This window comes from Polistes fuscatus, unplaced genomic scaffold (genome assembly GCF_010416935.1).
Source record: "Polistes fuscatus isolate 324 unplaced genomic scaffold, CU_Pfus_HIC Scaffold3, whole genome shotgun sequence".
Taxonomy (NCBI): domain Eukaryota; kingdom Metazoa; phylum Arthropoda; class Insecta; order Hymenoptera; family Vespidae; genus Polistes; species Polistes fuscatus.
Genome location: NW_025113107.1, coordinates 3,565,837 through 3,710,015, shown reverse-complemented (window position 1 = coordinate 3,710,015; position 144,179 = coordinate 3,565,837). Strand labels below are relative to the sequence as shown.

General features: G+C 34.9%; 4 protein-coding genes, 2 long non-coding RNA genes and 1 pseudogene across 14 annotated transcripts; 2 read left to right on the top strand and 5 right to left on the bottom strand.

The window, feature by feature from the left end:
- The first annotated feature begins 27,676 nt into the window (after positions 1-27,676).
- LOC122519268 (NAD kinase 2, mitochondrial-like) lies at positions 27,677-30,195 on the top strand. Its single transcript, XM_043638616.1, has 5 exons — positions 27,677-27,936; positions 28,004-28,354; positions 29,420-29,507; positions 29,609-29,867; positions 29,966-30,195. The coding sequence occupies exons 1-5, from the start codon at positions 27,677-27,679 to the stop codon at positions 30,193-30,195; spliced, it is 1,188 nt and encodes a 395-aa protein (XP_043494551.1).
- A 9,513-nt stretch (positions 30,196-39,708) lies between these two features.
- Positions 39,709-40,958, bottom strand: LOC122519265 (annotated as a pseudogene).
- Positions 40,959-52,415: 11,457 nt separating this feature from the next.
- LOC122519913 (extensin-like) lies at positions 52,416-60,235 on the bottom strand. 6 transcript variants are annotated; one of them, XM_043639714.1, is made up of 16 exons: positions 59,788-60,229; positions 59,603-59,665; positions 59,392-59,512; positions 59,192-59,305; positions 58,999-59,120; positions 58,689-58,885; positions 58,476-58,624; positions 58,100-58,165; positions 57,855-58,012; positions 56,658-57,599; positions 56,325-56,558; positions 56,191-56,243; positions 54,798-54,901; positions 53,309-53,353; positions 53,026-53,244; positions 52,416-52,960 (listed from the first exon to the last, which is right to left on the bottom strand). In XM_043639714.1, exons 2-16 carry the CDS (start codon positions 59,642-59,644, stop codon positions 52,692-52,694), a joined length of 2,835 nt encoding a protein of 944 aa, XP_043495649.1. In that variant the 5' UTR covers positions 59,645-59,665; positions 59,788-60,229; the 3' UTR covers positions 52,416-52,691. The 6 variants fall into 6 exon arrangements, 5 of the variants coding, with proteins under 5 accessions (XP_043495649.1, XP_043495647.1, XP_043495648.1 ...); XM_043639712.1 differs by having other exon boundaries at positions 59,603-59,684; positions 59,788-60,228; XM_043639713.1 differs by having other exon boundaries at positions 59,603-59,684; positions 59,921-60,228.
- Positions 60,236-61,606: 1,371 nt separating this feature from the next.
- On the bottom strand, positions 61,607-64,373 carry LOC122519907 (BTB/POZ domain-containing protein 1-like). Of its 2 annotated transcripts, none has more exons than XM_043639707.1 (6): positions 63,907-64,373; positions 63,087-63,764; positions 62,850-63,009; positions 62,600-62,757; positions 62,295-62,529; positions 61,607-62,214 (listed from the first exon to the last, which is right to left on the bottom strand). In XM_043639707.1, the coding sequence occupies exons 1-6, from the start codon at positions 64,167-64,169 to the stop codon at positions 62,053-62,055; spliced, it is 1,656 nt and encodes a 551-aa protein (XP_043495642.1). In that variant the 5' UTR covers positions 64,170-64,373; the 3' UTR covers positions 61,607-62,052. The 2 variants fall into 2 exon arrangements, with proteins under 2 accessions (XP_043495642.1, XP_043495640.1); XM_043639705.1 differs by having other exon boundaries at positions 63,087-63,767; positions 63,907-64,371.
- Positions 64,374-66,980: 2,607 nt separating this feature from the next.
- Positions 66,981-77,343, bottom strand: LOC122519909. The gene is made up of 4 exons (XM_043639709.1): positions 77,266-77,343; positions 67,832-67,944; positions 67,409-67,739; positions 66,981-67,254 (listed from the first exon to the last, which is right to left on the bottom strand). The coding sequence occupies exons 1-4, from the start codon at positions 77,296-77,298 to the stop codon at positions 67,054-67,056; spliced, it is 678 nt and encodes a 225-aa protein (XP_043495644.1). The 5' UTR covers positions 77,299-77,343; the 3' UTR covers positions 66,981-67,053.
- Positions 67,168-105,237, top strand: LOC122519911. Of its 2 annotated transcripts, XR_006304397.1 has the most exons (6): positions 67,168-67,296; positions 67,420-67,699; positions 74,193-74,447; positions 74,821-74,987; positions 75,068-75,326; positions 104,032-105,237. It is a non-coding gene; the product is annotated as an uncharacterized LOC122519911 (long non-coding RNA). The 2 variants fall into 2 exon arrangements; XR_006304396.1 differs by lacking the exon at positions 104,032-105,237 and having other exon boundaries at positions 75,068-77,630.
- LOC122519912 lies at positions 77,396-135,280 on the bottom strand. Of its 2 annotated transcripts, none has more exons than XR_006304398.1 (2): positions 134,661-135,280; positions 77,396-77,538 (listed from the first exon to the last, which is right to left on the bottom strand). It is a non-coding gene; the product is annotated as an uncharacterized LOC122519912 (long non-coding RNA). The 2 variants fall into 2 exon arrangements; XR_006304399.1 differs by lacking the exon at positions 134,661-135,280 and adding an exon at positions 94,009-94,077.
- Between the last annotated feature and the right edge of the window lie 8,899 nt (positions 135,281-144,179).

Here is a 144,179-nt window from a genome sequence, read left to right as displayed (position 1 = left end):
CCCTCCATAATATCGAAATGGACTTCCACTGAAGGCGGTCCAACTACGAATTCTCGTCCATAAAATATATCGCTTTCTCTCTCACTCGCGCACGCACGAATCGCTAGGTGAAATTCAAACGGCGCATTTGCGCAATGGGACGTGCAAGCAGTGCACTGAATGTGTGCGCGTGTCTACGTATATGCCCTTTTCCAGCATCTCTCACCCTGACTTTACCCTCTGTTATATACATACCAGACGAGCTCGAGCAGAAGGTAGAACGATAAAGTCGAAAGTCCGTTGCATTCGGACCGGTACTGTGCGTTCCATTTATGGAATTGCATGAAAAATTCCTCACGCATATCCTGCAATGTTTCGTTTCCTTTACTCAACCTATACCCTTGTTATCGTCGTCGTCGTACGATCTTCTTTCCGTAAAACAATTGCTTGCGAGAATCTTTTCTATGCATTTTTCTAAATGGACATTGGTTTTTCAACCTAAACCTGGTCTATCCACTTTTCCCTTTTATTTATAGATAAATATATTCATATATAAATTCTTTTGTTGTGTTCAAACGCATAGAAGAATGAGACAAAGCAATACGTGAATATATTAAATATTTAATGAATTATTACATTACATATCTTTTCTTTTCCTTTGTTCGAAATGAATTCGTTTAATTATATTTTGAAAGGAAAAAGTCTGGACGTATTATTTTTCTTTGAAAAAAAGTAAATGAGAAATTTTGTACGTGGCCTTTCCTTTCACCATTCTTTTTTCTTTTTCTCTTTCCAGGGGTTCTTAAAATTATATTGCTTTGCCTTATATACGATCTCAGAGATATTACGCGCGAGTATACATCGACCTTAGCCGTGCCATAAAATTAAAACTTTTATAAGCATCCTCGCGTACTTTACATCAGGCATTAGGGTATCACCCAACGTACAGTAACGAATATACCTAACATTGAAACATTTCACGGCGTGCCCCTCTCTCTGTAATTAAGATTTAGGAGCGGATACTATTAGCCGAGTTCCCTGCAGAAAAAAAAGGAAAAAAAGAAAGAGAGTAGGAGCAAACGAAAAAAGAAAAAAGAAAAAAAATAACAAGTCGTTCGATGATTGGTCGAGGAGAAAGTAGCCGGGATATTACGAAGTTTCCTTTTCCAGGTGGGTTCGTAACGGCTTATTACAAGAACGAATGGCTCGTTATTAAGGAGATAGTAGAAAACCCCCGTGAAACAGGCACCCCTCTTTAATTTTTACCCTTACCGTTAGACCGCACAAAAGTGAAATATATCGGCTCTGCGTTGAAAGCACCGACGTGTTAAGGTCCTGCGAAAACCGTGACTTTAATAGACGAAAAAAAGAGAGAGAGAGAGACAGAGGAAAAGGATCCCTGACTAAAACACCCCCTCATCTCCTTTTCTACAGTACCACGGGCAGATGGCATTAAAAATTCGCGAAAGAACACTTTTTATCTCTCTAGCCAACGTCCTAACTCGTAAATCAGCACGTAGAATGAATATTTATGGCTGTTATTAATGGGGTTACGCTGTCGAGGATTACGCATTTAGGATACGCACCAATGAGAGAGAGAGAGAAAGGGAAAGGAAGAGAGAGCGAAAATTAGGAGCTGGTAGAAGGACAGGAGTTCGGACAATGAAGGTAGGTAGCATAATGCAGCCTATGCCGTTGTACCCTTCGAATACCAAAACACAAGGCACACTATGCGATCTTCCTCGTTCTCGTTGACGTCAACGTCGTCATGGGCCCATGCCCATTAAGGGGACACAGAAACGCGTGGCACACAGGTCAATTCCTATCAAGCTTGGATTTTCCCTCTTCGGAGTACTCCCACAGCTCTTCCAGTCCCTCTCGTGTATTATCAGCCTGTTCCTGCAGGCTATAAACCGTGTTTGTTGACTACAAATAGAGCATATGGCTGATTCAAGCGTGATTTCATTACGAGTTATTATGATTTTTTAATACCCATTATCATGACTATCAGTAAAAGGTAGGAAAGTTAACGTAATCCTGTTTCGATAATATTAATTAATTATTTTAATTAATGGAAATTAGTTTTCCTACTGAAAACCTAAAGGTAAGCTGAGAAACTGCTGTACTACTGAATTCATTATCTTAAACTATCAGCTTAATTGTTCTAGTTAATAAAGTGATTTTCAGAGCAAATATTTAAGAAAGAAAGAGCGAGAAAGAGCAATTTATTATTGTTAGAAATATTAATTACCTGTCAACGTCGTTTATTATAACTTTCAATCAAATCGACTAAAACTTCGTTTTTCAATGTTACGATAAACATCAAAACCTTCTCGATCAATTTTTTACAGTTAATCCAATGCTCACGCTAGATTCGTTCGTTCACGAATGCTTGGATATAACGTTACCGGCATTCATCCTTTTACGGACAGACATATAGCGTGAATTTGGGGTAGAGCTTATGGATTAGGCTATCGATGAAGTACGTTCCTATCCAAAGCAATGGCGTGAAATCAAAATGACGCTTTTGATCGTACCACGCTATACCGAAACAAACTAACGTTTCTGCCAGTATCGTGAAATGCAACCTCATTGCATTGTTCGCGCCATATCTATCAAGCCGGAACAAAATGTCCCACTTGCGGATTGGCCGCTATGAAATAAAAGCAGCACGCAAATGGTTCATTCAATTCGCGATATTTTTGATCGGACACGGTCCCATTGGTCCGTCCATCACGTTATAACTTTATAAATGCTTTTAGTAACTCCTTCATCGATAAAAGATAATCAAAATCAATTGTAATACAATTGATATAATATTCATAAATTGATTTGCGCATATGCATGGTTTTCCATAAGTCATTAAACATTTTTTGTTGAGTTGGATTAAAATAAAATAAACGTGATCGATCGTTTAATATTTTAATTATTTTCTAATTAAATGAATAGTATATCAATATTACATTTACGTTGATAATTGGTTAAAGATATTATGGAGAAAAACTCTAAGCGAAAATGTTGTTAGAAAAATATGAGAGCAGCCAATTCGTCATATATCAAAGATTGAGGCAAAGCAAAAAGCTTTGATGAAATATTTGAAGTGGGAAAAACACGGGGCGTTACGAAACGAAAGGACGAAATAAGAAGAAAAAAAGTGTGAATACAGGTAGGATGAAACAAAGTGTAATGATAGATTGAACCACTATCGGATCGACCATTCAGATAGGTTTACGAGCTTGGTATAACTTCTGATCGCGCATATACTGACATGATTTATCACACTCCGGTAAAGCGATTCATTTACGTTTCGCGGGACGAAATAAAAGCAAGAAAATTTAGCTTTGTTTGAGTACATTTCAGATAGAGACAGTAGTTTCTCTCATCGTATGACTCATGTATTCTGAATGCTCAACTTAATTTATCATTCGATGCGATACAATCGGTGTAGCTTCGCGAGTTCGTTCGTATAACTTCCTTTTTCCGACGTATAAACACTTTTTCCCCACGGATCTGAAACGCAATAGGTACAAATCTAACTGGACGGTTGGCCCAATCAATTTTCCTCACGGTTTTTTTTTCTTTTGTAATATCCTACTAGGTCTATACCTAGATCTATATCGAATGCGCAATTAGATTGATTTTCTGTCTTCTTTTTTCGAAAGATAGATATAAATACGTTTTATCAAGCGTGTATTACCACTTTGATTAGCATCGTTCGATTAGTATAGTTTCGTTTTAATAGTAATTAACGTACTTCCGCGTTAAATCGATTAAAGCTATTTACGGTGCAAACAGAACAAAGCTCTTTGAAGTAGACCGAGAGAGTTGATTTTAGACGTTCTTTTGGTTAAATCTCTCCGTTTGAAATTTACCACCACTAACCGAATCTCTGTTATTCTCTATAAGTTAACAAGCCGTTTATCTTGCTAATACAGTAATTAGGGACGTTGTTGTTAAAGCAGAAACCTTCTGTTTAATTTGTAAAAGGACGAGAGACAGAAAGAAAATTAACAGATGATACAAAGGATTTTTCATTTTTCAATCTAAATTTATATCTTTTGATAAATCATTTGGGAAACGCTTGCATTAATATAATAGTAATAATAGTAATAATAATAATAATAAAACTTTTGTCCGTAAGATATTTTTTTAATTAAAATTTCAACGGAAGCATTGGAATCGAGAACGGATTAAAGTCGTCCGGGAAGAGGCAAGTTGGAAGGAAGTACATACATAAACTCGAAAATATCCAGAACGGCGTATAACGGAAATTTAAAACCACTTGGCAGGGCCGAAGGTAGGTAGGTAGATAGGTAGGTAGGTACCCGTCGTATATTTTAAATTTTATCGCAAACTCTCGTGTATATGGCGGGGAGTCATCGAGGTAGACACGTCGAAAAATTGTTCCGGACTTGACAGCGACTCGATGTCACGCCAAACGCTGAAAAATTTACCGAAATATATCCGTTTTTCTCCTCGTACTACTAGAACCTCTGCGAGAGGAAAGAAAACGATAAAAAATAGTCGAAAAATGGTACCGCTTGTAGATTTTTGTAAATCCCAAGGAAATCAAAAATTGTCCTCGTAATACAGGGGCGAGGGGGGAACGTTGTTGAGTCGATGATCAATTTTTAATGTATTTTATATTTCCCCGCGCTTAAACGTAACTATTATATTAATTCTTATATATGAAATTGAATTTATTATTTATTTTTTGTTTGTATTTTTTTCTTCTTCTTCTTCTTCTTCTTAACGACAGGGATCAATTTAAATGTTCATTATTCCATATTTTAACGTGTAATATTATTTGAAAGGACTTTCAAATATATAGGTAAGATAGTGTAACAAAAGATAGATAATCCATGACGGCCTTCGTTAACTCACCTGCGTCGTAATGGGACACTATGTAAAGAGAGCCTGAGCACGGTTACTCAATAATCCGAAGGAACATCATCCGATATCGTGCACCTTGCTACAAAGCATACTTTCATCGTACCATCTACATAATATCTTTACTCACTTCCATCGATATACCATCGAGATCGAATTTCCATTATATCGATACGAGGAAGATCTTTCAGCGGAGTAAAGCATCAACTTAAATTTATGTGCTTAGCAGCAGTAGCAAAATAATTTCAATGTAGCTAGGTATCCTGTTCGTTATTCACCCAGAACAATTTTTTCTTACAAAAATTCGTAATTTCACCTTCGTCGATGGCTCACTCTCACTTTCTCTCTCTCTCTTTCTCTCTTTGGACTCGCACGAGAAGAATGAAGTGCCAATTTATCGCGTCGAAAGCGTCGATATTCTTTTCTCCGAAGATTTTTCTATGAAACAGAAATAGAGTGGGGGAGGAGGTTGGTAGAGGAAAACTAGGGGAAGGGAAGTTGATAGCCTCTGATAAAAAAAAAAGGAAGAGAAGAAGAAGGGGTTGAGTTCTTCAACCGACACAAGAATCCAGCAGATAATCCAGCCATGTTGCAGGATCCAATTTCTTTCAGCCAGATTTCTACGTCACTGGCAAACGCTCATTTCCGAACCAAAATCTTCTCATCTCCTTCTTTTTCATCTTCTTTCCCGTTCTGTCTGTTTATCTGTCTGTCGATCTGTCTGTCTCTTTCTCTCCTTTTATCAACTCATATCTATATGCATGTATCTTTCATTATCGTTTTTCAAAAGTATACGTGGCGTCTGTTATCAATTATAAAAGGTCGCGGTCATTGCACTACCTACAAATCGAAACAATGCTAAGAGAAATCTCCATTATACCGAACAGTGAATATTTAATAACTACGTCTGATCTTAAGAAGATTATGGACCACGTAGCCAGCAACCACGACTGCTGCTGCTTCTCATTAATATTGAAAATGAACGAAAGTGCACGATTTACGTGAACACGTTTCTCATTTCTTCTTTAGTTTCGATGTATTATTTTTAGAGTTTATGGTAATTAATCGATCGTAATAATAACATTCTTTCTTATTCGCGAGAACGTCTATTCGTCCAACGTTCCTCACAATCTCTCTTGTCTAATACTTGTCACGAATCACTAACGTTCATTTACCCGAAAAGGAATCCGAACGAGTTGACACATAGACTTAATTAAAGTAATCGATTTACGGACAACTCTTGCACCCTTCTTCTTCTCTATCTCTCTTTCTCTCTTTCTTTCATTTCTCTTCGTATCCAGAAAATCTTTCCTATGAGTTTCTACGAGTTTCTTTGGAAAATACTCCAGTAATACAAGTAAAGTAGAAAAGTTCGGCCATGTCGTATGTAAATTAGTTGGGTGCTTCCTGCATTTTACAGAGAGTGGTTAATAAATCATTTGGATTTTAAGAACGGGACAAAGTTTGGTTCAACGAATTATTAATTAATACTCTCTTGGAAAAAGAATATAAAAGAGAGAGAGAGAGAGAGAGTTCTTTTATGAAGACCGTTCATTAAATATTTCACGAGTTCTACCATGAATCTTAACGATGATTTTATATATTTCACCTTGTATATTCATATAAAATTTAATTGCATTTCGAGATCCATTGTATATAATTATTTATGTGCATAGATAGGTACGAAGAAAAAAAGAATAAATAAAACACGTAAGTCACTTCTTAGTATTTCTGCGATAACGTCTATTCGAGTAAAACGTCGAGATTTAAAGATGAAAGATAAAAACATCGAAAGAAAACAAGAACTCAAGAGCAAGCATAACAACACACAACAGGTCGTCGTATTTTAACAGTTGGAATCTTTCACGACACTCGTTCGTTGTTGATTAAATCGATTTAAAGGGAAATAAACGTCGAAATAATCTAGAAGATTGTTTTTTATCTACATATTATACATCAATATATTTGATATGTAATATAATGTATACGTATGGTTATAGATATACCTAACGTATCAATGTATCTGTATACGTATATGTGTATGTATTTTGAAGTCTTGTCTGAGAAGATTGCCGTGGGTAACGAAAAGAAAGAGTCGTTGGAAGTTGGGAGAGTTAGGTTAGTGCATGATGCACTTGCTGAGGGCGTGAATAAGTATGTCTCAAGTGGCTCAAGTGGATATGCCATTGGTCCAACGCCGACAGCACCATGGGCGGAAATTAATTTTACGTGAGTGTTCCTACCTTTTACACATATGGTTTAATGTGTGCGAAAAGTACGCATATGATCTGTCTTAACGAGCTGCGACGAGATTCTTTTTTGCCCAAAAAATACCACGATAAAAAATAATTCAAAAACAACACATCCGCAATGGTCAATTTTATTTTAAGGCGATCCTTTCTCATACTCTTATAATATAATTGTACTTATTTATTATTTTATTTAATAGGATTATATTACAGTATCATTTTCTCTTCTTTATTAACCCATATAAACCTGGATAATTAAGTCAAAACTTATTTTTGAATTTTTATTTTGTAAATATAATTGAGGGTTCATGGCAAATTATCAAAAAAATACAAAAACAAATTAATATATGTAAGAATTGTTGGGAACCACTCGCCTCATATATGGTATTATAGGTTCATGCATATTCAAAAGTAAAGCGAGTACGTCGATAAATCTTTTATTAATGAATTTTTGCGTATACGATACATATAGGTTTAAAATGGGTTAATTAATATTAATAATATTATTAATAAATATTATAATTATATATAAATAAAATAATTGTAGATAATAATAATGCATTTCCTCATACGTACTGAAGATCACTGAATGAAACGTTAATGATTGCTCTGAAAAGGTCAAAGCTCATTGAGCTTGTTTCTATTAGCGTAGGATTTACGAGAAAATTAAGTGGTACAATCTCATCGCATATCAAGTAGCGCGAACGTATTCAGAGCCCCATTACGTGGCACGAGCCCCATTGTTCTCGCAATTCAAATGGACTGACGTATGTAAAGCCAAAGCGGTATCTCGGTAAGAGAAATCGATTAACTCAATGTGGACAACTCGCATAGCATAAAACCGAACCCTTGGTATCATTAATCAACGTCCATCGTCACTTTTCTCTCAGCACTCCGTGAGTGTGTGTGCGCGTTTCTCATGGAATATGAATCTTTCTTTCGCGTAATCTTATTTGATATTCAAGTTTACTTTTATAACACAATCGTTTATAAAAAAAAAATCATAAAATAAATATATAAACAATTTTTGTTTGAAAAACTCAACGTTTCATCTGTATATATAAATGTTTAACTATTAATATACAATATTTTGTAAGATTGTCTGATTGAATATTGAATTATGTTGAAGATGAGAAACTATTTCAATCGATAGGAAGCATCAATGCCCATCTCTCGCGAGATGAAATTCGAGCGAGGTTTATCTTTTAAGCCGTCGACTCATCCAAACATCGCACGACAGTAAGATGTACATTCTTGGCATGAGGGATGACGGGGGGGGGGGAGTTTTAAAGGTAGCGTAAACGGAGCAGAAAGACGGTGTCAACATGAAACGAAAGAAAGGCGCCGCTACGGTGTTGATTTAGGACGGGAAAGTCGACAAACTCCCTAGCGAATGTAGGCTAAACCTTACGAGACACGTGTTACGAGATCAATATTTTTTGTACCGCCGTCTCTTGTGAATTTTCGTAAAACATGAACGAACTCGATGATCATCGACGAAAGGTTATAAAGAAAGAAAGAAAGAGAGAGGAAGAGAGAGATTGAGAAACAAGAAATAAAAAACAATCAAAATTAAAAAACAAAAAAGAAGAAACGCAGCATTTGGTAACTATTCTATTGTAAAACATTTGTGAAATAAAGCGGAATATATTTGGAAGGATAACGAGAGATATCCGGTCTCTTTACATTTTTCAATTTCTATCCGTTTCGTGGGCTGCTTCCACGCCCTCTCTTTATCGCCTACCAGGAAGGCTTTTTTATGGGGACAATCGCCGAGAAACATCTGCGACCCGTACTTCGACACGGACGGGATTCTAAGGATTTATACAGCCATCCAATTTAATTCATCCTGTGTTTAAACACTACCGCGACAGAATAAATTACTTTAAGACCCCCGATCGAGATCGTTTAGCCTTTATTGTACTTGGGAGGTTGCGTTATTTAATATCAATCAATATCTCGTCTTTAAATTTTCTTTTTTCTTTCTTTTTTTTTCTTTTTTATCTTTCCTCCTCGACTGATCTAGGGATTTTTTTTTTCCTTTAATTATTCATCGACTGCCTAGAAAGTGAAATACCGATACTCGAATTGAATTTTCGAATCGAATTAATTAACCCAACGAACTGATATATATATATCTAGAGTAGAACAATCAAGGCCGTTAGACATCTCGTACAGACTTTCCACGTTCCTCGCAGAATGCATTAAACATTTTGATTAAAGCTGTCCCGGAGGAAGAGTCGCGGTATAAGTTCGTGGAGGACCCTTTTGGGTAAGAGTAGTGCGGACGACACGAAACTCCTCTCGTGTACGCGTCCTGAAGAGAAGAGGGAAAGAGAAACGAGAGAAAACAGAGCAAAAGAGAAGAAGAATGATGAAGAGGAAGAAGATGTCGAAGAAAAAGAATAAGAAAGGAAAAAGCATAGAAGATTGTCAAAATTTTCGTGGGTGATGCTCAAATACAAAAGGGATGGGCGGCGAAGTTTAAGAGAAAAGGGTGGGAGGGAATTCTTGGAAATCTTTACACCCTCCTGCCGAAAGGGGTCTTTGCCTGCTTTAAACCTGCTCGTGGCGTTTAATGGCGTCTGTAAGTTATATCCGAAGGGACGTGGGGGAATGGAATCGTTGGGTAGAAGGGATGAAAGGAAGAAAGAAATGGGAATAGACTACTAAAGGCAGGAGGAGAAAAGGTGGGAGCGCTGGGATCTCTCTTTTTCGAAAGAAAGAAGAGAATCGAGACAAGTAAAAATAAAAGAGAAAAAAGTAGGAGAAAAGAAAATGAGAGAAAAAAATGTTGGAGAAAGACGCACTCGGCATATTCCCACACAAATTACCGAATGGAAAGGCATCCAACGTTCGGTGAAGTATCATTTAGGAAGGGTGGTCTTCCGGTTCTCGATCTTTTCTGCTTCGTCTAAGGGTTTCTAACGGCGATGCTACTCGTTCAGAGAGGGAAAGAGGGAAAGAGGAGAAGCGGAGCATGAAGGGAGGATAAATTCGTAACCTTCGGGAGAGATGGTGGTTTAAATCTCTCTTGGCGAAACCGCAGCCCTCTAAAGATCCACCACCACCGCCGCCCTTTCTCGATTCTCTTCGAAGACTATCTCTCTTCATCTCTTTCTCTCTCTCTCTCTCTCTCTCTCTCTCTCTATCCTCTCTCTTTGGTTACTGTTCTCGTTCGCGAATTTGTGCGACGAGCCAAGGTTGAAAGGAGGATTGTCTACGATTAAGTTACTTCACTTCGATGTATTCCACCCTTCTCCGATATCCTCGCAAACTCGAATGCAGATTTTGTATGTGCATTTTCACAACACAACTTTGTCGATCCTTCTCTCTTGAATATGCAATTTGTAAATCAAATTTAACCGAACCGATATTTCTTTTCTAATTTTACTTTTTGTATTTCACCTCAATTTCGTATAACATTTATGTCTATTTAATATTTATATGAGAAAAAATTATATTATTTATATTTATTTTTATAATCAATTATTTCTCTGTTCAGTATAGACAAAGTTTCTCTCTCTCTCTCTCTTTTATAGCTAAAAGCTATTACTACTTTTAAAACATCACAATCCTGAATCTTTCTATACTTTGATGTGGTTCGATCAAGGAACATAACTGGCACGCATTTTCAAAGTCGACGTCGCGTTTATAACAAAAGAGAGGAAGGAGCCGACAGGAAGGGTTTTACTTCCTGCCTTGACTTTTTGCCCGTCATCATCGTCCCTTCGCGCGCACACGACTACGACTTTCCCTTTGTTCCTTGAACTTTCTTTAGATCGTGAAATTCGTCTTTAAAGCTAACAATCTTTCGGAGAAATTTGTCGCGAAAGGCGAGACAACAACGTCATTCACCTTTTTCCACCCTTCGACCAATCCTGCTTTACTATCGAAGCCATTTTCTTCTTAAAAAGTTACTCTCAGACGAGTAATTCAAAAAGGAAAAAGAAATATCTGTGAAACACTTACAATGAGATGGAATAATGTTTTCACGTTGTCGTTTCCTTTTCTTCTTCCTTTTTTATTACTTGATATTTATTCTTATTTCCATATACATTTCTTAGTGTTTTTCTTCGTCTTCTCATTTTGCTTTCATTTTTTCTTTGTAATTATTTTCTTTGAACAAGGGATATACAAGTGTGTAGTAAGAAAGAAAGAGAAAAGAATAATTATAATGGGAGAAGTACTACTAAGTGTAAAGCATAAAAATAATATTCGCATTATTGTTTCAACGAGACAATCTACACAATACACTTGTCTCGATTAGAACATACAAGCGTGAATTCTCTCTAATTGTATTCCGAGCCTTTTTGAATGAAGAGAAAAAGCTCAAAGGATCGCGGCGCTCGTATGAAGTCTTACGTATTATATTGAAGAGAGAGAAAAGGGAAAAAAAACGAAAAGGTAAAGAGGGCCAAAAGAAAAAAAAAAGAAAACATGAGAAAAAAAAAGAAGAAGACTGAAGCTAAGGTTCGTTATTTTTTCTTCGTTTTTTTTTTCTAAGCGATCGTGCGTATTAACCGTGAAAAAGGTAAATTATTTCAATGCCCACGAGAAAAAAAAAAGTTGGATCTCGTTGGCGCCGCGGGGGGTTCTTGGGTTTTAGGAGGTTGGAGAGGAGGAGGAGAAGAAGGAAAAAAACAAGAAATGAAAGAGAAAAAACAGAAAACTGTAAAAGAAAAAACCGAGAGCTTTTCAGCCACTTCGGCTTGCTTATGAATGAGTCTGGCCAAGTGTAGTGAAAGCTGTGAAAGAGAGAGAGAGAGAGAGAGAAATAAAGAGAAAAAGTTCGTTTCATCGACTCGTCTAGAAAGTAACACGTACCAACGAACGCGTTAATCATTCGCACCACGCTCCGACTACTGGACAAGAACAGCTTACGGGTCATATTAAGCTCCGTAATTAAATTAAGAAATTTAAATAACACCGCCGTCGGAACGAGAGTCTCCACCTACTCGTCTGAATCTTTTTCTTTTCTTTTTTCACTCCCTCCCTGTACGATCGAAATCGATCGTAACCAAAATCGATATTCATAATACGCGCCCTAGTCGATAGGGAGTTACTAGACACTAGCGTCCATACCCCCACCACTCGACCCTCGAGTGCGTGCACCCTGCACTTATTGGCTCAACCAAGTGTTTTATTTATTTTAATTCACCTTTTCACCTTCCCCATAATTAGCTTAACCTAATCGCCGGAGGACTCCATGTTGGAGGAATTTTGGCAAACACACTCCCTCTCTCTCACTCTTTCTCTTTTCGTCTGTCTCGAACCTCTTTTTCTGCTTCGTTTTCTTATTTTTTGTTTTTATTATTATTTTGTTCTTCCAAACGAAATGCAACGTTACGTCATTGAAAATGCATTAGAATAATCGAGCAACCAAAAAGAAAGGATATAGTCGTTAGAAAATAAAGAAAATAAAAAAAAAAGATCGAGCGAGAAAGAAATAGGATTAGGGGGTTAATCCACTTTTATAAACCAGATACAGGGTGGTGTCCTTTCGCATTATTCAACGTAATGAAGAAGCAGATATGCAAAAATTACTTAGGGGCATTTCGTTCGCCACGCATTTTACTTTTTTCTTCCTTTTCGGGGAAAGAACATGGTGGGTGTGGGAGGAGGGGTGAGAAGTATCCTTTTTATTTAGCCACTCTGGTCTTTCTTTTATCTTCTCTTTCTCATCCAGCTGCTTGTCTCTTCTCTTCTATCTCATATTTCTTTTTTAAAAAAAAAAAAGGATGAAGAGGAGTAATAGTAGTAGTAGTAGTAGTAGTAGAGAAGTTGATACAGTCCCTCTTAAAGCCCTTTTCTCTACCACCGACCTCTTCTCTCACGCTCGGAATAAAATAAAAGAATCGTCGTAATGCCCTCGCTATTTGCATATTAAATTTGCCCCCTTTTCATCTCCGTACAACTCCGTTCAAATGATTATTCTTCATCGTTCGCTTCAAGTACTTACAAACTACGAGCGCGTGTCCAAGAAACTTACTACTACCGGTCGAGACACTCTCCCATTAGTAAACTGAAAAGCAGAAAATGAAAGAAATAGTACAGAATAGAAAAAATAAAACAAAAAATTAAAGAAGAAGAATAAGAATGAAAGAGATAGAGAGAGAAAAGCAACAATGTTTTTCTCTGCTGTTGCAGTTTCTCGGTTCGGTGTGGCTGCTGTTGCTGGTTTACCAGAAAGAAATATTTTAAATAAGAGACAGAATGGTGATGGTTCGGGTTACAACTAGATGTTGTTTTCCCAGTTTTCTTTTCTTACGTATCGCGAGCTCGTAGAATTATTTCTCAGTGAGTTAGGAAAATGGAATAAAATAAAATCAAAATAAAGTATTCTACTGTCATTTCATGTCTAGCCTTTTATTCGACGAACAAGGAATGTTCTCACCATTCGAGTAGACATTTTTATGATTATTCATGATGTTTTCTGCTATTGGGTTTGATATTGCGAAAAAGAAAAAAGAAAACGAAGGAATAGAAAAGTATAGAGATGTGAGAAAAAAGAAATTAACGTTATTTATTTTCTCAAAGATCATTAATATACTTTACTTACCGATTTGTCGTTTATTTAAAATAATCTTAGAGACATTTAAGAAATTTTATCATCACTTAGTATAATTTATCCCCGTTTAATCGGAGTAAGACCAGTAAGAATAATGTTTCATCCTTTCATTCGAGTTTGTACGATTTCAGTAGTAGTCGAAGAATACACTTTAGTCGGACGAAATATATTCCATAAGCGACTCGTGACCATTGGTGGACAATCGGGCGTCACAAACAGACAAAAATAACAACGGTTAAACGTATTGTCGAGTACCAAATGGTCTTTAAAATAACGCAAAAAAAAAGAATAAAGTAAAGAAAATAAAAAAGGAAGGGAAAGAAAAAAGGAGCGAGAACAAAGGAAGAGAAAACTTAGTCTTTTCTCTTGTCGTCTAACGTCGTTGAATCGTCGAAGGCTGCGTGCCGTCGCGTTATATGAGAAGATCACGCTGCAAATTTACACTCTTTCCTTTTTCCTTCGTTCCATCCTTCCTTCCTTTCTTTGCTAGCCCGTCGAAAGCCTTTTACCTCCTCGATGCTAGGAAGAAAACTAAAGATGATAGGGTGATGGCGTATTACTATTTGAGACTTAGACGCGTTGAGAGTCTCCATGGTGACCCTGGGAAGAGCCCATCCTTGGCGCCATAATGAAATCCTGGAAATCCCAGGGACGGCTTCGTAAGAGAGAAGAATGAGTAGAAGTAGAGTATGAGGATAGCAGAGCCACTACGCGAGTCCGTTCATTTCCAACTTGGATTTCCCACAAGGGGAAGTAGTTCTATTTGAAACACGAACGACATTGGTACATTACTTGGAATCCGAACGTAACGTTTCATCGTTCAGAATTATGATCGTAAAAATAAAGGAAAAAGAAATCTATTTCTTCATCTTCTTATTGCCCCCCTCCTTCTGGGATATCTACGATAAACGGTATCCTCTCTCTCTCTCTCTCTCTTATTTTTGATCGAGCCAAAATTCTATTTTCTCCGTTACGTTTTTACGAATTGAAATAACTAAAGCCCCCGTCTCTACACGGGTCGCAATCCAAAAGCCGGTAAGAAGCAAGCATCGAGCATAAATCTTCAGTCAGGCGTGTGTAACGACCGGCCCTCGTAATCCTGTCGTATGATCCTGGCAATACCTTGTCCTTAGCAACGACAAGAAAACTTACGGTTAGGTACGTATGTCTTCCAATATCCTACCGTGCGCTATGAAATATTATTGCGAGTATTAAATTTTGGAAGAATTTTATTCGTTACGTTTATCGGTATAATCTAAAACTAACAAAATACACGATCCGTCGTTGGTGTGATTCTTAAAGATCTTATTTGATATTTTGTGTGTGTGTGTGTGACGTTTTATATTTCTATTAATTGAAATATATTTATGATATATAGATTTTCCTTTAATTCGGTTTGATTAATTGCATTTTTAACGCACATTAAAGTAGAACGCTATTTAAAGAGAAAACTTCATGTAAAACGAATAAAAAAAGAATAAATTAAATAGCCCGGGGCGTGTGGTAAATTTCACTGGTGGCATAGAAAGGCAAATATATTGATGTTTGTTCATACAATTCGAATTCAACGTAGCAAAAAGGCCCACTTGTCCGTTCTCGAATGCCATTGAATCCCATGGAAAATTAAATTTTATTTTACGCCAACCGGATCGAGATTGCGTGGACTTCTATTGGAAAATTGCCAGATTGTATCAGCGAGCGGGTTGTACTATGTATAGCGTGTAAACGTTATGACATTCTTTTGACTATCGTACCTACGCGTATCGATCACGGGCTCCGCTAAATAATCGAACAAATATCGTAGCGAGTTTATTTCTACGTAAGAAAATTGAATCAAATAGATGGGTACGTAGGTATAATGAAATTTCCACAAATCAGGCGAATCGAAAAGTGAGTGAAAATCAATATCGCGATAAAAAGTAAACGTCAGTTGTATTTTGAGGCTTCCTATCGTCATACTCTCGCAATTCCAACTTTTAATTTGAAACTTGAATAGAGAGATGAAGGATCCAGAGGAGGATGTGGATATCATTGGATTTGTGGACTTTCCATTTTCAATTCGAATCGATAGTCTAACGAATCCCATCGGGTTTGGTAGTTGAAAATAACAAAAAAAAAAGGGAAAAAAGAACGCAGGAACAATAGTGAAAAAAAAGAGAGAAAACAAGAAAATAGAAAAGAGCTCGTTATCCCAACGAAAATTAATTATCTTTCGTCGATGTTACGCGTGCGTGTTGTCCAGTTCGGAATATTGAATCTTCCAGTAGACTCTACGATGTAGCATATATCCATCCAATCAGTCCTTTAACCTGTTCGTATTTGAATCATCGAAATAATTAGACCGTCAGACAGCATAGACATAACCCCGTTGCATTTATTCCCAGGCAACAAGCGTCATGTTTGGAATCGTGAAATCCAATTCGAAGGTCAGAACCAAGCCAGACCTACACCAATGGCTGAGTACACTTTCCACTTTCAATCCGTGCGCGGAGATCGATGCTCTAACAAGTCGCCGACGGCGAATGGGAGCGGACTCTGTCCTTCCGATAAAATCTGACCAGTCTCGACAGGATCCTCTATCCTTTTCCTTCTCTTTCCGTCTCCCACTTGCTCTCCATCTATCTGTCTTCTCAATTTTCCACTGGATTCGATACATCGATCACGTGCACGCCTAATAGCAGCACGTGTTGGTGATTACGCTCGAGGGACTGTGGCTAGATCGGGTCTAGGTAATTGCCCAAACACTGTACCCCCACCAACGATGTACGATCCAACTGCCCCCCTTCCTCCTTTTCCCTGAAGCTGCTCCACCGACGGTATAAACCAACCAACCCTTCGCACATCCGAAACTCCGCGTGCTGGAGCGTCGATGTTACAGAGCCGGTACCTACACGATTGATTGGTTAACATGCCTGGTTCACCTCTAGTCTGGCCTTGATTATCTATCTCTCCACCCTGTCTGCAGCTTACCCACCTCGTCCTTCGTCTATCTCTTCCTCTTCTTCTCCATTCTATCATCCTCATTTCTTTATTCTTCATCTTTATTATTCTCTTCTTTTTCTTCTTGTCGTTCGGTCCAACAACGTCGTATCATTCAAATTGCGGGGGTCACAACCTTCCCTTATTCTCGTCCTCCTTTTTCTCGAATATTCTCATAGGAAAAGAGGAGCAGAAGAACGAGGAGGAGTGGAGAGGGGAGGAGAGGAGAGGAAATGAAGAAGGAAAATCGCGCATTTTACGTGCGGCCACGTAATTGAGCCACCCTTTCAACTCACCCTCCTCGGTCTTGGCGCCTGGTGAGCCACGTCGACCAGATAGATCCTCCTCCTTCTCTCTCTCTCTCTCTCTCTCGTTCTCTCTCGTAAGTCTGCTCTCCGCGTTTCAATATTAATTTACGAAATCTCTTCGCTCCCATTATGAAGACCGTCCTTTTTAATGCGGAACGTTTCGCCTCGTTCGTCCGGTGAACTTCAAAGGGTGGCTCACGTCCGAAGAGGGGGGGAATGAGGGAGGAGGAAGGGGGGGGGGTACAATGGCTGCAATTTGTTTCCGCGTCGACGGTACTTTACCGTAGCTCTATATCCTATAACTTGTTCCTTCTGTCTCCTTCCTTTTAGTTTTTTCCTCTTCTTTTTTTCCTTTTTCGTTCTCTTATTGGACCAAGTCGCTATTTAATCTTGTAGAAAACGCTCGAGCACGTAGATTATTCTTTTTTTTTCTTTTTTTTTTCTTTGTTTTTTATCGGTAACCCACGATCAACGTGAAATAATCTTCAAATTATTTCCCTTCTTTTTGTTCTTTTTTTTTCTTCCTTTTTCTTTTCTTTTCCTTGCTTTTTGTAAAACGACAGTCTTTCCAACATCCTATTTTCCTTATCGTAAAAAATAATGCCGAATAACCGGCTTCAAAAAGAAATTTGACGACGAGCAGCGCGTCTGCTAAATATTTCACGATATTTTCAAAGGGTCCCTCCTCCCCCTCCTACCCCCCCCCCCTGTTTCCTAGAATTTTAGAATAGCTCCCCGGTTTATTTCCCTTGAGATTGGCGATTTTCTCTTTCCTTTTCTATCGTTTTCTCCTTCTTCTTCTTCTTCTTCTTCTTCTTCTCTTACTTTCTTTTCTTCGGTTTTCTTTTTCTCTGGTCTGTCGACCAGCAGAGTTAGCCGAGGCTTATCTTGCCTTCCGCTTGGAAGCTCGGAGATCATACGCTTTGATCGTACGGTTCGATACAATTCACTTTGAAGGTATGCGATGCGTGCTTTCATCGATCACCGCGTCCTCCTTCTTACTCTTCCTTCTTGCTAGCGATACCTGCTAGACAAAATACGATTAACGAAGATTAATCACTTTGCGTGATTACGGTATATCAACGTGAATGTCTTTCGTAAATATATAACGCATAAATAGTCAAATAAATCTTACACAAAGGTGGGTAATAAAAATATAAATCTCTTACGTGAAATAATTTATTTGCAAAAATAAAGAGAAAAGGAAAAGAAAAGAAACAAAAAAAAAGAAATGTTTTGAACGAGAGAAAAGGAAAAAATATAATCGTAAGGGTGATGAGAAACGTTGAAAGTGGCACGCGGTGTACCTTACCAGCATCCTTGCTTGATTCGCCGAAAGAGAGGTTGAACTTTCTCTCTCTCTCTCTCTCATTTTATCATATTCTTTTGCTCTTTCTTTACGTATACCCTTGCACGCAAGGTGAACTTTTTATTCTTTTTTTTTTATTTCTTATAACGAAAGGAGAAAATTTTTTCACAGAGTTGAATACGCCAGCCAGCCAGTAAACCAGCCGTGCAAGCCAACGTCAACGTGCAGCAGTAGGTGGTAGGTGTCTATTAAAGCACAAGAGTGACATAATACTCGCCACTTAAAAAAGGGTTGCCGTGTGACCAGACAGGCGGCGGAGGGGTGTCTGGTGTCTCAAGAGCTCCACTCTACGGGGTGCATCATCCTCCACATCCCTCCGGTCTTTCTACCCTCGCGCATATTCTCCCAAGACAAATGCAAGCGAGACTACTAAGCGAAGTGCTCGTATGCGAACGTAACTTTACCTCTCTGTAAGTAAGAAGACGACGAGAGTACGACGAGTGCAACGAGTACGAACGCAAAATATCGATTGGATATCACATTTAATATAGATTTTCATCGAAACATTAATTATCTATCGAATTATCTAATTATTATTATTATTATTATTATTATTATTATTATAAATAATTTTATATATAGGCAGAGAGGGGGAGAGGATCATTATTATTAGACCTCTACATGAACCCAACGCATACAATGCTCTTTTGCACTCATTCTATTCTAACGACTGGAACGAATGGGAAATTACTATGGATAGAGAATTACGATAAAGTAAATATAATTGTGGTAGTAATAAAATTATAAGGTAGATGGGAGGAGGGGGGGGGAAATACGTATCGTACTCGTCGCACTCTAGATTATAGGATCCTCCTTTTTATACGTACCTTCCAGAGAAAAAGGCACCATTTGCAAAAAAATATCCCTTATATAAGTGTATATATATATATACTCGAGACGTTTCATTCCAAGGATGAAAAGCATCCGCGGATTACCTTTACAAAATACGCCAGGATTCTACATATTCGTCGAGGCAACCTGATCCTCATCCAGAGACCTGGAATACAATTTTATGCTTCTTTCTATTGAAAAAGAAGGGAGAAAGTAAAGAAAAGGGTAGGAAGGTAAAAAAAAAGAAGAAGAAGGAGAAGAAAAAAAAGAGGCAGAATCTTTTTTATCCCTTACGGGTAAGCATGAGAGTCGAAGAGAGAAAAAGATATAAAGATGTAAAGATCGTGCTTGTCCTCTCATAAACGTATGACCCCACCCCCTCGCCCCCTCCACCTGTCGAAGGAAACAAACTCTCCTCCCTCTGAGTTAAACCAAACAGCGAGAATGTACTATTACCCTGTGCTAAATTCACAAATTTACGAGAGAAATGGTAGAAGAGTAAAACGAAATAAGCGAAAGAAAAAGGGAAGATGAAAGATGAACTTGAAATGCCAAATAATTTAGAGGTGGGATGGGGTAGAGAGTGGTCTATGATATTTATCATATCATATTACATAAATATTTGATTGTTTTATATTACTATCATGAATTTTTGTTATATTAAAAGTTTTTTGATCGATACGTCTTATCAATTAATTATATTATCCTTTGTTATATATGTAAGATTTATATTTATAATGGTAGTATTTATTTATTAATAAATAATAAGGTATAATGTTTTTAAAATAATAAGAGATAGAATAGTAAGTATCTGTAATCTAAACTAATAGTCTAATGCCACGATATACTAGGTGTAACCCTAAACCTAAACAAATATCCTTATCTAACGCAACGGTCCCTTTCTCTATTCTGGACCGATGCATTCTTTCGTTTCTTTCAATCATTCACATTCATACCATTATACACATTCATATTTATATTTCTGAAATAATTCCAAAGCCCACATATAAATATCAATGGAAGAAGAAAAGAAGAAGCATAATATAAAGAATATTTTTTTTTCTGTGTTCAAAGTTCGATTCTTTGTCTTCTCCAACGAGATACAGACGACATTAATTACTGTAATGAGTCGATGGGACATATTTTCTAAAGGCCTCCTTTCTTTCTCTCTCTCTCTCTCTCTCTCCCCCTCCCGTTTCCCCTCCCCTTTCGATGGACGGTTTTTAATTAAAGAGACGAAGCGAGAGAGTGCCGCCATTAGTGCAGCATTCGACGAGAGCCACACAACGATAAACGGCTCGTCGAGAGCGTTTAAGTTCTTTTTAATGATTTATTTCCCTTTCTAATTTGCGACAACGCGCCAGGACTATGCCACGGCATTCTGGGACTTGCATAGGCAAGCTTTAAATTGCTCATCAAAAAAAAAAAGTGAGGGAGAGAGAAAGAGAAAGAGAGGGAAGAAGCTCCCAAACGAGTCGATGGAAAAGAAAAAAAAGACGACGAAATTCCTTCAATCTGATTTTTTTCCTCCCGTTTGTTTTTTTTTTCCCGATCCTAACCATGCGATTTTTTTTGGCACAACGATGGATAACCTAAATTCTAAATTTTATATTTAAACTTCGAGATTAGCCCTTTTTCTACGCGAGGCATCATTAATAATTCAATTATATCGTTTAAAATGTGAAATAATTGATTATAATTATTATCGATTATGTGCGATCGTTCGAATAATATCAATAAATCATATAACATAAATCGAGACACGTGTTGTTATCCTTCTAGCCGAGAAAATATTTTATTTGAACGATTAGAAAAATATCAAGAAAATGATAAGAATGACTTTATTAACGTATCGTTGACATCGTTTAATAACGATTGTAACAATAATTTGGATAAATCATGGAAAATTGCATCTACTAATAATAATAATACAATAATTCAAGACGATAATGATTATACCAAGAGGTACGATTTTAAAAAAATAAATCAACCGATATTAGAAAATTCTAACAGACCATTAAAGCCGAAGAAAAATCTAGTTAATCCTAAATTCGGAAGGCAATATCTAACTGAAATTCCTGGAATAATGAAAAGGGACGTTAGCGGAATGACCGAAAGCAATAACGAGAAGTTCAATTATTATTATCCTGCAAATTATTGGCCGTTAAACGGCGGATTCGCGTCTGTTAGCAAAATGAAACTCTCAAAGGATTGTCACCATTGCAGTTCCGCGTCTTGTCCTTTGAACATTTACAATAATAATAATTCGCAAATTGACAAAAATCCGAATGTTTATTCGAACGATAACGAATACTCCTTTAAATCGAATAGAATTTCGTACGATAATTGTAGAAATTGTAATACCCACAATTCCTCGTCGATAGAAAAATATCCCGATTGGATTAACAATGAAAATATTGATTCGTTTTCAAACCTGCACGGCTGCGGTTGTTCGGAAAAAAATGAGACTTGTTCTTCCCAAGAATGTACACCATCGAAAGCTAGTCTATTCGTAGAAACAGGCGAAAGCACGGTAGAATTTTCTACAAGTTGGCCCTCGAACTCGAAGAATCTAACGAATGTCTGCCCCTGTTCCAACGGATCTTCTATGATCGAAGAACATTCGACGACGATGAACGAAGATGTTCAACGAGATGGTCCATTTGAGAAGGAGGAGGAGGAGAGGGAGAGAGAGGAACAGCATGCAATGATCGACAAGTGCGGGGCTCGTTGTAAAAGCAGAGATTTCAAGCACGAACCTTGCTGCTGCAGTCATTTCACTAGTGAAAAGCATTCTTCCATTGAGAACTCGACTTGGAGTCAACTCGAAATGGTAGAATCGAAAACTCGTCGACTAGATTACGGTCGGAGAGAGAATATTCGATGGAGAGACGTTGGTACGACGAGTTCTAACGTTCGTTCGGTTACTAAAAGACCACGGTGAGTCGTATCTACTTGATTTTTTGTATGTTTTTTCTTTTTCCTTTTATCCTTCACCCCTTATTTCCTTTCGAAATGAATTATAAAAAAGTCTAAGGGGGAAAATAATTGAAGCAAAAATTCTCGTAAAAATTTCAAAACGAATTTAATGCTTAATTTACATAATATATTTTATTATGAATAATATAAAATTCATTGAAATCTATTATAAAAGAGATGAGAGAGGAAAAAAAAGAAGGATAGAAATTTAATTAAATAAATTTTGAACGAAGCTTTATTTAATCGTTTATGTATCTCCGTAATGAAATATCTATTCAAAATACTATATCGTCGGAAAATGAAGAGAAAATTAATCTTTGACGTAGTTTGCTTGTATAGTTTATCAGATCGAAAATCATTAGATAAAGGGTTTATAACCCTTTATTGAGTTAGTTTAATAGTACCTTTAATATAATCGATAATATTAGCCCTTACTCTCAATCTGTAACGTAATAGAAATTTTACAGAATACTAACCTGACACTTTTTTCTATATTATTCATGCTAATTTTTGGCGTTATACGTAAAGGTACTGCGAATCAGAAATGGCAAATACATCGGAAAGACACGGAATACCAAAGAATTGCCAAAATTCATTTTTCGGGGATTTCGAGATGGGAAAAGTTTGGTCTCGTGTACACGATACTTGCAAGAATTTTGTACAATCGGCTATAACGAACATAGGCCAAGCGATAAAAGATATATCCAGATTGCAAGATACGTCTGAGGATAAGGAAAATGAAATTTCGGATTGCTTATTGAGAAACTCGGAAGGATTCGTCGGCAAAGGATGTTTAAAATCGTGTCAACAGAAGAAATAAAGAAAATATTTTCAAAATAAATAAGATATAAATGTATTCAAAATAAATATATACATATTTTATTCTAAAATATTACTTGAGATGTAAAATGAGAATATGAATGCGAAAAGAGGAATAAAATAAAAAAGATAGTTCCTATATAGATTGACAATTCAGCTTACCCAGGTACAAATGTAACGTTACTTCTTTTGAGGGCAAATGTAGCATTGCAAAAGGAAAATAAAACATGATAAAAGAAACTGTAGAAATAGAAATCTAACCATAGATAGATCGAAAGAATACGGAAGTAAAATTTTATTGCATAGATATTTTATGCCCGATGTAACAATATAAAGTTCACATCAAAGATACGCGCGCCTATAAATTCGACATGTTTAAAACTAGAATTGTACCACCAAAGGAATATTTTTATTATTGACATCGTGGAAAAAATTTCGTTGATATTTTTCCTGATTTTATAAACAAAAGAACGGTTATCTTCTATTATTGCGATTATTACCACGAGAATCGAATAATATTTCGATTAAATTGAAACCAATGAAGGAAGTTACATGCATCATCGATATCGATTAAATCGAAATAAAATGATCAATTAAAAATTTGTAATTTCAAATCTCATCGCGTTATTTCGATCATCCAAATTAAATTTCAAACATGTAGTTCGGCAAATCTAAATTAATCAATTTTTCGAATAAACTTTAATAAAAACAACAAAAATCATGGCAATTCCTTCGGATAAAATAGATCCGTTACGAGAGTACGTAATTTTTGTTTCTTTTCCTATTTGTAATTTAATACTTAAGGATTGTCGTTCGCGTAAACTCATATTTTGTTGTTTTCCCTTTCTCTCTCTCTCTCTTTCTCTTTTTAATCCTCCGTTAGAAAGTTTAAACGAGTGAGGGAAAGAAGAATGGCGGAACTGTTGGAAAAATATCAGTAAGTCGAGCTCTTCTCGTTACTCCGTAATTATTATCTTTATGTAGTTTTATATTTCACTTCTGTTTTTTGCTCATTAACGGTTAATAACGCGTTAAAATATCACGAGTTAAATAGTTTATTCGCCCTTCTTGGCATTTCCAAACGATTACAGGTATTTTCATAAAAAAAAAAAACTTTATCTAATTAACTTCATTATCATTATCATTTTAGGCAAACCGAAAGAGAAGGTGGTATCGTCAGTAACGAAAATGAAATAACGAAGTAAGCGTTCAAAAAAAATGCGTAAGACACATGTCAAATCGATGAACAGTATGTTTTTCTTAAAGCTGCAATTCGATATATTTTTTTTTGGGTCTGCAGGCATAGAGAAGAAATGAAAAATAACTCGGACAGGTATATATATAAATATATGTTAGTATATATATAGTACATAGATTTAAACGAATAATAATTTATCGTTGAAAATTCGCATGATTTTCAATTGATGTGAGTTCCATTGTCTGCAGGATAATCGGATCCACCGAAGAAACGTTCGAAACGACCTCGGTGCAACAAAAGTAAAGCACGTTATATAAAGTCCACATATTATAGCGATTGTTAGGATCCATTCTGATCATTATTCTAGGATTGACCCTGTTATAACGACGAGGGAAGTTGCCATTTCTACGGAAGCCAAGTAGGATATTATAGTGATTCTTACGCCGGAATAATGTTTCTACTTTATTCTTATATACATTATACATTATGGTTTTTTTATTTAATCTTTTAGCCAAGTATTATTATCTCCTACGACGTTTATGATATATGGTAAGATTATTTGGTATTATGATAGAGGGTACAAAAAAGAAAGAAAACAAAAAACATATGAATTTTGTATTAGTTAAGGACAAGGGTGTGCAAACTTTGCCTATGCCAATAAAAAAGAAACGTAAATGTACAAATTGTTGCGGAGGACTTCCAGGTTGTGGTCCAGGATTAGGACAAGGGTGTGAAGGAAAATGTTCTTGCGTACCTGGTAAACAATTTTTACACGAAACTATTTTTTTTAACAAGAATAACGTTAAACAATTCTCATTCGTTTTATAAGAAATTGAGATAACAGCGAACGGATTGTACGACCAGGATGAGCTCAATCTGAGTGAGTGATTTGATTATTTATTTTTTTTAAATAATACACAATTATTTGATAAAAAAAACAAATTAATATATGAATATGTTAAATTGATTTATCAGACAGAAAACTATTTCCACGATTTTACGTAACGCGTAACCGTTTACGAGGTGGTGGTGGTGGAGGTGGTGGTGGCAGAAAAAACTTGAGAAAGATCGTAATGGCAAGAATTCGTTGTCGAAGGAAGAAGAATTCGATTTTTCAGGTAGAAAGTTCACTTGGAAGACCGAAGGAAGATCTTCTATGTCGTGGGTTTGGTAGAAGCCTAAGTAGCCTTCGTGGTCAGCGGATGGGATGGTTGGAGAAAGCTCAGGAAAGTTGTTGGGAAAGCTACTGTTCCCGTAGCAAGAATTGCGTTGGACGCGTAAGCGTTTCTGCAGAGTGCGTTCCCTCGTCGTACAACTACGTCAGCTATATCGTTCCTGGTGTCCCTGAACGTCGTCAGAACTTTCGACTCGAGCAAAACATAATGGCTGATGGGAATAGTACTAGCTGCTCTAAGAAGTTTCAACGTGAAACAACAACGGCCACTCCGTTGCTTCTATCAACCACTCCGAAGTACTATGAAGAAAACGTTAGGTATACTTTGTTGGAAATAAGTATGGATGCTCGAGAAATATCGAATCTTATTTTTCAATCGAATTGTCGAAGAAAAATTTCGATTTTTTCAAAACACAACAAATAAAATAAAATAAAATCGAGAAAACGAGAAAGTATATATGTATATATGTATTTGCTGATAATTCACGCACGATACGATTATTTTTTTTAATCGTATTTAATCCTTTTTATTATGACTAATTTTCTTCGGCACTTCAATTCGTGAAAATTTTGGCGAACGTATTTAAATCCGCTTTTAATTTTACTCCGAGATTAATTTGATTTCCTGACGGAGAAAACAGACAAACGAATTAATTTTGGCATGCGTGCATGCGTACGTGCGTGTGCGCGTGTTTGTTTGTTGTGTATGTACATATAATTTCATTCGATCCGATTTTCTTAATTGACATTGAAAAATTAAAATAATGAAAATTCGTGTAGCTTCAATCGAATAGTCAATTGTTTGCAGAAAATCAAAAGAAAGAAAACAATCGATTTGTATGGTAAAGTTATAATTAACGAAGGTACGATTGAAATTTAAATATCGATGTTATAAATATTTACAGAAGGAATCGACGTTCAAATCGACGTTTCGTGAATTTTTACGTTCCTGGAAAAACAATTTCAAATATTTACTGTCCAACGAAAAATTGTTCTCATTTCTTCTCGGATAATACGAAACGTGTGGGACGTACTAAAACCTCCAAGGAGTATAATTTTTCAAAGCGAATACTACCACGTAAGAATTCATCATCGTCATCGTATCAGACATTGAAACTCGTACGAATGGCGGAACGTCTTAGAGGTGGTGGAAGTAAATGTGACTTAACGGAACAACGTAATAAACTTCGTCAACAAATGGAATTAGCGGATCAATCCGCTATAGACAATTTGAACGACATAGAAATGAAAGCTTTGCATGATAATAAAGAGAATAACGTTGGTTCGAATGCAATGTTTTGTGAGAACATGGACGAAGATGAATATCCTTGGTCCGACAATGTAATCAACGAAGACGTGCTTAGATTTCAAGAAGATCAAGGATACTGCGGAGGTGGTCCAGAGAATCAAAACGAAGATGGAAGGATACGAGGTGGTTGCGGAGGATTGCACAAACCTATACAACACTTCTCGAATGCTTGGACGATTTTCGGTAGACGGAATTTACATCATCCGCGTGGTTCGTGCTGTACACCGAGACGACCACAAATATCCTGTCGGTCGTCACCTTGTTCACCACTTTCCTGCTTAAGATCTTCACCCACGTGTACCGGAGTGAGATTTCCAAATCGTGTTCCTTGCAAAAGGATAGATCCTTGCATCGATATAAAGGATTGTCTTTGTAATTCTTGCGGTAGTCCTATTTGTTCCGATGAAATCAATCGTTGTCATGGGATACAATTAAAGGAACAACTTCCTTGTCAGTGAGTGGTATATCAAAATTCAATATTTAATAATTTACAATATTTGATCAAAACGTTATTTTACGTCTGTCAGTATGACAGATCCGTTAGAAAGGAAAAACATCGTTTGCGTTTTTCTTATATCAGATTCAAGTGCCAGACTTGCAAAGGCTTTCGCTTTCGAATTTGCGGTGGATGCGGTGGTCAATCCTGCGGAAGGATATACAGTTGCTCCGGTAGCGGTGGTGGTACTTGCTGTTTTCCAAGAAATACCGGAAGACGATCCGACTCGGAATGCTGCGGTAGTGGGAATTCGAACTGCGGAGGATGCTGCTAAGGATCGCACGATTCCAGAATCCTGAATCCTGTATTTGAATTCCGTAGATTCTCTTAAAGCAAACAAGGAATAAATACCAATCCGACGTTAACCTTTACAGTTCTTCTCTATCTTTTTCAACATAGATATATTTATTTATATAAGATTTTTGTAGATCGTGAATTTAGCTACTTATTTTTTTCTTTTTTTTTTCACATTCAATCATGATCAATATATTCTAACCAACTTTCGAAGTTGTTGACAATTAAAAAATGAAGTTAACTCGACGTTTGCTGTGTCTACCCTTTCGACCAAAACGCGTCTTAGGAATAACAAAGGTAACACTTTGGGATGTTATAAGATCGAAATTTCCTGATTTGGATGAAATGCGACTTCACGATAAATTTATTTCATTGCAACCGGGTATATCTCCAGATATTTTAAAACAAGAACACGAAATGACAATTGATTGTGAAAATCAATTGAACGAAATAATGAAGAAAATTGGATGTAACTTTAGAATGGTCAAGAGGTATTTATGTGACTACTTAATAAACAAACAAAAACAAACATCAAAATGATGAATTAATATCAATTAGGGTAGACAATGCTAACGACGACGTTGAATGGGCCGATCTGGTGATTTCGATCGGCGGAGATGGTGCTTTCCTTTTAGCATCTCGACTGATTCAAAATAATAAAAAAGCAATAATCGGTATAAATCCAATAACCATTATCGACGAGCAGCGTACCTTTTCGATACATCGTTGTACAGAGATTGAAAATATATTTGAAAAATTGCAAGAAGGAAGATATAATTTATTGATGAGAAGTAGAATAAGAACCACCATGTACGGGAAGGATATTAATCACGAGCCTTATCAGTTGAATGAAAAAACTCGATCGGTAAAAGACTTAACGAAAGATATAGACGATGGAAAAAATTCCGAGTGAGTAGATCATTCGTTCGGTGAATTATAAGCAAACATTTCTTTTTTTAATATATGCAATAAAAAGATAAGAAAAAAACAACAAGGAAGTCGAAACCATTAAAGTTCGTAATTCTAGTTAATCGAAACAATGAGATTTTTTTGTTCATAGTCCATAGCGGATAATGCTCCCTCCTATAGGAACTTTTCTTCATCGTCCCAGGTCATTAAGAAGATCCATTTGCTCTTTTCAAAGTTTAAAATAAGCAATAGGTATTCACCGATTACGCGTTTTCATGAAAGCGTTGGTAATGCGTCTTCATTGCTCTCGCTGCTCGACCACAAAGCAGTTTCAAGTTATAGTTTATACACATTATATAACTTTGGCAGTTATAACTTGCAAATTACAAGGTCTACGTAGTTATGACTTTTACGAAGAGGTCATAACTTTGGAACTATGCTCGCGCGTAAATTTTACAGCTTAATGCAAGACAGGCAAAAGAAAGAAAGAGAAAGAAATAAATAAAGAAAGAAAGAAAGAGTTAACTACTGACAATTATTTATATCGTGGTAACTTTATTAAGGTATACAAAATGAGATTCTACATTTAACCGAAGTGTCAACGGAAAAATTAATGAATAACTGCTCGTATGTTAATCCTCTTTCGCTCTCTTTCTCTCTCTCTCTCTCTTTTTATTTTTTCTTTTCCTTTTATGTGTTTTTTTTTGCAAATCGAACGAGCAATTTCAAATTGCTCATTAAATTTCAATTACATATAAGAGCGTATTTATCGAAATCACAGTAATATTGGTAATTAACGTGTATCGTGCAAACTAACGTTAAATGTCGATTTGGCTTTTAATTCCCGCGATTGGACGATCGACGGGGAACAACGAAAGGGGCGAAAACATAAAGCAAAAACCTTCCATCAAAAATAATTAATATTCATGCGGCGCAAGAAGAGAAAGAGAGAGAAACGGTATCGGTGTACAGGCAGGCGGTGTCGAAGCTAAAATCAATTATCATTTTATCGCACATTGTTGCACAAATTATCATTCTAACGTGTTTTTAATTTCTTTTTCGCAGAATCTTCGTAAAAAGTAACGAAACAAAAATCGCAGATTTTCTTCAGGAATCTCACCAAAGAGTTTTACCGTGGTTGGCGTTAAACGAGGTTTAAAAAAAAAGACTTTCGCACTATTCGTTTGTTTTCGTCTTTCAATATCTCTCCAAGGAATAATCTTTCTTCAAATTTCGTCAGATTTATTTTCCTAGGTATACATGGGTGAATTTTTATCAACCGGCACAATAACATTGACCATTCAAGTTGACGATCAAGATGTTTATAAAATACAATGTTCTGGAATATGCGTATGCACTGGTTCAGGTTCGCGAAGTTGGTTTCGTTCGATGAATCTTCAAGCACCGGAAACTGTTAAGAGATTAATTAAAATCGCTATGGGAAAGGACATCGATGAAGATGATGCTATGAAAGTAATACAATCTTATCATCGTAGTCTTTCATTTGATCCAGGTATGAATTTTTATAAAAGTAATGATTTAAGAAAAAAAAAAAACAAAATCATTCCTCGATTAAAAAAATAATTTCATTATTTGCGTATCTACGTGTAGAAGACGAGAGAATGTCTTACATGGTTCGTGAATTGTATAGAGCGAGGAAATGGCCTAAACCAAAATCATCCCCCGAAAGAAGAATGTGTCGAAAGGTCAAGGTCATATCTCATGGTTTCCACGCCGGTTTGGTTATCGATGGAGGTGTTACATTACCATTCAACGACGGCACTACTGCTGTATTTGAAATTCATTCTGAAGACGATCTTAAAAATTTAATCATCCGATAAAAATACTATTTTAAATTCGTTAAAATATAATAAGAAAGATTACGATTGCGTTTATATGAAATAATTATACGATTTTAATATTGAATGTTAAATAATTGATATATGACACTTTAATAGACATTAAATAACATTTATATCTTAAAACACGAACGTTCTTATTTCGCGAGAGTTAATTTGTCAAGTAAATTAGAAGAGGAAACTCGTTCATTAACGCGAGACAAAACATGGTGGAAAAATTCTTTGAGAAAACCTAAGGGAAAGTCCAAGATAAGAATCTTTATTTAACCCCAGAAGGAAAAGCGTCGTATACTTTTCTAGAGTAAAGTTGGCGGTGTTAAAGGAACGAGATCCTCTTCGATTTCTTTTATCCCTGTTCATAGTGCAAGAGAGAATATGCCCACGTCCAGGCTTCCATTAAACTCTGTAATTTTAGTTTCGATCGTGCCGCCTACATTCTCGATCTTCGTGCTCGATTTTACACAAAACTTATATAACGTAACTCTACTATATATGTATATATATATACATACTACGCGTATATTATCTGGGTAAACCACTTCTATAAATTCTCTCGATTATCTCCCGAGAGAATATCGTTAAATATTTTTGGCTATAAAAACAAAAAAGATTTGATAAATTTCAACAACAAAAAATCATCATCAAAAGGATTTATTATTATTTGTAAAATTTGTGGTCTTATTTTTCATTACTTCGTAGAAACTATTGTATAATTTCTATTCGATTGGTTTACCCTATATACGTAAATACGTAGAAAGAGAACATATACGATCCCACAAAAGAAATAAAAAGACTTACACCGAAAAACAGTTACTTTTTCACAGTCACCTAGACGTTGGTGGTCTGAGTGCGTCGTGTTCGTACTACTTTGAGGGCAAAGTTGTGGGTACTTGAGACGGAGAACGCCCCCTTCAACAGCTAGCCGACATTTTCGGATCGAGCGCGTAAAACAACCGCAGTAAAAGAGTTTCTCGCTCGGTTTAGAAACGAGCTTCTGTTGTTTGAAAAGGGTGTATGGGATGAGATGGGATGGGGAAGAGGAAAAGGGAAAAAGAATCGAAGGTAATTTAAACGTTCTCATATCGAAAGCGTTCAATTTTATCGAGATCGAAACGTCTACCAATCTCAAGTTCTTTTAGTATACGTTTGTACGTATAGAAAGATAAAGAAAAATCTTACAATCAGAACTTTTAAACCCTCCTATTCGTAGAAAAACTGTTCTTCTTATATATAAAATACTTTTTTATGTATTGTGTAAATGTGAAAAATGATTAGCCATTTCGACAAATTCGTCAACAAAAAATCAAACTCATCTTCGCTTGAACTGATTTCTTCATATCGTATTCCATACTTATTGGGAAATTAAACATATGTGTATATTAAACTAACATCATAATAATCCCTTTATCCATTACAATTCCTATTTTCACAATTGTCGAGTTAAAACTATCATCGAAAACAATGCATGAAAATAACGTATTTAAGATTGTTGTTTTGCATACATGTATTATCGAAAATATTTATGAAATGGTACTTCTCAAATAAAACCTAAATAAACATCGTTATCGTGTTAAATCGAGTACTGACTGAGAATAACTTTTCGAGGGATTATTATATTTTTTGTTCTTTTTACAAAAGATCGAAAAGTATAATACAATAAAAAGATAAGGTTTTGTAATTTTATAATAATAGAAGAGACAGTAGATTAAAGAGATGACAATTTTTGACATCTGACATCAGCAGAGTCAAGATGGGCTTTCCAATCGGATTTATGAAAGAGCTCTCATTAATCCTTCCAGAAGACTCAATCTTTAAGAACAATAGTGATTCGCCCCCTCCTCCTGTCCAGGCAGCCATCGTCCAGAGAACAAATAAACTTGTGGCCGAGCAGTAACAACGGATGACGTTGAGGCAACTTTCCCTTTGTGTCTCGTAATTGAACGTTTTTCTCTTGGTTCTCTTTCGAACTTTTGGATGCTAACGTCTAAAGATGAACTACTCTAAATCGCATGAATTTTTATTTGAATATATTTTTGCCCTTATCATTTCTTTCTTATAATTATTTTTCTTCTTATTCTTTGACATCGAACATATGGAAAAAAGTTTCTTATTTTTTTTTGTAACTCGAGAGAAAGAGAGAAAGAGAAAAAAAGAGAATGATTCTTTCGATTTTCTTGAAATTTATTAGAATCAAATTTTCCTATTTACGCTCGTTTGCACGAGAAAGATATAAATTCGTTAAAACCGCATACCACCGCCCTCCCCCCTCTCCTCCTCATCCACGAAATGGCCGCATCGTTATTCGAAGATTTAGTTTCTTGCCGCGACCACTGTAATTGCGGCCTTACAAGATTTATTTGCGGATTCGTGGTGAAACGTTAATTCGCCGAGAAGAATCGGGTTGATAGAGCACCCGACCGAGGGAAGATCGAGAGAAAGAAAGATGGAGAGGAACGAGAGAAGTAAAATAGGAAATGGAAAAGAGGAAATGGGACAACCGGTTTGCTTCGTTGAAAACAAAGAAACCGGATAAATGGTTTGGGAAACAAGTAGAAGAAGAAGAAGAAGAAGAAACCATAAAAAGGTCGAGTAGGGGTTTCGCTAATATCATTTTTTTTTGTTTTTTTATTTTTATTTTCTTTTTCGGAAGTACGAAAATTCTTCTTCTCCTCTGTTTTTCTTTCTCTCTCTCTCTCTCTCTCTCTCTCTCAACAACACAAAACCGACGATCTTTTAATTCATCCGCTTTAGCGGGAACGTAATTTCATTCATTCGCCTTTGTATGAGAAGCACGTTCTTTGTTCCTCGTGCGTTTACGTTTCGCATTAAAATTATATACGAACTATACTTACATTAGAGCAACCGAAAAGTAAAGTAAAACGAAACGAAACGAAACGGAACGAAATGAAATGAAACGAAAAACTCCGTTGGTTGACTAAGGAAAAAACTATTATATTTTCTTTCTCTTTGAATATGAACGACACTTTTCCATCTCACTTTAATCAACGCACCTTTCTCATTTTCTTTATTTTTTTTTCTATAAGAATTTTTAAACCACGACTTATGCTATTACCTATAAACTACGTATAAATTGTTACATTAAAATATCACGAAGGATAAATAAAGTAATCGTTCTTCGAAAAAAATGAATGTAGCGTACCATTCGTAAAAAAAAAAAAAAACCACGTATCAGAGAATTTTGGACACCGAAAGGAATTTTCTTCTCTTTTTCCTATTTCTCGACTTCTATTTCTCCGGAGCCGATGAGAAACGACTAGGTTGTATACTTTATTGTTACCAGAGAAAGAGAAAACGTTCTAACAGACGATTTCTATGGGCTCCATAATTACGCGATAACTTATCGAAATGTTTCCTCATGGTTTTATAGGTAAATCCCTTACGTGGGAGATCTTTCCTTTGCTCCCCTCCTTCCCAACACCCCGCCAAAAAAAGAACGAGAAACAAAGGAAAACAAGAGATAGAAAAAAGTGAACGAAATAGAATAGAAAGGCTCGTTTTCCGTTAGACTCGTCTAATGAATTTTGAGGGCAAATCGTTGAAACGAACAAACGAACGAACGTTCCAAAGGAAAACGAGTAAAATGAATACACCCAATTGCTGCGTGTCTTTCTTTCTCTTTTTATTTTTCTTTCTTTCGTCTTATCTAGAGTGTACTCTCTAACGTTCAACAAACATATAAAAGAGAGAGAAAGAGAGAAAGAGTGCAGATTCGAATAAAGAAAGGTATTAGACTTTTCCTTTTTCATTTCTTTCTCAACTTGTCGTTTATTTGTTTCATTTTCTTGTTTTTTTCTTTTTCCTTTGCTTTCGTCATCCTCCCATCCTAATCTCTTCGATATTCCTCTTCATAGACAAAGTTCTGATTTTATTGGTTCCGAACGAAGGTCTGGGACATCGCGTAAGTGCCGGAGATTGTCAGGAAAATGAATTTGAAGTATTGCCATTCTAGATTTCCACACCTTGTCTGTCTTAAACCGGCGACCGACCGGGGAATTTGCCAATGTTCTTTTCTGATTTTCCATTATCTTACCTTTCGTTTGCATCGTCTCCACGTACGTCAAAATAACCCAATCTCCTCCCCATTTTTTTTAAATAACATTCGAATTATCAATCGTTTCTCTTCTTTTTCTTCTTCTATTGTTTTCTCTTTTTATTATTTCTTTCCCCTCTTGTTTTTGCATATCTTTCGTTGCCACCGACTCGTTTTTACTTTTTTGTATGACGATAAAAAAAACGATTTGCCTGGTATTATACACCCGTATCTGAAAAATTTGGTTAATAGAAAAGTAACGAAATCTTGTTGAAAAATAATAAAATATTCGAGAGATTTCGCATTCATCATATTAAATAAGACATCTTTTTAAAGCGTGAACAATTCTCATCTTTGTTGATACGCATGATCGTTTCTTCAAAATGAAAAAGAATTTAAAACGATAAGAGAGATAGTTCGATGTTCTCTCTTTTTCTCTCTCGTTATAACCCATAAACGAGAGAATCCTTACCTAAGATCATCCCGGCTTTCCTTCTCGAAAAACAAAAGGATCATCTCATTCGCGAGATGAATCTTCCCTTTCTCTTTCTCACTCTCTCTACCTCTTTCTCTTTTTCTACATCTCTCTTCCTCCTTGTCGATCAAGAAAAGGAATAACAAACTATTTCTCTCTCTCTCTCTCTCTTTTTCAGAAGCTAGAAGCTCTAAGTAATCTCATAAATATTTCCAAGAAGCTCGTATTCTCGTAAGAAGAAGCAAGCCACGTAAGTTACATCGATTCTAGCATCTTCTACTATTCAAAATACATTTTCTCTTATTATCCTTCTCTTTATTTCTTTATTTTTTCTTTTTTTTTTTTTTTCGTTTCTGTTCCTCTCTTTATCCTTTTTCCTTTTATGTTCCTCTTCTTTGTATGAAGAGTTCTCTCGGTTTCACGAAGTATAATAACATTATAACTCAGTTAAGTCACCTTACAGTCGTCACTGAGAATTCCTATTAAGGGATTTCACAAAAGAATAAGATCTACGGAGAAAAAGAGAAAGGAAATGAATGAATGAAAGAGAGAGAGAAAGAGAGAGAGATAGAGATAGAGACTCCTTGTAAAGGTTGAGTTAAATTATCACCGAGTATATACTTATTCCTTCTTTGGAGCTGTTGCTAGTCTTTCGAGACTTTTGACCTGGTTATTTTTTAATAGCAATTAAATATGACAAAACGCTTTTATCTTTCTTACGATACCATTTTCAAATATATATTTTGACGATAATAAAAGTTTCTTCATTGTTTTCTTTTTTTTTTTTCTCAAAGAAAAAGCTTCGACCATTAAGCTCCCTTCGCAGCCTTTGATTTGCAATTTTTATCATGGAAACACAATGGGTGGTGAGACTTTTGATCCGTACTAAACTCGAACGAAAGATCTCATTCTTAATTAGCGTACCTTGATTTCGTTTAATAATTTTTCGTAATTCAAAGTCGTTATAAGAATAACAAAGTATAGGTATAGGTTTTACGAGATAGTCATTGTGAGAGATAAAGCAATTTTATTATTTGTATATATATATCTTTCGTGCATCATATTTATAATTAAAAATCATTTTATTATATCAATAATCCTTATGGATGTTAGATTAATCGTTATCGTATACAAATATACATTACACGTATGTAAATACAAATATGTAGCTTGCCACTTGGGATTTGACAAATTTGCTAGTTAATAAATGATCATTCGCATACGCAATTATCGATAAAGTAGAATATCGAGTCCACGTTATATCACAATTAGCTTTGAAAATACTCAAGAGTTTAATAAACTTACCCGCGCGTTGAACGATAATTAAAAAATTGAATACTACGTTATTAAGTTTATTTAAAAAAGAAAAGAAAAGAAATTTGTGTGTGAAAAGAAAGAAAAAAAAAAAAAAACTTAAATTTTATATGCGAGCTCGGCTTATTCCCGATTAGAGATTATTATTATTATTATTATTATTATTATTATTATTATTATTATTATTATCATCGAGAGTAGAAACTGATAGAAAGAAAGAAGAAAAAAAGTTCTTCTTTCGTATCTCGACCCCGATTTTCATGGCAAACATCGAAGAAAAGGAAAGAACGGTGAGAGAGAGAGAGAGAAAAATCGGGTTTATCGGGAATAGAACGGAAAGAGAGTGAGTGAGAGTGAGAGTGAGAGAAAGAGAGGAATCAAAAGATAATTCTATACATTTGGCGGAACATTAATCTTCCGTCTAACTACCGCAGATACAAAATAGCCACTTTTCCGCGGTGTTACCTTCGACTTCTTTTCACGTCTACGAAAGCTTTTCTTTCTTTTTCCTTTTTTTTTTATTCTTTTTCTTTTTATTTTTTCGAAGCCCCCAGGGCTGTTCCGCATCGTCGTAAATCGCCAAGCGAAAGCTGAATGAGGGCGGTACCGTGAACGAAAGAGATAGAGAAAGAGGGAAAAAAGTATAGAAAGAGAGAAAGTATATACGAAGGAAAAAGAAAACGAACGAGAGAGAATGAGAGAATGAGAGAGAAAGAGAGAGAGAGAATGCAGGGTATCCTTTAAAACGCTCCCCCCTTTTCCTCCTTTCCACCTCTCCCCCACTCTCGGTGGCGAAATAAATTGGCGCCAGCGTGTTTACACGTTGGAGCGAAATTAAAATTCCTCGAGTGTAGCAAAGCAGCCCTCTCGACAACGATGCACAAGGCATGTTGCACAGGTGGTAGAATAGAGGAACACACGCGTGGTTGAAGCTACTCCTGAGAAACGAAGAGGTTACGGGGGAGGAGGGGAGTGAGTATTTTAAAATAGAAGATAAAGGATCTAGAACGCATTAGGAAAGTAATAGTAATACTCGGGAATTCTGAATTAGACTATTGAAAGCACCAATTAAGCAAGATAACACATTATCTCTTTGAGTGTTACTGTATTAACCTTTTTCAAAGAGTATAGTATTTTCGTTCTTTCGTTTCGTAAGAGTGTTAAGATATTAATTTGTTAAGGATTTAGTATTGTGGGATGCGAGCGCCTCCAAGCCAAACTTAAATAGGCATTCGTGAGGAGATTGGACGGTGGGCCCTGGATAGCTCAATGGTTAAATAGCAGTCGCCCGGAAAGCGGAAGATCCGGGTTCGAGTCCCCGGTCCAGTCAGTCCAACGGCCCAATTTTTTCACGTCCTACAGTATCGTGATGTTATTAAATGTGATTAGTTGAAAAATAAAATGTCACGGTGCATAGAAATTAATTAATTAATTATTCATTACAGAAGACACCGTATCGCAATGATCTAAAAAATCAACCATCGCGTTACTTTAACGTTTTACAAAAAAGACTGGAAGAAATTTGTTAATTAATGCGCCCGTCTTAATTAATGAATCGTTAATTAATGGGAAAATGAAATGCATCTAACGCATGATCAATTTTCATTTTTATAGATATATTACGAGAAAGTGATTAAAACGTATTCGCAATGATATAATTATTAAATATCTTTCTATATGCAAAATCCATTGATCCACCTTAATTTTATTGTATAGCGTGTAATCATTTCTAAAAGGTTCGAATAATTAATATTTAAAACTAACAGAGAAATCATCGAAACTATTCTAACTTTGTCAATCGCGTTACGAGTTTACCGGTAAGTAAACTTACGCATCCTATTAACGCATGAATTATACAAAGTGGAAATGCGATCCTTCCAGAAACAAACATATATGTGCATATATAAACGAATATTACGATTCTAATAATATATAGGTGGTGCATACGTTCGAATCCTATAAAATGACGTAACTCCTGCCAGGAAATGTCCCCCAATAATTCAGCTCTAATAAATTGTGTACATCGCGTCATCAAGGGGTCCATTGATTAAACTTCATTACTAAATTATGGTTGCTACGATTCTGAGTATGGATTTAAGCAGCTTCTGGGCTTCGTTTGATTACCTAATTAACCATTCAGATCGATAATTAATATTACATGTTGATTAAACGAATGCGCATTAGACATCTACTGTATTATAATTTCAATTATTTAATAACAAAATAACGATTAAGATATTTATTGTTTGGAAGAATAAGGAAATATTAAGTGTGTAGAAACTAATTTGATATCATGGTATTAAATTCATTGCATTCTTCTATTAGTCGAGAAATTTTAACAGATGGCTTAATAAAAATCGATCAAAGTCGTCGAAAATAATGATGATTATTTCGAAGAATAACAATAAATGTAATATGATTATTTTATAAATTAAACGATAAATTTGTGTGTTTAAAAATGGTACCGAATAAATTGCTACATTTTTTTAATGAACGATAGTAATAAGTCGATAAAATGGATAAAAAAGAAAAAAGGAAAAAATCGTTGTCCCATTCGTCGATACAGAAGCCGTAGAACCTTATTTACCGAAGCGAAAGAGGAGGAAGGGGGAGGAAAAAAAGAACGGAATGGATATAAACTCATAAAACAAATTCGATCATGGAATATCGATAAAATCGAAGATAATCCTGATACAAGTTGGAAACTACCTATGGGAAAAACGCTTGTGATATTTTCGATTGGAGAAAAAGTTTGTGAGTGACTCTACATTGTGAATACCGATATAGAGATCAACAGTTATAAATAACGATACGTTACTAATTTAGATTTCTGTCGGATAGTGCGAACGACAAACCGATGCGGTTTTATTCCTCGTCGTATTGTTAGCAAATTCGACTTTGCGAAATAGGATAGAAACTCGGGGAGTGTAGCAAAAAAATATCATACGGGATAGGGGTAGGGGGACAGGAACGGTGAGAGGGGGAGCAAAATAGATCATCGTCGTCGATTACGTTACGAACTTTAACTATTGTACATTTCTCGAATTCGTTTCAAATTTCTCATATGCACGAAAATTTGATTAAAAAAGAAAAAAATAAATTAAGATAAAAACACTGTGATTAAGATTGTTTATTGTCACGAGATAATATATAAGTGTCGAAAATAACGTTTACCATTAGAGGTGTGGCAGATCGTAACAACAATTCTTAATAACAATTTTAACGAGAAATGTCTCATTTTATAAACGATAGTTCAAACGTTTTATTCTATTTCACGAAAATAAATACTCTCGAAAAAAAAAAATTATTTTAAGCAATTTTATTATCATAGTTCCATCCTTTAAAATATTTACACACAAAATGAATAATATTTTATTGAATTTTCCCGACAAGTCAATATAAAAGTATTAATTATGAAATAATTTATTATTATTTAAAACAATTCTCCTCATTCGTAGTTGACTATGAAATAAATTATAAAATTCTATCAAGAGCTTCATTATTCTATCTCACTCACTCCCTCCCTCCCCTTTTCGTTCCTGCATCTAGATATAAATATAATTGATTTAAACCTTATCAATGCCCTGTCAAATTTTGATACGATCTCATTAAGATTTATGTGTAGTTAGAATCATTAATTCGTTAAATAGATAGATCATATCCAATCACGGAAGTAGCTGACATAGGTGAACCCAACCTAAGAGTCATAATCATAGTTATCGTCCATCACGTTAACGACACCACGAAAATACCAAATTCCATGCATCTCAAAACAAAGTCCTCCGCCATTGTCTACCTGACACAAATTCAGATAAATCAAATATCTCTTTAATTAACTGGCACACTTGCTGTCGTCTAAATATCTTATTTAAATACGAAGTGTGTGTGTGTGTGTGTGTGGAAGTATAATATTAAATGTATTAAATATAAGTCTATTTAACGAGAGATATAATCTTAATATTATAATAAATAATTATAAACAAATTATTTTACAAAATAATAAAAAAAAAAAGGAGAAACCGTTCAAAGTCTGGGTAGTTATTAAACGAATGAATATAATTAATTATTATTTATCTTTTCTCTCTCTCTCTCTCTCTCTCTCTTTCTTTGATCGACGAAACTATTATCATGATTATATTATAATCGACGCATGCGATTAATTATGCAATTTCTTTTTTATTACGAATTGTTGCGAAGATATCGAAGAACCAAATTAATAACGTTATAACAAAGCGATATTCATAATGAAATATTACAATTGAACTTTATCGAGATATTACAGTCGATATTTATCGAAATTATCGAGCGAATACGTTGTCGTTAAGATAGTTAATTAATTTAACATTTATAATAAATATCCAGCGCAGAATTTGTCAGTCGTAATTTAACCACCGAAATCATCAGACACGGAATACGAACATTGATTACAGTATAAGTAAGGTAAATTATATTTTTGAAAAATTTCCGTTGTTTGTTATTTACCCCAACCTATAATCTAATTTTCAAACAAACAAGGAAACAAAAATAATACACAAGAAAAAAAATATCTTACGAGTTTTAAGTGCTAAAGATAATTAATTACGAATAGATTATCAAACGATTAAATTATCTTGACGATTTCTCCAATTATCTAGTTGTTTTCTCTCGTAAAATGTTATCCCAATCAAGGCATATCGGTTTAACTAATATAAGACTGGTTAACTCGAAAAGCTTCACCAATTTAAGCAGGACTATATATTGAACGTAATTTCCTCTAACTCCGATGTATCTGTCAGGCAAAATGATTTTCTCGGCGGTTGCTTTCTGAACATAGTGCTCTCGAGCTTCCCAACTTCTATAATACTTGCCGACGGCAATATAGTAGCGTGAGACGTGTCCTCGATTTTGGTGAATACCTCCCGTCATAGAAACAATGCGCGCGACTGAAATGGAAAATTTATCAACGATGTGTCTAACTAAATTCTATTTTCTTCCTTTCCTATTATTTTTCTTCTTACTCATTCTCTTTTCGTTTAAATTATATATAATATAATTACTTAGTATACTACAAGATCGTTGCTTATTCAAATTCAAACGCATATTTGTACAAAACTATTGTTGGATGTTTGTTTTTCTTTTTTTCTCTCTAATAGATAACAACGTGTGCATGGTGAAAAAGAAAATGACGACTTTTACGAAAGAAACTATTAACAATATTAAGTGAGAATATTATTATGAGATTTACTCGTCTCACATTCTAAAGAGAATTCGAGAATACAAGTGGAGCACCATTTCTGAAAGGACTTTTATTAGGATTAACATATTTTCCAAGATAAACAGGAAAGATATATCTGTCTGAAAGGTAAATTACCTAGCAAGCTGCTGAAGAAGACTCTTTCTCTCTCTCTCTCTACCATCTCAAAGAGCATCGTCGAGGTAGACGATCTCCCTCGATAGACTGGGTCGTCTGTGGGTGGTATATTATAAGATTGTTTACACAAGAGAGAAAAAAAGAGAGAGAGAGAGAAGCTTTGCTCGTGTTCCTGGTCTTCTTACCTGTTTCCATCGCACGATACGGTTTTTTCCTGATAAGTACACGAGATTATCCACGGTAATCCTTTCCAGAGTTAAACGCGTTTCTTAACGTTACGATCAATGGAAAATAATAATAATTTCTATTTAACTTCATCCGCTATTTATATATTTTTCTATTATATTAGCAGAAAGCTCTGGTATCTATACTCGTTAAAATCTTTTCAAGTTACTTATATAATTAAATAAGATACACGCAAAAGGAAATCGTTCCAACAAAGGCGTTAATAATAGTTTGATCACTTACTCTGACAAGTAGGAGGCGGTTAGTGCCATTCGTCATTTGCGCATACGTTGCGATGGTGTTTCCCCACTGAGCACGTAATTACCATTACAAGAGTAAGTGAGAATACTACTCCTAGGGACTTTATCGCTTGCTTTCAGTCTACAGGGCTTTACCGCATCCATCCAACTCGTACTGCTGGCCACCGTCAGGTTGTTTAGGCAGAATACATCCACCCGTGGGACTCGGCGGTCTGCAAATTACACGTAAGCCGCACGCGCTGCTGATTAATTATTGCAAACCGCTTATTCGCGTGTTATTCACGATGATTCCTACCGCGATTCTTCGTCGGGGCTTGGCATGATAACGATAGCACAGTGCTCGTTAAACATTTCCACGAAAAAATAACTCCGTGCTTGGTAACTATTCTCCAAACCGAGGGGTTTGATTGAATAATACAAAATGTTATTTTTATCTTCGTTAACATCGAAGATGAAAAAGGGGACGTTGATTTTTTTAACCCTACGTACTCTTCGGACTAATCTGACAAAACGAACCCAACCCCTCAACCTCGACATTTAATTTAAATATCAAAATCTCCAAGATCCTTTCAATGTAAACAATTTTGTTCATTTATTATTAAACACCTTCCATAACGCAGTTAATCTTGTCTCTGCGATCACAGCAGTTACATTTTTAATTTATTTGATAGATACTTTCTACTCCCAAGTTAAAACTCGTCGGTTATGCGATTGACGTTCAATAGAAATTAATATACCAGTATAAAATGTTCATTATAATATATATATAGAATAAATTTTTTATGTGCTTGTTAAATTTATTTTTAACTACCTGCATTCTCGTTAAGAATTATTTTCGTTGTTTCTATCGTCAGATTTGGATCTAGGAACAGGTTCTTAATCTTGTCGTGGTCTTTTAATTTTATCATCGTTCATATCTGGAAGCCATTCTTCTGACGAGTGCCTCCTACCAGGAAGAGAAGATCTTCTAAATCTTTTAAGAGAATCTCGAAACCCTGGTCATTCATAAAAATCTGGAAAAAGTGGTGGACCTGCTTGACTTAAAGGACCAAAATCAAAACGTGAAATTAAAGGACGGAAATAACGATGACGACACGGCAAGAAAAAAGGCACGCGCAAAGAATAGGGACAACGAGAGACCACCTGGAAGACCTTCAAAAACGGTGGCATGAAAGCTGAACAAGAAAAATGAAGAACAAGAAAAATTATTTGCTACTAATTGAATAATTGCAAAAAAGAAAAAACTAATTCTATACGAAATTATATTGTAAATGTTATCGATTTTCCCTTTTAGCACATATCTATATATAATAATTAAATATGAATACGTTGAATCGATATAATGCTGGACGCAATATGACATATATTGAAATCTATACGGTATTAACTAACGATAAATGTGATTTACTAGCAAATAGAATAATAATCACCAATAAGTTAGATATCGTTCTAATAGTTCGATAGATTAGAATAATTTGTGCTCGTTACGCTAATGAGTTAGCTACAAAACACTAATGGAATCTTTAGGTTTATGATCGATTACATGGACATTTAAAAAGTCATAATTATGAATAATCAATTTTTATAAAAATTTCTAAATGAACGTGAGCTTATACAAGCATATTATTGAAAATAATAAATAATGATTTCGAAGTTAGCAAAGAAAGTATAACAAGATTAATAGATGATCGCATGATAACAGATATGATTATGTTTGATATGAATTATGTAAGTTACTCACGCGATGATAATAGGAAAATGAAGAACGAAAGAACTACTATAGTGAGTAAAATGTGAACGATCATGGTTCGTTCGTGACCGATTTTTATAGACGTACGATCGATGGATAACTATCCTAAAAACTCTGCTAAACGAGATATCTTGAATATCTCAAAAAAATATCTCATTAAATATCTGATTTTGACAATGGCATCAAATTCTGGTAAATGATACAATAATATATATAATTTTATCTATTTTCACGACTTTTTGTTTTGTTGAAAGGTAATCCATTTGACAAAACACATTGACTCATAATCGTATTTTATATAATACTTCGATACCCACTTTCAGTATAAATCTCGTTATACGTAAAATCTTACTTTGAAAAGTTATACGAACTGACAATGAATTAAATATAACAATAGTGTAATAATAGATTCAACATCTATAACACTTGTTAATGGTATATTCTATTGCATAAATAATAGAAATAGCTTTTTAACTTACTCATCGAACCAAGACAATCTTCGTCAGGATGATTCTCTTTTTATCATTTTCTCTCTTTCTATCTTTCAACATGGCACATACAACTTTATTCCGCCTCTAATGGAATTACTCAGAAGTTACGATCACCAGACCGTTAATAATGTCTCGCTGTATGCGTTACAATGTTTCGTAGAAACGTTCGTGTTGTAAATTTTCGTCGAAATGCGATAAAATTTAACGCTCGTCTCTTCTCAACGACCGACCAGTTGATTTCTCTCCCTCTCTCTCTTTCTCTTTTTTCGTTTTCTCTTTTACGTGGATAACATCAAACGCTATATTCTAATATAATAACATATTTAAACAGTCAAATGAGAGCTTAAAAAAAATATCGAGATACAATTTAACGTAATACGAATTCAATTTCAATTAAATTTTTTATCGTTTACCGGAATACGAATTTTTATATATCAAATTCCAAAATTAATTATTTTTGTTATTCGATCTTTGGTGGATATATTTTATTGTTTCTGTTTTTTCTTTTTATAAATTCAATTTACCGACGATATTGCAACTTTTGTGCATAACACCACTGTGGTGTCACCGGACGTCATAGTGTTAAAAAAGGCATGTCATGAACATAACACCCCATCAAAAAGTATTTTTGGAAAAGATAAAATTGTAATCTAGACAGTATTTTCTACTACGTATGTATTTTTGTAAATTAATTATACTTTGTATATGTTATTGCCTTTATATTTATATGTTGGCCTTTAACCGATAACATATCGGGTCACAGAGAACCGAGCTGAAAATATTTTAAACTTAAAATTTTATTTTTAAATAATTTTGTTTCACAAAATAAATATTCATTTTTTTGCAAGGAAACTCAAAAAATAAGGGTTAATAATAATAAATCTGCTTTCTCTCTTTACTTGGAGATATTTTTTCAATGTGATTCTTGATAGTAAACGAATTTGCATGATATCCTATGTGTAACTCGACGAGTCACAAAAAAAAAGGTTCATAAAAATGTAACACTTTTTCCTTTATTTTTGCTTCTTTTTTCATAAAGATTTGTAGTCCTTTTTTATTCCTCTAAGGGCCTTTACCCGTTCTATGCCGTACTCAAGAAAAATATAAAATCAACATATAAAGCAGCTCGTTCTTTGAAATTACAAATATCGTATCTTTTGAGTGTCTACGAAACTTTACTCTTAACCTTATAAAATAGAGAGAAATATGATTGAACGATAGTTATCGATAGTTCATTTTCTCCGAGTCAAAAAGAAACAAAAAAACAACAACCAAAAATTCCTTACACATCATACGTACTTTTAAACGTGAAATTGAAAGCCTGATAATATATAAAAATCAATCTCGTTATTACTATTTCGATATTAATTAATTCGTATTGCGAATGATTAAAAGCGAAGTTTGATTCGTACCTAATCGTGAATTAAATGTGAAAGGTTTGAAAATCGAGTTGCGCTTGTTTGACTTCGTGACAAATTCTTCGGCAAACGGATTCGTCAACTTGAGGCAATAAAAATCAATCTGAAAAAGAAAAAAAAGAGAGAAAAGAAAAAAGAAAAAAGAAAAAATAGTAAAAGAGAAGAGAAAGAGAGAACCCAGAACAGCAGCCATAAAAATGGATGTTACGCTTCAGAAACACGGCGCCAAACACGTCTATAGAGTCCCCGAAGGATTACGTGAGCTTTGTACTGACATTACACGCGAGGTGTATACACGATACCTTTTCTTTCCTTTTTTTTTTTTTATCTTTTTTTCGAGATTTTTATTTTTACAATAATACAACGATAAACAACATGTTTCAAAACATTTGTACAATTTGAAGGTTCTGAGATCACAGCCAAGAGAAATTTATTCATTCATTGCCGATTACATGGATGTTCTTTTGATTACTCGTGAAAATGCTAAAGGTTGATAAACTTGATTTTAGTATTTTTTTTTTTCTATCGATTAAATGAATTAATAAATTATTATCGTCTTTGTATTTATAGTTGCGGTTAAAGTCGTAAATAATATATTAAGAGGAAGTCAAACGATAATGAGTATACTTTATCAAACTGGTTTGAGCATAGAACAAATTGCTGCAGCAGCACCGAGAATTCAGGTATTAATTATAATTATTTATTCGTTTATATTAATAAGACGTCCAAGTAATCGGAGTACATTATCTTATTCTTTCCGATTGTGTTTAGAAAGCATTTCGTACGTATTTGGATATCATCGATGGTCGACAGAATACATGCGAAGGTGCAAAACATAATTAAATAATTCATTCTTTTTATTAATATTCGCGTATATAATAATCAATGATATATGAAGTTCAGATGAAAAATTGGACGAAAAATCGAGGATTTCTTTGAGAGATATTTTTCATGCTACCGGAATTGATATTGAACAAGCTGACAAAGCTGCCACGATTATACAAGTAATCAAAATTATTTGCTTGTTGTTTTTTTTTGTTGTATTTTATGCACACACGTTATTATAGTGAGATAAAAAAGTACAGGAAAAAGGAAGAATTATTTTTGATCTTTGATATATTAGGCAACTTTTCGTGGCCATCGTGCCAGAATGTTACTCGCTGAATCTCAAGGAAAAATTCAATGGCAGAGAGCATTAATGAATACTTTGAATATTTTGAAAAAATCTAATGTTCCAGAGGAAGAAATAATAAAATCTTTACCAATAATTAAAGTATATTTTTATAATATATTTTTTTTTAATCAGAACCACAATGATACCTTTCGTAAAATTCATTTATCTGTTTTAATATAGACAGCTTATCGTGGATATTATACCAATAGAAATTTAAGAATGCAAATGAATAAAAATACGGAGCAAAAAACATGTGAGAAATTGAAGGAATCGGCGTGCTTAAAAAAAAAGAAAAAAGGAAAAAGATATAACAGAAAAGTTAACATTAGTATCGCGTGATTTTCAGTTAAAATGGAAAGCAAAAAAGAAAAGAAGAAAACGCATGGTTTTACCATCGAGTCTGGACTAACCATACAAGCTGTTGCATGGTTGGAAATGGTATACGAAGATTCAAACTTGAGTTTCGAAACTGCTAACAATGCTGCTAGGGTCATCCAAGTAATCTTTTTTATTATAATTTAGCTTTTAAATTGAAGGATACTAATATATTTTATGTTATTTATAAATAACAGTATAATCTCTATTGAAATGTTTTACATTTAATATTCATCTTAATTAATAATATAAAAGTAATAATCCCTGCATATAGAAGGAAAATTAAAATGAGTGCTTTAATAATCCTTTAATCCTCGTCAGAAAGCTTACAACAAGCATCGTATGAGGAAAGGTTTTCTCAGTGTTCAAAAGGTGATTTCCTCGAGATCTCTTGTAGTAGAAGGCATTCTTGACGTTTTACGTCAAAATGTTTTCGACAGAGTTACTTCGCGCGATGACATTCCAAAGGAATTTGGTACAAGGGAAGATATGGAAAAAGCTAGTAAATTACTTCAACAAATGTATAAGGATCATTTAGAACATTCAAGAGTTTCTATGGAAGGTAGATATCACTAATAAAGATAATCGGATTTTTTTTTATGTTAATTGAATTAATTAAAAGAACACGAAGAAGAAACGGATACGAAATCTGAGATTGTAGAAACGATACAATTGGACGAAACGATTGAAAAAGAAGAAGAAGAAAACATGATGGAGTCATCGGAAACGTCGAAAATTGAAGATGAAGAAATTTCGATCGAAGGTAATTAAAATTTAGGCAAAAAATATATTTTACGATATGAATCAACAACTACAAGGTTCGAAATCATTAACAATACTTTTTCATATCTTGTCAAACGTATTAATATAATATTTTTTAAATATTGCTACGTAGAACATTTGAAATCTTTTAAAATCCAGAAAGTATCTTTATATTTTTCATTTCTTACAATTGGTAGAACACAATTTCAAAGTTTCGCATTTCATTTATGGAAAAGCTTTTTACAAGCATACATACACATACACACACACATACACAAACACAGAGCAGATAGACACAGATATAACAAAAAAAAAAGTAGAAAAGTTGAAATAAAAGCAAACGTTAAGCGTGAAACTAAAAGTCGAATACGGCTTAGATCCAGCTGGTGAGTCGATTAACGTTGAAAGTCGTAACGTGGCGGAGGAAAAAATAGAACGAGATGAAGAGCAAGAGGAAGAACAAGAAATGCCCCACGAGGCCACTCCTGCAAACGACACGGCAGGTTAATGTAAGTGGCCACGTTCGATAATTTCCACCAGTACTCCGGTAACGTTTGCAAAGTAAGCACCGAACTTTTCTTAACCGTGAGTTTTATTAACTGTTGCCACGATCATTAACTTTGCAGGACCGACGCTTGTAGTAGAATTTTTAAAAATGCCATTAAATAGTACCGAAAAGAGTTTTACTAAAGACCAATAAAGTGAAAAACTGATCGAATTTCGTAACTTCTGGTTATTCTTTTTACTCAAATTACTTTAAGGTAATATCAATAATAATAATAATAATAATGTAATACAAAGAATTACAAAAGATATGAAATAGAAATATATATATATATATATATATATATTATTAATCAGTTCTATAAGGCATCATAAAAAAGAAATGTTTCAAATAAATGAAATATATAATGTAAATACCATAGAACAACAACGAAGGTTGGACATAAGAATCCTATACGTATATATAAAAATTGGATACAATAATAAAAAAAAAGAAAGAAGGGGGATATAAAAAGAAGCATATGTATAGAAAAGTTAACTGGTATATGGGGTTAGGGTCGTCAAAAGGTATGTCTCCAGGGTACTCCGAATTTCGATCGCAGTGGCTTCTTCTTCCTTCGATAGAAATCGCCTTCGCCACGAATCCGATTACGGCCATCATCGAGCAGCAGAATCTTCTTCTCTTGATCCTTTTCCTCCTCCAGCAGCAGTACCTTCTCCTCCTCCCTTTTCCACCTTAGACGATTTTCTTGGCATCTACAGCGATCGCAACTCTTAGAATTTTCTAAGACTTCCGTACTACTGCAATCCTTTCTGTTTTCGCGAAAGACAATTCTAGAAATTTGCGAATCCTCGTTATTACGATTCCCGATCTTTTCCTTTCCCTTGGCTCGATTTTTCCTTTTTTTTCTATCCTCGGTTAAATCCAACGCTTCTCTCGATTTATACTTTTCCATGAGAATGGATATCGAATCCTTGTGATCAATAACTCTTACATTCTCATCTTCCTCTTCCTCGTCCCCTTCCTTCTTTCTACAAGTTCGTATCCTCTCGTGGTGATCTTTCCACGAACAACCTCGGCGATTACCAAGAATAGACGTGCACGTGCAACCAACCGGGAGAAAATTAGAAATCCTTTCGCTTTGAAGGGACAGAAAACGGGGCGGTGGATGGGGGCGGGAGGTGGTTGAGAAAGAAAAAGAGAAAGAAACGTTCGTATAGATCTTTCGTAATTGTGTTTAATCTTTAAGGAATCTATCTCGTGACGGTGTACGTACGAGAGACTACTCTCTCTAATCGATTCGAATTATTTTCTTTCTTGTTTATTAAGTTTTCTTTTTTTCCACTTACTATGAAACCGTGTGTGTTATTACGTTTTTATTCGATCCTTTATTCTTTTTTCAATGCAATATACTTTTTTTCCTATTATTATTGAATTAAAATTTAAAAAAAAGAAAAAAATTAGTTATTAGGGTGAACCAAACGTTCGTGCGTTTGTTGAAAATTAATATTTCACTTGCATATAAAGTAATTTTATTGACTACAACAAAAATTGCACTATCTAAGAAACAACACAATAAACGTCACGAACTTTTGATTCACCTTAATAAATATTAATCGTTCGTTAGCCATCGGAGTCGTTGCATAATCAACATTTCAATCGATATTAATGTCATCGTAGGTTTCGCTCAAACATTAAAGAAAAAAATTGATTAATAGATATAATAATACCTCTTGAACAATATTGTATATAAAAAAAAGGAAACCTTTTTTGCTGACAAGAGTAGCATCGTCGTTGTCGACAGGAATGACGAGGACAAGCAGGATAACGATGGCATAGACGAGGTCGATGGTCTTCGGGAGATCGTAAGAGATCGAGGTTAATGCCTTGTGGGGAACGAGGGTCACACGTGTGAAGCAAAGGTGGGATATCTTCTTCTTTCCTTGTCGACGACCTATCTAATTTCGAACACGATCGACGAACATCCTGATCATCCTGGTTACTTCGTGAAAAATGGTCAAGCGTTTCGTCTTCAACGAGACACTCTGAAACACAATGTTTGTCTTTAAATATTTTCTAGATTTTGTTTACAATTCTCTTTAGGCCGATGCTGATCAAAATACGTGAGATAAAATTAAAAAGTGATCAAATATTTTCAAATATCGATATATATATATTTATTAGAGTGAACCAAAAGTTCATGCATTTTAAAATGAAAATTTCCAATGTAAATTTTACAAAAACAATCCATTATACAATTTCAAAGTAAAGTTTCGACACAATAAATGCACGATCTTTTGGTTCACTCTAATAATTCTAATTAAAGATTAATATTTTATAACGAAATAAAACTCACCGTGATTGTTCATAGTATTAACGTGACAATGTTTCTCGTTCGATGCGACGTATAAAAGATCAAGAGAATCTAATTTAGATGGATCAATATCGATAGGTTTTTTATCAGATATTGGACAACAAGTACACTTTTTTCTAGATAAGTGTATACTATTATTCTTCGTGTCTACATTGACGTTGTGACTTTGTAGAAAAAATTCTAATGAGTTATTTGTGTTTAATATTAATCTCATATTCATTTAACCGATCATAGGATTCTCACTTGTATCGATTTATCGATTTTCCCAATTGAATTTCTTCTATAAAAGGTTCTCGAATTGATACTTTGTCTAAGACATCGCCAACAGCACTCTGATCATTGGCCCTTCTCGTAGATTCTTCTTCAGAAGTTTTTTTGTTACGTCGACAGCACGTACATTTGCTTTGTCTAATCGATAAACTTTGTTTAGCTGACAAATAACGTGGACCATCGTCGCTGTACACGGATGGTGAACAAAAACACTGTGATTTATCGTTGTTGCTCATGCATTTCGCAGACGAAGAGCTAGCAGGCAGATCGTTATTGTTCTTTCTAGTCGATTCTACTTCAGTCTAGAATTAAACAAAAGTTTTCATCGATATATTTATTACGACACAATTTTCTAATTAAAATTTCCTCGTATATCGGTTGTTAAATTACTTTGGTGTCTTCTTCTTTAGATCTAACGCCGTAATCTTTAGGAAATTTTTTACGAGCACGACGAAAGGCAATAGATGCTGCGACAAGTTGATGAGAAACAGATGGACAAACTTGTGACATCTTGAAAAAATAATTCCGATAGGTTCGATCATATCTTCGAATATTCAAGATTTTATTTGGTTACGTATATGTATATTTGATCCCCCCTGAATTAATTTCTTTTCATCCGTGTTGTTATCATCGTACGTTCTAATCGATTATCAAAATCGATTTATTCAAATTAAACATTTATTTCGTGAATATAATTTAACGTTAGGTATATCCGTTATATCCGAGCTGTCTAACTATCGATCGTGATTGGGAAAGCAAACGGTAGTGAATTGTTTCATAGTTTCATAACTTTCTGATGGGAAGTTCAATCGAGATGTAGAACTGGAAATTCGCATAAAGCCTGTAGACGTAAGCTAAGCGAGTTTAGTCGTCGTTTCCTGTTCACAGGGGCTCGGCAGGTCATAACACTAATCAGGGCAACGAGCAATTAGAAGCGAAAACACAGAGGCTTTAACGATGTTTGCTTGATAACAGTTTACAACGAAGCGGAGAACGGTTCCCGATCAACGTCGGTGTTTCATAATTTTCTTCCATTTACGTTTCGATATTTATATTACACGTGCTTTCATTTGTGATATATGTTATTGAACACACTCGCAATCAAATTTCTTTAATTATTTACTTTTTATTTGTGTCTTCATAAAAAATTACAATTAATGTATCATCATCTAACGAACAAATGAAAAAAAAAAACGAATCTGATCTCAATTGCGACAAAAAAAAACCTAAATAAAACGTTTATAACCGCTAATTAAAGCGAATGTGTATGATCATTATTTAATAATATATCATTAAAATTTAATTACACAAATCACTAAATGTTTTTTCTTTTTCTTTTTTACTTTGAAACGATACGAATAAAAATGATGCTTCAACATCGTTTTCTTTTTTTTTCCATATACTTATAGTTAATAATAAATTTATCATTCGTTCCTTATAACTTACATAACTTAGATAGAGGTTCTGAAATATGTACATATTTTTACAGAACAATATATCTTAACTATGTACTTTCTTTTTTACAATATAATTCAATAACTATATATATATAACTTATCAAGGAACAAATCAATGTCAAATAGAATCAATTTAACGATCCATATTAATTCGATCTTTCATGAAAGATCTTTTATATCAATTTTATCAATATATGGATATAGAACAAATATTATATAAAATAATCTTAGTTCATCCATGGTGGACAGGGTGTCGGTGGCTGATATGCTTGAGAGATTGGCACTTGATAATGCGGCGGTATCATTTGCGCCGAATGCTGAGGCCGTTGTTGATGGGGTGGTGGTGGTGGAGGTGGGTTACAAATAGATTGCATCAATGGATGCGAATTGTAAGGTGCTGGTTTTGCAGCATGCGGTGGTATTTGATTATACTCGATGTTCAATGGATGATCCATCACCGTATTTTGAATAGGAGAACGATTACCTTCCAAATAACCTATTTTCATAATAACAAAATTATTGATTGTATAATATAAATTGATAAAGTTAATTATGATATACCTCTTGGTCTTATCTGTGGTGGTGGCATATTCGTGGGTGGTAAATTAGGTGGACACAACGCGTGATGTTCTTCTCTTGGCATTGGTGGAGGTCTACCCCAAGGAGCTCTGATATGATGAGATTGCCAAGGTGCTTGTGGAGGTGGTAATGGTGGTAAAGGTGGTCCTCCACTGACAGGATTCATGCCTCCAGATTCAGCGAGTAATAATGACTCGTTACCTAATGGAAGTGAATATTTTTGATAATACATTGAGTAAATAGAAATAAATTCTCCTAAACATACCTGGGTTTAATCCCGTATTTTTGGGATCCATGTTACGCTTTTCACCTGAATAATACAAATCATTAATATAACTATAACGATATTGATGAAACTATCAAAACATTATTTTGCATAAAATTGTTTTTCGATTATGATACTGCAATTAGTAATTACGAGTAATTAATAAATTTGTTTCATTCATTATTTTACGAAATCGATTATTATTTTTGCCTTGTTAAGTGTCCGCTGCTACGTGATGATAAATACATCCAGCGATAAATAAAACACATGGCTTTTGTTAAAGCTAAAGATATAATCGTTAAATTAATTATATTCCATCTGCCTTGTAGGATCGCTCACCAAGCTCGCTGTACCAATAAAATATGATTATTATTCCTAATTATAATCCGGATAGATATTTATAAAACTAACAAATAAATATTTCTTTAATATAATATACTATTTTATAACAAACATTAATTATTCGCTGTTTTCTTCGAAATTTGTATATCCCATCTATCAGACAATTGAATATACACCAGTTTAGATTCTTCTACTAGCATTTCTTACTGTAATATATAAACTTAATATTATTAGAAATGAATTATCATCGACGACATAATCTTGTTGTGGTAGAATGTTTCTGGAAATTTGATATAATTTATATTATCTGTTAACAAAGTATATTATAACTAATTTCTTTTCAGAAGAATCTCCACGGACCGGAGAATGATACGTTATCCTAGAATTTATGTGGAAAATATTATAAATTTCAATATGATCGTTATATTTAACATTCTCGACATATATTTAATAAATGATCGAATTCATAGTTCTATAATATTTTTAATACTCATAGTTTCTGAAAGAAAAACTTATCTTATTAAATAATGTTCGAATAAGCGTACGAATATGAATGAGTAATTAATAAGAAACATTACTAAAAAAGCGGCAAAATTAAAACGCTTGAGTCAACGACTGTAGCCATATAGTATGTGCAAAGTTTCATAAAATTCAAATAATAAGAAATAAACTTGAAGCAGCTAAAGTAACAGTGTCACAAATCCTTTTGTCAATCACGTGCCCATCTGCAAAATTTAAACTTAGGCAAATGTAAAAGAAGCGATTTATACCAAAAAATAGAAATTAAAAAACACCTATAACATTTTTTTATATATTATGTATCATCTTTGTAAGAATATATTTACATTAAATAAATCTACAGTCTAAGAGTATTGAAAAAAAATGCTAGATACTTTATTTTCAATAATTAAAAAAACACATTAAGAATAAACATAGAAAGGAACGACTTTACATTCGTCAAAAATTATACTTCATTAAAATCCTCTTTGCCTTTTTTTTTTAAACGTTTATGGCAAACGAAAATTGTCTGCCATAAACAATAATCAACTTACATGTAAAGTCTTTCCTCCTATAATAAATATATTACGTTATTCTATTTTTAAAAATATCTAGCATTTTCTCACATAAAATACTCTTAGTTACAGACCTGGATGTGGAGGTGGCATTAGCAGCTTGTTTCGATCTCCATGGGGTAGACCGGCACTTGCTGGCGATGGACCATGTAAGACTTGCTGTTGACGTTCACCTTCTCTGCTTAAACAATTCAGTTGAACTCATTAATTTTTTAAGTTGTTAACAGCACACAAGCATTTCATATATTAATGTAAAAGTCACCTGATGCACACCCATGGCTATTTCTGAAATATTAAGAACAAGCCTGAATTCACCAGATGATAATTAATAGTATCAAAATTTATTTCATTACGTATTAACGGTATGTCAATTATTTAAAGGATAATTCTACAAAATAAAACTTAATTTTATGATGCATACGTTTGGTTTGCTACTGATGATGAAGGAACTTATAATTAACAATTAAAGCAAAAATCTCTTTTTAAATATAAAAACCTCCATTGTGCAAACTGCTTAATTTAAATAATAATTAAGCTTATTTATTAATCATTTTTACTTTTAAAATCTTATGCATAACTGAATTATCCCATGATATGAACAAATCTATGTAAATATATTTTTTGTATAAAAAAAAAAGTATAGTTATGTATTATACAGAACTTTATATATCCATACATTAATTTGGACATATAATAATAATAATATAGAATTACACATATTGACTCATAATTATTATTAAAATTAATAATATTTATTTAAATTTATTCGTATGAATATATCAAGTTCTTTTTCATAGAAAGATTCATGATTAAATAATTATTATATCTAGAACACAATACTTAACAAATAATCAATGCTATATGTTCTATAATTACAAAAATTGTGAATCGACAAACATGAAATTTCACAATCGTCAGTTCATCGAGAGTAAATTAATTATTACATAGATCTGTTTAGTTTCATAAGAAATCCATATAGTCATCAAAGTTTACTCGGTCTTGGTAAAGGCAGGTTTCTGTAAAAAAATTTATTCAAACAAGAATACAATTTTTTTCGATTTAAACATTACCTTCGTTATTTTTCTGCTACATTTTATACTATATTTCTTCACACTGTTAACTAATTGAAACATAAATTTACATAAATAAAAAATGCTTTACCAATGCCGATATATTGTAAATTATAAATAATGTTAAGAGAAAAAGAATGCTTCGCAAGAAAAAGCAAAGTATTATTTTGTATATATTTAAGTTAAAAACTTCTATGATAAGAACTAAACTATATCTCTTATAATATGTTACTAATCTTCTCAAAGAACACTTCACTTATTCTAAATCCGCTTTACATAAAGGTAACTTGATTTGTATACCTAGTGATTATCCTACTACCAGCACTCAAGTTATCGCAAATGATTGGTATGAATTTGTAAAGATAAATAAACTAAAATAATATATGCACATGCTTACCCTGTGCCATGACGTTGAGCAGGTAAAGGGCCACATTGATATGGTGGTGGTTCCTATTCGTAAACACTGGTTTTATTTGAATAGTTTATTATTTAACATGCATATATTTGAATTACTAATAATTGTAAATATACCTGATTTCCTTCTATATCAGAAAACCTTCTCTTCACTCCATGAGGTTTCTGTTGTTCAGGCGAATCCGGCTTTTGTTCAAATGGTTGATGTTGAGGTGTTTGTACTGTATAATGTACTTGCGCCGGTATATGCCCATTTTGATATTGCATATGGGGAGTATGATATTGTATTTGCGCTTGTATTTGTGGCGGTGGTGCATTATGAATGGGCATATTTCCAGGTGGCATTTGTATCTAAAAGAAAATAGTTAGCACATAAATGTCGTAAAATATACGCTACTTCATTTGCATACATTTATATATTTTGATTTTTGTTATTTTTCGTAGGATTACCTGTAGCTGACCCTGGGAGTGAGGTATCTGCTGCGGTTGCTGCGTTTGATAAAGCCATGGAGCATTTTGTGGAGGAAGAGGTGCCTGCGTTGGCGGAGGTACGCTAGTAAGAACATTCATTGAATTTTGCATTTGTGCCACTGATGGAGGAGGTACTATTTGCGGAGGAGGTACCGGCTGTGGTAGTGGACCTTGTTCATCTTGTTGATGTTGAATTTCACCTCCTTGAGGTAATGGAGGTTGCTGATGATGTTGAGGAGATGGAGCATTAGGAACCAAAAAGGTTTGAGTAGATGGTGGTGGAACTTGTAAGTGAAATTGTGGAGGATGACCCTCAAATTGAGGTGGGATCATATGTTGTGCTACTGCTTGAGGTTGTTCATGATTTTGTTGTATTTGTGGTGGCATAATGTGTTCTCCAGGCTGTAGAACAAACTGTGCTTGTGATTGTGACACAGGCGCCTGTACCTGCTGATATTGTATTTGATAAGTCTGAGGTACGGGAGGTGGTGGTTGATTTGGAGGGAAGTTAGGTGGAGGAAAGTGAAGATGTAATAATGGAGGTGGAGGTTGTTGAGATATATTTAGAGGAGCTGTTGGAGGTGGTTGTTGCAAATTAACATTGACAGTCTCAATCATCCCTTGTGAAGGTGTTGCAGGTCTTTGTACACTGGGTTGAGTATAAACATATGACACTGCCCCACTAACTGGCACACTGGCAGTTGAAATATAATTTTGTTGAGCTGGACTTGGTGGTGGTGGTTGACTCATAACATACATTTGAGTAACAGGCTGCGGTGATGCTTGTGACCCTGGTTGAATACCTTGAATTTGTAGCGGTTGACCAGGATGAATTTGATATTGCACTTGACTTACACTTGATGGAGGCCCAATTAATTGTACTTGTCCAACAGGTGGTGGCGGCATAAAAGTCTGTATTTCCTTAAAATAAAAGGGCAACAATAGAAAGCCTTAATAAAACCCTGTTGATAGGCAACAATATATACTCCGTCAATAACATTAACAACGCCATCTATCAGTAAAAAAATTTTTTGAGCCCCTAAATAAAGCAATACTTTTTACGCGAACTTAGTTACCTTTTGAAACAGCAAAGGTTATCAACAGAACATAAAATAATAACTGTTTCTCTGATCGATATCATTATCTCAATTAATTTCTAACTAATTATAATAATACCTGACTTTGGGAAGGAGGTACCAATGGTCCTGAATGAGGTGGAATATGTACTCCTGGAGGAGGAACTGTTACTCCAGGACCTGGTGCTCCAGCTACCGTTGCTGTTAAAATAGTTGCTGGTAGAGTTACCACATTACTTTGAGGGTGCTGTATTATATCTATAAAAAATATTATTTCATATAAGTTTCCGTTCCATATGTATAAAAAATGATATTACGATATTAATCTATGATTACAAATTGTACCTTGATGTTGTATTGTAACAACATTAGGTTGCCCTAAAGTACCGATGTTCATAGTTTGAAACTGTGCTGTAAGATAATACAATTTATTAGTAAATTGAATATTGAATCAGTACTTAACACTAGATTTACAGACTGAGCCAATTTTGACTCATTACAAAAATGTGTTTACCATATATATATAACTTAAATATTATTTTTTAATAACATATATTGGTTTTTAGTTACTTAATTAAATATATATAAATATTAATTCCTCCCCTTTACTCAATCCTCCATTCAAACAATGTTTGTAAGTCATTAGAAAAATAATGAACAAAATATCCGTAAATCTAGTGTTAATAACAAAATAAATGCAATAAAAAAGAGAAAACTATACATTGCTGTATTTGTGGTTGTTCTATAACTTGTTGAGATTGCACTGGTGGTGGCTGTTGCTGTATATAACTTTGCAGCTCAGATTGCATTGTTTGTATTAAATTAATTGCCAATTGTTTTGCATTTTGTAATGCTTCTAGTTTTTGATGTCTATAAAATAAAATTTAAGATTAATTAAATTGATAATAAAATGTATAAAGTAATAATATCTTACTCTATATGTAAATGAAGTGGTTCAGGAGATTCAGATCCTGAAACAGGATCAATAAATTGCGAGCTTCTACCCCTTAAAGATACATTTGCACCAGTCTCTCCTCTTATATATAACAAATTAGCTCCACCAGGGCCTATGATTCTTCCTCGTAAATCAAATCCTTGTGGTGCATTTTCTATACCGATGCATATTTTTTCCTATACAAAAAAATATATATATATATTTTTCATCATCGAATAGAAAATATTATTAAAAAATATACATTTTTTTGATACCATTTTAAATGATACTATAATGGAATAAATCTTACTACTGATGTAATTCCAGAATGTAAACTCATAAGCGGTGGAGGTGCATTGGTAAATCGGCTTGGTCTGTTTAATGAACTTTGATGTTCTGTCTTAATAATTTCATTAATTTTTTGTATTGCCACTGTTAAATCAATGATCTTATTTTAAAACTTTTCTATAGAAAATGTATTAATAAGAGATTAAATTACATACAGTCAACAGTATGTTTCGAATGTCCTTGTATAAATAAGTATAAAGGCCGTTCATTGGGACATCGTAACTTTTCCTGTTCCGTCATAAAACGTCCACGCGTTGACACTGTAGCTCCTAAACAAAAGATACAACATCAAAATTATTTAACATAAATACGAATATTTTATAAAGAAACCGGTAACATTTTTTCTTAATCTTACCAGAAAAAATATTAATTTCATCTTGTGTATAACCTCTAGTAAGTAGAGTTCTAGCACTAGGAGGTATCTCATTGATTTCAAACTCTGAAGTATATGTTTCCCCCCCACTTTTAAAGGTTATCTGATTAACAATAATATTGTGTTAATAATATAAAGTAAATGAAAACAAATAAAAAATATCCGTAATAATAAATTCATGCATATACACTACCTTATTGCCTGATTCAGAATTTCTAATCTTGTCTTTAGCCATGGAGATTAAATGTGCACTATCCTATATTTATATATATGAACTATGAACATTATTTAAATATCATATTAATTTCATTTTATATTATAAAATCGAACTTTTAATAATAACAATCAATGAAGTAAATTTTTCTTCGTTGCACTTACAGATCATGTATGCATGTGATGTGTATGTTTGTGTGTGCATATGCATGTGCGTGTGGGTAAGTTAGAGGTTAAATTCGTAGACGTGTAATTTTTAAAGGTATTTTAATTAAAATTCATGATGATTCATTTTTACCTAAATACTTCAACATCCTTTCGTAACATACTAATCGTAATATATTATTCATAGAAGTATTTGTACAATTATTTATAATTATAAAATACAGCTTGTTAGCATCGACTTGCGATGCTATTTGTCGTCACTTACTGGACAAAATTCACCAATGAAACCACAATGAGGCAGCACAGCCGACGTTATATTATATATCAACGATAAATCATATGGCAACATATTAATTAATCTTAAATTTATTTTTAAATAATTCAAGAAATTCGATAATTATCGATCAACTGATCATTATGTTTTTTAAATTACATTAAGTTTCTAGGATAACATTTTACCATCATTTTTGTTTTATCATGTTATCGATAAATATTTTAATTTTCAAAATTGCATTTTATTCGTTCAATATTTCTCATAATTATTTTAATTTTCTTTATACGATACTCTCTCTATACATTACTGTAATATATAAATTAGTCTACGCTAATATTAGCTTCGTAATTGTTTTAAAACTACACGTGATATGAGTAAAAAATAATACTGTTAGAGTAATCTTTTATAATTTTCGATTATTATGAACAATCGATATATTATAATAAGAAATGTTATAAGTGCAAGCAAATTTTCTTTTTTCCAATTGTCTAACAAAAATACATATTCTAAGGAAAATAAAAACAATAAAATACGAATTCAACGAGAGGAAACATGAAGTCATTGAACAAATACTTTATTTCAGTACTTAATATTATATGTGCATTTTTGTTGTTCTATAAATACAATTGAATTTTAATTACAAATTATTGTTCACGCAATTGCAATGCTAATGAAAAATAATATTGCTAGGATGAATTTAATATTTCTTGTGCAGATATTGTTATATTGTTGACTCGATTGCATTGTCAATCGATATTGAAGCAAAGCTCAAAATTGATATTGTTATCTCATCTAATAATGGAAGAAGTTCATAAATTCTGTAATATTTTCCTTCAAATCCAGTGGCAACTAAATAATATGATTAAAAATGGTTATATTGTTTTAACCTTATTATTTTTTTTGTTCCTAATAAGAATGTGTTGATACTTTAGAACAATCTTTTACTAAAAAATGTAATAATGTTAGGAGCAATATCATAATCAGAGACAATTGTCGTAAAGAATAATAAAACATTAGAAATCGACGAATATATTATATCTTTCTTCATATTATTAACACGCAAGGAAGAATATTTAAACATGGCTGTAGTTCTTAGACACTAATGTTTTATTATTCTTTTGAACAACTGTTCTTCTTTATTAACTTTTTTTTTGTATTAGATTGTGAAATACATCTATATAGAGAATATTGCATACTTTCCAAAATCGATATGAGATTCCTCTTAAAACTAATTTTTACTAAAAAATATTTCAGAAGCTTTAGGCTCTGTTATTCTTGCTTTGCATTGAGATACATTGCATATGTTGTTTTATTTGCTATTTTTAATCAACATATGTATTTATTGAGAAAAAAATCATTGTTTTTCATTGCTATTTCGTTTAAATAACAAAACTTCTCTCTCTCTCTCTCTTTCTTTCTTTCTTTTTCTGTTTTATATTTCTTTTCCTTTTCAAATATTTAATTATCTTCTTGTTTCAAGTATACACTAATCAAAGGGATAGAAAAATAGACAGATTGTCTTTAGTTGTAATAATTGATATCGACTGCAGAATGAATTTTGATTAATTAGATAATGAAAAGATAAAATATTTACTTCACATTTGAATGTGTATCAGTGGCACAGATCAGTCTCTTTTTGTAATAAGGCCCTCTTAAGACTCACAATTTCCATTCCCAGTGCTCAGTATGATACAGAAGGATCTAAGCACCATTTGTAAACAGAATAAAGCTTAAGCAAAAGCTGCATTCCTTAATATAAATCGAAGACACCGTTTATAAAAAAATTTAAAATTGCTTAATCCTTTGGCATGTTCGTGGACTATTTATGCTGACTACATCACACTATTTGACATCCGTAAAATATGAACATATTTCGATCGAAACAAAATATAATCTATCTTTATACAATTTAATTTATAAATAATTTATCGATTAAAGAGCAATGAATAAGGTAACGGGAGGAATGTTATATTTGTGTCCACGGTATTTTCTTAAGTGTAAAAGATAAGCTCAGGAATTTGTCCTTCTTCGACGGAAGTTCCATTATTATCACCAGCTTCGATATTAAAATCAAATTTTACTCTCCCATTTCCAGAATCGCAATCAACCAATATCGTTTTCACACCTTTTGTTCCATAATGAGAATAAGGACCCTAATGAACAAAGTTTAATATAAAATACAAAAACAATGATAAATATTGTATTAATTGTATATCATAATATATATATCCACCTTAAATGTTGCAGATGCTGTATAAATAGTGTTTGGTAAAATTTCAGCTAAATCTTTAAACATTAAACGATAAGTATACTTTGAACCATCACAACTGAATGTTGTTGAATTCGAGGCTATTACTTTCCCAGATGCTGTATGTATTAACTCAACTAATACTTCGTATATCGCAGATCCATGCATACTGCCATAAACTCCATAACCAATAAGGAATATCCGTCTATCCACGCTAAATCTGTTGTAAATATTTTTGTTATTGTAAATGTGTGAACTTTATGTTATTTATAATGCATATAAGTATATACCGAATACGATCACTTGTTCCATTGTAACCCCATTTACTTTTGGTATGCTGAAATCTACACACAGTCTGTTCTTTCCCAGTCATACAACAACGTGGCATAGTTTGAAAACTTACTGTTGGCTTTGGGTTCAATATGAAATAGCAAAATAAAGATAAAACCTAGAAAAAAATTGCATTCAACATAATATATTTTTAAACAATGCTTATTATTATATATTGTTGATTGTATATCAAGCAGTGGTAATACTAGCCTCAGAATGATTTAATAATCCAGATTGTGCTGGACCAGCAGTAAATTCCTCTTTGGACATAAGAGGAAAACGAACTAGAGAAAGAGCATTGCCTAAAACCAAACGTTGATTCTTTGGAACAACTGGCAATTGCTGCCTTATACATTCTGCCTCTGACCATCTGTTCGAAATATGTAATAAATGACAAAATGCTATCGCTCATAGTTCGTTATACAAGGCTGGTCAGATATCGCATACCTTAACACCGCCTGAAATATTTTAGATTCCCTGACTCGAAGCGTATCTCTTTCCAAAACAACCATCAACGTATCAATGTCGATATCCACAAATCCATCGGCATTTAGGGCCTCTGTGGTAAATCTATCGATAGTATCCAAACAGACTGCTGCTAATTGAGGTTCATCGAACAAACGAGCTTGCGTTAAAAGTAAAAAAGCATTGTCACTGGTTAAATTATTCTTCAAAAAATCGACACAGTGCTTTTCTAAAGCAGAAACGGCATACTTCTTAGCAGTATACAACGTCGTCATCACAGTTTCAGGATCTATTTGTATCTCATCTGTATATAAAAAAAGAAGAACTGCCAAAAAAGCAGCTGGTTCTACATCAGGTACTTCTATTTCCGAAGAAGCTGTAGCAAGAGTTCCGTTAAACATTGCATAAAATACGGCACTTCCAGAAGACAGGACTAGTTTGTGAGCTGGTATACGCTGTTGTTGAGCTCCTCGACCTACTAAGAAGCTCACATCTGACAATATCTCGTTATTAAAAAGGAAAACAATCCTTTCGCGCATAGTAGCTTTTGTACTTTGCCAATTGTATGTAGTTACGGCTGATCCATGAGTATTTTCAAATGCTACATTATTCTGAGGATGTCCATCGATGTGAATTGTATTAGCCGCATTAGTTGGAGGTCTGCTGATTAATCAAAACAAACCCAAATTTAAATGTCTTCGCATAGCAATATAATAACATTTAGATTACACAAAATCAAATCGATATATTTGACAATCGATAGGACATCAAGATGATCTTGATCAGGGATTAAAATACTTACTTATCACCGTTCGACGATGAAACATCAAGGCTCCGCGAGGTAGAAGAAGTGGTAGGCTGTTCTTCATCCCAGACAAAGTTAAGTGCACGTCGAGCACGAGATAGAGTCCCAATTGACTGTGCATTTTGTGCCGAATTCGAGGACTCATCTACCACTGCATTATTTCCATTATGAACTTCCTCACCGTCTTCATTACCTAATCGCAAATTGTGTATCCTCGAGACGACATTAGACACGTCGCCCAACGACGGTTCCGTTGACATTTTCACGCAGAAAACGTAGTATTTCTCGATATATTGCCCCGTTTCATTTATTCAATCGTATATCGTGTGTCACAACAAAACATATATTGACGTGAGGCGCCGTGCCTCTCAACAGTGTTCCATTTTCTTTAACGTTCCTATTTTTTTCTCTCTCTCTCTCTCTCTCTCTCTTTTTCCGCCCTCTTTTTTACGTTTTTTCCTTATTTTTCCGTTCTCTTTCTTACTCTTTTCTTTTCTTATCTTTTTCTTTCTCTTTTTATTTCTATTCCTTCCTTTTTTTTAAGACTCTACGGACGATCGTTAAACTTACAAAATCGTGTTTTCAATGATGATGATAATCAACCGTTAAAAAAAACGGATGAGTTTCATATACATTATATGACATCGTGTGTAAACGCCCTAATCGAATATCCAATATGCATACATTTCGTTAAATACACGTGCAAGCGATTAATAATACCTTCAATTTGTAATACAAGATGGGTTTAAATCCACCATGTAATAAAAAAGTTAGATTTTTTACAGAATTTATTGAAGAACACGTTTATTTATGAACGTATTTCTTTAAAGTTTGATTGCAATTATTTTGTTTACGTTGTGAACGACGTTTAAAGCGATGACAGCGACACAATGTATTTTTCAACAAATCCTACGAGTTTTGTTATTTTGGTTGGTACACACACACAGATATTATATAAATTATAATTATTATTAATTTATAATTGTATTTAGTTTTTAATAATAAGAAAGTATTCATTTAACTCTAATTTCGGATTTTTTTTTAAAGCGAAACCTATAGATGTTTAAATGTAACGAAGATCATTTCTTGTTATCGACACTGTTAGTTCTCAATTTATACTGTAGATGGCTCTTCTAGTACATTATTGTTAGTTGTCGAAAGAGCGAGACGCAGTCAAGTACGGAATATACTTGTTGAATATTACAGTTTAACAGCAAAAACTACGCACAAAAGTGAAAATAGGAAGAAAGAAGGAATGAGATTATTGATTCAGTTATTGTTATAGATATAAAGGTAATTATGTCAAGCTTATTAAAAGGATTTTATTTGTTAAATAAGATTTTACTTTTTTCGAACTTGGTTATACTTGTTGAATATGTGTATTTGCAATTATGCATTGTTGTAAACGTTGAAAACATGATAACGATTTATTTGACTTTTTCTCTTTGATATTAATATCATTTCTTTTTATATACATGTACAATGATAATAATCATAAATAATTAATCGATATATTATGGAAAGAAAATCTCAAAATGACTATTCTTGCGCGCGAACAAATGTTCCGAAAAATGATTTTTTATTTTTACACAATACGGAGGTAACTTTTAATTGTTAAAAAATGTAGGTTATTGATCGTACATATTCATACATAGAAAGTTGCATCAGAAAAATAATGTTTTATAACAACTGTATTTAATGACGTTTATGTACAATGTTTACACGGCGATACAGAAAATATTCTGCAAGCCCTTAAGGTTTTATGTATCATACATGAATATTATCAAGTCGAAGCCAGTTTGTTAAATCTATTAATACGACAATTATGATAATGTAAAACGGTATGAATACTTAAGGATCTGCGTTAATTAAAAATACTACAGGTAGAGAAATGTATCGATCGTTTATCATGTATTTACTTATACACGCATACATACTTACACGTTCATTTTCAAATGATCGTGTAAAAAAACATTTATTTAATTTTTAAATGACAATTAGGAAAAAAAACGTATAGATCGAATGTTAACAAATATTGAGAGGTTACAATAGACCTTAATTTTTACACATACATATTTAAACATACGTTTATATACGTATACTTAAACGATACGATATATTTCTTTAGAACTCGACGATTATATTATATTACCTACGCTCGAAAAAGAAAAACAATACTTTAATTCACATATAACGAAAGTAACTTTTGATTTATGTCCTTAAAGTAATCAGATTTGTTAATAGTTGTCATGGCCATCGCGTAGTTAACACTTCACTTCCTATACCATTTCATCTCTCTAAACAAGACCTTATCGAAGTGTAACAACTATAATTAAATATTATAATTGTAAAAAATTAAATAAGTGTGAGTGTGTATTTTAGAGAAACTACCTTTCAGCTCTTCTCAAATTATTGAATGAAAAAAAAAAGAAAAAAAAAAATAAGAAATTAAAACGGGAAGCGCCCAGATCTATGAAACACAAGTAGCTTAGATTTTACAACTAATCGTATTTCTTTTTCTTATGATTAATTTTTCTAAAACTAGATACAATTTTATAATATGCACATAGAAAATATACATAATATAAATTTGTGGCTCAAGAGAGAGTAAAATAAAAAAAAAATAAAAAAGAAAAATAATAAAAATAAAATATAAAAATAAAAAAAAAGAAGAGAGAGAAAAAAGGAAATAGAATAATCGTTCTCACGATTAAAAATATTAAATTAAGTAGACGATGTATCTCTCTCTCTCTCTCTCTCTCTCTCTCTCGAGTTAGGGAAACGCATCTCGATTGTAACACGCATTCGATGTCGTTACGTTGAATTCACTTTTCGTTTATGGTCGCAGGGGAGATACGAATCGAGTTCCTTCTCGATGTTTCAATGTAAATTACTATATCAATAAATATGCAATGGTTAAGCGAATACGAAATTATTAAACGAAGTACGATGTTATGCGTATATATATATATAAACGGAATAACATCGAAAAAATATGGCGTTACTCGCGTTAAAACGTCTCTTTTTTTGTATTCTGCGATCAGCGAACCGACCACTGGTAACCTTTTTTCTTGTTTCATTTTGCAGTTCGACCAAACACGAGTTCGAGTCTCACGTCTCAAAGTCTGAGTCTTGATCTCTTTGCTAGCGTAGTTTACTCTTCGCTTTCTTTGCCTTTGTCGCCATGGGTTTCTTCTTTTTGGGCTTTGGCATGATCTCGCAGCTGCAGCCGCTTCTTACCCTGATGTAGTCCAACGTCCACGTTGATCCGCTAACTGTGTTCCCAGGAAACGTTGGAAATCTGTGTTCCCTGTGATGATGCCTCCTGTGTTCTTCGGAGCCTCCCTAAACAAAATTCAATCATTTTAATTATACACACGTGTATATGTAAGTATATTTATAATTGCATATTTAAATGCATAGATTAATTTAACGACTTAATTGAAATTTCTTTCTAACGAGAGATAAAATAACGTTCGATATAAATTATTTTCTGTACCTTCGTTCCAGGATTCTCGACGATGGCGTAGGTGTATGAGAATTTCTGTACGCATCTCGACTGGTTACTAAGCTTCCGGTCAACGAACCTGCAGGGCTTATCGAGGACGTCTGGCCTGCAGGAATATTCGAAGAACCTCTGAGCATTTTCGCCGTCTCGATAGAGCTCAACATACATGTCTTGCCGATTTCGGCCGCCAACGGGCTCGACCATTTCCTCTATCGTTGGACAACAGTCGACTGCGAGGCCATCTTCGCCTCCCTCCTGGCGTAGAACCATCTGCATCTCTCGGTACGTCATCCGCTTGTTCGGGTCTTCCAGTGGCACTGTCCTGAAAGTTGTGTTACGTACAGGTCGTATGACATTTTCTATGATTTATTAATAATTAATAAAAAAATGATAAGAACTTTGATCGATACTAACCAGCGAGAGATATGTCCTCTGAAGGGATGCTCTCTGGATTTACGAGAGGAGAAGGGTAAAGTGAGGTTGGCGGCAGCAAGCCGCGGGCACAGGACTGCGGTCAGCCAAACCACCTACGAGTAGAAAGATAATATCGCGTGAACATTTGAATCGTCTAATATATTTTATTTTTTAAATAATTATTTTCTTTATTTTTCAATTGATATTTTAAAGGAGTTAGCAGCAACCATGGTAGTCGTCGTATATTCATATTGATTATTGTTTTTAACATGTCGGGTAAAGAACAAGCGTGAGAAAGTATCTACAAGGAGATTAAACGCGAACGTGTGTAATAAAGCACGAAGTTAGTCACGCATCGGCCATACGGTACATGTATGAGCTTACGAAGGTGAAAACATTAATTTGGCTTATAATTTTTATGCAAAACAGGCCTTAAGGCAAAGCCACGGCATTCTTCATCCACGAATGTCTGTCCCTTTCTACTCTTCTTCTCTTTTCACCTTTTCCTTCTTTCTCTTATATACTTTCGATTTAATTGCGCTACGTAACTCTGTAACCAGAAACTGGCGGTGGTTGTTCGATTTTGTGCACCATCACGGTAGGGGATACTACTCTTTTTTCATCATTGTGAAGGTTCAATGCGTGTAGAGTAAAATGAATTACGCCTTGGGCGATAATTACTACGGATAATAGGTTGGACGATATTTTGTGCGCGTGCGCGTACGTACTTACAATACTCTTATTATTTTTAACATACTTGAAATGTAGCGAAACATTATGAGAAAGTATACGTTCCCGAAGGAGATATTAGTAAGATGATCACCTTTTTTGTATGCTTGGTAGTATAAATTGAAAACTTTATGATCTCAACGCAAATATAACAATAAAATATAAACATATAAATTAATCTAATGTGTAATATATAATACGAATTAATATAATATTTGTTATTCAATTACACACGAGTATAATCTCCAACTATTGTATTTATAGATAGAAAACAATTACATCTATAAATTTATAATTATTAGTTACGCGTAAATACATAAATGTAAGATGTAGATGATATAAATAGCACCATTAACGAGGAAGGATTGACCAAACCAACAGCTTTATTTTTTTCCATCGTAAGAACGAATGTAATAACTGTCTATCGAGTTACGAGAAGGGAAGTTAGAGCCGTCATTGGTGTAATTAGAAGAAAGAGAGAGTACTCGCTTTGAAACTTGAGCCGCGTGTTGGTTGAAAGAGAAAAGAGACGCGGTGACTTGGGGATCGTGGTGTCGCATCCTTCCAAGATTTATAGAAATGTTACAACAAGAGATAACCGTTCCTGTAGAAGCTTAATTGAGCCATCGTTCTTTGGGGGGTGGACGGTTAACTAACTGGCGCCTCCCGTACGAAGAACTTACCAAGGAGGAGGAGTAAGAGGAAGAGGAGGAGGAGGTAAAAGAAGTCGCGTACAGATTAAATGGATATTCACGCAGGCGGCGGCAACGGCCACACATCGAGTTCTGGGATCCTTATCGGATTCTTGCATCATTGGAACGAGCGAAAGAGTTCTCTCTTCGACTGCCATAGCTGCGATTTTAATCGATACTTATATGACCGTATCTCGCGAGCCTGTCCATGCCAAACGATTTCCAACGACGACATTTATCCTTAATTACTTCTCCAGAACGTGAAGGAAAAAGGGAGAGAAAGAGAGAAAGGAGTAATGTCTTTCGGAATTTATTCGACGTTGAAACGAAAGGAAATGTTTTGAGATCTCTTTATATTATATATATATATATATATACGATTTTCTTAACGCATTTCTCGAATCCTTCGATCCGAATCGTTATATTGTCTGATCAATCTTTTCAAGTATCGTCGTTTTCGAGACTATTTAATTCGAGATTATGCTAATTAAGCTATCAACGACGTTTCATTTCAATTCGATGTCGGTAATATACGTCTGCCTGCCCCGGATGTGTTCGCCGAAAAACGGGATCGATCTATTGGTTGTTTGTTTGTTTCTTTTTTTTCTTTCTTTCCCCTTAATTCTTCTTTTCTCTTTCTTTCTTTTTACGATACATCATCCCAAGATACGAGGCTTTGGTAACACGAGTGAGCATTCATTTCATCGTTCGTGATACACGCACCAACAGGCCGCCGATCGTCCGGCAATTTTAACTAATGACGGTCCAACAATTCTCCACGACCTCCTCCCCGATTATTATCAATCCTGCGGATAAAGATTTACAGTCGCGATGTGTCGAGTGTACGAAGGTAAACGTAACGTACGGCATCTGGATTGCAAACTCGTTTTGGCTTTTAAGAGTAGCGTTCTACGGCCAGAATTCACGCACTGATTGTGAAAGAAAAATATTGCCGATTACGTAGCTCGTAATTTCCTGATAGACGCTGATAGAGTTTAGGAGAATTCCAAACTTTGATTTTTTATGGTTAACGTGTCAGACCGACCAGATTCAACGTTACAGAAACACATTGTATTTCTATATACAATTGTTAGTAATTATTGGATTATTTTTCGTTTTTCTCGATCGATAGAATGTTTCACTTTTATAAAAGGGTATTATCACTTGGGGTCGCTTGAAAAAGAAAAAAAAATACTTTATGACGTGCTCGCCGTGAAAATAATTTGTAGTGTAATTAGGAGACCATAATGTTAGCCAGGACCGCACAGTAGTCTCGGGTTCTGGCATCTAGGACCAGTCTCAAGCTCGTATCTCACGAGTCCTGGAATGTGCTCGGCTTCATTGCGTTTCAGATACATACCTACATATAGGGTGAACCGATAACATTCAAAGAACCGGGACTCGTATCGAAAAGGCCGCTGCTTATCGCCGGACGTATTTATGTTTCTCCATGCCATCCGATCTCTCTTACGTGCTGCAAGGCGTGTGGGATCCGTCCGAACAGTGTATTTCGGTGCATTGATCTCGATTTCGATTTATCCGATCGACGCCTTGCACGTCATTGCATTTTATTAAAGTTAGATACGAATACGTTCAAATCTTAGGAGTTTCGTGCGTTGAACCAATGATGAGATAATGATGTTACCTTTCGTTTATTTTAGTTTGTTAGAAATATTACAAGGAGATAATAAGAAACGTTGACATTCACTTTTTAAGTTAACCTGCCTAATTAACCGAGAACATCGTTAACTATAGTAAATTGTTATTTTATTTACTTACTTAATATCGCGTAGAAATTTTGAATTTAACGTCTTGACAAGAAACATAATTTAGGGAAAGAAAAAAAATGTCATTAATTTATTAACGATACAACAACCATACTAGATCTCTATAAAATTTAATTGAAATTCGATCGAAATATTACGACAACATTAGCGATAAACTCACAATTCTACAACGCCATCGGAACGGATGTTGTTAGGAGAACAACTACTAGTGCCTGGAAAGCATTCTCTTCTGTTATTGGCTACGAATTTTTCGCGTGTTCACCAAACCGATAGTACGATTGGACAAGCACGAAGTAATAATTTATTACTCTCCGCTAGTTACCGTTTTTGTGCTAAGAAACTATGCCGTTGTACGTTAGTAGCAGGTAGACTAGGTTGGCAGGGTAACGCGTATAAATGCGTATACGTGTATATATAATACGTATCTCTCTTTATATTGGACACCGTAATAATGCAATCTCTGGCATGGCATAACTCGGAGCGACATTCCTCCGACGAATTTCGGTGTAATTATTATTAACAAGCAAGAGCTCGTGGGTCCGTTGTAAATCAAACTTAACGACGTACTTAACAACGTAAGAATCTAACGGAACATAAGTAGAGAGATTCACCAATTCTGATCATCTTTAAAGCTTTTCTACGAATCGTGCATGGTTTTTTTCGTACGAGAAAGTTATCCCTAACGTGATATTTAACGACTAATCATTGTGATCGTTTAAAACTTATTTTGGACGTTTGGAATGGTAATCTATACCAAATTAAAATCCAAACAAAATGCCGAAAGATGGACAGGTATTATTGATCTTTGTCTTGACAATATTTCAATCAAAGTTTACAAGATAAACCCGTGCTAGGATGAGCAACGCGTGTATTTGTCCGGCAGTTGTCGATGCATGCACAACGTTTCGGTATCATTAGCATAACCATTGTATAAATTATAGGGAGGACCAGGTGCTCGTCGACTTATTGCAAAGTGCCAAAGGTGATTTCAACACCGTCTTTTTGCCATTGTGGTATAAGGAATAAAGAGACACTCTTGAGTTTCTCCATCGTTTTGCTATTATATTTAACCAATTCTCATTCGAAATATTTGTCAAGAATCTCTTTTTTTTTTCTTTTTTTTTTTTTTTTAAACCAAAAGTCAAGAATACACCTATATACACGTGCGCGTATGCGATCGTTTAGAGAACATAGTTTTCAAATGTTCTCGTAGAGAGTTAGTTTACATAGTTAATATTATAATATTGATGAACGTATTTGAAGATTATATAAGTCTCGTTAGAAGGAGGGTGTGTATATATTATATATATAATACTAGATCGAGATCGCGTATCGCGTGCCTTTTTGGATTGGCACGCGTCGCACGCGTCGGAAGAGAGAAGGTCCTGTCTTGGGAATGAGAAACGTTGGAACCTGTTGTAAGGATATAACTCCGTTTTCTCTTTCTCTCTCTCTCTCTCTCTCTCTTTCTTTTTTCTCGTGTTTCGAATAGCTACGCACGAGAGCCTTCGAGACAAGGAGGATTTTTCCTCGTGGAAAAGCAAACACAGTATAGAACCCCATGACAAACGGCAACTATCGAGTGCCTGTTAGAGATAGTAAGGAGAAATGAAAGGTCCTCGAACGTTGTGCTGCTGCTCCAGCACAATGAACGCTACCGAGTGGCTCGCACGACGAGATGACCGGGCCCTCTACCAGTGTGTAACTCTTTTCTTTCTCTTTCTAACCCCACCATCCCTTGAGAAACCCGCGGGCTGTTTAGACAGCGAACGCTTCGCCGTGTGTTATGATTGACGTGTATAAATATTTGGTTAGTCGCCTTGCCGTTTCATGCGTAAATCGTACGCACGCGGAGCTTATAGAGAACCGAGCTAGCAGCATAAATGTATATGCGTGCGTGTATCTATCTGTCTCTGCTGTTTCTCTGTGTTTGTATGTATCTCTTTCTCTTTCTTTCTTTCTTGTTCTTCATCCCTATCTTTATTTAAGCATTCGATTTCTACTATATCTTTCTCTAGTCTTATGATGTACGCACGCGTGACCACCACGAACAGGACCTTCTTTTCTTTCTTTCTTTCTTTCTTTCTTTCTATTTCTTTTTTTCTTTTTTTTTCTCTTTCCTTTTCTATTCCTTTAGGCGAGAAATTAATGACGTCCCGTGGACAGGCTCGTTACGCTCCGCGTGAGACTTTACGAACGGTCGAATGTCGTTACTAGAACGTGTGGAACGACACAACGAGAAAAGGAGAAGAGATCAGACCGAAATCGGTCGAGAATACGCAGGGAACGAGTTGTCGACCATAAATTCCTCGCCGTGTGTCGACTCTACTGCACTTGCTAGATATTCTTGTACGCGAGAGACTTTAATGAGAGAGCTTGATTGAAATTAACATCGTGTGGGAAGATTTTAAACAGATTTCTTTTTCCGTTCTCTTTTTCTTTTTTTTTTTTTCTTTTTCGACAAAAAGCACACGTGTTGCATCCTATTAAAATGGTTTTTTTCTGTTTTCTTTTTTTTTATTTATTTATTTTCGTCTACGCGTGTACTCTGTAATAATACATATGCATTTAAATTAAAAATAAAATATTTTACGTACAGTCATTATATTTTTGATTAGCGACTGTTATTTTAGAACTTGGTGTTTTTAATAACGAACAAAAGTCTACTTCGATCGGTCAATAATTTGTCGTTCGTTAAAGTTGGCACAAAGTTTTCTCTGGACAGTTATTTAACATAGCTTCCAATGACCCTTTAAGTAGCGTTGTGTGTTATTTCACGTGTTTTAACATGAGTCACCCCTCAGGTACGAAAGAGTAGTTTCGTTTCGCAGACCATTCGAAAGGTATCGGATAATAATCGCGTAAAAGAAAATACAAAGAGCAAATGCTTTGGAGAAAATGTTTCGAATGATCTACGAGCTCGTATTTCGAGGTACGTTTCATGGATCCTTTTCTATCGCGAATCTCTCAAAGCGAAAATCCCTTCGTAAGGATCAAAGCCCAAAGGCAACATCCACCCACGATATAGTAAATCATTCGAACGTTAGGAAGAAGGGTTCAAGTGTGCGAACAACATGGATCCACCTCCCTTTGTGTTGTGTATAGCCAACTATGATTTGTAATATATTATTTTTGAATTGTTTTAAATTACAGGCTCCATGACTACGATGAGCAACCGTGATAATAGGAGAAGGGCGTCCATTCGGCAATATCTCCTTTCGTGGCTAAAAACCTTTCTGGATTCTCTAGAAGCATACATGTAAGAAGAAGAAAAAGAGCTAGAGTGGAGAAAGAGAAAAGGAGAGAGAGAGAGAGAGAGAGAGAGATCGAACCTTATGCAAATGCAGCTGAGTACAAACGATCCTGTGAAATCTTTACAAGTATGGCTTAACTTTAACTTACCATAAGGTAAGCGAACGACTACCGACGATAATGCGCCAAAGACAACGCGACTAACTCAAATGGCAAACCGCAATGGAAATTACCGGTTAACATGTCATTATCTGCCAATACCTTTTACGTTTATCGTAGATAATACCTATTCGCAAATTATTTCAACTTTCTTCTTTAATATTTATATATTCGAATTTAAGTCTAAATCGATATTTGAATATTTTTTCCTTTTTTTTTTTTTTTATTATTATTAGGTTAAATTTTACGAAACTTTGTATTATCTGTTACAAATTTCGTTCGATATTATTTGTTATACGTTCTTGAATGAAGAAGAAAAAGAAGAAGAAACGTCAAACACGACAAAACGATTCGAGATTCATTTATACAGCTATCATCAAGGATCGCGGAGAGTTCGCGTGGGTAGAGACACGATAGATGGTCTGGGATATACTCGTACACTACGGTGCTTTTGAAATCGATATAGTGGCAAAGCTTTGCTAGAAAATATGGAATAAATCATGGAAACGGAATACGTCGTGAAGGTAAACACGAATGGTAAGATTCTTATCGACTACCGTAGATCTTTCTCGTCGATCGTTCATATATACGAATTGAAAATTTTCGTACGTTCGTAGGGAATAATCGTAAAAGATCTAGTGGTATCGTTTCGCGACTAGTTTCGGTATCGGAATGCAGTATCGCTCCTACGATCTCTCTCATCTCGAAAAACGGGATCACATTTTACAGCTGCTGTTGCGCTACATCCTGCTGGTGCTGTTGCCTGTTAGGTTCTCCAACCACGCAGAAAAGAAGAATTTTCCAGGAAACGCGTGGATGATTTAAAGAGCAATTGTCGATCGTCGGATGGGACAATTTCTCGGGAATTATCGTCTCGTAAGTTTGTATCAGAAAGGATGCGGAAAAACAGGTCGGATTCTCGATCGTTCGAAATCGCGTTAAGGAGATTATTTATTGGAAAATATTGGTGCCGAGAGAACGATTAGCATGCTAATGCCGTTCTACCGTTCACCTTATTCGCTCGTTCATAGGTGCAACTTGGTAGATACCTACATGTATATATATATAGCAGCCACTGGTGTCAGCTAATCTGCCATTATTAAATTATCCATGCGCGCACCATCGAGACGACGATGATCGTCGTTTATCAATATCGTTTGCTATACGCAAATGCGTCCCCAGCTACTAATACTACCGATCTTTTACATCTGTACGTTAACATTTAATATTACATAGATAACGGCAAGTACCTTATACGAGGGACGATAAGGATACCTGTTCATTTTTTATGCCAGGATCGCCAACAGTGTGAATCTTGCATATGCTTCTCTATACAGGATCACTTTTTCCTTCCGTTTAATTCCATACGTCCCAACATAGAATTTTTTCCCAATTTAACTCGATGATAAATCGAAAGAGAAAGATTTAGATCAGTATCGATATTGTTTCTAAACAAACCGTTAGCGTAAGCTACTTTCTTTCCTGATTTATAAGACGTTTATTTTGCAAATTGTAATCCGTATTTTCTCGATAAGTGATCGAGTCTCCTTTTTTGATTACAATAGACATTTCTATTGTTTGTTCGTTTGATCAAAATCAAGGTCTAGTTCATTGTTTCGTATTGGAGTTTATTCGAAAGACGACAAAAATTGGTTTAAGATTAGAAAACTTTCAAACACAAGGACATAATAAAAATAAACATTTCTTTAACATCGTGCCTCGTAATTGTTAAGTCTTGCATCCAAGGTATTAAATTTATGTACCTGCGAATACACATCTTGGAGCGACGACCTGGATACTTGAGAAAGATCAAAGCTACATTTTATCTTGGGAGAAGTTTCGTGGGGAAAATATTTGGAGTTGGAGAGAAACTCGTGGCAGGTGTCTCATACGAGATGACTACCAGGAGCTCGTCGGGAGTCGGAGCTGACTAACTTCAAAAAGTCGGCTTTGAGAAGATGCGATGAGGACGACATCCAACCGCGTGGAGAGGAAAGATATAAAGAAAGAAAAATCGTATACGCGAGCGAGTGAAAATCAAGATAAGAAAGAAAAATAAAAAGAAAGAGAAAGAGGACCAAAGATAGTCGTCGTATCGAAATCATAATTTCGAAAGTTTATCGATGCGTTCATGACAGGGACCAAAAGATTCATCGTGTGTTTGTTACGCGCGTGTATTCGAATGAAGAAAGAAACTATAAGCTCTTGAAAAGTAAGCACTTATAGTTCTATTCATGTAAATTCGTTTAAAACGTTTACAACCCTGACGCAACGCAATGCAACGCAACGCAATGCAACGCCGGTGAGAAGTAATCGTGTAAGACAGCTCGATAATATGCTAATAATACTCTCAACGGGCGGTAATTTATGCTCATTATATCCGGCCTGGATATTGTAATTATTGTTTCGTTCAATGTGCTTACCTGTTAGGTATATCCTATACAATAGTCACGTTAAGGGGCGTGCACGAGGCGTTTATTGTTTCATTAAAACACCGCCGTAACCTACTCGATTTACAGAAGTGATAGGGATAGATGGTAATAGAAGATTGCTTGCGGCCACCACTGATTACTTTTAATAATTAATTTGCGCGATATTCAATATCATTTTGTTGAAATAACGGTCTAAATATATATATCACGAAATGATTTGTGTAAACGTAATTAGAAGACTCGTTGGAATTCGTTCCATTTCTATATATAACTCTCAATAACTTGAGAAATATTTTATCGTTAATACGATCGATATAGATAAAGAGATAATGAGAAAGAAAAGAAAAATAATAATAATAATAATAATAAAGTAGACTTCTTACCGCGACGAGGGCGCTGAGAGCTTCAATTCGCATAGTAGCTGGCCAGGCCAGCGGGGAGGCCGTAGGTTCCAAGCTGTTGGATCGAATTCACGTATCGATCCTCGATTGTTATTATCAAATTGTGATCTTCTTTTGCTTGCGATTTCACTCGGTTAGAAATACGATGATGCCCGGCAACCGATAATCCGTTTCTCCTGGCTCCTCCACGTCGATTTCTTGTGGTCCGCCGTTTGGTTGATTGGGTGACATGACTACCACCACCGCACCACCGATCTAAAATAAAAAGAAACGATTTCAACCAAAATATTAACAAAATAATCTTTTTTATCTTACGTAAGGTGAACAAATAAATGATGATAACGATAGCTCCAATCGATTATTTATACAATATACATATAATATATTATTAGGTTGAACCAAAAATTCGTAAATTTTAAAATGAATATTTCCAAAGTAAATTTTTCAAAGTAAAGTTTCAACGCAATAAACGCACGAACTTTTGGTTCACCCTAATAATAATTTTTGACACCTTTGTAGAGTAGAATTATTTCGCGTCAAATCTGGATTCTTCGTTTCGAGAAAAATCACAATTGATAATCGATGATATACGATTTTTTCGGTCGCTGCTTTTGGAATCGTAATCGAATCGATAAAGAAAAGAAAACAGAATATCGTAACCTCGTTAAACAATAATTGTTATAAACCTGTGAAGACATCCAAAGAAGATAAAGAGAGAGAGAGAGAGAGACATACACACGTTCTATGTAAAGGAACGAATTGCGTTGGTTGTTTGGATCGCAATTGGAAAATGAATATGTAAATGTTGAACTCGCGCGACAATCTTCGATATCACGACGACGACACGTACATAAATCGGACTTTACATCGGTTATATCGATAGCAATCTAAATACTTGCACGCGCGGCGGTGAGGTACAATGAAAAAGATGCCGGTGAATAAAAGTCAAATGTACACGATCGTAAATTATCGTCTTACCATAGAATATCTGTCGTCGAGGAGACGACGACGATGACGACGACGATGTTTCTTGAAAGGATTGGCAAAACTATGAGAAAGATATTTCCGTATTTCTTATATACGAAATAAAAGAAATAATAAAAATAAAGTAAAATATAAAATAAAATAAACATCGTTTTATAGAAGATAAATATAAGAATCCGTTCTAATCTTTAAACGCGTTCTCCTATTCCGCCAACACCCGCGCAAAGTTGCATGCCCCGTTGCATGCCCCGTTGCACATGTACCTACGAGATTCAGACGTGAATTTTTTCCCACCTTTTTCACGAACCAACGGGGAGGAATGACATACGTAAAGAGAGAGAAAAAGAGAGAGAGACGGCTTCTTTCTTTTATCCTTTTTTTTCTTTACTTTTTAAAAGCTAACAGACGGATGGATCAGCGTGCGTGCGAAACGTTAAAATACCTCGTCATTCTTCAGGCTCCACCACCACACACCACACACTCGTTAGCATAAATTCGTTTTCGTGCAGAAGAGAAGAAGAAGAAGAAGAAGGAACTGCAATGGTTAATAACAAAAAAAAAACGTACTTTTGTAGATAGAAAGTAAAATTGTAAGTGAGTATGTATCTTTGGCTAAAAAGCTTTCGAACAATTTGAATATTTTCGCACGTTTAATCGATTTCTTTCAATTTATTTCAATTTGACATAATTTAACGAAAATTATTCACTCGCGTGTTATCACCGCGAATTCGTGAAGATCGTCACACAATATACAACCGAAGGAAAAAATAAATGAAAATAATGATAGTACTCGATACGAGCACCTCGACGAATCGAGTTCGACTGGATTGGCATTTAAAGTTTTGCCGATAAAAATGCGATCGATCGGCAGAGGAAGCGCCGGCTATTTGAGTATGAAAGAAAACAAAAAAAAATAAAAAAAAAAGAAAAAGAAAGCAAAAGGGAGAGACAGAGGAGGCGCGTCAAATTTCGTCATCGAGAACTCCACGATGACGATCGGCCGGCAGTTCTCTTGCCATTCTCGAGATATCTTATCGATGAAGTGTCAAACGTCTTTTCCTCTTTTTCTTCCCCTTCTCCTTCTACCCCTTTGCCACGCGTACTTTCGAAGAGTAATAATTACGTCTCGTCATCTAACGATTGGTGTAGTGTTACTGACCTACCAAAGAAAGAGAGAGAGAGAAAGAAAGAGAGAATTCCCCTTTAAGCAAGCTTTTCATTCGAATTTTGTCGCGTCATTTTATTGGAATCATTTATCACGTTATCTCTTAAGTTTATATATTGCATCGTTGTTCATCGATTTGAGAGAAATTATTAAACGATCATGTTATTATCATCATTATTATTTCCTTCTTTTTTCTTTTTTACTTTTTTTTCTTTCCCCAAAAAATAGCATTATTAAAATTATTGTCCATGAGAAAAAGTAATAAGAAGTAATACCAAAGCGTATCCTACCACTTTCACCGAATGTATCATATACTTAGTAACTTACTAACTTACTAACTTACTTACTTACTTACTTACTTACTTACAATTAGCTTTTTTTTTGTTTCGCGTGGTTGTTTCATGGTAAAGTAGTCGAGACAAGTAGTCCGAAGCAAGCAAGGAAGCAAGAGTTTCGTCTAAGGATTCTATTTGCTTAAATGCAAGTTAGTAGATAGCACCCAGCATGGCGGGTATCGAACGTTGCACGCCGGGGGATCCAGTATCATTCGTTATATGAGTTAATGACTCTCGAGAAATCATCGATTGGTCCGTCCCGAAGTCGAGACGCCTCTCACGCGCTGTGAAAACACGCCTTCTCACGTACTGTAATGGACGAGATGTGTGGTGTTATGTGCGTTTTCTTCTCTTATGGTGAATGTACCATTACGAGTGTTATCTCGTACTTTAATGCACGTGGAAAAAGCGAGAGACAGGTGGTGGATGGTTCGATTGAAATTATTCCCCTCCCCCCTCGGTACAAAAAAAAACAATAAAAATCTATGCGTCAGTTTTACGAAAGATCCACGAAATACGAAATGTTTTTTATTTCTTTCCTTTTTTTTTTTTAATATCTTTGAAAGAATAGGGGGGAGGATTCGCGATAAATTAATACACATTGATTAATTATTACATCCAATTAACGATCGTAAATTTCTATGACATAATCTAAACTCATTTATTCACGTCACATTAGAGAACATTATTATTTGATTAAAAAGATAGAAAAGTTGATATAAAGAAAACAACCATAAAGGGTTTTTTTCTATTTGAACTCTAAACGCTTTTCTGAGAGAATCCAATGACGAATGTGTTTTTTCTTATTTTTTTTATTTTTTTTTTTTTTTCAGACGAATCGGACGTGGATGTTGTTTGCTTCGACGATCGAGATCATCGTCGTGAATCATTCTTCCTGATCTTTTTCCGTGGGTGTTCGAACACCACGGAATAGGCTAGTGAACAGGGTATACTATACTATATTCGATCGTACCAGGTAGGCGGCGCAGAAAATCGATAAAAGCCGGCTCCCGCGTAATCGTAAGCGGATTAGGAATATAATTTTGGATTATCCCGCGTAACGGTGGAAGGTATATCTATTGGTGGCATTGCCAATGAATCATCGTTCCGTCATGGAATTCGATGATAACGTTTGAGGAATAAGAAAGAAAGAGTAAGTGAGAGGAAGAAGAAAAAAAAATAAATCATACTAGGGTGATCTAATAGACAAACATGTCGGTAAATCTTATCACGATTTTGACGATAATTACACATTTTTTACAAAATAACTAGACAGAAATCTTTTTTCATTCCTAGAAACGTATTATCGCGATGTTATCGTCAATATTATACTAAGTATTAAGTAATGTAATAGACGTATCATCAGAGGATAGGAATTTATTTGGCGAACATCTATTGAATTTTGAATGATCGATCATTCATTGATTCTAATAATAAGATATTAATAGATATAATATTCGATTTCGTTTAGAAATTTGATATATTTTTGTTCGTTCGATCATTAAGGATCGATGAAAAAACTCATTGGAGAAATTTATCCACGCTTATTTAATTTAATCGTAATCGTTGTATAGTAGCAGTAAATTTCTAGAATGAAAATTAGCGAGACGTGTTAATCTTCTTAAAGTATATCATATAAATGAAGTATGTATAATGGCGCGAGATTATCTATTAAAAGGTAGATTTGATTCTTAGCTGGTTAATAATTATGACACTATAAAGTAGTCTAACAAATTCTTAATGAAGGAATAAACCATATCTATTATTTCTTTTTTTTTTTTCATTATTTTCAATTAATTTTTTTTATTTTGCTCTGTAACTTCTTTGGCGGCACGCATTTTGAAAAAGAGTTTAGCGGTCATAGCGGTTTATGGCTTCACAGTTACTGCTATACGTGCGAGTTAAAGTAATTACCTAGTTATTCTGACTCGATCAAGCGTAATTCTCGACGCGTTAATAGATATCGATATTACTTGAAGTAATTAAAAAGAAATAATAATTTTTTGTAATCGCGATCAATTATCAATACGATTAAACGAAATAAAATGAATGGGGGAAATAATAACGATAGAAAAGAATTAAAATTGAAGAACGATTAAATCGAATATATACTTCGTTATTTTATTTAATTCGAACGTAGGAACAATGGGGGATATCTTAATTGTGCGAGTAAAATACCTTTTGATCGATTACGATCGAATCGAATAATAAAACGTTACGATGATATTCCAACGATGATTCGTGATTCTGTGAATCTCAATTGTGAAGAAATAGCGAACGATTAAAGTTAAGGGAAATGCTAAGGTATACGAATACCTAGATTATAGGTATCAATAAATCGCAAGTATTCGCATGATTTATAGTCCGTTTGTATTTCGATACGAGTCGGACTTTGTTTCTATGAGTCACAAATACACGTATATTATACTTATTACAAATATATATATATACTCATCCAGTGGCGCCTGGAAAATCTTGATAAAACTTAACAAAGAGACCATTGCGTGAGTTATTTCAGATATACTGGCGCCTTCTCAACCCGTATACCCCGTCATTATTTTATTATCGTTCGTTTTGTTTTTTTTTTGTTTTTTGTAGAATAACTTGTAGGAACATTCCGTGCATGCTATATCGTTGCGAATAACATTTTCTTTACAACAATGTAACCTTATCGTCGTATAGTTAACTAATTTTTCATATTTTCTCTCTCTTGTACACATTTAAACTGTAATAAATGTCGATCCCACCACTAACGCGTAAACGTAATCCAATTTTACGATATACATAAATCTGACATCCTTCGAGGTTACACACGGAGAAATAAGAAACGGTTCTCTCTTGATTTACCGTATATAACACTCTCTTCTTTCCTCTTTAACTTAATTCGGCTTGACTCTTGGGGAGATTTGCATGAAATGGTGATAAATGCGCGAGCTCGAGGTTCGGCGTAAAAGACGAGGCCGAACTTGATTCGCGGCAAATATTAAACTCTCCCTCTCTTTCTCTCTCTGTCTTTCTCATTCGAATTACACTGGCCTGAGGGCCTAGCATAAGTGCCGGAGAAAACACGAAGGAAAGGCTTACCGTATAGAGAGTAACATTACTCTCCCTCTTGTAAATTATATCGTAACACCTGGATATACTCCTCTCGGGGACGAGCACGAAAGAAGTTGTCCCATTATCAACGTAACTTTTTCTTCTTCTTCTTCTTCTACTTCTACTTCTACTTCTTACTACTCTTCCGCGACTGTTCTTTTCTTTCTCTTTATTATTAGACGAGATCCATGCACACACACACACCCACCAAGAACGTTTTATTTATAAGAAGTCACATATTCGCGTGTGCAAACCACGCCACCCTACGAATTATTACGAATACGCGCCTAGAATATGTATATTAAAGGAATTGTGCTTTGAGTATATTGGATAAGTCCGATAATTGCAAGAAAGAGTAAATAAATGCTTGACTTATTCTCTTAATGATAATCACGATGATAATGAGAATAAAAATCCTATATATTTTTTTCCGTTTATAATTTCATAAGTTACTTATATACTTTTTCCTTTTATCGAACTTATATTTTTGTCGTTGTCTGTCTAATATCAAAAATATTGAAAATATTCTTAATATTACTGTTGAGTTTTTTTTTTTTTTTTCATTTCGATATTTTAACATACACACAAGAGACGAGGAGATAAGAAAAAGAAACTCTCGTACTATTACGCCGAGTCGTTTCGTCAGATTAGCATCGAAAGTTTTATCGACAGATAATCACTTTTTTTTCCCTTTTTTTTTTTTCGAAAGTAGATCTGGAAGAGATGATTTCTTTTAAAATCGAAGTTCGATCGAACGTACCTATAAAACACGGCCTTGAAAAAGAGAAACCGGATTCGCGTAAACATTTGAAGAACGTATTTATTAGCGTTAACCGACTGTTCGAATTTTTTAATCATTTATAATTCGAAAGGAAAAAAAGGAGATGAATAAACGTTTAGGGTGGTGGTGGTGGTAGTGGTGGTGGTGGTGGTAACGAAGTTCCATTCATGGCATCGTTTATGAATGGTCCTCTCTCTCTCCTTGTAAAGTCTGAGCTGTGCTAGCTGGTGGTATCGGTAAAAAGTGAAGAAGACTGGTTCCAAAACCAGACACCAATTAAAGCGACACCGACAAAAGACGATGCTCCATATTTATTATGTATTAAGCAATTCTTGATGTTTTTCCCTTTTTTTTTTTCTTATTTTCCCCCCTTCCCACCCTCCTTTTTTTGTCTTCTTTTTCTTTCTATTTTATATATATATTTTTTTTATTTAGTCTAAAGAAAAACCTGAAATTCTCGTTTCTTTATAGATACTGTTTTTAGTTTTGCTAGACAACATTCACATCTTTGATTATGAATATACGTTTAATACGATTGAATCGTTGTTTTTCGTTCGATAAATTTGTTTGAATTTTAATTCCTTCTCAACCTCCGCCCTCTCCATCCCGAAATATGAAAGTAGTCCATGGTTCATAATTTTATAATATACGTACATATGTGACATTTTCGAAAGAGGGATAACACATGGTATGGAAACGATCGTTTTTATTTTAAATGGAGAAAAACATTAATAGCGTTTATGTAGATGCGATAGGAGGTAGAAACTATAAAAGGATATCGTACATGACACGCTACCGTAGAAATTAATTGAATGAAACTCGATTGCAACAACGAAGGTGGTCGCAATTGTTGACAATTAGGAAACATTACGACGGGATTTAGTATTGTCGCACGGGTATTGGCTACTATGATATTACATGAAAAAGAAAAAAAAGTCAACTCGTTATTAACGTAAGAATTCAATCGGACGGGAAAATTTCAAATGTAAGTTTGGTAACATCGATGAGAAGGGGAAAGAAAATATAATGAAAGAAAGAAAAAGGAAAAAAGAAAAGATCGAAGAAGGGTGACATGCAAGAGAACCCGCCTACGTTCACGTTGTACGTGCTTCTTTGGAAGGCTCCCAACAAGAACGTTAATGTCTTACTCCTACGAAAATGACACGGTGAATAAAAGCGAATGAATTACCTTCATTATAGCGATATATGCGGCGCCATGAGGCGCGAGAAATCTAGGTAGCGGATGCCTACATACTGACGTGCCAAATGATAATGATTACAACAAGACAATGGCTCGTATAATGTTCTTACATTAATTGTTCGAAGAAATCAGGTCGAGTTATAGTTCGATGATTATTTTCTATCCGCTTTTCATAGACTCTCGATGAATGGATCTTTCACTTTTTGTTTTTTTTCTTTTTATTTAGAAACAAACATTCCTATTTCGAAATGTCAATATTCCACACAAACGTTTTCTTATTCTATCTATCTGCGATGGGGAATAAAATTTCTCGACGATTAGAGAAATCGTCTAGAGAGAAATGGTGGTGGTTGGGTGGGTGAGAGGGGGAGGGGGGGGGGTTAAACACCGTTTACCTATCAACTTGCAAAAGTCATCGTTACGGCCTACTCGCGGTAGATAATTCCGCACCCGTTCGCATAAAATGATCTCTCAACCAATCGTACGATGGGAATAGATTTAAGCGGATTGAGTTACCAGCCGAAGGACATTTAAACCATACGAATTTATTTTACTTTTATTACAAGCATTGCATTTATGCTCGTTCTATACTTTCCTATTATATTTCTTTTTAGATTCTTTTATTACCCTTCGGTTGAAATAAAAGAAAAAAAGAAAAGAAAGGAAAAGAAAAATCAACCACGACTTACGACGCGTGTTTTTTATTACCACGATCTATCTTGGAATTAAATGCAATAATGTAACGATCGATTATCGTGAATAATATATTAGTTTCTTTTTGCCAATCCCACGCGATATTATTTCACGAAGCAATTGGGCTTTCGAAGCTTTATTATCGATACAAATTTCAACCGGGAGAAGAGAGATCATAAAACCATAATTTTCAAGTTACGACATTTAATAACCCATTTCATCTTAAAGATAATAACGTATTATTTATGATCTTCCTAAACGTGTACTCACGTTAAACGTTACTTATCTTTACAAGTTCCAAAACGTTAGTGCAATTTCATCGCTGACTCTCGTGTTTTCTCTTCTTCGTTTTTTTTGAATCAAGGTAAATGGACGCATTAAATTCTTTCACGGTCACCGTCAGAGTTCTTTTCTCGCGCACCGAGGAAATTATAGAATTCGTGATTTAGCGTTAAGTTAATAAATCACTAAACCGCGGAACGATGTAAAACGCGGCGCGCAAACACACCCGCGCGCTTAAATGCTAAGCTTCGACCAAAATGGTCATGCAGGAAACCGCACTCGGACATATTTACAGTCTTGTAAATGTTTTTTCGGCACTTTGCCTTGTCCCTCGTGTACTTACGAATATACGACCTACGTGGATTTAATAACGCGTGAGACGAGTTAACCAAAGAAGAAAAGAACAAAAAATAGAAAATAAAAAGAAAATTTGACAAAAATATTATTTCTATTTCGTATCAGTACTTAAATATTATAATCAATCGCTATTACATTCGCAACATTTACTAATTCTCTATACATATAAGAATATGTTCACAAGGTTACGTATAAATTTTCAAAATAATTTACTTACTAGCGGCCATTTGCCGAAAACGATTTTGAAAGTTCGCACGAGCACGATCAAGTCGTAAATCAAAAACAAGAATGAGAAACCGTGGATAATCGCGTTGATATCTTTTGACTTGATAAAGATAATTAAGATCTGTATATTTTATCGACGAAATTACACGTAAAAAATCATGTTTAATTTGGCAAAAAGAAAAGAAGATTTCAACGACGACAGAGGAGAAGAAAACCTTTTAAATTTCGTCGAGACGCACATCAAAATTAATTGGACAAGCTTGTTTATTACTAATTAACCACATTGAGTGCCACGGGGGTGTTAGTGACCGGCACCTAACTTTATCTGTGGCGCTGAGGAAGTCAGCGGTGACCGGCGTTACTATGACGTGTTTTATATTTAATCTTAACAATCGTCGCCTCTACGGCCAAAACATGTTAAACTTGCTTGGAATTCAACGTGTTAACAGATATATAAAGAAATATTTTGATATTTTGGGATTTAAGATAACGAAACTTAAGTATTTTTATCGAAAATAATATAGTACGTTACGTAACCGTACAAGAAAGAGAAAGAAAAATTCTTTCAACGTTTTTTTTAAAGCTTATTACCAATAATTTCTTTTCATTATTTCAATTAACTAACACCGTAGAGACACATCGAAAAGATTTACGTAACGGAATTATGCTACGTAATGAATTTTATTTTTTATGTTTTTCTTCATCATCTTCATCTTCATCTTCATCTTCTTTTTCTTCTTCTTCTTCTTTTTCCTTGTCACGACGCCGCAAGACGATTCGCAGTTGAGTTGAGTTGCGTCAACGATTATGATGATGATGATGATGACTGCCGTAACGAGTCATTAATTAATCTTTGGATAAACTACGATAAAAATTCCATTCAATATGTTGAGAACCAATCTTTATAAATGAGAAGAGATATGGAAAAGCATCGGTCCGTTTCGACCTTTCTTATATGCAGGATTGAATAAAAAAACGTAGAAAAAAAATAAAAAAAGAAAAAAAAAAGTAAAAAAGGAAATAAAAACAAGACAAGTTACTATAAAATAAAGAAAGATAAAAGATAATTTTTCGTAAGAGAGAAGCCCCGAGGGTTTATCACGTCGGTCATTAGTTCATGGTGGTCCAACGAAATAAAAGTCAACGAAAACATGCACAGAGAGAGAGAGAGAGAGAGACACACACACAAGGTAAAAGAACACGAGCCTGCACTCGGTTCGCGTGTGCACACACCTTGGCGACGCCCGTTGTATTAGCATAAACGCAGCCGTTAAATCCGGATTCAAGGGTAACGACACGCGAAACTCGGCCACCAGCAACGCTCGGCTATTCTAAATGGATGATAGTCTAGAGGAAAAAGTAACAAGAGAGTGAGAGAGAGAAGAAAAATAAAAAAAAACAAATCAAACATCTTGACGAAACATTACAGATAGGAATCTACTTTATCAACCGATCGGGGAAAAATATGTGTATAATTAAAATAACGAACGCGTGTAAGAGAGTAAATTAACGACTTTGTTGTTAAAATTGTTTTACTAGGTATTAAAAAGATTACAAAGAATAAAAAAAAGAAAAAAAGAAACTACTAACAATATTTTATTTCGATAAAAACGATAGAAAATTCGTGCAATTTATTTTCCACGTATCCGGCATTGGACTATCTTTCTCTCTCTCTCTCTTTCTCTTGATTTTTATTTATTTTTCTCTTCGCTCGTTTCTTACTCGCATAAATTTTCTTTCGATATAATAGTACAAACGGGTGACACATTCTCCACGTCGTTTATTCGCATTTACCTATTTTACATGGGTGTTGCCACACACCACTAAGCGTTGATGTTACAACGTAGGAGAAGGCGAAACTGTCAACGCACCTTATTTACGATTTATATTCTTTAATAACGACATCGGCATCGACACCAATGGTCTTTCCTACGGGCTATTCGACCAGTCTTTAAGTATGAAAATCACGCACGGTACGCGGGTATGCACGCACGCACGCACGTATTATGCACGTAAGCATGCACCAGGATGTAAAAGTTTCTATTGGAATATTACCGATGATATACTACGCGTTGCTCTCGATCGCGAAGAAAATGATATTTTACAACGGTAGGAGAAAAAGTCAATAAAAGGAAACGACAAAAAAACAATAAAAAATAAAATGGGAAACGAAAACGAAATGAAATGTAAAAGATCTGCCCTCTTAAATTCCACGGAAGTCATAAGCCCTTTTTGAGATCGAATTTGTGCCGACGTTACATACATGTTTATCGTACCATTCGTAACGTTCACGCATTGCTGTTACGAAGTAGAAAACTTTATTGTTCGATGTACGAGACAAATCGACGTTTGAGTGCGAGCATTTCGCGATAAACTTTCCCTACAATATTCCTATACGCTATTTTATGTCACGCCAAGTAGTAACGATAACTGCCATCAAATTGAATTATCGTTTCTTTTTTCCCCTAATGTTAAAGAAAATTTAACGACGTACAAGGGGAGAGAACAATTGTTGCGTTGTAAAACGGTAAAACTATTTCGTTTGTTTCTTACGACTGCTGACTGGAGGTAAATAAAAATAAAAAAAAAGAAAAACTCGTAAATTATTATCTATATTTCTTTCGTTAAAATGATACGAGCAAATGACGTGCTTTCGAATTCCCGTACTTTCTTGAAAACGTTGTATATCTAACACGTTTCCGAGCAAAGGTTTATCAAGTTGCAACATCGGTGTCACCGAACAAACAGTGGCAACGCACAATAACTTCACCAAAAAATTCTCACGGAAAGGAGAGATTCTTATTTAACCCGTTGATGAAGGGAACGCCTTCATTTGCATCACTATAAAAAACATCGACGTTCGAAGCGGCTCGAAAAACGTAGACGCATTTTAAATTCTTCGAGTTATCTTCTAAATATATGTTTCTTTCTTTTTATTATTATTATTATTATTATTATTATCGCGATCCACTTTTAAGTTCCTATCAAAATACTGACATTATCAATCAGTTTATACGATATATTATATATAACATACATATATAATATGATTTATCGCAAAACGTGACTCGCAGTTATATTTATAATTCATTCTTTTCTGTTCTTTTTTTTTTTTTTTTTTTTTTTTCTGTAGAGATTTATCAACGAACAATATTGATAATCCCCTTCCGATCGGGCCCTACCTCTTACGAGAGAGTAAAAGCTTCACTACTACTGTATACGACATTTATGTAAATTAGAAATATCGATAAATATCGAATTTAAAGAGCACGAGTAACTTAAGTATATTCTCAATGGTATAAGGTATAATATCATGGACAATTTAAATCCTCCCCTAGAGTAAAGTTACTAGTATTAACATAAATTGAATCGTTAATGGAAAGCATTGCCCTTTCGGTAGAGTTTAATAGAACATTAAAAGTAAACGAATATTATCCTGTCTAACCATCTCAAAAAAGGTCTCTATCTAACATAAAGTAAATGTATATTCCGCAATCTGAAAGTATCTTTTTAACGAGACCGATCGCTTTAGAGTAAGAGGTGATATAAAATTGTAGTAAAGCAAAGTCAGTCGCGTGGTGGTAGCCTACGTTTCTATGATTCATCGTTGGTCCAAGTCTCTGGTCTACGATCTCTCTCTCTCTCTATTTCTTGGGAACGAGAACTCTGAATCGTATGTTAAGAGTAACGAGAGAGAGAGAGAGAGAGAGAGTGAGAGAAGTACAGTGGCTGCCAGAAGTAGGATTCTTGAATAGTTCGGAGGCGTGAGATATTGTTGGCAAGAATAATCGAGTTGGCGATCTACCGACGTCTCTCGAGATAAATCGATCTCGATGGCGATCTTGGCTCGAGAGGAAGAAGGAAGAGAAAGAGAAAGAGAAGGCGGAGAAGCGGAGGAGGAGGAGGAGGAGGAGGAGGAGTGTAAGGGAAAAGAGAGAGGGGAAAATAGAGATGCATGTTTATCCGCAATTCTCCCATGGTCGTACGACACACCAACCAACAACGATGATAATAATAATGGCCAGAAATCTATTTGTGATCGTATGTACGTGTACACGAGCCGCCCTTGTGTGTTGGCAATAGTTATAGGCACGTGGGGTACGTAAGTCATGTCGATAGAGTCACAATGGTCGATAGTTACTTTGGATGCAGAGGCCGGCCCGCCTGTTCATTCAATGACTTCTTACTTCGTACAACTCGATTCGAAGAATTCAATACATTTTCATTTCTTAAGTCTCTTATTAGAAGAAAAAAACAGAGAGAGAGAGAGAGAGAGGACGTATTTTTATGAGGCCGTTTCGAAACGAGACGTAAACTTTACAAAAAATTAAAAGAAAAATCAGAGAGAAGCTAATAAGTTACAGGACTTACGTTTAATTTCAAAAGCGAAATCGCTGTCAAGTCCGATTTCGTATTCTCGTCAAGAGAGATAGGGGAAAAGCAATTAAATTACAATTTCATGGTTTAACCGTGCCGTAACAGAAAAATAAAAAAAAAAAGTAAATAAAAAATACGTCGAGCGACTTCGATTTTTTTTTTTCTTCCGAAGGAGGGCACTGTTTTATCATTCGATGACACCGAAAGCGAGAGAAACGTCTTCCCCTTCCTCCCCTCTCTTTCTCTGTTCTTCTTTCTGTCGTTTTTTTTTTCATTTATATCTCTTCTCGTTTGTCCCTCTGTGAGTAAGCCACGGATTATTGCACCACCTTGCCCTTAATCCCATTACGAATAAGTAATGGTCTTCGTATGGCGTTCGAAAAGCGTAAAAGTGTTGTGTCAGATGGTAATCTCGATAGTTTTTTTTTTTCTTTTTTTTCATATTCGTCGTATATATTTTTCTTTTTTCTTTTTCAAGTAATTAACTACAACATCGCATGTAAAAAGTTCACGCGCCTCTCTCTCTCTCTCTCTCTCTCTTTTTTTACGCCCGATTATGGATCTCGCTAATGAAATGTTTATATCAAGGAAGACATCCATTCTTGATTTGATACGACTTAAAGCCCAATTACTTATCGGAAAATATTTCTCCTATGTTTAAACTCGTCATGCCAGAAGAACTGTTTAAACTTTCTTTTTTATATTTCATCAAGAATGTCAGCTGCAAGCTTATCGTACATTAAAAATAATTTATAGAACGGTGCCAAAGAGTGAGAAAGAGTGAGAGAGAGAGAGAGAGAGAGAGAGGTATTCTAGTAAGAGGCGCCTGGCGCCTCACAGATCCGCAATTTATAAATGCAAATTACGAAGCTTATAAAATCTAGCTAGGTAGTAACGTTCTTCTCGCTTTCCACAGGCAAAGTTAGGTATATAATACGACGTCGTACTTGTCAGATTTCTTGAAGAATTTTTCTTTAAAATTAATATTCTCTACCACTTCTTCCTCGTACTCTATCGTAAATCCATCTTCCAACTCTTTTCTCAACTCTATCCCCCCTTATATTTGGTATTTTACATTGAAAAGTTTACGTGGAAGGTAGTGGTGGTGGTATTGGTTAGTTTGAGAAATTATAAGTAAGACTTATCTCTCTCTTCTTGATGTATTACTTCTACTCCTTAGTAGACCCCTCCCTCCCCCTCCCCCAACCCCCTACTCCCTACTCTTCTACAGGAAGAAATGACGAAAGAAAGAAACGAGCAAATGTTTCGCGGCAGTAGCAGCAAATTAGCGTGTAATCGAGCTAGCGTAATACTCTCCTTTAACGATTACATCGATATAATCGCATTTAACAGTAAAAGAAGCGGCACGAATCTTATCGAACGCGAGAACCCCGCCATTACGAGCGACGCTTACATAAAGCAAGCAAAACCAGAGCTAGCAGCAACAGCAACAGTAACCAACAAGCACAACGTAGGAACCGACGAATCGGGAACACGGAAAACAGCTGGACCGCAAGGAATTGCACAGCCTCCAATTCCATTCACCTATCTCTTTCTCACAGATAAACACAAACACACACACACACACACACGTACACAAATTCTCTTGGGTTTGGTCACGGCGTCTCGTCGCAGCTACGAAAGCTCGCTACTCTAATCTCCCGTTCCGATAATTTTCACTTCGGGACGTTGTGCCCCCATGATTTATTGCACCTCCTTCCGGCACACGGTCAGCGATAACGTCCGATGAAGTTCTTTCTGAATATTACTGCAACACCACCCGCCCTTCCGTTCCTTTCTTTCTCGAATATTTATTTCTTTTTCTTATTTTATTACTGTCATTTGAAACTCCTATCTTACTTTCTTAAAGTAGAAATGGATGTAAAGCGACAGGGCGTAGCGAATCCTTGATCCTCTCTCCTACTACCTTTTCTCAATCGACGATAATGGAATAACTTTAAGAAGAAGAAGAACTTCGACGAGAAAGATAAGACATATTGGAAATGTTTTTCCACGAAATTTTGATAGGATTTATCGTCGTCATTTTACCGAGAAAGGATTATCATATGCCCTTCCGATTTCGGATTTTTATTCCGCGACGTTGATTAACTCTTGTACGTCAAGTTTTGAAAAATGTTACGGCAAATTGCTCTCAAGCGATGAGAATGGTTATTGAAAAATATTATAATTCTTCGCCTAATAGTTGTTTCCTTTTTTTCAAAATAAAATATATATTTATAATATATTCTTTTCCCCCGAAGTAATGATACTTTCAATTCGCGTTAGACTTATTCTCGCGGATCTAATTACAGATTTCATTTCGCGATAGATCAGAATCTTTATTGAACCGACGATGACGATGATATCCATTAATCAAAAGTACCGAGGTAGAAAGTAGTGGTATTAGATAGAGGGGCCGGGTGGGAGGAGGGGGGGGGAGGGTAGAGAACTCGAGTGCAAGAAAAAAATATTCTTCTTACGATGACGTCAGTACATTTTTGCACGAGTCCGAGATAGTGTGGCATGAAGAAAAGAATATATGCCCTCGGTGACTATGGTCAACGAAGAAACGAGCCGTGAGTAACAGCCGTTAGGTGTTTCGCGAGATGATTAAACCGGCATCGTCGACCGCCCTCTCATTATCCCTTAGATCCTCTGTCTCTCTTTCACTTGTACGCATACAACCACCTATACACGCATACACACGTACGCACGCACGTTCGAGATCCTTTTACTTTTTTTCTTCCTTTTGTTTTTTTATCTTTCTTCTTCTTCTTCTTCTTCTCCTGCTCTTCCCCCCCTCACCCTCCCGGCTCTCTGCATAATGCATAAACAGGGTGAAAACACAAGGAAGCTCTAACCGCGTAACGTCATTACCGAGTAAAGTGACTGCAAATTTAGCAGGAGCACAGGCTCAATCGCATACCAACGAGTAGAGGCGCGAACACCGGTGCTTTTTATTATTCTTCAAAGATAACCACCCCTTTCCTTTTTTTTATCTCTCTTTTCATTTTGACTTTTTCTTTTTTTATTATTTTCTCGCTACTCCTCCTCCCTTCTCGACATTCAAAACTTCTCGTACTTTAGGTTGCAAAGTAGGGCCCTAAAGTGTCGACGGATAATCGCGAGTTAGCACCATACACACACACACACACACGCGCACGTACATATTATTATTTCGTGTTAAGAACGATAAAGATGGAAATATAATCGATTGCGTTCGACTTACTCGTGACTCTATGACGTTCGACCATGCAGCAACCGAAAACTGGTCTTTGCTTCCTTATAATTTCCTGAAATACAAAGAGATAATTGATTTCAATATTATATATTCATGAGAATTTTGTTCCTTTGTAAATCTAATTTATTCATCAATTTAATTACTCATAATTACGTTGCCACTATTCAATAGGAACATTCTAATTTCTTCGTAAACGAATGAAAATATGTTGTGTTCCCCCTTCGTAAACGTAAATCATCATTTTGTAATGGTAGTCATAAAAGTCATAAATGCCTAAGCATATTCCTCTCCGAAAAGGAAAATAATATTTATGCGAATGCGTTACTCGCATATTCTCCCGTCTGACTTCTCTCTTACTATCTTTCTCATCCTTCGTGATGAATTTTACTTGCCCTCTGGGTATTACTTAACATGCATGAAAACGTGCTGATACAACGCCGCGTACTGTTTCTGACTTCTGACGTCTCACTGTTAAATGATAACGCAGTCACACGCGCGTGCGTGCAATCTATCGCACCACGGTAGTATCACCAATTCTCTGCATCATTTACTATGTACTACTACCTTAAGTTGTTGCACTCTTCCCGGTGCGCAGATAACGCGAACGGATATCAATCTTTCAAGCAAATTGGACGACGTGATTATCTCTTTAATTATTGCATTACATTGAAAATTACAAAACAATATGCGATAATACTAAATCGTATTTGTTCATATTTCATATGTATATATATATATTGCGTTTTATAATATTAGGGTGAACCAAATGCTCGTGCGTTATTTATATTAATATTTCTAAAGTAAATTTTACAAAAACATGCAGTTTTAATGTAAAGTTTAACGCAATAAACGCACGAATTTTTAGCTCACTCTAATGAAATAGTTTACTTTGGAAAAGAAAAAAAAAGAAAAATACGGTTGAAAACTTTCGAAACGATATTTCCTCCAATAGCATAAACGAACAATTTGTCGATAATAATAAACCTTTGCATTCTCCATTTTAACGACCACCTTTCACAAAAGTATTATCGAAAAATAGAAAAGAAAAAAAAAGAAAATGACAAATCGGTTTCTTTGCCGTGCGTAAATTTTGTTCACCGACGACGCACTTTATTCCTCGCACGCGTCATTTTGACACTCGCATTAGCGTGAAAGAAGTTGAAATGGAATCGCTATACCCACCGAGCTGCGACCAATCGGAACGAACTTGGATGGAAGTTGAAGTCACTATGAGAGTGTATATATATACTTATGTATGTATAATCGTATATATGTGAGACGGGAGCGAGAACTGCCAGATGACAAATCGTTGGCTGGCCAACCTGACAGCTTACACTCATTGGCCGTTATAACGGTGATAAATCGCATCGGTACATCGGTACCTTTATGTCCACGAACAAGATGTGTGTGCATTAGCGAACCTTTTGACATTACTCCTGGTTTATGCTCCTTTGTCTTTTCACCGTAGCAATTTAACTCCCGGCATAATTGCAATTAATTATCTCTCTATCTCTCTCTCTCCCTCTCTTTCCGTTTGAGTAGATATTGCTGCTGTATATATTTCTTTATCTCTCTTTCTCTTCCCTAACGTTCGATACGAAGCCAACATTCAGGTTGGAAGGCATTTGTAGCCTGCTGTGTAAACAGCCATTGATGAATCGTTTTGGCTTGTAAGAACAACTGGTTAAGTTATTTAGACTATACGCGTATATCTCGAGGAATGTAAAAGAAATATTCAAACCATATATGTGTGTTAAACATTCAAAGAAAGATCAATGTATTATTTTACTCGGATCGGGTTATATTTTCTAATGTTTTTGTGATATCTTATTTTAAAATTGTAATTGATTTTGAGTCAACGAGGATTAGGCGTAATAGGTAGAACCAAAAAGATGAATGGAGGCGTGGTGGTTAATAGTAGTAGTAGTAATAGTAGTAGGTAAAAAGAAACTTTAATCTTCGATTATGAGATAACCGTAGCAATGGATAGAAGAATGTCTCTTAGAAGATGTGCACTCGTTCGCGCAGATGCTATCGCAAGAAACCCTTTTTGAACTTTTTCACCGTGCACCTACCTTGTCATTAGGTACTTATTTATTATTACTCCCAATTACCGTAAGTGATACTACCCATCGAGTATGGAACTCGTTTCCTGAGTGAAAATAAAAGTAAAAATAAAAGTAAAAATAAAAATAAAAAAAAATAAAAATAACACCTAAAAAAAAGGATTTGCTAAATTTCAAATTTAACTCGCTTCCCTGAGGAGAAGCGGTGGAACGGAAGAGGTTTTAATTAAAATGAATATTAATTATGGTCGTTACCCGTGCGATCCGCGTGGGTAATTCGATAATGATCTAGTTACAAAGTAAATGCGACCATTTCTTATTCGTCGTACGCCTACATGCATCATCCAACGTGGGCCGAACTAACTTTGACTTTAATTAATGGAAATACAAATGAAAAAAATAATCACAACAATTCGATAGGAATGAACAATCGGTACGTGTGAACGATAATCATTTTACTTGAAAGAAATTTTGTGTGTGTGTTTAAAAGAAAAATTATTTCACTTCGAATAATAATATATCTTTCCCCCTTGTTTTTCTTTTTTCTTATAATTACATCATTATTTCTCGATAACCTACGTACATCAGATAAGACATTTATGGAGATTATACTTTCAAGGAATGAAACATTTACAAAACACGCGACACCATAGAAACTACCAAGAGCGTGGATCTTTCGATAACAAATCGATTCTTATCGGTTCATCATGCAACGAACGTGTGAATAACCGATAGGACGAGTTTCCGCAGCGAATCATCGAGATTTTCCACGATCACCGATAAAATCGATCTATCGATCTTTCGGCATGCCTACATACATACAAACAAACATACAAGTTCACGCTTTCCGAAATACTTCTTACGAGATGCAATTTGCATCGGAGGAATTCCAGGAAGAGTGAAGTGGTTAAAAAAGAAAAGATACGAAGGAAAAGAAGAAAGAAAAAAAAAGAAAAACAAAAAATAGGGTCGAAAAAGGAGAATGACAACAGCGGGGCAAGTTCGTAAAAGTTAAGAATGCGTTGCATTCTGCGTGGGTGTGGGCGAAGCGGCGAGATGCATCGGTGTCAGAAAGAGAAACGAGTCGAGAAACGATGCGAGATTTGATACCTTAGAGCGTCGTGCATTTAAAACGATTCTCTAGAGTGTGTCGCGCGAGAAATGTTTCTTTTTTTTTTTATTTATTTCTGAAGTAAGTACATTAATATAGTTCGTGAGACGTTGTAAAGGAGGTTGATTGAATATGTCACATGTCGAGCTCATAGATCTTAGCGACGCACGCAGTGCACCGGCTCGCAAATACATAAACCTACACACACGCATGAACGTCTGACTGGCGCTTAGGACTTGGCAATGCATTACCAAGCAAGCGGCTTATCGAAGAAACGACAGTCAGAGAGTAAATCAATGAACGGGACACGCGGCATTGCTAATAATAATCGCGAGGACTCGTTATTATTATTGTCGGTATGCCTTTTAAATATTAGAAGAGAGCATTGCCCACGAGAGATCAATCCTTAACAAGTATATGCATAAATATATATATATGTATATATATACTGGCGCCAATGATTATCTCGATCGATCGCTTTTCAAATCAGTATCGCGTGTGTTACTTTTTTTTTTATTTCTTTTTATTTTGTTTTTTATTCATTCGTTTACACGTGACCGTGTCCAATTTCATATAAGAGCAATTCAATTATGATATGTTTACGCACACGATAGTAAATATTTAGAGATATACAGCATTTATGTTTATTATATATATATATATATTATACTGTACACGTATTAGAAAAGTATTATCAACGTTTAGTAGAGAAATATTTAGAAATGTTTCTCTCGATAGGTATACTTACATTAGTTTACTTTTGATAGTATTAGTTGCGAGGAGAAAGCGTTTCTCTCTCTCTTAATCTTTTTATTTCTTTTTTTATGTTTCAACTTTTTCTTCTCTTACTTTCTTCCTTTCCTTTTCTTTCCTTTCCTTTCCTTTCCTTTACTTTACTTTACTTTACTTTCGTAGGAAATTTTGATGTTTATTATTTTGTCGTTCGATACATAGGCAATCTTGGATAACGAGAGCAGAAAGAGAGAAAGAGAGATAGGACTATGGACCGAGCTTACGATCGACATAATCTTATTTCTGTCCGCTCGTATATAAAGTTTGTATATAATATCGAAGTATGCCCACTGAGTGCTAAAGCGATTTCAAATATCTTCGGATAGAATCGTAGCATTTATATATGTATGTATGTATGTATGTATGTATGTATGTATGTATATATATGCATACTTATTAAAAGATTATAGGATGCCTTACGCGTGAAATTGGATAATTTTTAATACTGCAAAATAACTTCGTGTTACTTTGGAAAATGTTGTTACCATCGTTGAATTTGTCCGAGAAAATTCAATGATTGAAATTTAATTTAATTTTAGTCTTTCTTTTTTTTTTTTGACGAATAATTCTATCGTTATATATAATAATTCCGTTAATTCGATAATTTTTCATTCTCAATTTTCGTTCAGTATTTTCATTTGTGTCTCATCGAGAAGTGAAATGTAAATATTTATCAATATACATATATACGTTTTCGTAATAATATTTAATAGTCGCAATCGTAATGAAATAAACCATTTTTACGATATATCTAAAGTATTTTATTTACAGAACAAAGAAAAAAAGAAAAGTATTTTGATGATAGCTTTACGAGACTAAAAAGAACGGTGTCATTTCTTTTTTCTTTTTTACTTTTCTTTTTTTTCTCTCTCTTTCTTTCGAAGTTCACACACTTTATCTTCTACGCCTTTCAACATGCGACCTCTTAAATCGAGCTTACGTGATCTTCACCCTCATCGTAGATCACGATTTCTTTTTATTTTTATTTCGTTTTAAAGTAAAGACACCCGACTATATACTTCTTTATCATCAACGTAATATATTTAAACTTTATCAAAAGTAAACTGTGTTATATATACAGGTATTCAAAGTTTAGAATCTCGTTATGAATGAGTCCCCACCCCAGCCCCCTTCCGCTCTATAGTTTGAAGAATTTATTTGAATTCTTCTTAACGAGACACGGTAAGAAAATCTAACTCGTTCGTATAAATTGCACGTTTAGTAAAAGTCGGAAGTGAAAGTTAGTAGTTTAAATTACGACTTTTCATGGACAATGAATTATTTCTATAATTTGTATCCACTTTGATATCGTACAGAATGATATTTGGCCTTTTTTTGTCTATTATTTTAAGCACGAAACGATTGTGAAGTTTTCTCGTGATCGAAAAATAAAAAAGATAGGAAAAAAATTCAAGCCAGAGAAAGAAACAAAAAAGGGGGAGAAGAAAAGAACAAAAGTGTCCAATACTCGAGTCCGCATTCCTATTCAAGGGATACTAGTAAGAAACAAAAGATCTCTCACCCTTTACCTAAACAAACGTATCCCTTAAGGTATAGTTAAGATCGGAGACGCGAGAAGTATCTCGTTCCCTTTTCCTTTTCGAGTGGCGCTACGTGGTGCTTGAAAAACGATTCTCACAATAATTATATGGATCTTGGAGATCTCTAAACTTAAACTGGACGGATACGAGAGCAAACGTTCTTCAGAGAGATTGTGGAAACGCGCCACATTGAGACGTGTTTGCGTTCTCGTGGGGGCCCACGCATTGTCTTCTCGACATGCAACGTGAAGAATCTTTTTCGACCCTTTTTGCCTTTTTGCCTTTTTTCTTTCTTTCTTTTTTTTTTATTATCATTTCTTCTTCTCATCCTCCTTTTTCACTCTTTTCCTCTTCATCTTCTTCGTCTTCTTTTTATTCTTCGAGTTTTTTCTTCGTAGGTTTCTGCTTCTTTCGTATTTTTTAGATTGGCACGAGCTCTCGAAGAGAACAAAAACGTGCCGAAATTTTCAAAGAGTACTCGAATACCCACCCTACTTTTCGACGACTTTTAAGATGACCCTTTTCGAAGAATCGAGAATGCACATACTCGAGAGAAACTTTTATGGGTTAAAGAAGGACGTATCGTATTTCGACAAATCAAATTTTTCATTATTTCCTTAGTGTAAAAATAACATCGTAGAATGTTTCTATATTAGTTTATTCTAATTGTACACTATAAAGAATATATTTTCTTTTCATTGTCAAATAATAGATTCCAAATTTTGTAGATATTCTTGTCAAATTTACTTTGCTATCGTGTTATTTAATTAAATCATTTTAATTCTTACAAACATTCCATCTCTCTTTTTACTCGGTAATAAGATATCATTGATATCAAAATTAATTTCTCTTTATTTTGTTTAACCCTTTAAGTGCTTAATACTTTTATAGGTACGAAATAGTTTATTATTACTACGATCCTTTGCTATTGATTTTTGTTTCTTATAATATCATTTTTATATGCCAAAACTCAAAACAATAAATCAATACGCAAATCAACGTTACATTATTTAACATTCGTATTGACAAATATTTATATACGTCATTACCAGTCAAAGGGTTAAGGAAGAAATTGTAAAAAGGATTAAAAGAAAAACAAAAAGAAAAGTAAAGTAAATTAGGGAGCGATTAAAGATGAGACGATAGTCAATGGTAAATCTTTGGTAACATCTATCTAACCGGTCAGGATTTGATGCGTTAGTATGCTTTAAGCATCCTAATGAAACGAGCGACATGAAAAGCGACGTTAAGGGAGCTGTTTTGCGATAGGAACGGTGATTCTCTCTCTTTCTTCACAGACACGATCTCTATAAGATCGAAACTAGGCTCGCTCGTTCGACGACTTTAACGTTTCTCTCCGTGTTTCGAAGTCGTTCGATAAAGCCCCAAGATACGCGCCGTACGGAGATGAGAATCTTTCAAGGATGTCGTAAAGGTAAGAAGAGCGTAATTAAAACTTGGTTTATGCGCTGTAAAAGCGTAATAAGCTGTACGCATGCGATCCTCGGATACGATTCCGAGCTAGCTTTTAACGTAATCGCGACCACTACGTCCATTGACTATGAGAAATTCTGAGAAATCAAAATCGTTCGAAGCGACGTTAATTTTGCGATTTCTCTGAAGAAATTGTTTATTTAAAAAAAAAAAAAACAAAAAAAATATTGTAACTGTATCTATTTTTAATATTTTCTAGATACATATACATATATATATATTGGTTTCTTTCTCGTGCGCGTAAATTTTGTGCTCTAACGCACTTTATTCCACACACGTGTTATTTTGACACTCTATACATATATTAAGTATGATAATGACGAAAGGAACAATTTAGAAATATCATTCGGTTGAATGACCGTAGTTAAGAAAAATTTGTCTAACGGGGGTCGTGTCGTTAAGAACTATAAAAATGAATTCATACGACAATGCAACAGTATGATTCACTCTTGTAAAAAAAAAAAAAAAAAAAAAAAAAAAGAAAAAAAAGAAATTCCGGGACAAGATATTTCTCAAACGTTTCTTTGAGACTGTTAAAATAGATAGAGGAGGAGGAGGGAAAGGAATATTTGGAGAACGAGAAGAAGAATGCGTTATCTCGTTAACGAAGTACCAGATCTCAAGCCTTGTAATTCGTTTAAAATGTTGGAGCCATAGCAAAAGGCACGTAGCCCAGTTTTGAATGCACGTTAAACGAACGCATTCGTAACATTGTCACACGGCACGTTAAGCTTTGCTGTTGTTGGCATGCGACCCGGCGCGTTTCGATTCGTTTCGGCTTCGAAAGAAGAAAAATTCAATGTGTACACCGTGTATGGAGAGGAAGAAAAGAGATCTATCAATTATCTTGCAAAACCGTATACAAGTATTATACAATAATCATAATATTTTTTAAACGACGATCTTTTTATTCACAGTCACAATTGTCCACCGAGAAGTACGTAAGAAATATTTTTCTTTCAAAATTACATTCTTCAATTATTTATATTATATCGTTCTTATATAATAATAACAAATTAAAATTTAAACAAATATTTTTTAAACGGATAGATAATATTTATAAATATTTATCAAATATTAATAATGCACGCATACATTACGATCATTATATTTTACAAAATATTGATAAAAAATATATTGAACGCAAATAAATAGAAATTTAATGGAAAAAAAATAACGAAAAATTAAATGAAACGTTGAAAATAATGACTGACGCGAGGAACAAAGTTAAAATAAATGTTAACTAACAATAAGAAGAAAGAAGAAAATAAATAGTGGAAGGAAGTATAAGAGCACGACTATCGCAAAAGGCAAGGAACGACTTTGCATAGTGCGTTTCTTGACAGCCACTCCGAAAGAGAAAGAGAAGAAAAGTAGCCATAAGATCGTGGGCGGTAGTGGTAGTGGGGGGGAGGGGGGAAGAGAGCGCAAGGAGTCGGATTACTCTGTCGCAAGGATCGAAAAAGGACGTGACCAACCAGCACCAGTGCCACCCCTTTTAACGGTGGGTGCCCTTTTTTTTCGCCGACCGATGGAGAAGCGTCCCTAATCGATCTGGAGACTATAAAGCAACGACCCATAAATTTACTCAAACCACCACTCTCGAGGAAGAGAAATGTTGCTTATTGTTGTGACGTTTTATTTTCGTATTTCTTTTCGAACTCGCATCGGATGGATGAACGAAGAAAAAAAGGTTTATAAAAACAATAAAAGATATAAAAAAGGGGGAAACGAGTATATATATCTAGTTGACCCTTTTCTTTGATGTCTTGACAAATTTGTTCCTATTTTTTTTTTCTTTACTTTTTTCCTCAAGATTGGAAGAGAAATTCGAAAGAAGATCGTATTTTTGATCGATCAAGTATAGAATTCTGGTTAATTGTGTGTATGTATCGATTGCGTAGTTGAAATATTGCGCGATTACACGGTCCAGATGTGCACGAAATATAATGAAAATAATGCGAGATCTGATCTACCCAAGTAGACGTAATTTCTCGAACCATTGGCTCGCCTAACTGTGTAACCATTTGCATAGAATAGAGCGATCCATCAAGATCGATCGCGTATCTTTGACCTCGTAACAACAATTTATATCGTCGTTGATATAATATGACTTCTTAACTCCTACCGTATCGTTTTATATATATTTAATTACTTTGTTTTCTTCTTATCTTTTTTTTTTTGGAAGTGAAGCAAAGTGAAACTTTCTTAGGTGACGGTAATGATCAAATTTTATTTTGAATATTGTTTGTTATACATGTGTAATCTTAGGAAAGTCATGGAAACAACATTCAATAAAAGAACTTTCAATAGAAGACTATTTAATTAGTTTATCGTTGGATTTCAAAGAGGAAGGTACGTCGAACTTATACTCGGTGCTTCTGGATAACAATATACATTTCCTTTAATTAATTATCAATCAGTTAAAGTAAATTGAATACAGTACAGTACTCTATTAATATTTTGAATTGTTTAAACTAATATATATTTGTTTTAACGTTCGTTCTTATTTTAATGGGCATTAACTTATTCTTCTTCTTCTGATACTAAAAAACATTGAAATAACAGTAAAAACAAATGACGACCAACTGTTAAATACGAAAAAGATACCGCGCGTTTATTCTTCCTGTTTTTTTACAATTATACTACAACACGTACGATTTTAAAGTACGGACATTTCCTGTACGTTATTTTCGTATTTTTTTTAATTACTTGTTATAAATAATATTGACATGAAAAAGTTAAACTCATGAAATGTTTAATTAATGTACATTAATGTATTCATTTTTAAATTGTCGTTATCCTGTACACGTTATATCAATAATTTTCATAGAATAATCTAATAAAAAAAAAAAAAAATAACGACGTACGATTTTAAGGGAACACTTCATTGTATATACAAATCAATGAATTATTTTTCACATGATAATACGAGTTTAACTTCTATTGCTCATGTAAATTACGTACATTTTTATTTTTCTTCTTAAATAAATCATTCGATTTTCAGAAAACGATGGATAAAACACCGAAGGAATAAACTCGGACCACCTTTAAATGGTTTCCCAGTTTGATGACTCTCATTAATGGTATTTATAGGTCCTTGGGGGAAAAGGTACTTGCCCGTTAATTTATGAAAATGTATGTTAAACATTAAGAAGACCACCATCAGAAAGATTGCATCGAGTTGCGAAGCTCACGTGAGACTCATCTTTAGAAATATTCCAACGATCCAGGTACAACCGTTTCAAAGTTTGTCGATTAATTAAGAACCGCTTTCGAGGAAGGGCGACACCTTGTCTCGATAAACTTTCGTTGCCACATTTACGATAATAATTTTCTTACACATTCGCATTATACAAATTTTAGATACGAGTTTTATTTTTGTATAAAAAGATTCTCTCTCTGTTTTTTTTTTTCTGTGATCGGTCAAAATTATTACATCTGTCGATCGAAAACTGGTGTTCCATGTAAATGATTTTGTTTGTTTGTGTGTGTGTGTGTATTAATACGTTCGATAACAAATTATTAAAAAAGAAAAAGAAAACTTTCTCGACAATAAATATAAGGAACGAATCGAATCGAATCTATCGTAAAGATAAACGATCTAATTAGCAATAAATGTTTATATGCTTATGAATATTTACAGTCCCCTCCCGCCTACCTCCTCCCCCTATCGACAACGATTTTTTATTTTATATGCTGTCACATGTGGCCTACGTCAATTCGTAACACCGGTTATTTTAACATGCTTTAAAATATCGGATTAGAACGTGAATTATACTAACGAAAGAAAAATGCAATAAAAGAAACTACGATTTAGTTTAAGCCTTTTAATGAATCGTAATGTTAAAGTAATTTAAAATTTATACGAGTCAAGGAAAAGAAACCATACACGTTCTTAGAAATTCATTTATAGTTAAAAAAACGAAATAAAAATGTGTGTGTGTGTATGTTATACTTACCCGACAGATCGGAAGAAGAAAACTTGGTTCACATGTAAAACGGGGGGAGAGGGATGGGGATGTCCTCTAATGTAAATCAGTCGACAAGGTCGAGAAAAACTAACTCGAATTTGAACTCACGAGGCTGCTTGTTTTACGAGTTGAAAACTACGACGGGAGAACCCGTATTTGTAAGCTCTCCGGTTCGTTTCCCTAAACAGAATAACACGTGGTCGAAGAAAAGTTTTGTGAGAAGGGAAGGAAGGAAGGAAGAAAGGAAGAAACGAGAGATCCGTAAGAGAACACTATTCTTTCTTTCTTTTCCTTTTTTTTTTCTTACTTTTCCTCTTTTACACTTTCGTTTGCTTTTTATATTTTTAATCGTCCACTCTGTCACTCTCTCTCTTTCTCTCTCGTTTCGCACTTTTTTCAATTAGAAAAATAATAAATAAAAAATATATTACAATCGTTTTATGAAATGTTAAGCCCTTCCTTCTTCCCCATTCTTTACGCGCACGTAAATTGTGATTTGATTTATTAGCTTAAGAATTCTTTCCTTTCGTTTATTAACTGCTGCGAATTTGTTGACTTTTTTCTTTTCTTTTTAAACGATTTCACGTTCGACGCTTCCAATACTCGTAAAAATCGAGATTGTTCTTTCATTCACGACGAAGAATGGTAGAAATGGTAGATCCGATTACATTTAAATCGATCGAATAAATTAAAATCGAGAGTGGTAATAATAATAAAAGTTTTCATTAATAATTTTCATCGTGGTAAAAATAATCCAAAAAAGAAAAAATGAAAAAAAATATAAAATATAAAATGTAAAATAAGAAAAAGGAAATAGTCCATCAATTCGGTGGCCATGAATTCGAAGATAAATCCGTAACCCATGCAGGCACCGGCGAATAAAGTCGTTCGAGCAGAAACGAAAATATATACATCGTCGTATTCGTTTATGCTCGTCCACAGTCGTGTCAACATGTTCGGTTATCTACATCCAGAATAAGAAAAAGAAAAAGAAGAAGAAGAAAAAGAAAAAAAGAAAAAGAAAACTTATGCGAAAGTCCACGTGGTTCGTAGTACAACTACGAGTCTCTGATGAAAAAAAGAAAAAAAAAGTTCGACATGTTTACGAAATGGTGGTCGGTCAGCAGCGAGACAGAGAAGGAAAAATAAAATAAAAAAGTAAGAGAGAGAGAGAGAGAGAGAGGGTGCTGACCCCTCGCTACAGGGTGCACAGCAGGGTGCCGTTAGCTCGCATCTTAAAGCTCTGTTTTAAGCCTATCGCTTTGAATGTGGTACCGTTTCGTTATTATTCCTTTTTCTCTTTCATTATTTCCTACAGTATTCTTTATAAGGTTTACTCGTGTTTTCTAGGTGGCTCGACTTGTACGAACGAGATTATATTGTAAGTCCCAAAAGGACGAGAGAATCCCTTTTCGAGAAATTCTCGTAGACAGATTAATTTCACATTCATTCAATATTTCTATATAAGAACAAGTCGCGCGTGTTTATTTCTATTTGATAGACTTGTTTGTTACAATAAAAATGAAAAAGAAATATTAACGAAACTGTGAGATTTTAACGAAATAAATTATCTCAAGAATGAAGTGTGAAGGGGGAGATTATTAAATAAGGTATTATTAAAACACCTTTACTTTTTACGATTAATATGATTATCCGTACATTACGGAGAGGGATACAAAATATGTGATTATGTAAAATCCGACAAGTACTATATAATTAACTACTCGTTCGTGTCCTAATTAATTACCATAAATCTATTCGGTTTATGAACAAATCTTCGAAGATTTTAATATAAGCAGGAAAGGTGATCAGTTACTTATAGATTGATAAAAAATTGTAGTCTTATGAGAAGGTAAAATGACGTATATAAAAATACGTTTGTAGACAAGTAAATACATATATATATTACACTTATCATTGTAACATTCTTTTGAACTGACAACTCATGTTAATGTATAACGTCAGTAAAAATTACTTATAATTCTCGGCTGAAAATTCATTGTATATTCTTCTATTAATACAACACAATAACAACAAATATATATATTATATCTGTTTTGTTCACACTTGTCGCAGATCTATCGGGAGCACATTGCGATTATCGATTAATTCGCAAGAGAATATTATCGAGTAATCGAAAGAAGAAGCTATAAATCATGTCAGTTGATCGTTTACAACGTTCACGATCGTTCGCAACCGTGTATGAAGCAACAAAATTCGACGAAGGACTTTACGTGCGACCGCGTTCTTGCGTTTCTGGCGCCATTAAATGGCAGGTCTGGCCAATAGCGGCGCATAAGTGCCGGCAGTCGTATTTGCATACTCAGTTAGCGGCATTCCAGACGCTGAGGTATAAGAGTTAGGCGTGTAAGTACGGAAGAACGCCAAAGATATCCCGATGGAAATCCGTACCATTCGGGGAAAATCATTGAATTTACCTGTAAAAACTTTCTTCTTCGTCTATTTTCAATTTGCTTTCGTTTTATTCGTTTATTCCTAATAGCATGTTACAGTTCCGCGTATCGGAATGCAACGGGTTCCAATCCCGACTGTAGTATCATCTTTTCGTTTGTTCGTATATTTTTTTTTGTTTTGTTTTTTCTTTTTTTACCTATACGAATACGTTTTTATTTCTTTCTACAACTAGACACAATTATATATATTACTACCTGTTCGCGTAGTTTTCGTAGTGTGCGACACCGTTTAACAAAACGATCATTTTAGCGCCATTAAATGTGGTGTTCAGTCTAGTAGATAATAACTATTTGCCGTTCGTGCATTTTCAATCGAGTTTATGACGTAATTCTTTTCGTTTATAAGTAATGACTAATTCCGTACGAACCCCTACCAATACTTCCGCTTATACGATACTTTGACGTGATTTTCTTAAACGTTAAAGTATCGTAATATGTTTTTTTTTTTTTTCGATGATTTTCTAAAACGTTTAATATTCATTATAATGAATCACTGGTTTATAAAAATTTATGCACCCTGGAGGTCAAACGTAGCCCGTATTATACTTTAGAAAAACTATTAATAATTTAAAACGACGCAACCTTTTCGAATGATGTGTGCACGTGCGGAAATTATACTTTGTTAACTTTTGTCTTTGAGTTGAAAAAATATAAATTCAATTTCGCATTAAAAGTCTATAACAAGGAATTAAGTTATCCTATTCGTTGTACGTTGAATTATTTATTACAAAGGTATTCAATTAAAATGTTCAATATTCAATGGCATTCGTCATATTACGTCAAGAGGTGTATTATCGTACGATAGAATTTAACCGGTAATTCGTTTGAATCCACGCTCACGATCTTAACTTGATTACAGTAATTTAAGATTACAACGAGAGAACGGGGAATTTTATCTTTTTATCTAAGATGTTTTCTTGTATACAGAGAGAGAGAGAGAGAGAGAGAGCTATAATTTTAATCGTTGTTAACGAATAAAACATTTTTTTTTTTACAATATATACAATGATTTAAGATTAATCGTATACGAAGGTTAATCTAAATTATTATTATTATCATACGTATTCATTATCGTCAAACGAGAAAGGTAAAAAGTTTCTATTTTCGTATTATCATAAGTCGATTATCATTTTAAAGAATTCGATAATTCGTATATCGGACAAGTTAAGTATTTAATTAATTTACAAACGTTCTTCGTTTTCTTTCAAGACGAATTGCTGCTGATAACGACGAACACTTTATATAAACGAAATAAAGTCGACTTTAAATCGACGCGATACTTTCTCAGAAAATGACATCATTTAACTACGTTGATGAACAATGTGACGTTTTATCGTCCTATCCTTCTTCTTCTTCTTCTTCTTATTATTATTATTATTAATATTCCCTTCTAACGTATTCACGAGCGTGTCGCAAATCGTAATCCTCTTAACGGAATAAAATTTGTGCGAGTCGTTCAAACATCTTTCTACACTCCACTCTCCTCTTCTTTAAGAATGTAATCCTTATTTACTCGTCGTAAGTTTTCGTAGAAATTTGGTAATCTAGAAAAGTCGACGAGATAGTCGGTATAACACGTGAACATAATAAGCAAAGTAACGATGGGAACTATTGCGAAGGGAAACGATGCAAATTTATGCTCCTGACGTATTTTTCTATTTGCCTATTCTACATTGCATTTAATATTTATGAACAAGTAAGCAAACGAACGAAAGAACGAAAGAAAGAACGACAAGCATATTATAAAACTACTTTTATAACGTTACGCGATCGATCGAAAGAAGCCAAGGTAAATTTCTGTCATTTATATGTCTCTTCGAAAAAAAAGAAGAAAAAATAAAACAAAAAAATGTTTTTTTTTTTTAGCAGGATTAATTAAATTCGTGAAAGGGAATTTAAACGAATATCGAACGAATTATTTTTTTAAGCCAAAATCGATGTTCGAATTATTTTTTCTTTCTTTTTATTTCTTCGTCTCTTTCATAGTAACGTTATGGCAAGTCGTCGACCGTAACACATTGTGAAACGATTTCTTGTTCGGATTAAGCAGCCTGACCAGGCAGATTTTTCGTTCTGGAATTCGAGCAACAAATCGAGAAGGAAGATAGAAGTATAATCTACCTGTGATCAGGTACAAATAGAATCTTTGACAATAGTTCGAGAATTCGCTTCTTAGCTTCTGGGAGGAGAAAGAGGAGAATGGGGGGGGAAAGGAACGAAGAATGTATTTTCGTTGTTGTCTTAAAAATTCACTTATGTTAGTTGTAACTTCATATACGTTGTTTTACAAAAAAACAATAAATAATCGTTAAATAAAAGACAGGTGTATTTTTCTTTTAAGCAAACTTTTTGTTAGTTTCCGCAAAAGGGGTTATCGTAAATCGTGTAAATTCAGTATTCATTTCTGATCACAAAACTATGAATATAAATGATTAACACTATTTAAACGTGCTCATCACAATTTCGATGATAATGGACAAAAATAATTTTATGCGCGTGTATTTACGTCTATAAATTCTATTTTTGTTTCTTTTCTTTTTCCATTCGCTTTCATTACGTATTAGAATCAGATCGATGAATAATGCATTTGAATTTCTATGGGACGATAAACATCCTATTAGGAAATTTTAGTCGATTCCTCGAATCCCATGCCCATATTCGAAATAATTTACATCCTACCTAACATCCCTTAATTCTACACATTACGATGCAAACTATCTCTTAGGGGTTGTTACCCATATCTATAACTTTTCGTCTTTATGCGTTTCTTAGGTTGAAACCAAAATTAATAATATTTCAAATTATTTTTGAAAAAGATCTTCGACGAAATCGTAATCCTTGTATTACCAAACAACGTTTCTCTTCTCGTTGGATCGCTAGCATCGTTAATTGCTTTTTTTTTTTTTTTTATTAAATTTATTACCCAGATAAAGTATGAATCATTGTTTACGAAAAAAATATCATTCTTTCCACCCTACTCCGGATTTCGCGTGGAGATATTTTTCCTCGAAAACTTATTAACAAGCACGAATTGTGTGGATTTTAATTAGTCGAGAAATGGTAATAATAATTACAATAATAATAATAATAATAATAATAATAATAATAATAATCACCAACAAATCTTATCAAACATTTTATCTTAACAATTATATTTTACCCAATTTATTTCATTCATAGCAATTAGAAAGTTAACATCTAATCGGAAACGAATGTAGTAGCAGCATGTTTTCAAGAAACATACATAGATAATCTAGTCGTAATCCTTAACTCTCATCGATTGGTTATATCCATTCGTATTAGAATCATCGAGATCGTTTTGGAAAAGTAGCTTGCGATCCATCGATCGATCGATCGATTTATCGATAGAAATATTTCCACACGTTTTATGTGTACCGTTTTAAAGTATATAGGTATCTATCCGTCTGTTTGTCTGTTTGTCTGTTCGTCTGTCTGTCTGTCTGTCTTTCCGTCTGTCTTCTTACTAGTTGGTGTCTCTTTTTCTCGTTAATCAAAGATCACGATTTCTCTCTTTATCTTTTATTTTTCTTAGCAATTGGATATATGCCTACTTTACATCTGATTCGATACAACCGAGTTGACAGACTCGGTAACGAGATACGATGTTCCACCTTACGAAAAGCATAATCTTGCGGATCGGTTTGCCTTCACTTTACTACTACTTGGCATCAAGTCGCGTTATCAAAACGACAGCGAGACCAAATGTGGATCGGACACGTATACTGTATGAAACAGTAAGAAAAAGAAAGAGAGAGAGAGAGAGAATCTACCAAGCCGGAAACTCTTTCCCTTCGTCGTCTTCATGAGTCAGACGATGTGAGACAAGAGGGTTTACGTATCCTGAGTAATTTACCTGTCGGATTATCACCACAGAATCGCGTCTCAATTACTGCACTGTCACGAGGTCTGACAATCTCCGCATAACTCTACGATGTCTTTTGCTTTTTCTCTCTCTCTCTTTATTTCTTTCTCTTTCTCTCTTTTCATCTTTATAATTCTACTATGACTATACTAACTCTTTGACTTGTTCACATCGAGTAAAGGAAATCGATCACCCATCCTGATAATATATCGTAACGCGAGTTTCGTAATTCAATTACTTTTGGATTGTCCCGGTTGTTTTTTTGCTTTTGAAGTTTCACCGTAAGAATTGACGTGAAATAAAACGTTTGAGAATTAATCTAACGGAACACCAGCGATAGGCCCCGGTCGAGGATTTTTTCCTAATTCTTATTTGACGTAATTAATAAAAGTTGTAAGATGATTAATCGCGTTAAGGTAATTTTATCTCTTGCTTCATCTTGTGTAAGTTAATTGATTCTTGATTTTTTTTCTCTTTATTTTCTTTTCTAAATGATCATTTAATTAATTTAAATATAATTAATAGGAGAAGGAACAAATTTACTATACATGTATATATGCTTATAGTAAGCCGACGAGCTTAAATTTTCTCCGAACATTCGGAGGAACGAATGATTTACAGTTCGTACGGCACGATCAGTCACGGTTTATACTTATACCGGGCATCGTAGACAAAATATCAGCAATAAATGATGATACTTGGAACCCATTGTTCCAGTCGGAGAAAATGAAACCGATAACGCGCGGAAGGGGGTGGGGCTGGGGTGTTGGAGGGGTTCATGCTAAAGCTAAAGTATATCGAACAGTGCGATAAGGCAAAAACGATCTATCGGATATATATATATATATATTACTTATGTGAGTTAGGTATTCTTAGAATTGAACGTTACACTTTGTTTGTGTTTTGAAGAAGAAAAAGAAAGAAAAGGAGAAGAACAAAAAAGAAAAAAGAGACCAAAAGAAAAATATAAAAATAATTAAATTAATTTTTGTTAATTTATGTGTGTGTTTGTGCCATAGGGTAGGGTGCAAAATCAGAAAAGTCGAAAGATTTTGATTACGATTGAAAGATAAGCCACATGGGTAGTTCGAATGGCGTACGGTTTGAAGACTTTTACGACAGTTTGACAAGTAAGTGTAAGAATTTTTGTGTTCTTTTTTTTTTTTTTTTTAAATAAAACCCACATCAATTTTCTTATCACTTGTCCTTATCGAATTCAACATACAAAGGTACAAATAACAAATCGTACTTTAAACGACAAGTCTATATACACTAATTCATTACGATAACTTACGAGCCGTTCGATAAAACACACACGATTTGACGCAAAGCCACGTGGGGGATATGATAAATAGATCGAGCACAGTTTTACGTTGAAATTTAAATGCTCGAACCGATGAGCCAGCAAACCAGCCACGCGACGAGTTGATCGTAAACCGAACATGAATAATAATCCACTTATGTTATAGCAAAAATTCAAACGGAACTTATCTACGTATTATATTTTTCTCTTATTTTTGTTTTTTCACTCATATACATCGACACCGCCTCGAAAAAAAGGTTTTATTTTTTTTCTCTCTTACCATTTTAAAAAAGATATATCGAATTTCGAACGATCGACTAATTAATTTTAATTACCCCCCTTTCGAATAATATAGCAGCGGCAATGCTTGAACATATTTGAAATATTTATCACCAAGTTGGAATATCGTAGAAACTTTTTTTTTTTTTTCCATTCATCGTTCATTCATTATGGCCGGATGGATAGACTTAATGGGAATTCTTTCCCTTTCATTTATCGGGAATGCGTCTATCGTGGAGAGGACCGTCGAAAAGAGGACCATTCTGTCCCTTTTCTGCTAGAGATAAAAATGCTCTTTTAGTTCGGGGCGAAAAAAGGGGACAAAATAGTCGAACCGGTGCACTGCGTGGCTTTAAATGAAAAGATAGAAAAGTTAAAGAGAAAGAGAAAAAGAAAGAAATAGATAGATAGAGAAACAAATAGATAGACAGATAGAATCTATCTAACAGGCCGCTCTGAAATTATGCAAGGTGCAAGGAACTCGTTGTTTGTCTAACGATCAGAAAGGATAAATACGAGGTGGTTCCGTAAGAAGCACCAATTATGAGCCGTGGGGGAGGAGGGACGGGGGAGGAGACCCTGTCTGTCTTTTTGTGAAATTACGAACGAACCTAGACTGCCGTTTATTGGTTCGATCTATGGTTTAATGATAGACAGACAAGTCGATTGCCACTGTCTGAAAGAAAAAAAATGTAATAGCACTTACCGACTGGTATGCACAAGTATGGTGTGTGGTATGGTGTATTACGAGTCCATGATATAAATGTATCTCATGTATTATTTACGATGTTATAAATGTTTATATAACTCGTCGTTTAACGAAAACGTTTAAACGAAACTGTCCCTTTCCCAAAAGAAAAAGATATTGTGTCCTTAAAATTGAAAAGTACAAATATTTTGTATCTTGCTATATATAAGAAGTAGTCTCGAGAATGAGATAACGATTTGTTTTAACCACGGCGAATGAGACCAATCAAAACGACGTTTTAGAAACCCAACAGAACGAGATTCACACGCGAGAGATCACCTAGTCGGGAACAATGGGGCTTGGGTTGTTCAAGATCCGTAGCCACTAATCGCGTCAAAACACGCGTTAAGGATCATCCTGGCCGACAGCCGACAAACAGAGACGACGGCTGACCGGACGGACGGACGGACGGACGGACGAACGGACGGACGAACGGACGGACGAAGGAACGAAGGCGGACAGACGAGAGAACGGTGAAGAGAAACCATGTTGATGCCTGCCGGCTTTAGATCAGGTTGAGTGAGTTGTTTCTCTCGAATCCATCCTCCCTCCTATACTCGGACCACCTCCTTCGTTTTCTCTCTCCCCTTCTCTTCTCTTCTCTTCTCTTCTCTTCTTTTCTTTATAGTACTCTCGTCTGCCTCTCCGAGATAATGCTTGGCTACTCTCTCCTCGACTTTTACTTACGAGACCTATTCTACTCATCTCAAAATTCAGATTTTATGGCAAACCACACGCTTGATGATCGTTTTATACGATACCTCTCCCTCCCCCCGACCCCTCCAACCCATAAGAATATCATTAAAAGATCTCGTGATTAGGGTTAAACCAATAATTTTCATTTTTACTATTTCTTATTCCTCCTCCCTCGCCTTACTCTCCTATTAAGATATAACGTATTAATTTAGTTAAATATTTCTAGACCAGGTGTGCGCGTGTGTTCATCGTGTTCTTAACGTTGGATTATTAAGTATGTAAACTAATCGCGATTTAGACAGGAGTATGAGCAAGCCGTCCGCGACGGTAGTGAAGGGAGGGGCGTTTTGAATAGGAGGACGGTAAATTTTCAAGTGGATAAATTACGAGGTGAAGATAAATCGTTAAGGTGGAGTCTGAAAATCGGTAGGCGGTGTTAGAATTCTAGCTGCAACTTTACTGCCCACGCAACTTAACCTTCTTATATGTGGATACAAATATACATATATATATATTTATAAAGAGTATGCATATAGTTATAAAGATTCTTGGAACGATAATTATTAGCGACTTTAAAAGCCGCTAAGAAAAGTGACAGGGGACTGTTGGCATTGTCTTATAAGAGTGGATGCTCTTAACGAGCGACTGCGCCAAGTTACGATTAAATAATTCTATTCTAAAAAAACGCTTGGAATCTCATCTAGAAAGATAAGCTAATTGTAAGTGTCTCGTGAAATAAATTCACGAGAGTAAGGGCGCTTTAAAGAGTCCCTTTTGTCATTTTTTCTGTCTTTTTCTTTAACTGTTAAATCTCTTCCTCGTTTTGATTATTCTATTATAATGATCGAAAAACAGAGAGAGAGAGAGAGAGAGAGAGAAAAGATTTCATTATCCTACCATTTTTTCAAAATCGATTGAAACGCATTTTAAATTGATATCGATTTGAGAATGATTGTAAACAAAAATTCTTCGCAATGAGTAATATATGCGATAGCCTAAAATGTTATATTATTTATGTGACTTTAAAACAAAAAAAAATGAACTTACGATAACAAAATTCAGCTTCTACAGAATACCATTGAACGGTCCCCTTCTTATCGTTTTTTCTCAAAAGAAAAAAAGAAAAGAAAAAAAGAACTCGTTTAATAATGAAACAAATCGTTTGAATAAAAATTGTCGTACAAAATGTATTATGGTTAAAATGGCAAAAATGATGCTATATAGTCCATAAATAAATAACGTATATGATATATAATATATATTATTAATATGTACATATATATATCCAAAAGTTATTCTTTAATAATGTTCAGTGACGATTTGCACGACGTTTAAACGAACGGAACGGAACGGAACGTTTGATAAAACTCAATTCAGCTTCCTTCCTTCCTTCCTTCCCTCCTGAAGGGAACGAACACGTCGTCCTTTCGTTCTCGTTGACCGAAAGATTTATGAGCAACTTGGAGAGTCCAGAAGGAAGGAGGAACTGCCACCGTGCGTTTGTGATACGCCTCGTGGATCGCCAACCGAGCGGAAATAAACGTCTCGTAAACCTGCTCGGCGCTTAAAAACCGACGCGAGATCTTTTCATTTCTTTTTTTTCTTTTTTTCCTTGTCTTTCCCTCTCTTTCTAGTAGTCCTGACTGAACGCAGGGCGGCCGCATGCAAACGACGACGATGCTGCTGCGAATCGTTCGAAGCGATGGTGGTGGTGGTCGTGATGCTGATGCTGATGCTGATGCTGATGGTGATAGTGATGGTGGTGGTGGTGGTGGAAAGGAGAGATATAGAAAAAAAAAAGATATAGGAAAAGGAAGAACCAGCTTTCCGCGAGTGTGTTTCTTCCTTTCGAACTCGAAACGAATATCGTGTGTCTCGATAAAAGTAGTTCGAACGACGACCGACTCGATCAACGACCCTCCTCCTCCTCCTCCTCCTTTTCCTCCTACTACTGCTTTTTCATATCTCACACGAATAATTGGATCACACGTCTTTCTTTCCATTTTTTTTTGGAGTTGTTTTCTTAAACACGTTTACCTAATAATTCGTTCCTATTAATCCTTAAAACTTGATATTGGGGTTCATAACAAGTATTAAATTATTATCGCTTCGTTCATTGACTTTTTGAAAAATACGTTAGATACGTTACATAGGTAATATATGAAAAGTGACTTTGGCTTTTATAAGAACTTTAAAAGGATTTGTAAATTTCAAATGATTTTTATTCGTACAAGTAAAACGATAATAAGTATAGTAGGATCGTTAATAAGATTATACGTAATTGAAGAAAAAGAAGAAAAAGAAGAAGAAGTAAAAAAAAGAACTGGATTTTTTCTATAACATAATAATCTTTTATCCTCTCGTATCTTTATTATACGTATTCGCGTTAATTCGCACGAAATCAGAACATTTCGCTTTAGTTATACTAATGGGGAAGTCGCGGGAGAAGAAACGACTATTAAGCAGAAAGAGAGAAACTTGGATTACCAGTCGGAGTTCTCGGCTTGTATAACGATTAACGATTTTCTTCTACCGATATTATCTCAGTCATGTAAACGCGGTATTGAAAAGCGGTTTTAAAGCGTTGTATATAATCTCAAAAAGAAAAAAAAAAAAAAAAAGAAAGGAATAAATAAAACAAAGCTGTCACGGGGATTATTATACGTAGATACTTCGTACTTGCCGTTCAACCAAAGCGGATTTTAACGAGTCATCGATATATCCATGATGCCAAAGGGCTTTTCTCTCGCGGATCGATCGAAGAGGACCCTTTCTTCGATATACAAGGTGGCCGACCAGATGGTTATCTGAGTTATAGCACGAGGCATGATTCCTCCGTCGTCTTATCGTCCCTTCCTATGCTTTGCCGAGTAATTTGCTGCACTGTCCAGTCTAAACATCGAACCTGTGTCTCTGGCAATACAGGTAATACATCTTCCACGATACCCCCAACAGGATTGATATTATCGATATCTCAAAATTCTTTATTTATTCTTCTTATCTATTTTAATCGCGATTCCTATGAGGAATTTTTCTTACTTGTTATTCGTTTTCTTTGATAATTATTAACTCGAAACATTTCTTTTTTTTTTTTTTTCAACACGATTTGCAAGGTACGAGTTTTTTGATAAACAATTAAAATAGCATCGATAAAACATTTTCAAATATATGTTTTTCGGAGTATCGTAATCATCATACGTGATTATAAGATTATTATCAAGATACGCAATGGGAATATCTATGTTAAGTACGATCTCAGTGGGAGCATGTAACGTTACAGGGCGTCTTTAATTAATGACACGCCTTCTTATGCATGGTATTCGTGCCAATAATAATCTTACTCACACGAGAACACGTTTTCTAAACCAGGAGGGATCGATCGTTCGTTCGTTCGTTCGTTCGTTCGCCTCTTACCGAGACAATGCGAATATCTATAAATCATAGTTTTTACTCGCGGACAAGCGTAACGAATAGGATTTTATTTTATACGTCGATTGAAAAACGTGTAAAGGTGTATTCAGAAATAGAAAGAGAGAGGAAGATCTAATTATTTGCAATCGATATATATCGGTTATAGTACTCATTAAAATTTGCTTCGCGCAATTCGCGTTTGTTTTAATATCGTAAATCAACTGTCAGTTTGATTGATTTGACAAGGAATGATCAAAGAAAATCATACGAACGTAATCAACGTTACATACGCTTATTTATAAATACGTCCTCTACTTTTACAGATCGATACTCTCGATCGATTCGTGTTATTCATCAAACTGGACACTTCCGTTTTGTCATCGTAACCTTTCATTGTTCCCCCTTTTTGATCGATTTCAATAGATCGATTAATACGACGACAATGACAGTGTTAATAATAATCGATTTAAATTATAATTTACTTTACTGATGATATATTTCGAAAATATCATATATAAAATAGTTTCGAAACTAATAAATTTCTTAGAACACTTCGCTTTTCGCTCTTTTATTACTTCTTCTCGCGAGATAATAACCATTTCTAATTTTACTTTATTAACGCAATAAAATTTATATTGCGCGTTAATAATTGCCAGGATAAAAGGTTGGGGCGGGGGGGAGGAGGAGGAGGAAGAGAAACCTCGTTCGAGAAAATCGATGAAGAATAACCAATGCGAAAGATGATCTCAAGCAAAATAGTCTCTTATTATCGATAGAAGTTACGTGTAGCGATTAGAAAGCGTAGTAAAACTTGCATTAAGATCATAATTGATTGGTCAAACATCTCGGTATATAACACACGCACACATATATCATATCATGGTTCTCATAGTTTTGATCTTTCGGCATCGATATATAACCGTACGATTTTCCCACAGCTTTTTTTTTTTATACACGTTTGTTTAAATAACCAACCCATTCGATAATTATACTAATTCCGGTTGTTGTTTGACTAGTTCATTCTTCAGAAAAGGATTTTTAAACTGCTCTTCTAAGGTTCGAAGAATAGTTCTCTGTGTAGGGGGAGAACATTTCTTTTTTTTTTCTCTCTCTTTTTCTCTTTCCAATGAAACCAGTCAATATGTTTGGACTGTTGAAGGAAGATAAGGATAGAGCGTTAAAATGGTCTCTTAATTAATTTCTTTAGATTAGACGGTGAGAAAGATCGAAGAGTAGGCAAACACAAAATAAAAAGTGAACGGACGGTTCCACGTTTTCCCGTGGGGTCGAAAACATTTTTGTGTCCAATGAGAAAAACCTTTTGTCGTATCATCTTGTTGTGTGTGTGTGTGTGTGTATTTTTTTTTCTTTTTTTTTTCCGTCGAAACGATTAAGTCCACTACGAAGAAGAAAATTATTGGATCGTGGTAGTATGTTAAGTTTATATATCTCGTTAAATTTATTCAGAATTTTTCGTAGGCTTCGTACATGTGAATCATACGTCGATAATAAATTGGCACCAATCTCCCTTCCCTTCCCCCCAATGTGGGTTTTCATTGTACGAGAAGAAGGAACGAACTATGCTGTACTGCGATGGGTTGCACATAGATATTTACGATTTGTCTATAATTACGAATATGTACCTGCTTGTTCTATGACTCGTATCGTAAACTTAACTCGAACGTATAGTATATCAAAACTGATAATAGAAGGGCAAAGGGATTTGATCGTAACGAACCGCGTCAATTTATAGTCGTATCTTTGGTGATAATTAAAATTCGTTCGTTAATGTTACGAGAACCAATTCCTAAGTGCATTATGACTATTAATATAAATTTATTAAACAGTTTCATTAAACAGTATAGATTTTTTTGGTTTTTCAATTTATACGTATAATATACATCGCAATTATCCGTATATATCTTTTTATAAACGTAATCAAACGGTACAGTAAAGTTTTAATGCTTTATTGAATTTTTTGTTGTTAAAAATATTGTTTATCGTATACACGTTTGCATACATTTTATATTATATATTCGATATTGTGTGTGACTGGGTCAATTTATAGATGACGATTTTCTACGCCCACCTTCTTTAAGATGATCAAGATAAAAAAAAAAAAGAAAAAAACAAGAAAGAAACAAAAAAAAAGAGGAAATAAACGGTGACTATTTTCACGGGCGTTAAAGACGGAAGGATGATGATACAAGTAAATTAACTTCGACCCGGCCCCGTTTGGATATCGCATGCCATGAGAAAACCGGATTGGTGAATAAATGACGATTATTCTCTCTACCTGTATATAAGTATGAAATCCTGAATCAATATAAAACGCGACATAAAACAAGCTGCTTTTGCACGATGATACAAGCTCAGATATATTGCTCGACGTTAATATCGTATTTCTGAACTGGTTGTATTCGTCTTTAATTCTTATTTTTCTTTTTTATTTCTTATTTCTATTATTTTCCTCTTTTTTCTTTTTTATTTTAAATAATCACATAAATCGTGTGGAAACCGAGGGAAGTAAGTTAATAGAATAATTTCATATCTGATTACGTAAATATGTAAGAGAGATTTTCTTTTAAAATTCTGACACACATACAGACATGCGTATACGTATATACACGTACAATTAATAATCTTTCTATTTTCAATGTTTAACCATCTCACGGATACAAACAAGATAATCTAACGCCAACGTGCGTAGGCGTGAACATTTATTTGAAAATCCTTACGGAACTTTAATCTTAATCCGTTGTGAGTATGCAAACAGGGAATTGACGTACGTTATCTATCGTAGAATTGAAAGGAACCATAGAAGTCGATAGTTAGAAACGCCCCGGTCTTATCTAACGAAAGTTCACAAATCAATGCTTTACACAGTTAAAGAGCCGGTCAAAAGCTTTTTCAATTGGACGATCAATGAGCCGACATCAAAAGAAACAATTGATTCGTTCAATTACTCTGATCACGTTAATAATAATTTAAATATAAGAATATATTGTGAAATTTTCAATCGATTTCTTTGATATATAAATAAAAAAGTAAAAAGAAACAAAAAGATCAATAAACAATTAAAAATGAATTAAAAAATTAATTAAATGATGATTAATGATGATTAATGAAAATTAATTAAATTTCTTACACGTGACGACGTATTTGTATGAAATAATATCACCTTGACCAATAAAGTTATGTTTAAATAAATATCAAGATAAAAAATCGTAATGATGAATCGTAGTTAACCTAATAGGTCAATTCGCGCAATCTAAATAAGAGAAAAAGAGGAGAAAAAGGGTCGTGACTTTTCCGCCGTATTGTGAAAAACGTATTTGAACGAAAGGACAGAGTTCTCACGTACGTCGGTAACCCGATAAACGTGCTAAGGTATAAATATTGATGCGTGTTCATTTGGGACGCACTTATAAGCGAGTTTTGTGAGAGAGTAAATGCCATACGTAGCAGTAAATATATGCATACATATATACTCGCGTATAAGTAACATACATATACATGTATATAGGTAACGTATATCGGCGAATTCGACACTCGGAACAAACAAGCACACACTACGTTCACGTAGGTTCATGCTGTTTCGTAGAAGAAAATCATTTTGAAAACGAATGCCACCCCCTATCGATAACGTCATCGCGAATGTTGTTTCAGGTGTCGGGCTTTTGTATCACGTTGGATAATTTCGATTCGAGAATAGAGAATATATAGATATTGGAAAATAGTTTAGAGGAATTCGACGATTCATTGATATTAAAAGTATAATAGTAGTAGGAGGAAGAGGAAATGAACTACGTCAGGAGTTGAATCACAAGCATAACGTTACACGCTATCGTCATACTACGTGTTTATTATATTTTTTTTTAGTGTAAATATATATATATATATAACTGAATTTTTTTCCAGTCGCAATAGACACATGTATGAGAAAAAGAAAGAGAAAGAGAAGAATGTATTTTTCCTCGAATAGTCGAAGAATTTTCAAGAAGAGAAGACGGAGGCTGAGAGAGACTAATTTCGTGCCGGCAGCACGTGTGAAAGTAATTTTATGAGGGTCTGCCTTTCAAAAGAAGCCACCAACGTAGACCCCGGCATCTAAAAGGTTCGCAAAATACCTGGAAGGGTCAAACTCTCTCGTTCCATCGCTCGGATAATTTGAAATAGTGTGAAAAAAGAGAAGGGTCTTGTAACTCTGAACCTTGACAACGTTCGTTCAAGTACTTAACTGCATATATCTTTTTTTTTTCTTTCGTAGAAATGTTCTTCCTGGATAATAATTTATTAATAATCGTTTAATCGTAATATTTAATTGCCGATCAAACGTTTACCGTTTATAAATGAGAATTTAATATTCAATATCGTAAGGTTTCATTATTTTGTGATAATTTTGTTAGATATTTTATACTTTTTGTTTTTCATTTTTCTCCCAACCTAATCTAATATATCAAAGATCACGATCAACGGAATACGATAAACAGGGAAACAATAAAATATATATATTATATATTCATCTTTTAGATCAATTTAAAGCGAGTTTAGGCCAAGGACTGTCATGCAAATTGGGCAGGTGTTTCATCCCCCATAAAAATCTAAACGATCGATGCATCGGTGTGGTTTAGATCCTTCTGCCTCGGGTTAAAGTCTGCGGATTTTGCCATTATTCTTTCGCGAGAACCAAAATTACCGGGACAGTGTGAATCAAACGAGCCGATAATACGAGAACGTACATAGCTTCGAGCTACGGCAGCTTCAACTTGACTTATTGCTCGATGCTAATCGTTGCTTTGCTGTGTAGGTGGTCTTTCATTTTCCCCGTCGGTTAAGAATAATGTCAAAAATTCCTTCATCTATTTTCGTTTAGCGTTATATCGGAAGAATACTAGCATTTTGTCTTTTTTTTTTAATCTACTAATAACATGTAATGGATACATTAAGAATTAAATTCAATATTTTAACGCTAAATCTATCACCAACACTTCGCGTATCACCTATTTCCGTTTTAAACCCGTTTTAAAAAAAAGCTAACATATATCTTAATATAAGATGAAATTTGTAATCAATTGAATAGCGAAGAAAATATTTTCTTTTAATTAAATAAGTTAGTATTAACAAACACTAAAACGTAGCATAAAACGTTGCGTCGAGGGGTCACGTTAAAGAAAACTTAATCCGAACCTTTTGACATAAACCTTTGACAATACGCGAATCTCTCTTATATCATAGATTATTTCTAATAATTACGACTCTAAAATCTTTTCAGGATGTTTTCATAAAATACTCTCGAATTGATTGAATCCTATCTCTCTAACGAGAATTCAATTACATCGAATAAATCATAAATCAAGGTTACTACTCACGGTATCAGCCTTCTCGCATGTCCATGCAAATATCTTGGAATCGATTAAAATGTATTTTCATTTATCATATCGCGATGCACTCGTATGATTGTAACCAAATGAATCGTTTTGGCAAACTACCTGACAACTTGGGGGGGATTCGACTGGTATATAAATTGAATTTGTTCTCGCGTATATCGTTCGTAACTGATTCCGAACGGTGTGTAAATGTGTGTAAATATAAACGTGTTACAACACGTCGCCCATCTTATTCGTTTTATTTTAACGGTGTTCGTTTCTTTACCGTCTGTAAAGGTAAACCATTGAAACGTTCCACCGGTGAGCTTTATTAAACGTTCATGTATCCCATCTCAAAACGAGATATTAATTACTATAATAATTGTGTACTAATTTAAAACGAAATATAATAATAATAATAATAATAATAATAGTAATATTCAAAAACTTTTCAACGTGTTGTTACGATAAGTGATAATTATATATTTTTCTAAACCTACACCAATTATTACGATCACAAATGATCCGATTAATATCGCGAAGGTTCTTCTAAATCAGACGATTCATTCTAAAGGGAGGAGGATCTAGAGATGGTAGATACAAAAAAATATCTTTAATTACTAGGAAGTAAATCTACCTCGCGATCATCGTCCCCTATCTTCGTTAATCGTTACTTCGTAGTATATCGTATTCTTACGAGAAGACAACTGAAGTATATATATTCTAATTCGTGATTACCCATAATATGAAATATCCCACGATAAGGTTTTGATCGGTCACGCGAACATTATCTTTATCTATCTTTCTCTCTCAAAGAAAGCAAGATCTCTCGGATTGAGTAAGGCTTCATTAGCCAAGAGAGAAGAGACCTTATGACTGATTTTTTTTCATCGATGGAACTTTTTATTTCCGTGTTAACTTCAGCGCGAGAGAGAAAGATAAAGAAAAAGCTGCATCAATTAAACGTACGGCAAGGTTGCGCTTGATAGACACGCAATTAGCAGAGATCTTCTCGAGACTCTTAACTAATCTTCATTTTGTTGAGTTTAAACTTAAATTATGTGAATTTACGAAGAGTTTAAATGAGTAGACAGATAAAAAGAAAGAAAGAGAGAGAGAGAGAGAGAATAGATTCGCAAAAGGGAAAAGATCGTGGCAATGAACTCACCAACGTCCGTTGGTGCAAAACTTCTTCCTACGATTAATCGAAATATAGGCTTGATAGATATATATATTCTTGACAAGTTACAAGTAGTATGATAAATAGCATCTAAATAGTATATATCGTTTGCGGATCATCTTATTCCTCTTTTACATCTTATTCATCATCATCATCATCATCATCATCTGGTAACCACAACAAATGGCTACCGCGTCTGACGATGATTGTACGTAGTACGATCTTTGTCGTCATACCCGTAAGAAATGAAAGAAAAAAGATAGGTAGAATATTTGACGTGTACATGTGTGTACGTAGGTGTAAGTGTATGCGTATACATCACGCATATACGTACGAACGAACATGTATACAATTTCATTTCTCGCGAGTATCTTTTGTAAAGGCTTGCCACATTACGTTCGTACAATATACATACAAAGTACTTCCCCACTTCCCCCCTTCCCCCCTACGTCGTTAACTCGCTACACAGTCAGAGTATAGACGTTGAACGAACGTAACAAGTACTATATATCCGTCTTGCTGCTTGGTAATAACCAGGTTCCCTTCTAAGGAGTCGAAACTCGTAAACTTACCGCGAACGTCTTTATAATAATCACTTTAACAGTTTTACAATGGGCGAGAAAAAAGAAGGAACGACTGTACCGAAATGAATCGCGGTTTTATCCCCGTTCTAAACGCCATTTAATTTACACCTTTTACCGTCCTTAATAATCCTCCCTCCCCCTCCCTCCCTCCATTCCAGCCACCACCATTCTCTTTCAACCGATCATCGAAGGATCCGCGTACCCGCAAGGATATTTCTTTATTTTGCAAGAAAGCCGATCGTAAACAGACGAGAAATTTGTATTTTTCGTAGACAGAGCAATATCGTTTCGTACCTTTCTTCACGAGGATGTACTATTTTCACTAATACGAGTTATTAAACTCTAAACCATCAATAAAATGTTTTGTGGTTTTCCTTTCCTAAAGAAATTTCTTAATAGTTTTTTGTCTCCAAGTTGGATAATGGAAAATTCAAATTTTCTAGTTTTACGATTTTCATTTTTCGAAAGAGCATACAAGCTCGTATAATGCATTTCTAGTATTTATCCAAAAGGACACGACGATAAATCACAAATCGTATGATAAACTTATTTTATTTTCTTTCTCGTTACGAGGTAATACCCTACGTTCGAATACGATATTAAGCACGCTTATTATGTCGTTATGATAACAGATGTATCTCTAAAAAGCCGTGGAATTCTATCTTAGAGCTCTACTAAACGCCCACGCGCGTTAACCTTACAATAATCTCACCAAATTTATCGTTCCTTTATTTTATTCTTTTTTTATTTTCTTCCTTATTTCATTCTCCCTTCTTCAATAAATTACTAATCTTGTATATACATATAACGACGATTAGAAACTTTTATTAGTCGACTCAAAGTTATCTTTGATATATACCTATATATAGTATTTTCCACGTGTCGAAGAAACTAGCCCACCAAACATAATATAAACGAATTTATAATTTGTCCAATTGATAATTATTAAAATTGTGACATAGAAAAATTGTCATGAATTTCGTTGCGATCTCTTAAAAAGGAGATATTACTATTTTACTTGTCGAATTCTTTCGAGTTGACAGTCGTAAAGAAGTAAGAACGTGCGGCATGTATCTCGAAGAGAAAGTGTCTACAAACGAAATTATAATATCCTACAACTGTGCGTGTCAACTCGTGCCTTAGCATCAAGTACTCGGGGTACTTAAATTTGAATATTGTGGCATGTCATCGAGTGCTTCAAAGCGTCGCGTTGCTTCTCAACGTGTATGTCTCTCTTTCTATCTATTTCTCTCTCTCTTTCTCTCATTTTCTCTCTATATATCTCTATCTCTTTTCGTTTCTCTTACCCATTTATTTTTCCTCGCTATCTTTTCTATACCGTGTTTACTTCATATTCCGTTGATCGGTTGTTATTTTTTTTCTTCTTCTTCTTCTTCTTCTTCTTTAATTTTGACGATATCAAGCAGGTTTCGTAAAAAGAAAGGGAATATATACTCTACACGTGTCTCGTATTCTTTTTTATTATTGAGGCCGATGCACGAAGCCGATTACTCATCGTCAAGTGCGATGTATCCAATGAAATATTCAACATACATACATACATATACATATATATATATATATATACTCGTGAAAAATATCTAAATTAATTATGAACGAAACCAAAAAATTATATATAAAAATATTTGTCGTTTATAATCTACCTTTTCGATCAAATTCGTTTCCAAATCAGACCGATCAAATCGGATTATTAAACAGTAAGCGATTACGATTAATTCGTATCGTATTAAAATAATATATGTATTTTATCCGAAATATCAATATCACAAAGGATTCTCTATTTTCGAAACAAAAAAAAAAGAGAGAGAGAGAACAACGTCGTCTACGAATTTAATCGTAAATTTTACTTTTATTCCGTTGAACAGAAGAGTGAACGGTGAATGTCTTATATCTTTGGCTCTCCCAAAGAAGACGAAACGTACGTTTCTCTTTCTCTCGAAAGCAAGGGGGAGAGGAGAAACGACACTCGCCAGACGATTTCCAATTAACTCAACCGAAATCTGTCTCCCGCCTAATTGCCATCTCAAATTGATCGTCTTACGAGTAAAAATATCGCTAAATAAATATTTATTCGTCTCGCATGAGTACGATTTTACGTACACGTTGGGGTTCATTTCTTTCTCTCTCTCTCTCTCTCTCTCTCTCTCTCTCTCTTTCGATGATGCACGAATTTTGCCGAAAGTTTAATAATGTAATCTCTTCTCAATAAATTGTCTATCAAAATCACTTTGACAGAACATTTAGATACGTTCAAACTTCCACAGAACATTGAAAATCTTTTAATGGTTTGTTTTCATCTTTCTTTTTTAACCCTCTGAGTGCTGAATACTTTTAACTGGAGTGTTTTGTAGAGGTACAGAATAGTTTATTATTAGTACGACTGTTTGCCGTTGATTGATATTATTCAAGCAGAGATTCTAATAATAAATTATATTTAATAATATAAAGTTTTTGTTTATTAATATAATTTTCACGTGACCAAGATTCAAAACAATAATCAATACGCAAACGAACATTACATTATTTTACATTATTCATTTTAGCAAACACATATACCTATGCGTTGATAGACAGTCCACGCTGAAAACTTTTACCAAACGCATATATGCGTTCATATTAGTCAAATGATTAAACCGATACATTGTAAGTAGTACTACTACCGTGTATTCGAGCTTAAAGAAATGGAAGAAAAAATAAGCAAAATATATGGAAGGTAGTAAAATGAGAGAGGAGGATAAAAAAATAAGATTAATAGAAAAAATAAAAATTCTTTAGATCCGATGCATGACTAATTCTCATCCGAGATGGCAGACGTGAAGCCGTTTCGTTCCGATTACCTGACTATTCGATCGACTTATCGAAGTTTGCAATTATCGTCCTCATCCTCGTCCTCGTCCTCGTCCTCGTCCTCGTCCTCGTCGTAGTTGTCGTCGTCTTAAGACGATTATCGTGACTCGAATCGACTCGGAAAAACTCGAGAAACGATTTCTCCTTCGAAAGAAGAAAACAGAAAATAAATAAAGAGAAAGAGAGGGAGAGAGACAGCCGGTTGATCCACCTCGCGGGCAAATTTATCTCGTTAACCGTATCGATAGTAACCAATCGTGGGATAGTTCGAGTAAGAACGTTCACCACGATTGGTCCACACCGTCTTACGCTTAACGGTAGACTTATTGGTACCGTAAACCCGATATCGGGATCTTTGAAAACCTTTCATTCCAATGGTGGACACACCGACCATCGTTTCTCCTTCTTCTTCTTCTTCTTCTTATTACGGTTTAATCTACATCCTCGAGTGTTTTAATCTGTCCTAACAATAAGATATTATAGATAAGGTTGTATCTATGTATAATAATAAAAACAATTCCACTAACAATAAAGACTTCTGTTTCAGATATCTAACGATCCCACGAACGAGTCGATAATGATACTACACTTTTATTAATCGTTAAAAGTATCTAAGCGCATCATCAGTGATCTTCATGCAATTATTTATTAACGTTTCACGGCATATTTCTTTATATATATATACAATACAATTTTTATCTTACGTTTTTATTATTCCCTTTGCGATTTAAAACACTTCGAGATTAGGTTTGCGTTATCTTAAAGAAAAAAAAGAAAAGAAAAGTGCATCGAGATCATCCTATCAATTTGAAAAGAAAAAACGGACGATAACATAGGAATTTGAAAATCATTCACTGTAGTAAATTAACTCGTAAGAAAAAAAATAGAAGAAAAAAAGAAGCGAATAGTTGACGTATTATCTATCGACGATCGATAGGCACCGAGCAAGTAGTCTCGTGCTTTCTTCGATAAGCTTCTTAAAGTGCAATTGCAAGAATTCTCACGCACTTTACGTCACGTAACTTAGTTAGTTAATTGGAAACCAATTTCTCCTCTACGAGGATCTTCAATATGTTTCTTTTCTTTTCTTCTCCTTTCTTTTCTTTTTTTTTTACCTGAGACAAAATAGAGAAATACCAGGAAACGTTTATCGGTCAGAAAAATTTTTTTCTTTCTTTTTAGTTCCTTTTTTTTCTTTATTTTTTTTCTTTTTTTTGTATCGAACGTTTCTTTAAGATAAGGATAATAAAGTATCTTCTTATTTCTCAGTAATATCGCCTTGGCGTCTATGTAAGAACTTTTTAATCCTGAGGTAATGACACATCTGCTTTTCTTCGAGATAATATCGAACGCAGAGAAAATTCAAATGAAAAAGATACTTGGCATTAGCATCGAAATTTCTATCTTTGGAATGCGTTTCGAAGACAAATTGCGATTAGGGAAGGGGATGTTACGTTATATATATTTTTAATTTCTTTTTTTACCTCATTTATTTTGTTTCTTTTTTTTTAATCAAACTTATCATTTTTTTTCTTACAATCAAGATCGTGGCTTCTCTTTGCCGTTCAACTAACTTCGTCTCTTGTTTGCCATACCCCAGAAGCTTTTGAAGTGCCGAGATAATTCCCAAGAAAATAAACGCACGAGTGGGGATGAACGGAGGGACGAGGGGAGGGAAAGGAAAGAGAGGCGCTTAGTGGATGCACTTTGAAGACGCCTTTCTTTCTTTCTTCTTCTTCTTCTTCTTTTCTATACTTGATTATTTCACGTAGTGTCACGATAAACTCGAGAGGAAGAACGTTGAAAGGGAGTTTACGTAAACAAGCATTAAATTAAAGTACACCTTCGCGAAAGACACAAGAAGTAAGCTTTTCTCCTCTCTTTCTCCCTTTGTTTTGTTCTTCTTGCCGAAAATAGGGGGAGTCGGCTTTAAAATTCAAATCGTCGAGAAAAAATATCGCGTACTCGAAGAGAAACAAACATATATTTTCCATTTGAATTTGTACGAATTATTATTCTGACGAAATAGCAACAAAAAAGCGTAGCAATAAAAACATAGCAATGATGTTCGATTAATATGAAAAAATTACGATATATATATTTCATTTCTATTACGTGCACGCGTGTCACGTATATTCGATCGTAACAACTGTACTCTCGGTACCAAAAAAAAAAAACATCCTAGTCACGGTGTATATATATTTTTTCTTTTCTTTTCCTTTCTATCCAGACATAAAATGAATAGAAGACGATAAAATGGCAAGGAGGAGAAAAAATCTAAAGTGTCTGGAAATAGTTGTTGCTAGTCCCTGGCAGCCGACGACAGCCAGTGGGCAGCAACGGGCAGAGGGCACACTACCAAGCAAACCTTTTCGTTAGTCTCTTTTTCGTATTTTCCTCTTTTACTCTAACTTCCTTCCTCCCTTCTCTCCTTCTTCTTCTTCTTCTTCTTCTTTCCGGCTTCCGGTCTGAGATTGGTGGAGAGAGATATTAACTTACTTTAGCGTAGATCTGCTACGTTTCAAATGCCGCGGTATCTTAAAGCGCATTCGCGTATAAACACGGAACGGAAATATACTCGAAGCGTGCGTGGCTGCTTCTTCGTGAAACGAGAGAAGAAGAGGTGGGGGAGAGAAGGCTTACACCACCTCCATTGAGAGAGGAGAGATAGTGCGTGGTTAGCTTCATTCACAGCTACCCCCACCCCTCTCTCTCTCTCTCTCTCTCTCTTATTCACTAACGCCCCCGCCGTTCAGACGGTTAGTTTGCTCGATCGCGAACTCGAATACAACTCCGATATATCTTTTCAGCCACGCAGAGACATGACTAAACAACCTCCCCCTCGCCTCACTTCCCCTCCCCCCTGCCACCCCCAGTCTAGCTTTTTTAGACCGTAGTCGAAATTAGATGGACAGCTTTTACGTGATCTCCTCCTTGTTGTGTCCTCCTAACACACCCACACACACGCACATACACAGATGCACGCAAGCACGGACACCCACCCACCCTCGCAATGGCAACTTTTAGTCGGAAGCTTACGAACTTAAAATCACTCTACGAAATATTTTGACGATTTTTATAAATCAAAGGCAAGGAGAGATGGAGATCGAAATGGTTTGACAAATAATGTAAGACGTCCGTCAGTTTGTTCTCTTTTGCAAATAAAGATAGTTCGTCTATAGTCTGTATATTTTGAATAATAATAATAGTTTTGTTAATATTCAGTAATATCGGTACGTATTAATATCTGCGTTGAAATAAAAATGGGATCCCTGTCAACGTAATCTCTGTTTTAAAAAAAAAATAAAGAAAAGAAAAAGAAATAGAAACGAAGGAATATTTAATGCAATGTAAACGAGTATTATTTGACGATAAATACGTTTTATTAAATTGGGAATATGCGAATTGTGTAATTTGTTTGATATATTCTGTACCACATCGTTCGCGTTTGCTATATATGCGTTTTTTTTATATTTTTTTGTATCGATGATTATCTCTCTACTATGGTCGCTTTTTTTTACGTAAGAAGTACAAATAAATTTGAGTTACGAAAAAAGTGAGAAAGGAAATTCTCGAATATACAAATATACTTCAACTCGATGCTTATCAAAAGTTTAATGATCTAATCATACGAAAAGAGAACGAGAAAGAAAGAGAGAAAAAGAGAGTGAGATATAAAAAAAGAAAGAAGACGCAAGTTCGTGGAAAGATCGGTGTATTTCTGGTAAAAAACATTTCAAGTTCCGGAACGAAAAGGAAGGCTAGTTTCTTCTGGTATACGTTGATAAGAATCTACTGTTTATTTAACAGTTATTTCATGTTACTCAAAAGAACTTCAAAGAGAGACAAACCGATTTGGAACGATAGTTACGTAATATGTCAGATAACATTATGTAGGTATATATATATAAACATGCACACACACACAACACACATATACATATATATATGTATATAAATATTTCGTTTTTTCTTTTTTTCTTTTTTTCTTTTTTTCTTTTTTTGTAAAGTGCACCATAAACCTAAGATATAAATCTAGATACACTTATAATTAATTGCAAAGATCGGATCGGTCGTCTACTGTACGGACGTATGGGTAAAAGGAAAAAAAAAAGAAAATTCTCGTTGACCGGCGGCTCTAACGCGGTATATCCCCCGCAAATGAAGCGTGGAACGTGAAGGCACACGCTAGCTGAGCTAAGAAACAAATCCGTCATCGCGATTCTACGCTTCGGCACTGTCAGAGACGAACAACTCGAGAAACGTCCGGACACGTGCGTGTCGGATGTGCACTTCATTGAACTGCAATACATATTCCGTTTGTCTTCTGTTGCAAGATCAACGATCGATTTATTCACTCTCACTCTCTCTCTCTTTTTATGCAAATATTCAAAGAAAATAATTAAAACGAGTTATCCTTGACATTGATGAAAATACATTATAAAAAAAAAAAAAAGAAGAAAAGAAAAATAAAAAAACATCGATTATAAATGTATAATTATAATAAACCCGACTATCTAAAATGATCTGTCTTAAACGACGATCCTGTATCTTTAACTCTTACGAGAGAAACTCAATCTACTTATTTAAAGAGATTAAACAAGGGTGTTGATGGAGTACGAATAGCAGAGTGTAGACAGATGAAAAAAAAATAAGAAAAGAAAACAAGAAAAAGAAAAAGATATATATCATCCTAATAAATCGTACGAAAAGATTGCCACCTCTAAGAGAGATTACACCACTCCAAACATACTACTCTAAAGTATCGCAACAAGCTTACCGATCGTTTTGCGAATGATGGCGATGATGATGATGATGATGATGATCATGATGATAATGAAAAAAAGAAAAAATAAAAAGTCGAAGCCCGTTTAAAGATGCAGTTCATTATCCCATCGAGTTTTGGGTCTATCGGATATCGTTGATCAAGAAAGTCGAAAGAAGGGTTACCCCTCGCCTATTTAAGGTTCGATGTTGGGAGGAAGAAGAGAAACAGAAAGAAAAAGAAGAAGAGGGAGAAGGAAAAGGGTGGCAGTTCTCTCTCTCTCTCTCTCCCTCTGTCTCTCTTTCTTTCTTTCTTTCTTTCTTTCTTGGTTCGGTCGTAATAAATCGCAGTCGCGCGAAAGCACCACGCCATGCAATCAGGATGCGACGCCTCTGCAATCTGGAGCTCGGGCACGTACTCGCTTCGTTTCGCGCGCGCACGTCAGCGCATCATATAAAGTTTCTCTCGCACACGTACATACAACCAACCCTCGGCCTTTCGTTTAAGGCTCCCCCTTGGCTCCTGAGACCTACCCAAAAATTACAGCCATTATCGCGATAAAGGTGAGAACCCTAGTCGCTGTTTGCTTAACCTCGATCGAAATCAACTCTAAAGGTCGAACACGATCTTGCACCTCCTCCTATAGGGTGGATAAAACGCAAACGGGGAGAAAAAAAAACAAGAAAATAAAAAAGGAGAAAACGTGTTTCATATTTCTCCTTTCCTCGTTGGTTCGTTCGTTCGTTCGTTCATTTTATCTGTGTGTGTGTTTTTTGTTTTTTTTTTTTGTTTTTTTACATACCTACATTACATCCTCATATGTGTTTTTTAATGATGCATTAAGATTGTTGTTATTTTGTCAAGCAATCTCGAGTAGACGAAGAAATAAAAGTTTTTCTCGCAATTAGATTATATTTGATTTCGTAAGAATTATGGATCATTTTTCATGCTCACTTGATACAACATTTTATACACACTCGTAACATTAAAATATAACGAACGTGTAACGATTTGTCTATAAGAAAAATTCCCATCGTAGTTCGGTTATACCTAACTCTATATGCTGATATGAGTAACGATCGAGGAGAGCTAGAAACGACGAAGAGAAAAGAAAAGAAAAAAATAATAATAATAAAAAGAGAAAAAAAGAAAAAACAAGCAACCTTATCTTACGGAATGATCAACGATCGATTTTAAACGGTTGCCACGATTTCACAAGAGACATGCGTTTAATATTCCGACGCACTTTTGCCAATGGCGTCAAATAAATAATATAATGCTTGCCAACTTAATCAAGCTTATGTTAGTTAGTTGGATTCTTGATCGGAAAGTGTTACTATTCCGCGCATTTAACCGGAAACTAGAATGGTCATTACAATTCTCAGCCACGAATAGAGCCATTACTGGTAATGTATTCTAACGTATTCTAATGCGATTGCAAAAAAAAAAAAATAAGAACAAAAATAAAAAGAAATAGAAAAGGAGAAAAGGCACGAAGAAGAAGGAAGGAAGGGGAGAAAAAACAGAAAAAAGAAAAAGAAAGAGTAAAGGGGGCCAGATAATCTCCCGTTTAATCGCATCTCGGTTTTACCAATAAAAGGTAATTGATCAATTATATTTATTATACCTAATGAAATCAAAAACGTTATAAAAATTCTCTCTTGCGATTTTATCTTATTTCCCTTCTGTCGACGGATATTGCACGTATGATTGATTGATTTATTTTTAATATTCTATAATCTCCTGACCGAATTAAGCTGGTAATTTTAAATCTGTAAATCGATTTAATATATATACACACACATATATATATATCGATAAGAAAGAAAAGAAAAAATTTCTCCCCGCCCCCGTCCCCAAGGTAATTCGAAAGAACTTTCGTTTTTTAAAAGATCGATTCAACAAATTTCTTCATTCTTTTGACAAGAGACAGGCAGGGTCTTTCATTCTTTCTCTCACTTCTTATTTCTTTCTTTCTCTTCGTCATCTTAAACAAGCGGTGATCCGTAATTAGCCGGCCTTCGAACCGGCTCGCGAGGTAAATTTGTAAATTAGTCTTGAAGCAACGTAGGAGAAAGAGAGAGACAGAGAGAGACACTTACCTCAATGGTGGCGAGGAAGGAAATTCCGTTGCAGGCGTGAGAGTCTCGCAGGTGCACACCAAAACCAGCAGCCCTTTTCTCTCGAGATATAATATAATTCCGAAAAAAAGGATTTTCCCTTCCTCCTCCTCCTCCTCCTCCTCCTCTTCCTTTTTTCGTCTTTTATTCTCGTCACTTTCGTTGGTCCAATTTTCTTCTTCTTCTTCTTCTTTTTCTTTTTCTTTTTCTACTTCTTCTTCTTCTTTTCATTCGCCTTGTAATGCAAAATAATATCGTACACTTTCGTTAAAGAAAAATTCAGTTTTCGTTGAACGGTTAATCATCGACACTATTGACTCGTTTACTTGACTTTGGAATAGATACACCATGATCACCTGTATATATATGTATTTTGTCTTCATCGAAGAGCGATATAAAACGAAAGAAGAGAAGTGACCACCCAAAGCTGTGTGTCCGATGGTTATTATATCTTCTTGGAGGAACTGGGATGCGTCATAGGAACTCGGCAGGCGCGGGGGCGTCTTCGGGGTTGAAGAATGGAATTTCGCGGATAAACGGCGCTCGAAGCGACGTCTGCTCTTCTATTGGACGTAAGGGAAAGATGAAAGAAAAGAACAGAGAGAAAGAGATCAAGAAGAAACGAAGAAGAGTCAAGAATGTTGGGTACAAACGAGGGAGAAAAATCTGACGTTGTACCAAAATGATGAAGGATAAAGGTTAAGGGACGAAGAAGAAAAATAATAATAGGAAGGAAAAAAATCTTGAAAAGCAACCCGAGGATAAAACGAAGATTGAGGAAAAGTAAGATGAAGAAGAGCCCAAAAGGATAGAGTGAAATATAGTAGAATTAGCGTAACACACCACAGTGAATTATCCGTAAGTGTAAACGCGTAACACACACCGTGCTGCTGTTGCTTCTTCTTCTTCTTGTTCTTGTTCTCAGTGGCCGTCGCTCGAGACGGTGCTGCAAGACGCATAATTTGTGCGCATTACTGCCAAGATATACGACGGTTTTCTTCCGATCAATGGCTTCCAGACCTTCCCCCACTCACCCCCTCCTCCTCCTCCTCTTTTCGTTAAACCCTTTTCTCTTGTTCGGAAATTCCTCTTAGTTACAAGTACCCTTCTTTTCTTCGTAAAAAATCAACTTTTTCATATACTTTTCTTACCTATAGAGAATAGATAGATCTTTTCTCGACAGCGAGGAAGAGAGAGAGTCTACTAAGGTAATCGATAGATAGATCGATCGATAGATCGTAATCTCAATCTCTCTCTCTCTCTCTCTATCTGTTCAAGTTTACTTCGATTCGAGCAACATTCGCAACGGAGGTTATCGCTCTTGACTCTGAGCCGAGGCTGAAATATACACCTGATAATAACGATGATTGTCTGTCTCGTAAAGTATCATACGCGGTATCTATCGACCACGTTTACGAGAAACAAACGACGACAATTTTTCTACCTCGTTAGGAAACGATCCCTCCTATCGATCCTATTCGAGAATATCAAGATTTCTTAGTTTTTTATTTTCATCGTTAAATTCGATTAACCCCTCTCTAGTCAATTTTTGTAAATATCGTTTATTCGATTATACTTTTTCAATCGTTAACGTCAACGTTGGCTACTTCTCAGTTATCTTACGATTTTGTTGTTGTTGTTGGTTGGTTGGTTGGTTGGTTGGTTGTTGTTCACACGTTTTCAAGAGAATGGAATATTGTACTGCTTTTTTATTTGTTTCAAGCCAATTCGCTTTCGATAATTTTTGTCTATCCCTCCTCCTTCCGACGAGAAATCACCTTTCGGCTTGGCGCCCGTTTACGTAACCATCCCAAAGACAGTCAAAGTACTTCTCTGTCGTTTTCAAAATGACGACGAGATCCGCCGCGACTAAGCGTTAACACGTAATGTACACAATTCGACGTAGTCTCGTCGAGGATCCTGGCATTTTCTTTATCCTCTTTTGATTTTTTCTTTTTTTTATTTTTCTCTCGTCTCTTACGTATAATTACTCTTATACGTATTATTATATCACACGATCGCGATCAATTTTTAACGAAAATTTTTATTTATTTGTTCTCAACTTCTATATAATAATAATCGAGGAGGAAAAACTTTATCATCGTCACGATCACTGGCCTTCTTCTCTCCTTCCCTTCCCCGGAAAGGCCGCCCGCCCACCCTTCCTGATCACTCTAACAATTAACACGATTATCTTAACACCACCCACCCACGTTCGAAAGTACAAACTTTCTTACAAACATTCATCCACTATTTCATTCTATAAAAGATCTAATTTTTGAACTGAAAAGCACCAATCAATCAGTCTTCCGTGTTAATCTTACAACGTTGACGAAAATTATCATCGAATAGTTTTTCCCTTTGATTTATCGATTCTTCCAGTGCTTACTTATCAACTTATATATACTTTGGGATCTACCCTCCCTCCTATTATCATAACAACCTGTATCACCTGTGATTCTTTTTTATTATTTCTTTTTTTCTTCTTTTCTTTTTTAATGATTTCTCGAAAGTCCATTCGTATCACGATTTACAACGACGTAAAAAAACATTGTCGACTTGCGTGAATATTTTGTTGCGCGTGTTCGCACGCGCGCGCTAATTTCAACGATTTTATCGATTGACTATTCTTTGTTGTTTTATTTTTGCGTAAAGGAAGAATCCTTTCCGACGAAAATGAGGGAGAGAGAGAAAGAAAGAGAAAGAGAGAGAGGAAAAAAAAAAGAAATAAATTCTTTCTCAGTTATATCGGATCCGCGACGTTGTTTTCTTCTTCGTAATTTTTGGAATTTCTTGTTAATTGTGTTGGTTGTGTGTTGTTGAAGGAAAAGAGACCGGCCGAAAAAACACGGCACCGTCTCGAGACGTACGCGAGGCCAGCGCTCGCACGGAAATCACGAGTCGCACTGACTCGACGACGCTCGTCGGCTAAAGCCTGGCATAGGACAGCAGCAGCACCAGCACCAGCGGTAGTAGTGGTAGTAGTGGTAGTGGTGGTGCTGCTGATGGTGGTGGTGTGATGATGGTGGTGGTGATGTTGGTGGTGCTGCTGCTGATATTGATGTTGATGGTAGCGATGGTGGTGGTGGTGGTGGTGAGGCTGATGTGATGTCGATGTTGATGCGATAGTGGGTGGTGGTGGTGACGATGACGATGATACTGTTAGTGATGGTGATGATACGTCGTTACACTTATCAACCAATCGGGGTGTGAAAGAACTTATGTTTTAAGAATGGTATCGATGACATGTGATAAACAAACAAAATATAAAGCTTTTCACCCAAGTGAAAAACAGAAATACAACAACAATTATTTCAAATCGTTATCGAATCTCGAAGTAATAAAATGTTTCTCCTATGAACGAATGATAGTTATTTAAACGCGATCGAGTTATATTATTACATTTGTTTTTAAACGAGAAATAAACGATTCGAAGAAGAATATTATTATAATTATTATTATCATCATTATTATTGTTATATGAACAATTGTATAATTGAACGAATGAAACGATTATTGGTAGATCTTTTGTTTTTACGACTTAAAACCTGAAATCGTACGTGTCCCACGAGTTTGCCTTTTATTTGTCGCAGCATCATCAAAAAGATCACCTTTTATGTTAGTCTAATCCAACGCTTGTTTCCTATCTAATCTCAAAACCAATCGGAATATTTCTTAGCTTTATCGTCGTAACCAAGTCGTAGTCCTTACTATTCTTGTAAGGATTTTTCCCTTTGTAGTAAGTAAAAAGAAACGATTACGAAATGAAAGAACGAAGGGAGAACATAAGAAGAGTCTTGAAAAGAAGGGGGTGAAATTTCTTGATCTGTCTTGATACCTACTCGCGATTACTTATCCGTACTCGTCGTAAACAAGTATCAACCGAGATTTCCTTGCACCTTATTTAAAACGTCCGGTTCTAATCTCTGTAAAAGAAAAGAAGACACGTTCGTATCATTATCATTCGGCAAGGATTTCCGAAGATTTGACGTTAACGTTAGCCTTCCTAGGAACACCATTTTATCACCGTATTCTCTTTGAACCACACCATACATACACTTTCTCTCTTACGGAAGCTGATATCGAACAAATATGAGAAATAAAAGTAAATCTAAGCGTAAAGTAAGAAGATAGAAAGAAAGAGTAAGTAAGTGGTTCACGATGCACCTGGTACGATGCATAATATGCTGGTCCAACCATAAAATATCCTCACGGTCTCATAGGCATCTTCCTTAGTAAAGAGACGACAACGACGACGACGACGACGACGACGACGACGAAGACGACGACGACGACGATGTTTCTTTCTCACTTTTTTCGTTTTCTTTCTCTTCTTCTTCTTCTTCTCAACGTTCATGCAAACCGTCTTAAACTACTTATTTCTTCTTCGGCGCAAGCCGCTTATCTCAATCTTGGAACAACCAACCGATCGTTCGAGTTCGATGCACCACCGTTTCAAAGAGATGTGCTTTTTCCTCTCTTTCTCGCTTTCTAAAAATAACTAAAAGCGAAAAAAAAATATACGTATATATATATACACGTCTACGAGCCTTTTCGGACAAATTATGTTTCGATTTTGTGCCTTAATTACGAGCGACCCTGAAATACCACGGATTCGTGAGCAAAATCTTTTTTACCCGCTATTACTATTACCCATCACTTATGGGATATTTTTGTTCGTTGCATGAAATTTTGTTTTCTCAATTCCTGACTTTTTCGTTGCATACCTGATGACAAACAAAAAATTCTCCTTCTTTCCTCGTAAACACGTAAGTTACACGCCAATTAGGAAGGAAAGGTAATTGCAATTATTTCGATAAAAATTAGTCGAGTATTTAAAGAAAATTTGTTAAATGACTCGGTGTTAAATGTCCAATGTATATAAAGAAGGTAGAAGAGAGGTAAAGGAGAAATAAGAGAGGAAGTTAGCAAAATGAGCCTTAAAATATGAGGATGATGGTAGAGGATGTTCTATATGCACAACGCAATCGATCTCAACGAGTATTACGGCCCTCTTATCTCATCTTTGGAACCCGTTTAAGACTCGTTTCGGCACCTCAGTTCTCGCGATTGCGTCGGCTTCAATTATCCATGCTCTCCTTCCGAGAATGGACACATCTACCCTCAAATTTACGGCTCCTTAGGATTTCTTGCCATTTCGTGTCCATTCTTCAAAAGTATTTTTCTCCGGCTCGTTGAGAAAAGAAAAAAAGAAGAATAAAAGGCACAAGAAACGAACGAAACAGATGGGTTCTAAATACTAATATCTCAACGTTGGATTCTAACGAAAGAGTTGTACCTTTGTTTTTTTTTTTGGTTTTGCTTTTTTGTTTTCACACAAAAAACAAATCATCCTTTTCGTTGTAGCTGTTAACCGTTCGGTACGATCAATCAATCCGATAGATAGATAGATCGATCGATCAATCAAATCAAATCAATCGGATCAAATTAGTTGATAGAAATTTCCGATAAATAAATTCAAACCGAAGCCAAATATGATATTCATATATATATATTAATACGTATTGACGAAGTTTAACGATTACGAATGGTTCGTTCTCTTATACCTGCGAGTTATCAAGATCGTGCGTGATTCGAATTTGAAAGATCCGTGACTTTAGCGCGTTCATTTGGAACGAATTGCGTGGCTAACTCGTAGCTAGACGTTAAGAGTAGATAAAAATCGTGTAAGTACTTAACACCTGCCGAGTTCACCGAGGTTTTTCGATATAAGTATAGGAGGCACGGTGATGATGTTAGATTCCCCTTGAGGAATTCGTGTTTAGCTACCGGCTCGATAGAACTCGTGATGAGAAAGAGGGAGAAAGAGAGAGAGAGAGAGAAAAAACAGATAAATAAGGTATTTCCATATGAGAGAAAAAGAAGAAGGGATGCTTTAAGTTCACGAGGCACGTTATAAACCCACCGGATGTATTCGAAAGCATCGATATACGTCGTAAGCTAACTCTATACGTCGAAGCTTACTCGACTACTCAAGTTCAGACATTAACGCGTACGTGTCCGCCATTAAAGTTTACGCGAGTTGAATAACATTTCTTTCGTGAACACCTTTAATCCCGGCACCACTTGTCTCCGGTTCTTCTTTTCAGCTTTTACAATATTTCTTTATATTCTTCTTTTATATTACCTGTAACGTACATAAATTCGATGATTTTTTTATCGACGCAAACACGTACACGCACGCACACGCACGCACCTTCTTTGCATCGATGCGTAAACTAAACTCGTTAAATTGTCATACTGTATAATCATTTCTTTTTCTCTTGCTGTTATTCGAGTCCTTTGTTTCTTCTTTTTCTGTTTGTTTGTTTTGTTATTATTGTATAATAAATTTTCTCTTTCCCCTCCCCTACTCTCTATTTCTTCTCTGTCTGTCTATTTTTTTTCTATTTACCTTTTTTTCTCTCTCTCTCTCTCTCTTTTACTCAGACAAGTCCATTAAAATGCAGGATACAATTCTACCCCGATCTTCCCGACCGTGGTCTGCACGAAAATATTTGGACACGCGTAGAAATTTTAATTCTACCTAGCAGTCCGACCGTTACGTACTGTACAAAGTGTCGCGTTATGAATATTCACAAAGTATTGCTACTGTATCAGATTATGTGATGGTAGTGGTGGTGGTGGTGGTGGTGTGTGGTGGTGGTAAGCTGGGAACAAAATACACGCATGTTTACATTGTTCTACTCGTCCGTTTCTTTCCGATAATTACGGTCAATGTCTGTGAGTTAAGTCTCGATACGATGAGAATGCAAAATGATTGACGAACATCGACGGACGTATTTCCTATCGTATCGTTCTATTATGAAAGACCACACACATTGTTTCTGTCTGTGTCAATGTGTATATGTGTATGAGTATGAGTGAGGGAATTTATATTATACACATATATGTATATATATATATATAGGAGAAGATCGATAGATCGATAATCGATATCTCTTTGTGATATCGAATGATCATCGTAGATAACTAACTACTCAAACTAATCTAACGAATACGTGTGCGCGTGTGCGTCAGGGTCGCGATATAATCGGAAAGGGGCAAACCTATAAATGAACGTCGTCGTTCTTCTTTACCGGTCGGTCATCGTTGAATCAATTTTATATTTTTTCACGACTAACGCGTCGGTTTTTCTGATACTAATTCGTAGCTTTGATGAATTACATTGACCTATAAAAATGTAAATTAATTTACAATATATTATAATAATAGTTATAATAAGTTATAATACGGTTATTAAAAATGTAAATTTAATCAAAAAAAGAAAAAGCAAACAAATGTAACACTTTCGATGCATTCAATAACATATGCGCTTCTTTATGCATTCCGTATGGTAAACCATAAACACCTTAGCAGGTTGCATGCATTGTCGATGACGATGATGATAATAATCGATCGGTTCGGCACGCGAACTCTGTATCGAAGCGGTATGTAACTCTCGTACGTGAGGAAGCCTTTTAATACCTAACGAAATCGTGTAACTCGCATCAAAGAAATCGATCGCATCGAGTACAAAAGAATACTTGACATTCTATACAATTTATCACGTATTTATCATTCAGCAAGTTCAAGAATTCATACGTATATTATGCTGATTATTCTTTCGTTATACGATTAATCGATCAATTGCGAAAAAAAAGAAAATATATAATAACATTCGATATATCTTCTTCGAATATATTTTCAATGGGAAATATATATATTTACGAAATTTATTATATTATTCGTATTTCGAATAAGTTAAAGAATAATTACATACGAATAGAATTATTATTAGCAAAAATACGAACAATTTGTTCGTAATAAGCAAATTATTTCCGTGCTCGAAGGTACATCTACGGATATAAGTATTTACGTACTCATATATATAAATACATGTGCGTGCGATCGAGTACTCATACATAACATATGTACATATATACTCACATACAGTGGAACGTCCAAGCGAGCGACTTTATTAATTATCATTCTCGATCGAAATCTAAAAAAAAGATACACACACACACAAAACAAGAAAAGAGACAAAACAAAAGGAAACAAGAGCGGATACATCGTGCCGGCTTCGATTCGCGTCGACGTAAATTAACGTGTCAGGTACTCGTCCTGCCTCCTCCTTCCTTCCTCCCTTCCTCCTGCCCTTCGCGAAACAGCAAATTAAAATCGAAGATGACCGTATCGATGTAATTCTCCAATGGGATAAAACATTCAGGTAGCGAGATCACGTTGATCGTCTTATTGCTCGAGTGAGAAATTGTAAAAGGGCCATCATTATTAATATCCGACACCAAAATTACTTATACACATATACTTCGTTTTTTCTTTTGCTAAGGGGAACAAAAGCACACAGAGTTATTTTATCCGTACATAAAAGACGTAATGTGTTTTTTCGATCCGATCGATCTCGTTGTTATTCGATAATATGTCAAAGTTTCTTGTTGAAAAAATAAAAAAAAAAGAAAGTAATTACTAGAATATCGGTGAAAGATAATTGTATCGGTTCGATTGTATTATTATATAGATCATTTTCTGTTTGTTACGTATTTTAAAGAGGTCGTTGACATTAAGATTCGATAATGAAGAATGTACTACATACGTAAATAGATACAACATATACATTAACATTAGATGCATACACATTGTAAATAAGCCAAAAGTGAAATTGTGTGTGTTATATATATATGTATATATATATATATATACCATCGAGAAATTTCGTTGGCAAAGTGCTTCGTTAACTCTCCATCTGTAACGAAGTAAAAAAGAAAAAATAACCCACATTGTTAAAATAAAAGTCTCATTGTCCACTTTACACTCTCGTCGGCCACCATGTCCTCGTTGCAAATGCGAAAAGAAAGACTTTATAATACGTACAATGGGCGACAGGTTTCACGTGGTTTTCACAGTTTCTCGATAAATTTGAATTTCTATGTAAGACCGTAAAGTGTGGCAAATTTCACGTCGAGGGAAAAGAATAAAAAATAAAAAAAAAAGAAAAAAAGAAAAAAGATAATAAGTTGATTTTTCACGGACGAATTAGGATGGACAATCGTTCGAAAGAATTGTGTTCGTGTTTTTATTTTTTTCAATACGTCAGTTAGACTTTACAATATAACTATTTTAGATTGCAAGACTCTTATACAGTTACTCCTCTCGTTGTTTTCCCTCTAAGTCTCTCGGTTTGTAAAGGAAGAAAAAAAGTTTTAAAAATTAAAGAAAAAAGGAAAAAAAAAACGACACAAAAAAGGAAAAAGAAAAAGAATAAGAATAAGAAATAAGTAACAAGGAGTGAAAGAAAGAGACAGGCTAATTCGTGAAACGGTGTCGGGAGGCATCGTAGAAAGAGACTCGAAGAAGAAGAAGAGTCACGCCCTCCTCGTTACCCCCCTCCACCTCTCTCCACTAGCCCGGTTTTTCCTTTTGGCGATAATATCTCGGCAAATACCAAGCCATGGAACCCTTTAGTCGCGGTCCAGGCTG

Excerpts from the sequence above, each read along its gene's own strand:
- LOC122519268 (XM_043638616.1), top strand. The coding sequence starts at position 27,677 with ATGAAGTTAACTCGACGTTTGCTGTGTCTACCCTTTCGACCAAAACGC. Across the intron at positions 27,937-28,003 it reads AACTTTAGAATGGTCAAGAG|GGTAGACAATGCTAACGACG; the intron begins GTATTTATGTGA and ends AATATCAATTAG. Across the intron at positions 29,508-29,608 it reads CGTGGTTGGCGTTAAACGAG|GTATACATGGGTGAATTTTT; the intron begins GTTTAAAAAAAA and ends TTATTTTCCTAG.
- LOC122519913 (XM_043639714.1), bottom strand. The coding sequence starts at position 59,644 with ATGGCTAAAGACAAGATTAGAAATTCTGAATCAGGCAATAAG. Across the intron at positions 59,306-59,391 it reads TGAAATTAATATTTTTTCTG|GAGCTACAGTGTCAACGCGT; the intron begins GTAAGATTAAGA and ends TCTTTTGTTTAG. Across the intron at positions 54,902-56,190 it reads GCTCAACGTCATGGCACAGG|AGAAGGTGAACGTCAACAGC; the intron begins GTAAGCATGTGC and ends TTGTTTAAGCAG.
- LOC122519907 (XM_043639705.1), bottom strand. The coding sequence starts at position 64,169 with ATGTCAACGGAACCGTCGTTGGGCGACGTGTCTAATGTCGTCTCGAGG. Across the intron at positions 63,768-63,906 it reads TCATCGTCGAACGGTGATAA|CAGACCTCCAACTAATGCGG; the intron begins GTAAGTATTTTA and ends TTGATTAATCAG. Across the intron at positions 63,010-63,086 it reads ATATTTCAGGCGGTGTTAAG|ATGGTCAGAGGCAGAATGTA; the intron begins GTATGCGATATC and ends TATTTCGAACAG.
- LOC122519909 (XM_043639709.1), bottom strand. The coding sequence starts at position 77,298 with ATGCGAATTGAAGCTCTCAGCGCCCTCGTCGCG. Across the intron at positions 67,945-77,265 it reads CTCTCAGCGCCCTCGTCGCG|GTGGTTTGGCTGACCGCAGT; the intron begins GTAAGAAGTCTA and ends TTCTACTCGTAG. Across the intron at positions 67,740-67,831 it reads AGAGGACATATCTCTCGCTG|GACAGTGCCACTGGAAGACC; the intron begins GTTAGTATCGAT and ends CACAACTTTCAG.